The 142482-nt window shown below is 44.7% G+C and overlaps 5 protein-coding genes and 1 non-coding gene across 9 annotated transcripts in view; 3 read left to right on the top strand and 3 right to left on the bottom strand.

Moving 5' to 3' along the window:
- Positions 1–21351: 21351 nt before the first annotated feature.
- On the top strand, positions 21352–82564 carry UBASH3B (ubiquitin associated and SH3 domain containing B). 2 transcript variants are annotated; one of them, XM_057396584.1, is made up of 14 exons: positions 21352–21650; positions 63477–63530; positions 64084–64270; positions 64723–64921; positions 67374–67543; positions 68980–69188; positions 72193–72328; positions 72703–72823; positions 73579–73701; positions 75398–75490; positions 76106–76250; positions 77394–77500; positions 78412–78521; positions 79371–82564. In XM_057396584.1, the coding sequence occupies exons 1-14, from the start codon at positions 21487–21489 to the stop codon at positions 79506–79508; spliced, it is 1956 nt and encodes a 651-aa protein (XP_057252567.1). In that variant the 5' UTR covers positions 21352–21486; the 3' UTR covers positions 79509–82564. The 2 variants fall into 2 exon arrangements, with proteins under 2 accessions (XP_057252567.1, XP_057252560.1); XM_057396577.1 differs by having other exon boundaries at positions 21443–21650; positions 63477–63534.
- Positions 82565–85757: 3193 nt separating this feature from the next.
- Positions 85758–97597, top strand: CRTAM (cytotoxic and regulatory T cell molecule). Its single transcript, XM_057396620.1, has 12 exons — positions 85758–85939; positions 88720–88866; positions 90477–90629; positions 90835–90966; positions 93413–93583; positions 93952–94023; positions 94290–94616; positions 95107–95178; positions 95676–95780; positions 96152–96298; positions 96679–96762; positions 97060–97597. The coding sequence occupies exons 1-12, from the start codon at positions 85891–85893 to the stop codon at positions 97188–97190; spliced, it is 1590 nt and encodes a 529-aa protein (XP_057252603.1). The 5' UTR covers positions 85758–85890; the 3' UTR covers positions 97191–97597.
- A 3811-nt stretch (positions 97598–101408) lies between these two features.
- JHY (junctional cadherin complex regulator) lies at positions 101409–113035 on the top strand. The gene is made up of 6 exons (XM_057396621.1): positions 101409–101867; positions 107073–107674; positions 108069–108354; positions 110216–110296; positions 111254–111379; positions 112630–113035. The coding sequence occupies exons 1-6, from the start codon at positions 101409–101411 to the stop codon at positions 112840–112842; spliced, it is 1767 nt and encodes a 588-aa protein (XP_057252604.1). The 3' UTR covers positions 112843–113035.
- Positions 113036–119638: 6603 nt separating this feature from the next.
- Positions 119639–125339, bottom strand: BSX (brain specific homeobox). 3 transcript variants are annotated; one of them, XM_057396611.1, is made up of 5 exons: positions 125150–125339; positions 124469–124539; positions 121243–121552; positions 120166–120362; positions 119639–120048 (listed from the first exon to the last, which is right to left on the bottom strand). In XM_057396611.1, exons 3-5 carry the CDS (start codon positions 121505–121507, stop codon positions 119803–119805), a joined length of 708 nt encoding a protein of 235 aa, XP_057252594.1. In that variant the 5' UTR covers positions 121508–121552; positions 124469–124539; positions 125150–125339; the 3' UTR covers positions 119639–119802. The 3 variants fall into 3 exon arrangements, with proteins under 3 accessions (XP_057252594.1, XP_057252580.1, XP_057252589.1); XM_057396597.1 differs by having other exon boundaries at positions 124469–124601; XM_057396606.1 differs by having other exon boundaries at positions 124469–124616.
- Positions 125340–141343: 16004 nt separating this feature from the next.
- The window catches only part of HSPA8 (heat shock protein family A (Hsp70) member 8), a 4095-nt gene continuing 2956 nt past the window's right edge, over positions 141344–142482 (bottom strand). Inside the window, exons 7-8 of the mRNA XM_057396617.1 lie at positions 142272–142482; positions 141344–141824 (exon numbers count right to left, since the gene is read on the bottom strand). The exon at positions 142272–142482 is cut by the window's right edge and continues 22 nt beyond it. Of these exons, the coding sequence (XP_057252600.1) occupies positions 141639–141824; positions 142272–142482 (397 nt within the window). The 3' untranslated portion in view covers positions 141344–141638. The remainder of the gene's footprint in view (positions 141825–142271) is intronic.
- On the bottom strand, positions 142099–142195 carry LOC130592370 (small nucleolar RNA SNORD14). Its single transcript, XR_008970538.1, has one exon. It is a non-coding gene; the product is annotated as a small nucleolar RNA SNORD14 (small nucleolar RNA).

Raw genomic sequence — 142482 nt, forward strand, 5'->3', positions numbered from 1 at the left:
GCCCCACTAACTCAGTGAGGCTCAAGATACCCTTTCTCTCAGAGCTTTGCCTGAGCTTCTCTCAAGAGATTTTGGTGTTCCTAGTCCTAGATGAAGCCACACAACTCCCAAATGCCTGAAAATTAACACACAAATCTTTAGGGTTAAAAAAAAAAATTAAATTATTATTGTTTTTCTGCCAAACAGAGATTCTGGACAAAGATTCCAGTTGGCTGCGGGTGTGTGTGAAGCGATTCAAAGTGCCCTCTGCATTAGAGACAGTAATGGGATGTGATAGGAGCACAGACACAACACGGCAAAGGCAGCTCTCCCTTGCTCGCGCTATTGTCTTTCAGCCTCTAGGAGCTCTGCCTGCATCTGGCAGAAAAGTTGATCAACTTGGGGTAGCTAATCAGGCTGCTGCAATTTCCGGCCCTTTCTTTCCCAGATTCCTCAGATCAAAGTTCAAGTCCCAGAATTATTATTCCCCAAATGCTTAATGAGCTCCAACCGAGGGACACCAAAGGCAAAGCTAAAACATTGACCGTGCACTTCATTGAGTTTGGCCAATGTGCCTAAAAACAGGAGGGTGGGATCCATAGCCTCCAAAATCACAATATACTGATTTGTATTTTAATCCAATTAAGATTCCTATGTGCAAGCTGGGATGGCAAAGGGCTTCAGTCACTTTGTAAAGAGACGTCTGCTTTCCTCATTGCTCTCCCCATATTAAAATCATGCAAAGGTAGAATTGGCCTTGTCGTCAATCATTTCCAAAGAACCCTCTTCTAGGAGAGCAGCAGAGCCCCAGCAGCACAAAAGCTTCCTTGAAGACTAAAGTTCAGGATGTTGAAATGCAAAAGTCAGATTTTGCCAGGAGGCACGATTTCTGAAGCCACATGATTCCACCTCAGATTAAGTTATTGAAGATCTTTGCATGCAGAAGCATTTCTTTGTTCTGGCATACACTCCCCAAGTTGCCTATTCACAAACGTGACCCCTAGGAAAGCCAGCCAAGATTCCTTTGCGTTATCGGGTCAGAATGTTCAGGGCCCAATTATTTTAATAGTGACAAAAAAGAAACCCAACAATGGTTCAGAACGCCAGTGAGAACAGTGTTCAGGGACTTAACAAGTCGCTCTAACATCTGGCATGCTCTTTGGAGAAGACTAAACGCATGGAGAGTCTTGCTGCAAAAGTCAATGGAAAGGAATAATAATTGCTCATTAGAATGCCTCCTCCACAGGTTAGTTTTGATTTTCCCTGCTCTTTCTAATCACGGTGCAGGCATCAGATGATACTCAAAAGGGTCAGCGCATAGGTTTCACCTCTCCAAAAACATCCTTGTAACAAAGCCTTTTCCTGGAGCCGAAGTACACTGATGGCACCTGTTTTGGTTTTGGACTACAAGCAAGGGCCCCAAACAAAATACTCCCGAAGCTCCATGTCCCCAGCCAGCAACCTAGATTGCAAAGGCAAAGACACGGGGTATAAAAATTGAGAGCTTTATTTTCACCTCTGATGAAGACAATTGTTTTCCCTCTCCCTCAGCTTTAAGAATCCCGTGCATGGGAAAAATGCCAATTCTAGTGCCTTCTGCCTAAATGCAAAGGCATCGGAAGACGCAAGACATGGAGAACAAGGGTAAAGACCTAGTATCAGGAGTCTGCTGTCAAGAAAGCAATAAAGCAGAAGCCACAGAGTGTCAAATGAAGCAAACCAGCTCTTCATCTGCTACTGAAGGAAGAAAAATTCCGGCTGAATTTCCACAGTGGTTTTCACTTTATGTTTTCATAAGGGCTGTAAGTCCTTTGCATTCTTAAAATCAGTGTTACCAGAACATACCCATGAGCGTGCAAAGAAGAGACAGCAAACTGGTCAGGTCTGCACACTGTTCTGGCAAGGATGGACTGTATTAACCTAGCGTGGCAGGGACACCTTTATATCCTTAGCTGTGTGTCCTCTGCCTTTCAGGCAGTGCAATGCAAAGCCATCTCAGCTCAGCCCTGCCTAAATGAGTTCAGATCTTTTTGCTGAACCCATCACCATAGCATCTGAGCCTTTGTAAGTGACACAAAAACTATTTGCATGGGTCACCCCACTTCCTCTCAACCTAGTTACAGAAAACTTCTTTATTGTTTTTTATGGGGTTCAGCAGAGCATTAGGAAAAAGGGGAGATTCTTTGTGATGTAACATCAAAGACTGCACACAAGGAATCTTATTCTGAAGCCTCTCACCAGGAAAAGCCAAACGAATTAAAAGCTCACATCAGACAGTTAGAAGACACCAAAGGCAATGGACCTAGAGGCACAAGGAAAGCTTAAATCCAGCAGTTTACAGCCAAGGCTCAGGAGGCTGTGTCCTTATTTAAAGCTTTTTAAAACAGCAAAAAGCTGTTTGAAGAGGAACTAAAGGACATGCTCATAATGGGCTGCAATTTGTTTGTTTATCTGTCTGTTTCTAATGAAGGAACCACAGAGCCTACTGGAGAATATTTGAGTTTCACTTCTGTCATTGTCCCAGCCATTCTCTAAAAGCACTGCGACCACATCAAATAGCTGCCAGAGCTCCCTAGGAATGGGCCTTAAAACATGAACAAAACTGAGCCCTGGGGGGTGGCAGTGGCTGGATGCTCCTGGAATGCAAATCTTCTTTCAGCAACCGTACCTGACCCTGACAGTAGCCATGCAAGCATCCCACTCTGCTCCTGCACCAACCTGCCCCCAGACCACCCTGGAAGGATGAATTGCAGGCTGAGGAATTGAGATCAGGCATAGAGGGCTTTTCAGCCTTGATAACTGAAGCGGAGCTGCCAACAAGGAGGCCACCTGCACTGCAGCCACATGTGCACGCCGGGCTGTTGGACACCCTCCGCTCCAGCTGGACCACGTCTGCCAGACCACTTCACCTCCACCAAGCAGCTGGCTGAGGCTGCAGGGCCAAAAGGCAAGGCAGGGATTTGGAGGAGAGAGCCTGCAGCTCGCAGGACCACTTCCGAGCTGAGACATCTAGTGTCCAATCCACCCTGCGTCCGCAAAGGTGTGAAATCCAGACCATCCCGCAGCTCTCCTTTATCTGTGACAAATCCCTTTCCCTTCCAGGAACGCATTCCTCACTTAGCACGGGGTTTTGCTGAGCACACAAGTAAACCAGGGGGGCAAACTACCCAAAAGTGCCCAAGATGAATTAGCCCTGCCTTTGGGGTCAAGTTTTCCTCCAAGGCCACGCTGGCTTTTTGCAACCATATCCACAGTGCAACACTGACCTCCTGTGGCTGCCACGACCCAGAGCAGCAAGAAGGTTCTTTCCTTCCCCAGGCACCTGATTATTTAGACTATATGGGCAAAAGAGGCTGGAAAACATCCCCTGTGCACATCCCTCTACTTGTGGCATCTTCCATGCGCCTACCACCACAGAGAGGATGAAGGAAAGCTTGCCTTTACTCAGCTCCTGGCATCAGTTCCCAAAGAAAACCTACCTTTGGGATATAAAGCTAGAACCTGGCAGAGGGACGGAGATGCATTCCTACAAAACAAAGCTTGTGCTGTGCAGAGCCCTTGTGAAGGCATCTACAAACAGATCAATCCCACCCCCAATTCAGTGGCATTGTTCAAGTGATTTCTGGTTTTTCTCATGACTGCTTAAATTGAAACAGAAAAGGCATCTTGCCAGTGTCAGAAGGGGGTCTCAGGGAAGCCAGGATGTAGTCATTCCCATAGATACTGCTCTCCTAAGCAATAGAGTGGGAAGCAGCTTGCTCGGGTTTGTATGGTTGTCACAGCTACCAGGTGTTGAAACAACTTCCACAGTGTGTTTTTCCTTCCTGCAAGCTGATGCTCCCCTACCACAGGCAATATGAAAATCCCTTCTGGGAGACAAATGCAGATTTCCATAAGCTTCCACCCGAGACGTCACACTGACCTGCCATATACAGCTCAGAGCTCACAGAAGCAAGGAATCCCAAAGCAAAGCCAAGTGCTTTTAGAAGGTCACCATAGCAAAGACTTTCAAAACCTATGCCCTGCTCAAAAGATGCCGGGCTGCAGTCACGGTGCTACCTGCTTTAGTTTCAAAAGCTTCCTGAAGAGCTCTGTCTTCTGGCTGGCATCACTGCAGAGCACATTAGGAGTGGGGAGAGCCTCTCAGTAGCACGCTAATGTCCCCATATGGTAGCCCCAAGACACGTGCCTCAATTCTCCAAGAGCTCAAAAGGAAGAGGGCTCTGGGATCACCTTGCAGGAGGAAGATGACAGCAGATCTCACAGGGAATTTCTCCATTCAGGACTATGGTAAGCCTGCCTATACACAAGCCACGCTCTCAGATACCCTCTAGGATGCTCAGCAGCACCCAGCCCTGTACTGCATGACTCCCGTGCTCACAGGAGTCGCACACATTCCCCGCAGTGCCTCCAGGTATCACCAGACACCTTTTGCTGTTGCTGTTCCTGCCTTGCTTCAAATACTTTAAGATCCTCTTTATGAAGAGGATCCTATTATATCCTATATATATATATCCTAATACACCCTATTAAAAGACTTCAATACTAAACAGCAATAACGTCCCATTCAAAGGCAAGCTGCCTCCTAGATGCAACTGGAAATCAGCAGGGACCACCGTGTCTCACTGTGAGGAATTATACCTGTTGGGTTGCTCTGGGTCACCCCAAAGCCTGACGAGGTCCTGTAGATATGGCTTGGAAGTTCAGTTCAGGAAGCAAAAGGGAGCCGAGAACCACTGCCCTTGCCAGAAGCTGTTACTCAGTGGGCTTTTGCCCTTGTGCAGAGCAGTCGCTTCTGCTGAGCTGAGAATTATAAGCCTACATTTTCACTCCCATCTGCCCCCAGCCTGCCCCTCGCTTTGAACATTGGGTTGTAAATGATGCATGACCCTTCTGGGCCTTCTGCCTGGGCACAGAAACCTTCCCATATCGGGGGAATTACAAACTAGGTTAAACATCCTTGTCACTCCAGTAAGTTCCTTAAAGCAGATGCTAAAGACTTTTTTTCTGGTCACTTCTCATTAGAGTTTTGTGACAAGACTCCCTGCAAAGGCTCGAGGTGTTCGGTCAGAGCTGAAACACAGCAGAGAAGGGCCTATGGTGGCCCATCCCTCTGTGTGTTTAACAGGATTGCTCTCCAACAGCTGTCAGGCCTTGCAGAATTTGTCAGGGTAAAGCCATAAAAGTCATGTAAGAGATGAAACTGACAGTATACCTGAGAGCACACATTCATTACCCTGAACGCTTGATCCTTAACTGAGCATATTGTAGCTCCACCACCCATAAGGAAAGCCGGATGGCAACACTGATGCTTGGATATGAAGCATCCCAAAGTACAAAAGATCAGGTTACCACATGGGGCATCTTCTCTGCCAGCTCCGCACTATTTCAAGACAAGGTAGAAGCATTCAGAGGATTCTTTTTTAAAGCTCTGCTCTCAACACATGGTGTACATGTCATTGATACACAATTAACTGCATGCGTGCAATGACGGAGACATTGGCAGAAGAAATGTACATCTAAAGGAAAAGAAAAGCAAAGAGACATGCCGTGACATGTTATCATTAGGGAGTCATAATTTCCTTCCTGTAGTCATACAACAGCTGTCACTAACATCTTGAACACAGACCATGTATTAGAATACCATAGCAAATGCCTTTTCAGGCAAAAGAAAGAGAGGGCATGTTAACTGGGTGAATAGCAGGAAGAATATTTTGACAGCTTGAATGCATTAACCTCGCTGTAGAACACCCACAACCTTTGCTAGAACTTGGCTTGGGAGATACCTTCCACATGCAAAGGAGCGAGGGACTCCAGCAGCTCTATCACAGGCACACCCAGACACCCGCTTTGGTAGGAAGGGGGAATGCATTCACCCATCATCACCTCTGGTCCATCTCTCCATCTCCACCCTCCAGCTTTGCACTTTTAGCTTGGGTTCACAAGGGCCAAAGTGAACTAGAATGTCCTGTCTTGTAGACAGAGGGAATGATAGCACAGATTGACCTTATGCATGAGGATACATCCTCCAGCCTTGTCTTCAGGAGGAAGGCAGGCATTTTTTACCCTCAAGCTATGACTGTTAACCACCACAGAGGACCCACCAAGGATGCTATAGTTGCCATTTCACGTCAGAAATAATTCAACCTAAGCAGCTAGATTTCTTATGGTTTCTGCCTCAATCTTCTAACTTCCAAGAAAGCTCCACACCACCATCTTCACCGGGAACCCACCTTCTCTTAGTGATAATATATCAGCCAACACATTTTAAGAACACATTTTCTCTTCGTGGATGAGGTCCTCAAGGGTTACTGCGACAGGACCATATTCAGGCACCTTGAACATTTGCCATAGCAGTCTATCTAAGGCAGAGTGATTATTAAAGCTTCCAGTGCAGCTTTTCCAGGAGCAGTAGTTCTCATTACAAGGCAGGCAGCAACAACTCATCAATCTTGGGCAAAAGATAATTAATCAGCACCCAGAGCCATTTTTGCAAATACAAAGACTCATTGAAACAAACCAAAATAAGGGGAGGGGGGGGGAAAGGGGGGAAGGAGAAAAAAACATGACAGAGCTGTTGGCACTTGCCAACTCCTCTTGATTAAACTTATTTTCACCTCCAGGTGCACACACAGGATGAGTTTTGTTAATTAAACCTGCCAGTCACCTCATTATGCATTCAATTAAAGAAGCCCGATGCCTTGATTTTATGCAGCTGGCAGGCTGCACAGTGACAGGCCGTGTTGTTATAGTGCATAACTTCTAATGGGGAAGGGAGAAGAGACGCTCCAAAATATGGCTAAGTGCGATATTTGCTAATTGGACATCCTCTTGGTGTTTTGTCTATGGATGCTGTAACGGATGGGGCTGTTTATCAGCCATACAGCCTGGCTGTGTAAAGTGAGAGTGGAGGCAGAGAGTGGAAGAGCGTGTTCATCTCATTTGGAAAGCCATATAGATGCTCGGAATATTCATGATAGACTCTGGCAAGGTTAAGAGATGAGGAGAGTGGCACCTAGATGCCATGGTGATGAATGCCATGTGAATAGATTAGACAGAGGCCCTGAAGCTTCTATAAAATTGTGGGGTTTTAATTTAGATGAAAGATAGCCTTTATTCTTAAGGCATCACACTGAGACTTGGCAGATCTGGATGCAGGCCCTGGCTCTGCTACAGACTCCTTGCATGACCTTGAATACATCCCAGAGGACCACGCTTTAAAGGTATCTACAGTTACATCTTTCAAGTGGCAACCCTTAGCCACCCCTGTGTTCCTCATCTACCCACCAGTAAGTGAAGGCTATTGCTTCTGCCGTGCCTACCACTCTCTGAGCTATTTATAGCCAACTTCTTAAGAACAGACAATATCTCTTGTTATACACTGCAAAGAAGCCTGTTACAATGGATCTCAGATGACAAGGAGAATGACAACCTGCAACATTGGTGTCAGAAGAATTTGTGGTTACATGCAACAGTTTTATAGTTCTCTCACACTGTGATTTCTAAGGCTGCTTCACGCTGGCCACAAATAGCAGAAATGACCTACAACACAGTGACCCATCTGTCATGCTCTGAGGCAGAGAATTAATGTCTTTTCCACTGTTTCTGTTGTTTCCTTCAGGTTTGCAGGCTTTCCATGTAGCTGCTTGTACAGACAAGGCGCACCATCCCAGTACTGTGTTAATGATAAGGAATGAATGAGATATTCTGTGGAGCCCTCTAAACTACACCCCTGTCCTAGAACTGACGGTAAGTGTGAGGAACTGAACTCTGACCAAGGAGATCCCTTGAGTCTTGTATGTTTTATCAGACCATGAAACAGAGAGGGTTTTGTTATTATTATTGTAACCTTCTTTGCTATCTGGTTTCATGCCCCCTGCAACTGCTGGAAGCAATGAACCACGTTCACAAGGATGTCCAAGGACAAAAGAGAGGCACCAAATACTTGCAAATCCCAACAGACCTCGCTAGTGACCTGAACCTATTGTCCACCAACATATGAGAATTGGTCCAAATCCAGAATGAGTGTTCCAGACTCCAGCTAAATGCAAATCCACTGTCAAAGCCTCTCTTCCCTTGTGGGTTTTTCTTTTCCTGTTAGCAGCTGTGTCCCCATCATCAAAAGTAGCAAGGCAATTTGTGGTTGGCAGTAGCTATCACAGCTGCTCTGAATTCTTTATTACAGCTTCCATTGAGAAACACTAGTTTGTCAGAACAACTCAAAGATGTTGTGGAGGATACTGGGTCAGATATTCTCCATCAGGACCAAACCACAAGTCTCAAGACACACTGACCCCTATCCAGCCAAATACCCTTGTGACTGAGTCTGTTGTTTGGAAAATAACATGCTTAGGTTTAGTTCTGTTTTCTGACCCAGACTTGGACTTCAGCCCTTCACATCCCAGGTGAGAACCTGCCCCACTGGGCAGCAGCAGCTACTTTGTTCAAAGAGTCTTATTTCCCTATGAAGGCTTTCTAAAAATCATTCTTCAGCCACACATCTGGATGGAAGGAAGTGATAAAACTTCAGGCTTATTTAAGCAACCTGTCATTCCTGAATCCCAGCCAACCATAGATGTTTATCACCTTTTCCAATAGATGGCTGTTCGCAGTCCCACCCATGTGTGAAGAGTTTATTAACACATCCTAACTGCTAAACAGCCTTAAAACAGGACAAAGTTTTCTGCCTCTCAAACTTCCAAAACAGCTAGGTTTGCATGGAATATATCCCACCAGAGTTATGCCCGTTTCATGTGAAGGCAGCCCAAGTCAGATGCTGCATCCGGCTCTCCCAAGATACACAGCGCAGGCAAGCATGTGTGCTAATGTGCACATGAGGGGAAACTATGCACTAAGATCAATAGCCCATCCAGTCCAAGTATGCTGTATGACCATGATGCTAGGGAAGAATACAGGATATGTACATTACTGATCTACAAGTAATTGCTTTCTTCCCCTGACCTGGAAAATACAATAACAGTTTGCATTTCTATAGCTCATTCCAGCCAAAGATCCCAAAGCACTTTGTAATCACTTATTAATCACTACTCTCCAACCCCTGCAATGCAGGTAACCAGAGTGCAAAATACTTTCTACATGCCTGGATATGCATGGAAAAGACATGGCACAGTCACAAAGAAGCATACAGCGAATGTGACAGAGTCTCTCTCACCAAGCAATAAGCTACATACCCAGTTAGATGGGAACAGCCTCTCTCCCCTTTACTCCCCTGTTGACTAACAGCACAACAGAAGGTGCATGTCCCCCTTCTCCAAGCTGGAGCAGCTCAGGACAGGATCCAAGCTCTAGCATCCATGAGAACAGCTTTGCAAGGCTGTTCCTTAGGTCCCTGTAAAACACAACAGTTCCCTCTGTGCTGCTCATCTCTCACCTGAACTTGCTCTCCACTCTATGGACTAGAGAGCAGGATGCTGTGCAAGTTTTATGTCACTTTTGCAATGAATGGGGACACCCTGACCCCATACGTTCAGCTATATGTCCAGCATACCTTCCCAAAGGTCAGCCTTTGGGCCACTGGAAATTGAGCTCAGGATCTGAGAAGGGAAATGCAGGACATGTCCAGGGTCGCTGTACAAATGTATCTCATTATAAGAGCCTAATGTTGTTATTTCAGTTCCCTGTTCCTGCAGGCAACAATTGGAAATACCACCCTTGGCACAGGTCATTGTCAGCAAATTACTGCTTTCTGAAGATGAGGAGGAGGTGACTTAAGCAGCAAGGGAAGATTAACATAACCAGAACAAATCCAGAGTTTCTGCACTTTATAACGGCAAATCCTCGTTCCTATTTGAAACACTGTTATTACCCTTACGGTGTATTGTGTCCAACACTTAAGCAGATTAAAAGTATGCCTGAAAGAAGACTATCTGTTTTAGCATATTAGAGTAAATGAAATAATAATTGTTCCCTTACTACTCTGACTTTTTATTCAAGAACTGTAATAATATTTTACATGTATTAAATTAAGACTCAATCTCTGCAAGGCAGGAAATATTCCCCCTTGGTGGAATCGAGAGACAAAGAATCGGCAACTGTGCATAATACCACAGCCTCTATGCACTCTGCTGGGTAGGAAAGACACCTGATGTGCAAGTGTTAGTGAGTCATTAGCAGGGTAGGGAAGCTTTGGAAAGCGCACAACTGAACTGGGAGCTCCGGTTCTGTTTTCGGAGGTGTCTCAAGACAGTTCCTGTTACTTTCCAGTGACAGCAGGGTCCTTAACATGCTTTTCAAGGTGAAGCTGTACTCCAGATCCACACCTGTAAGACAGTCACTATCCTCAACCCCTGCACTTCACTAACTACGCAGTTTGTTCCCTCTAAAACCCTCTACCAATCCTCGATCCAGATGGTCCTTTAGTACAAACCAACCTCTTTTTGGCCCCGGAGCTTTATGTCTTAATAGAATTCCTTGCAAGAAATACCCTTCTCTCTACTTGAGGTCTGAAAATGGTTTCTCCCTCCTGGCAGATGGCAGAGCTGCCATACAATTCACGTCTTGGCACCGCTACAGGCTGGCCTTGCCAGGGGTTTTCTGGAGCACAGGACCATTACAAGCTCCATAATGGTCCAGAGAAGTCTGGAGATGGGTCAGTGATGCAGAGGAAGATGGAGAGGAGCCTTCAGGTCTCAGACGCCAGTTCCGTAATGGTATTACAAAATACAAAGCAATGGTGAGGTCAGATAGGGTATTTCAGGCCTTAAGTATAGTTATGGCATTCCCAAGAAAGCAAGGCTAATTTTGTGCCAGCATTTTCATACTTCAACCTGGATCCAAGTGATTTACTTAACAATTAAGAAAACCACTTTGTTCTTATTTATTCTCATAAATGCCAAGAAAAGCCCCATCACACACTAAGAGTCCCCTTGCACCGCTTAAAACCTCAACATCAATAAGTGAAAAGCCCTTAGCATTAGCTTTTTAAAGGAAGGACCTTCTCCAGGTGAGAAATAGCTGTTCTGGAAAAGGGATGAGAAGGGGAAAGACCTCTCCAACCCATCACATGAAGGAGAACAGCACACAGCACTGATACAAAAGCTGCAGCCCAGGAACAGGGATGTGACCAACTTGTCCTCTCCGCTTCCTTCCAATAACTGATGCTCTGTGTGAGAGCTGCCTCTCTCTGTGCATTCAACATGTGCGAGCATTGCTCAAACAGCCTGAAGGCAAAGCTAAAACTGGGGACTGAGAGCTGCATTAGGTAAATTGAATGCTGGGATTACAACTCCAGGCTCAATACATAGTGTACCCACTAGATGGGGCAAAAAGCTATATTCTGTTATTAAAACACTTCCAAAACTGCTCCAAGCTGGAGCAGCCCAGCACCTTGGCCGTGCTCCCATACTCCCTATATATGCACTGACCTGCCAGGCCTCAATTTCTACAGCCAGGAATGAAATTACCCAGCCAAACACAGCCTGCACGTCAAAGCTGTCCCTTAGGAATGGGATCCTCTGACAAGGAGCTCCTCTGCTCCATGACATTGTGGAGGATGGAAGGACATGATCCTTTGAAGAAGTGCACATCCATGATGCAGAGCTGCCCCAGCTGACAGCTCAGTGTGTGGTAAGTGCCATGAACCCCACATAAACCTTCAGCTCTCAAGAAGCTGAAAGTAGCTGGAGGAAACAAAAGGATCTTAACTCTTTCCGTGCCAAACACTTCCCCCTTGCACCAGCATATCGCACAGCTTAATGCACCAGGACATTCATGAGCAATTGCTCTGAGAGCTGCACTTCTCCCCCTTCAGCATCACAACTATGGCCTGTATTTGCCTTTCACAGGATGAACAAGATATTCTAGACAGCGATTTCAGACGCAGAATAAGAACTAATTACATACATTCACTACTACTGCACTAATGAGCTGCCAAAGCAAGCAACCTCCTCCAGTTTATATGCTTCTAGGATGCAGGAATTCACACACAGCAACGTGAGCAAGCAACACATTGACATGGTGAGGCCACGAACACAGAATCCTGATCCAAAGCCCATTAGAAGTGAGAATTACAGAGAAGCTTCCACTAATCTTCCATGGACCATCCCGGAAGAAACTCCATTTCTGGCACTGTGAAAGGGGTCCTTACTGGAAACCTTCCACGTGGGAGGATAAAGTTCAGCTATCAGGTAAGTTTTGCAGGCTGAAATCCTGTTACCAATTACACCACAATCCCAAATCCCTGTAGCTTGTTCAGCACCTAGAAATCAGTGCTTTCCAGTAACACTCATCCTAGCAATTCCTGCATGGAGTGGGTATTAGACCCCAGTCTGTATGTAACAAAATAATGCCAGTACTTGCTATACCCACGTACTACAAATGAGGTTTCTAATCACCACAGTCCCCTCTCCAATGGAAAAGCCACTAACCCACACCCAGATTTAACAGCTGACTAATGCAGTTTTCCCACTCCTAAAGGCTCATTTTCTTCTTCATGCTTTAACAAGCCTATGAGAAATGAAATAAAACCTGGCAAACCTCCACCAACAAAACCTCACTTTGACTTACCACCAGCTTCCACTCTCCGAAGCCAGGAAGATCTGATTCACCAAAACAGTGGCTGTGCCTCTATAGTCATCTTTATAGCAGAGCTCTGGGCTCTGCTGAGTGCCTGATGGCTCATTACTTGTTATACCGAATACCTGTGCAGAACCTGGCCCAAGAGTTAACCCTTTGCCTCTTTCAACTCCCCTCCTGCATTGACTCATGTCCTGGTATTCTCACACTAAATCCAAACCACAGCACTGTACCAGCTACTGGGAAGGAAATTAACTCTATCCCAGCCTAAACCAGGACACTCATCACTTCCAAGAGACCTCTTGAAAATGACCCATTCACGTAGAAAAGCCTGATTCAGCGCACAAAGCAGAATGAATCTGTACTCGTGTGTGTCTCACTACTGAAATGCAGCTGCTCCTGGTCACAAATACACTCCTGTTTTAACAGGGAAAAGTTTAAGGTATAAGAATCTTCAGTCCTAACTCAGTGGGACTGACTGAGGCTGGATGCTAACTCCCAGCCTGAAGCAGAGCACAGATGAATGAAGCCAGTTAATTCAGTCTGGGTTTCTTCTATGCTGAAAGCTCTCATGCACCTCCAATTCATCACTAAGACAACACATCCCTTCCTCCACCGCTACCAAAGCACCTTGTACTCTTCGAGGCAGCACGTGGCTCACAATCCCATTCCAGGTGAATATACTAATGCAGTCCCATTAAAGGTCTCACATCACGTCTGAAAACCTCATCTTCAATCACATAGATACTGTACCTCGATTCATCTTTTCCCCCTCCTTGTTTTGTAATAAATAATTGCCAGGCTTTCAAGGAGGAGGATAAATGGAAACAAGTCATTTGAGGCCTGCATTAAAAACAAGTGCTCTCCTCATTCCTTACCTGACCTGCTGGCAGCTTCCTCCTCACCCCTGCTCCAAATCAATAGCTGAGACCAGCATGGCGCACACTAAACAGCATCAAGCAAACCTACTTTGTATGGGAGGAATAGAAAGAAAGTCCATACTTAAATGCCCTAGAGGAACTTTAGCTGGACAGGTAATTGTATCTCACTCCCAGTCTTTCGAAGACATGACTGGAAAATATTTCTATACAATATTCAGTGTTAGAAGTCCCTCTCAGCATAGCTAAGGGAAGCTGATCCCAGCTCATATGTCTGCTTTCCTTATGGTGTCAAATCCAGAGCTGAGGGAGGAAGACAGGCATCTGTCGGTATATACTGTGAGGATGCCTGATCTTGTGAGCCCCATCTGCTATCAAACTATGTGTTTGGGTTTGCTGAGGTTCTTTGCTTCGTCAAAAAAAGTACCCAAATCTTGTCCAGAATGATGTAAAATCTTTCCAAAACAAAGCAGAACTTCCATGTACGCCATAGTAGCTCCCTGCTCTGCAATACCTCTGTGGAGTATTGGTGTATTCCCTTACATGGACTTGTCCCAGGGCAACTTGTGGCCTCAGCTACATGGTGTACAAGGTAGCCAGAATTATCTTGTGCTGTATTCAGCACACAAGAACAGGGCTCCTGCCTCAGGGGGGGAAAACACAAACGGCATGGGGAATTAGGCAATTATTCCAGCAATTCTGAGGAAATCGAGGAAAAGAGACTCAAGGAAGGCTAAACATCCATTCACCAGGAGCTGGGGAGGGACAACTGCGGAATGTGAGGCTCTCTGCATGCCTTGCAAGCAGGCAGGGAGGAAATACAGTATTAGCAGCAAACGCAAGAGGGAAGTGCAGCACCAAAATCCAGCCACTGGGAGCTCAGGCTGAGTTGTAGTCACAGCCTCCAAATACCTACACAAACGCTGTCGTTAAAACCCAAGGGTAAATTCAATTGGACTGCACGAAGGCACATTTGTAATCATCCATATTCGTGCTTATCTAAACTCAACTGCTTCATCAGCCGCTCTGGCAGGATGCCTCTAAAAAGGCAACTGTACTGCACCCTAGAGCATGAATCTGAATCCAGCCACTAAGGACTTTGTCTTCAGTATGTCCTACCAGATTTACTGGAGATAATGAGCTTTCGGACTGCACTTTGAGCCAACCACCACAATTCCCCATCTTCATGACGCCACGGAATGATTCAAAACCCCTTTGTCAAACAAAATCTGCAGGATGCCTTTGCATTTCCAGATAAACCCGACATCACACCTCCATTCCCTTCCCTTTCCTATTTCTGAGCAGCTCTTTGCTTTTCTAGGTGTACAGTAAGCGTCAGCCCCTGCACCAGGGTCTATCTCCTCTATAAACTCAGTTGTAGTTACTCTGGGGCTGCTTTTAGCTCAGAGTAACAGCAAGGATTCCTGCAGGGCCACAGGCCATCTACACAGATCTGAGTGAAACAGGAATCCAGTTCAGAAGTAGGAAGCTCAAAGCATTCATCCAGAGTTTGTGTTCTTTAAGATGAGATGTATACAGTGTGGAAATGTTCCCCGGAGTCAAACAGAATGAGAAACAGATGGAAAACTATTTGCAAACAGGAACTCTTTTCTTTCCTTGTTTGCTTGCCTTGTTTTGTTTACCCCTCAAAATCCTAACAAGAAACACAAGTAGGATAATACATCTGCAAGCTACTTCATGCTAGCAGAGGTGGAGACACAAAACAAGCATTGACAAAGCAACACACTTACGTTTATGTGCTGTATTGAGTAAAGCATCAAGTCTTACCTTGGGCCCCTGGTCCAACCTGACCCTGATGCATGGACTTAATTTCATTGCTGGGAGTACAACGAGGCTATGCTGAGGGTAGAGTTAAACATATGTGTACGCTTATAGGACTGTGGCCTTAATGAGTAAATCTTAATTACCCTTTTTGTGGATGACAAGGGCAAGGTTTATGCTAAGTATTATTAGTAAAGATACGAGTTTTGACTGAGCATATTTAATTCCCTGCATCCTTCACTCACATAAAGACAGTAGCAGCTCAAATCAAAGCAGCATGTAAATTTACACTCCAAGTATGAACGTAACATTGCAGTAAATGATTGCAAAGAGTTACACATGGAGCCACATGCAGTGGAATTTAATTTACTGAGAACAGCCGCTGTCTCTTAGCCATTTATGTAATGAAGATTTGAATATAAAATAAATTGCCAACACTTGCAGCTGAAGCAGGATGTTGGATGATGTTCATTCATATTGAAATTACATCTTTAAGTTCCTCTCAAGCTACATAAATATCTCTGCAGCAGACATACACGTGCATGTAAAACAATCCTCTTCCCTAAAAAAACCATGTGCATTATTGAAGTGCTGGTTTCCAGATACATTTCTTACCAGAAACATTAAAAATTGCTCACTTATGTTCTGAAACACGTTTGATGACTACATTAGAAGCTTCTTTTACACGTGTTGCTTATCTCCGCTATTGCAGCTTTAGTGCTGGTTTGTTATTTCTGTTGCACTGAGCTTAGTGATACTTGATTAATCGTTTTCACTTTTGCTTGTAAACACTTTCACTCTTCTCCATTCAAAAGCTGTGCCCATATCTGAAGAGAGGAAAGTTAAAAAGCAAGAAGAACTAAAGAAAAACAAGAAAAGGAACCAAAGCAATGCTTGGTGTCACTCCACTGATTTTAGTGCGTTATTGTCTGAGACCAAACCAAATCACCACTATTCATACCAACAGTCCTACAAAGGAAGATTTCAAGCGACCACAAACACCCCGTTCCCTTCCTTTCCAATACTATATCCAAGAAATGCATCTTTCTTGAAGTAATCTGACCAGAGCCCCTTTAACGACAGAGGAACGCAGCCAAAGAGATCACACCAAGACACGATTACAAGAGCAAAAGCCAAAAAGAAAGGCCTTTGCAGGAAGCTGCAGACTTTGTACAACCTCCTGCAGCTCAGCGTGTTTTACTGTGTGTGGGAGCGGGGGAAATCCCAGCAGCTTTCTATTGTATCTTGTTATTTCTTGGCTCCTTCCCAAGCAAATAAATAATGGCAGTAATAAACTAGATTCATACAAGTGTAGCAGAAACAGCCATGGAATCCAATAGATTAAGATAGCCAATGCTCAAGATGTTTCTTGCACATGGGCTCCAAGTTGGGAGCCTATTAATCTTCTGTTTGCTCAACTGTTCTCCCACTAACGGAGACCAGGATTACAAAGAGCAGACCATGGCAGCAACCAGCTCACCGTGCTTCTCAAGCCCAGCCTAAGTGGGTTTCATACCGACATGCTAATTTACCGGCTGGCTTTAGCTCCCTTTGAAACCACCTGTGTTACCGAGCAGACCCTGCAGCTTCCACAGCACGTTGTACATGCATTCACCCTGGTCAGCTGCGCTGATGCAGCAAGTCTGCAAGGAGAAGCTAAAAGGAAGATGCGTGCAACTATTTGCTGTGTATATGAAAGAACTCACTGCTGCACAGGTTAGGAGAGGGTGAAGGCTGTCTTTGCAAAGCCCCAGCTACTCACTACTCCCACATCTGTGGTTTGCTTGGCTTTTAGTGACCCATGACAGGCCATTCAGCTAAGACTGCCAAGTGACGCTGCCATCCCTCCCAGCAGGCATATTGTGCTGTCACTTACCCCAAGTACCCTCTATGGGCCACCAAACTGAGAGGGACTCCAGAGCAGAAGAGTTAGTGCGTGCAGTAAATCATTTCCTAGCACATCCAGCCAGGACTCCTTCCTCACACAGAATCCCTTGTTGCCTTCTAACCAAAAATAGCTCAAGCCATTTGAAAATACATATGTTATTTTATCCTTCTTTTACACTGGGCTTGACAAGCAAGCTGCACTAGATGTCATCTGCTGCCCTCTGCTCTCCAAAGGGAAATATCTGAAGGACGCTTTGCCTCTTAGCTCACACCTGACAGTCCTGCTTGGCCCCACAGCTCTGTGCACAAATGAAGGGATTATGATGAAATTAAAGTGGATTTTGTTTGCAATGAGGAAAATACGCTCCAAATTAGAAGGAAATCTGAGCTAGAAAAGCAAATTCTCCTATGCCTGTGGCCAGCTCGCATCCTCCAGGCCAAGCCCCAGCTGCTCTCTAATGAAGCCAACAGTGCTGTGACCAGCCCTGGGCTGAATCCAGCCCCACACCTCCACGTCTGCAGCAGAGTTTGGAGATCCAGCCTCAAGGCAATAAAAGATGGAAATGGATAAAATATCCCTGCTCCTCTGGGAGTCCTCTGCAGCCCTAATGCATCCTCCCAGAGCCCAGGTCTCATGATGGAGATTTGAGATAAGGTAGATAGGGTGAAGGGTGAGAAAGTCCTTCCACAGCCTTCTGGACAAAGTACAGAATACTGTTCTCCTATAAACCAGCTGCTCTTTCTATTTTCAAATACTCTGGAGGGACTCAAATATTGCAGTGATGAGAGAAGAGGAGCTCCTGTAAGTACCTAGGCAGATGGATGCTTAGCAAAGGAAGGAAACTACCCCTACGGGTGGGAACCACAAACAAATGCTCATTCCAGCTCAATTATGGAAGCCCAAACAGGTAAAATATCTGGACAAAGGTGGTTTAGGCTTTAAAATGAAGCTGCTCTCAGGAATGTTGTTCTTCCACTTCCACCAAGGCTTCACGCTTGTTCCGAACATGCTCAGATGGGTGTTATCAGTCACAACACACTGCCCACAGAGCAATCGCCAGCTATATGGGAAATGGGCTGAACTTTGCTGAAGTTTCTGGTCTTAGCTTTGTAAAAACTCACTAATAGCTTTGACTCCATTTTCATGCTGTTTTGAATCAAGTGAGAGGCAGCTGTTCATTTTTCTCTGTGATAAATCACTGTTTCTTGACACTTGGAAACTCGTGAGACAAAAAAAAAAGAGGGGAAAAAGCACTGAGAGTGGACTCAGTTTTATTTTTAATGCCCCAAAGGCACTATTTGGAAAATAATCCAAAGGATGGATGTGCCAGAGCAAGATAAGGGGTGAGGCTGCAGCCCTGCTTGCCCCCAGCTGCCAATGGGCCTGAAGTTGCCATGTCTGTGTATGGCAAATGGCTTAAGCATGCAAATCATCACAAGATCAGGCTCAAAGTCTTAGGAACAGTGATCTTGCTGTGTCCTTCATTGTTCAGCTTTAATGTTAGCCTTATGTCAGACTTCTCGTTCCAAGGGAGAAGGGACAGTCTTGCCCTTGCTGCTCCTACAAAGGAGGTGCTGGCCTAGGAGGAGCTCCACATCCTGTCCCTGTCCCTCCCTCCCTCCCCCTGGGGCAACCACGCAATTCAATTGGTAATAATTCAAAAGCAGAGCCTTGAACAGGGATTTTCCGAAAGCATCTGACTCCCTTTTAAAGGCAGGGAAGTTAGGAAGGAGGAAAGCAAAACCCCTGCTCCGTTTCCTGCTGTTGCGCTGTTTATTTCAGAGCACTTCCATTGTTAAGAGAGTAAACCCTTTGCATGCAAAAGCGAGGTGGTAGCATCAAGCTGGGAAGACAGCTAACTGTGGCTCACATTCCTTAGGAGCCTGACCTCTTCCTATTGAAGTATACAGCAACGCTCCCACTTGCTGTCCAGTGTGGCATTTTTAAACCCTATCCCCGGTTAATTCTGTGTCACATTGAAGGAAGTGATATAAATAATCCCTTAAGAACACATTCTCCCATAGGTAAAGGGATAATATTTGAGTTTCACTCAGGAAAACAGCAGAAGAGCCCAGGAACACAGACAAGCCTGTTGCTTTCCTGCTCCTGTTTCATCACTAAGCCTTCATTTTCAGCTTTCAATCAAAAAAGAAATGGGTGGGAGGGAGCATTATTTCAAGGCCTATATTTAACCGTTGGGGGGGAAAAGAAGAGGGCTGCTTCCCAGTGAAGGGGTTTTAATGTAAAGAAAGAACAAATGCAGAGGCACTCAGTGAAGGTATGAGAACATGAGGCGGTCTCTTAGGTAGCTTGGAAAATCATTTCAAGCCGGTATGCAGCCAGTTTCAGTGACAGACGACGGGTTACACACGCAGATGTGTAAACATCCTATTTCTGTTCCTCCTCGCTTGTTGCAACATCTTTGATGCTTCCAGTGCAGTCAGTTGCTGCAATTCATCCAACCACCAAAACTTCAACATGATCGTTTCTATAATGTGGGCTTTCTTGTAATTGATGCTCTGAATCTGTCACGGCTAAAGGAAAGGGATTCTCATCTGGGCAAAGCCCCTGGAAGCTACTTCCATAGCTAATTGCATTCTTATTGTTATTTCCTGATTGAGTAATACAGCTGGAGCACAAACACCACCCCCCCCCCACATGCATGAGCAAAACATACCGAGTGAAGTCAGACCACAATAATCCACACAGATTTCTGTTGGCCCCAAATCCCTGCACATTGATCAGATTCCTCTGGGAATCACCTGCATTGCCTCTCTGGGAGGTGGGAGTGTTAATGTGGGATTTTCACCTTCCCCTTTCCCAGGGCCAGAACTAGCTGTATCCTTATGCTGCTACAAGCACGGCTGGGGATGAGTTTGTCTGTGACAAACACTTCTGGAGGCTCTGGCAATATGTTTCAGTGCAAATATTGTTATTAATAAGCCTTAACTCTCCTCCTCCGTTAAAATGGAATAGATTGGGTGCCTGATCCTGATTTCACAGTTGCAGAATGTCTAACACAGCTGAAATCCATGACTAAACGCTTCTTGGTTTCACCCACTGACTTTAACGAAGTTCTTGCCAATTAATAGAGGGGCTAAACGAAAGAACCAGTGCCTCAGCAACATCAAAGGAGTTAAAAGTGACTTGAAGCCATGAACAACCAGTGCTTTGTGTGCCATCCTTCTGGAGCTTTAGTTTTCGTGGTGCTCCTTAGGCCAGGCAGTGCGAGGATGACTTGCTGGCCCCTTGTCCCTGCAGAGAGGAGTTTTTCCTTTCTCTGGTTTCGTTGATATGACAAACTGGAAATGGGCTGTTTGTTTCCCCTAATGGTAATAATAATATCTGTAGTAATAGATATGTCATTGCCAACATTGCTTTCCTTCCCCAACATTAACTATTGTACGGTTAAAAAATGCCTCTTAATGGTTCCTATTTCTTTGCACCTTTGTCATTTCATGATGTTCTGTGAGCTGGGCCTGCACTGAGAAGATTGGCAGTGGTATCTGCTTGACTGCAACTGCGAAGGGGAAAGCAGGGAGAGGAGGGAAGGATGCCAGATGAACCGCTTGCTTTACAGCCCAAACACACCAAACTGAAGGCTGAAATACAACTAGGATGAAAGCGGCAGTTGTCCCACTCAGGCCATAGGAACAGGCAGCTTTTGCATGGGAGACGAGCTCTGCCACAGCGGACCTTACACTGGGAAGGGTAATCCCTGAAAGCGACAGGCTCTGAGGCCGTATATCCCAAGTGACAGCCTGGAGAGGGACAGGAAGGATGCAGAAACCTAAGACTGAGGCAGAAATACTGAAGCACAACTCTTTCGCCTAACTACACCTAGTTTAACCACTAGTGCTAACACATCAAAGCGGCGGCGAGGGGCGCACAGAACCCCTGAAGTCCTAGAGCACCCTGCTCTCTCCTGTGCAGTTAGGTCAATATTGCACGAAATAAGAAGAAACAAAAATGATTAAAACCCAGAAAAATAGAAATAGTGATCGTCTGTGCAAGCGCTTTGGCTTTATAAACCAAGCCTTCACCTCCTATCTGCTCCAGCAGTGATCCTGCTCATAGCATCCCCCATAGGTCAGCCCCATAGCTCCGGGTCCCCCGAACTCCCCCCCCCCACACCGGAGCCCCGTGGGTCTGGCTGCGGCCAGGGCTACACCCCATACCCGGAGGCGGCTTTAAGACCGCGGTGGGGAGGGGGGGGAACGAGCGGCTTCTCTCCGCTCCGCTGCAAAGTCCCCGGTGGCGGCGTGGGGCGCGCACGTGTGGCGGCGGGTGGGCGCGGAGGAGGAGGGGGAAGAAGAGAAAGGAGGAGGAGGAAGAGGAGGAGGAGGAGGGCCCTGCCCCGGCCCCCGGCGGGGCGCTGGGCGCTGCGGGTGTGCATGGCCCTGCGCGGGCGGCGATGGCTGCGTGATGATGGCCCAGCGCGGGCAGCCCGCACCGCACGCCATGGCTGCCAAAGAGGAGCTGTACAGCAAAGTCATCCCCCGGCGGAACCGGCAGCACCGCGCGGGGACCATCAAACATGGCTCGTCGCTGGAGATCCTGCTGTCAATGGGCTTCCCCAAAGCCCGGGCGTAAGTCGCCGCACGGCCCCTTGCCCGCGGTTTCTTTCTCCTCCCCACCGCCACTCAACCGCCCCGTTTCGTTTTTACGGCAAGCCGCGGGTGCCGTTCTGCTTCTGCTTCCACAGCCGGAGCCTGCGGGAGGGAGCTCCGGGGGCTCGGGGATGCGCGCACGGAGCGGTGCGGGGATGCTCTGCGGGCAGAGGGATGCTCCGGAGGCATCTCCAGCCGCAGCCCCGGGCAGGAGCGCGGTCCCGCAACCGGGGTACCGGGCGACGGGGGGTGGCAGGTGCCGTCCCAGGGAGCAGCGGGTCCAGTCCCCTCAGCGCTGGAAAGTTGGGCAGCGCCAGGGAGGCGAATGTTTGAAATCAAAGCCCTCCCTTCCAAAAGGCTTTGAAAACAGGGGGTCCTAAAGGCGCAATTGCTTTGGCTAACTCGGTCACCAGGGAGGTTTCCTTCAATCCGCCTGTGAGTCAACCAAAAAGGAACAGAGCAATAGAAGGAAATGTCTTTTGTCCAAAGTGGTGGGTTTTTCTTGCCCAATTTAGCAGTGCCCTGGTGTAATCTCCCTGCGTGTGCTAGCGCTTTAAATTAATTAGGCAGCAACCTAACGCTAACTTAATGGCTCTCCAGTTTTAAACATAGTGACTTCCAAACTGGGACTGTGCGCTTTAAGGATGCAAATGAAACCCACGGGGATTTGGATGATTCCTTGATCTGTTTAAGTTTTCCTTGCTGTTGATACCAGTCAGAACTCAGTGTTTTTTCAGTGTCTTTGTGCAGGTTTCTCGTAGAGATGCACACATGCAGTTTTAAGGACATATGTCATTTGGGGATTCATGAGATTGGTGTGGGTCCACTAGCACATACAGAAAATCTAACATACGTTTTCCATTGTCCTACTTATGTTCCTTATGCCTGTCAGTGATCTATACAGTTATCTCCTGAAATCAACATACAGCATTTATATACAATGAATGCAAGGGGAGATAAGCAGGAGACGGGTGACTTCATGCTCTGCTCGCCTGGAAAAACAGATGTGCATCTTTCAGTGTAGGCAGAGGGAAAACCAGCTTGATACTATGAATGAAACTGGTTATTTACCTGTACAACAGTGCCATCAAGGCTGACAGTCAGCCCTGCTCTTAACCTAAACGTTAGCTGAGGAACTGTGTCTGTGGTTCATATTCTTGCCCAAGAAAATGCTAACATTGAACAAAAATGGACCCAAAGCTTCATCGTGCAGGATAGGAAGGGTTAAACACAGACAGCGAGCCAGGGAAAGGCATAAAACATCCCCAACTGCAAAGAGTAGCTATTGCAAATATAACCTGCCAGACGGGTAAAACTGTCTTGATATTAAACGCAAGGTACTGCAATAGAACCCTGTTTGATAACTCGGCTGTCTGCGGGGAGGGGGACCACGCTCCTGATGTGAAGTAGCAATTAGCACCGCTATTCCAGCCCACTGGAAATACTACACACAATTCATCACTGAAAATCAGATAAGAAGCAAGACAGAAATAAACCCCAACAAACCACCAACGAGGGTACACTACGGAATGGCACACGGGTTTGGAAGCATGAGAGAGGGCTGCATGGCAAAAGGACGTTCCCTAAAGGTCACTGCTTCTCAGTACTGCTTTTTAACTCACAGCATATTACTCTGCAAGTGTGAGTGAGTAAGAATAGCGGGTTGCCAAGGAGGTAAAAACACTGTGTCTCCCCAAACTGGTACTCAGAAGTAGCCTTAGAGTAAAGCCCTTTTGAGTCTTGTCCCAAAACTCTCCCACCCCTGTTTTCTAAATCAAAGCCACAGCTACAACAGCAGGCAGAGTATTCGACAGAACAGGGGATTTCAGATCTGTGCTTGTAGATGCTCCATACAGATACAAACCAGGCTGATACTTCGAAGTGGTGACCATCTGTTTGGATGGCTTATGCAAAACAAAGCTCCACGTTGTCAGACTGGTCTGTCAGCCGTGTCACAAAATGCCACTGCTGCTGGCATCCGTGGCCTCCTGGCTTCCTGTTTGAGCTGGGGGGATTGACCAGGGCAGGGGACAGAGAGGACAGTTGAAGGCAGGGTAAGAGACACAGGAGCTACCTGGAGGTGACAATAATGCTGGGTTTAGATGCAGTATTGAGACGGTACTGAGATCCTGGGGAGTACTCGCATTGCTTAACTTTCAGCTTCTAATTCAGCTCGATAACTTCACATACCTCACACCCCTACCAATGGGCAGGTCAGCTTTTGTCTCTTCAAAGCTGAAATCATCATTATTCGATTCTCCCTTGTTACAGTTTATGACAGCAGTAAGAACTCAGAGGTCCACATCTGTCTGTCAGAATATTTTCCTCCTTCCCAGGAACAGCTTCAATTCGGCTGGGCTACTCTACATGGTGATGCAGGGTGGTATAAATCACCTTTGGGTGCACTTACCTGTGGATAGCAATGGCTCAAACCACTGTAGTATGTCATCGCTTTGGACTGTTACAGTGAAGAGCTGTTCTACTTCTCTTTCTTCACCAGCACACAATCATTACCTCTTTATTTTGTAATTATCCCATTACATTACGTACTGTCTAGTCGCACAGGAGGCGGCTGTCCCTATCCCAGGCAGTTTCTGATTTAACCAAGGAAGGAAGGCAAAGGTGATGTTACGATTGCCATTTTGCAATTCAAGCACCAAGACCAGCCTTTTATTTCACCTGGGGTCACACAAAAGTCTAACCAGATCCCCCTTAACACAAGAACAGGCTTCATCTAGAAAGAGATTTCACACAACTACTATTCCCAAAATGTTGTACATCATCACATAATCACGGAACCATAGAATAATGGATCTACTGTCAGTGGTTGCAGACACAAATCTAATCTGACTGCCAGCGCCTCTCGTTATTGTGTGATAATCCCTATATAGGTGTTGATAGTATTCCTATTAAATAGAAAGGGGAGCACAATGTGGTTTACAGGCCATTGATACCACAGGGTTTCAACTGAAATCACTTAAAACTCTTATGCATGTACAAGCAATTAAAAGAATGTATGTGTAACATGTATCGCTGTAAAATGCTAAACACAGGGAAATTTAGTGATGGGCTGCAGTTTGTTTCAGGATGGAAGAAGGCCTTTGACCAAAATTAAGTTATTGGAACAGGTACAGCGTTAAGCAGTAGAAAACCTGTAGCCTGCACGGTGCAGAAATCAATGTGGCTCCAGAATCAGCAAGTTCAGTGATTCACAGGTTTTAAAGCTTCATGTCAGGATTGAAACTGCTCCAAAACAAACCCCAAAACAGACAGATGAAATTCTAGGATGAGAAAAAAATCCTACTTTGTTTTGTTTCAATTCTGGGTGCACATATGTGCATGAATAGATAAATACATACAACATCAAATGTTACTTGAGTTTCTGCATGCAATTCTGAATTCAAGCCACAGCCCTGAGGTGCTGTTTCCGAAGAGATCCAGGCCTAGAAAAATGAAGATAATTCTCTGGCCCCTGTCATTACTCAAACTGGGTAAATCACTGTCCATAAAACAGAGCACTTAAATTAGAGGCATCATGCTTTTTTGGTTGCCATGCTCTGTGTGATAAGCCCAAGAGATGAGCACTGTACTTGGCACGGGTAGAAAAGCTTTCTAAAACTAAACTGACGTTCCTTCCCATCATCTCAGCCTGAAAAGAGGGGACCACCTTCTACACAGAGGTCCATAACGTCGGTTCAGTGTGTAGTGGGTCTGCTGATGCTAGACATAATTGAAAACACTTCCCTGCCATAAAAATGGGATAGACAAGAATATTGTATAGTTTAGCATGAATCAACTTCACCCATGCTACACATTTCCTCCTTCCTCCCACCTACAAAAGACCACCTGGGCTTAACTCTGTGTTCATGGGCATGAAGAGGAGTTAATTCATTCACAAAGCTGTACAACATTTCCCCTGGACCCAAATAGAGCCAAGCCAGTCTGATTTGGATTTGCTTTCTCAGTAACTAGGAGAACTGAGGAGTATTAAGAGGTTCATTATTGTCAAAGAAAAGAAGCTCAGATCCAGTTTACAAACAGTAAAATCTTCTCTTGTGTTTTGAAAACGTTTTCTAGGCTGCTTAAACATGTTTTGCCTAGTAACAGACTTAGCAACATAGCACAGAAAGGCTGCGAAGTCTCTCATCCCTCTAGGGTTTGAGCTGGGTTTGGGAAAATACTGCATGGAAAAAAAGTGCTGCAGATAATCTTCCGATTTTGAAGTGGTTTCTGTTCCTTCACGGCCTTGCCTGCAGGGTATTAGTTTTGTGCAAATACTCTTGGCTGAAATTCATCCTGCTACAAAGGAGCAGCCTAAAACATAGGCATCCCCCAAGTCCCACTTGAGCTCAAGCTTTAGAAGCGTTTCCATGATTCACAGAGACTTGTGCTGGCTTGGGGTGTGGAGGGAAACCCCATCCTGAGTGATGAAGTCAATGGATGCAAATGTTTCTAGAAGCAACAGTTTAGAAGGCTGCATTAAAAGTGGATTTCCAAGTTTGGTAACAGCACTGGAGGAAATCTTTAGTTATTGAATAGAAAATGCAGGTGTTTAGCTTGGGCAAAAGCTTCCCCTAACGCTCTGTCTTTGCTCATGATTCAAGACAGTGAGTTTTGGGCTTGGATAGAGCCACACTGGACAGTGCAAAAGAGAAACCATCTAGCCAAAATACTTCCACTTCTAGTACTGCACGCCAGCCATCAATCAGGTCAATGGACTTTTTGATTAGGAACTTCGTAGGGAGCATTTGTGATCTGTTTACACTCTACCAAAGGGGAAGGTGGAAGAACTCACTAGAGGTGCACATCACTTAGACAAGACCTGCCTTCCCTACTGTGACCTTCCCTTTCTGTGTGCTGGTTGGAGCTTTGCTCAGTTCTGAGACGCGCAGCTCTTAGCCCATGCAGGGGCTTAACGGATGAGATTCCACATTGTAACTTGAGCAACAGCCTGAGCAATTAACTGGTCTAGTTCATGTACTGCAATCCCTAGGTTCAGCACTGAGGCCTCATAACAATTCGGTACATCTGTGCTGGAAGGGATCCAACAGGTCTGCACTGCGCAGTGGAACATGGATACTGCAATTGAGTTAGCAGCTGTGGGGAAGGTGCACTGGAGAAAGGCTGGAGCAAACATACATTAGGGACTGAGACCCGTGCCTGCTCTGCATATGGATATTTTTCCATTGGCTTTATTGCACATTTCTGCTGTGGGACAGAGAGATGGTTACTGCAGTATTCAGACTGTTACGTGCTAGCAGTTCCAACATGTTTGGTGTGGGAGAGATCTTTATGAGACACTTCCTTACTTTGAAGATCTAAAGTGATAAAACATAGAGGGTTCTCTATTCCCACTGTATTGTCTGGAAACTGAGGCACAGAGAAGCTTAATATCGATGTCAAATCTGTAGTTAGGCTGGCACTTGCACCTAAATCTATCGTTTCAGTCTATTAGCTTAATCACAAGAGTTAGATTATCTGGTCCAAGTAGAACATCCATTACCATGCCATTGTGTAACATTTTCAAATGGAGAGAGCCCCTGTCTTATCCGAGGCTGAAGGAGTCATTCCCATGATAAGATCACGCTCAAAATTATAATGGCAGCAGTAGCGCTCCATCCTTCCGCAGCAGTTCTGGAATCTGTATACATAACTGGCATTAATCATATCTGACAGTTGGGAGAAGTGGAACAATCAGATATTCAGGTCCAATATCGACAAAGAAGATGCTTCTGCCAAAAATATTGAGAAAATGATTTAGGGGCAGAAAATCCTTGTACAAAGATTGCTTACAGCAGAGCCAAGGTCAGCAAGGCACTGCAAGACTTGCTGCAGAAGTGCTAGCTGCCCAGAAGGCAAGCTCAGAGGAGAGAAACAAACCAACACACAGTTATATTGGCTTCACACACCATGCTTCACTGGGATCTCAGATGGAAATGTCTCAGTAACATCACCATATGCAGCGAGTTCCTCGTTCAGTGGAAGTCAGCCAGAAGACGGCAGTCCCTGGATTTCTGAGATGTGTTTTAACTTTGGCAAACACTCAAAGAGATGTCAGAAAGTTTCCTGGTCCCTGGGTACTTAGCTCAGTTTGGGATTAAAAACGACACGGTGACAAGAAAACATTTGCTTGTGCTTCTCTCTGATGAGTTTTGTGTCTTGGAGCAAAGGTCCTAGACTTGATCCTACCCTTTACACTAGGAAGGAGAGGAGCTTCAGAAAGCACAACCCAGACCCTACATGTCACTGACAGAGCCTTTGTGCCTTCTGTATCAAAAACCAGTTAGTAACTTGATCCTTCGCGTGCAATTGCCTTTCAAGCTATGTATCAGTGATAGAGATACCAGTGTTATCTTTTCCTTTTCAGTCCCTTTTTCTCTCCCAATTCACAGACCTGATACTACTGTCAGGAGCCAGGTTAAATCTCCTGATGAGATTCTCAGGACAAAGACTCACTGGAGAAACTCATGATTCCAGATACCCAGCACGGACTATTTGAATGGAGCTTTGTTTGCATAAAGTGCTGAGTATTATTTCCCCTTGGAGGCTTGGTGACAGAGGCAGCATGTTGGCCTGTTTCTGCAGAACTCTGCCTTATAAAGCCCTCTGGAAGCTTACTCCTAGATTACAGCTCAAGTCAGGGGGGAACTGTGGTTTTTGGCAGATCATGAGCTAAAGTGTACCCCAAAAAGTAGTAATTTGGTGCTTTTAAATGTCAAGATCTAACTCTGCTGAGCTCCTGATGGGACCTGCGTTTTTAAGTCACCTTTGAAATCAAATCATCGACTCTCAAGTCTTGCTCACACTCGAAAACGTTGCCCTAGGTTTTAACTGGTGCTCATACTGGATTCCCAGCATGTGCTCTGCCACTGCAAAAAGAATAGAGACATCCGTGTGTGTGTCTGTACTGCACCAGTCTAATTATCCTCAACAAGCAGAGTCATCAAAAGAGCTGTAGTTTAGCAGCTGACAGCATTTTGGATTCCATCACCAAGACTCGCTGCAGGCTTTGTGCATTACAATGGGGTGCACCGCGGCGCCTGTGTCTTACTCACCCCCTACATAAACAGACCTGGAAAGAATAGGCCTTGGCTTTGCTTGGCATTTTTCTGTCCCTGCCATATCCTGAGTGCCCGGTCGTGCACAAAGACTGAGTGCAGCATAAAGTGGAGGGGGGAAAAACAACAGCAAGAAATAAAGGATGGGTTGAGGGAATTGCTAAAGTCACCGCAACAAAGCAGCTGACAGCCAGCGTAGGCTCTGTTTAAGATCTCATGAAGCTTTGACAAGTCCCAGGACTCACAAAAGACGAGTTTTAAGGTACTCCTGAATAGCCACAACTCATGGTATGGAGCCAAGAGATATCGATCTCACACAGCTAAGCCAGCAGGAGCCCTTGCTCCTCCATTCCCTGGAGAGCCCCTTTTTTTACCGGGATTCCCAAAAGAGTAAAGATCGGCACAGAGAGCAGAGTTGCATGAGCAGATATGACAGTACCCTGGCAGGTATTGTCAGGTCCTGAGTGGTTTCTATCACCCACCATGCAGCAGGTAGAATTTAGACAGAAAGCAAGCAATCATAAACCGGAACCTGCAATGAGTGACAGGAGAGGAGTCTGATGGCTTTGCTTTCCCCAGACACCACAGTCAGGTCCTTGAGACTGAAGTCTGCTTTCATTGCCAGCACCAATACCTTGCCAGCAGGAGATTAGCAGGAAAATGCTAGAGAAAGGTTATGCATGTGGCTGAGCAAACAGCAGCCCTGTGTAAATGTTGGGATATCTGTCTTCTGTGCTACGAATGCAGAGGCATATCCTAAGATCAGTAACTCCAATAAATACCTCCCATAGCCTGACATCCAAAGAGGCTGTAAGTGTATTTCACTCATACCCATCAGCCCCCTGCTATTAATGCAAGGTAAGTGCCACTTTTTCCCCTTTCATGTAGTATTAGCTAGGCTCTGCAGTTCATGATAGTGCAGAATGAATAGCTCATGGCTGGTGACTGTGCAGTACTTGCCGGTGTAGAGGCGTGTGTGTTTCAGAGAGATTTCTCATCTCCTGATTTGTAAAAATGACTGTTTTCTTTCTCCTCTACCTAATGAAATAGAGCAAGTTCCTACACGACACAAATCTCATTAATGGCCTGATTCAGCAAAGCCCTTGAGCACGTGCTTCTTTTGAATGACTGAGATCAAGATGCTCCATACAGTTCTACCAGGCATGAAGGGGGCTGCATTAAATGACATTGGAAATACCTCAAAAAGATAAATGACACTGTTTTTCTTCTAAGCTGGTCCTCATTTTATTCACAGCGATTGAATAGGTTTCATGATGCAAATTTCAAGCCCTGAGTTTATGCTGCCATGAAACACTGGTGCCATTTTCCCCTTGCACCAGTGAGTAGAAGCCTGATTTCTAACTACCACAACCCTGTTGTGCTGGGGGGCTGTGCAAACAGAAAACATCATCCCTTTCTAGGAGCCAGCAATGTAAACAGGAGCCAGCAAGAGCAAATGCCTCTAGAGTGAATAGGGAGAGGCCACATAAGGAAGCAGACAGTATCATCTCCTGCTGACAGGCAGTGATCTCAGCATTGCCTCCAAAATCCTGTACTCCCAGTCGTTACCCGTAGTTACAGCGAGTTAGATTGATGGGTGAAATTCACAGCTGCATGAGAACGGCACTGCTGTGAACAGCTACTTTGGAACAAGTGTCATTCCCCTTCTACAGACAGACACATTTCAAATGAGACAATACATCAAGTTGCTCGATGCCAGAGAGGGCACCTTAATTAACATTTGCCATCCACTTGAGACAAAGGGCGCTCCGGAATTGCAGGCTGTAAATGGTGTCAATGATGTCCTGCTCCCTTGCTCTACTATTATATTGAATTTATTCTTCACAATCAATATTTCTTCCTGAGAGTAGCTGCCAAGTCCCAGTGAGTGTCAAATCACAATATATCAGCCACGGACAAATTGCAGTCAGCTCAAAGAAATCTCAAACTAAACAAGAATTGGATCTGGCTCACATTCACACCAGTCTGTGGGCAACGGAAACAAGCCTTGGAGCAAACCTAACTTACAGCTGCACCTTACAACACACATTTATATTCCCTTCACAGTCTCTTCAACACTCCCATAGCGTAGCTGTATCATAAATGCATTCATGTTCTAATGGGCAAAGCCTTCCGGTGGTATAAACCTGCCCAGCACCATTTACTTTGTTGGAGCCGTACTAATACACACCAGCTGAGGATCATACCCAGAAATAACCCAATTTCCATTGCTACGAAAGCTTCCTTTAGAGAAATGGTTTTTTTCACACCATTAAGGTAATGCAAAGAGCCTGTGTGTAAATAAGAATCAGTATCAAAGCCTCTGGGAGGGAAAATACAAACCTCAGGTGTTTCTCGCCTATTCACAGTGCATTTATATGGTGGGGCAGCAGAGTCTTTGGTAGACTCCAGGTCTGTGCTGCAGCGCTTGCTGCCCTGCTGCTGTGTGCCAGGGGAGCACCAGGGCCTCACATTGCTTTTCAGAGCTGGTGCATGTAATAGGGTTTCCTGGGCAGTGGGGCTGCAGGAGGCTCCCCTGCTACCCTGATTGTTTGGGTCTGAAACGCATCAGCCAAGCACAGCAGGCTGGGGAAAGGATGAGTCAGGATGGGTCTACAGAGACCCAGATCATGCACGCAAAGAGCTTGTGCTGTGATGGTGCAGGACAACTAATGCTGTTTCCTTCCAGTATGCCAGCAACTACAGGTTCACTGCTCCAGGAGCATCCATCATCCATCCTGTTTCAACCTCTCTGTGTGCAAGAGGTCTCCTGTGCAGGGCGAGTTGCACAACTTGAGCCCCTTACACCAACCTGGAACCATCTGTATGAGGGTATTTTAAGTCTCACTTTGATTTGATAAAAATAACAGGTTTTGGGGGGAAATGACCCACTCACCCATAGTATTTCCTCTTTTCTCCCTAACGTAAAACTTTCTACTTGCAAATGGGAAGGTCATGCTTTGCAAGAATTCTCCATTTCATCCTCCAGCTTCCCAGAACAGCTCATTAGATGCTGTCACTGAGGGAGGATTTAACTTCCTATAAAGACCCTGACTTTGGGGGTCAATGTATCTTTTCCATCTTCCTCTGCTTCCTCCCCCAGAACTGCTGGTCCCCATCAGGATCAAAGGACTATAAGCCCTTGGGAACTCTAAGGGGGAGAATGACGTGTTAGGAGGGCATGGTGTGACTGGGGTTTTGTTTGATTTCCATATGCCTACCAATATTTGCTAGCCATCATTTATACCCAGCCTTTAACTCCTCTGAAGGTGCCTTGCACGGAGAGAAACATCTGTTAGTGCATTCCCCCTGTGATTTTAGCCTAGGCTGTGTCTTAATGACTCAAGTGTCCAAAAACGTGTCTTGCCAGGCTTCTTGTGTGAGTCAGCCTAACCAAGGGTGCTGGGCAACCTGCTGTGATCCTTTTCATGTTCTCCTAGGAAACTCCTGAGACCAGCTGCTGGTTTCTTTGCTTGCACTTCATGCTTAGATAGGCCCATCTGCTGCAAAGTGAACTTTGAAAGGGTAGAGCCAAGGTTGCCCAGCTAAAACATGATGACAGGTAAGAAGAAATCAATAGGTCTTTTAGGATAACGCAGGTTGTGAGAGCCTGAGGCCAGATTGGAAGTAAACTACATTTGAAAGTACTGGGACCTGTTAGGCTGAGAGATCCCTTAGCATGGGAACAGGATTGCCATGCCCTTCTTCCGCTCGCCCCCACCAGTGCTCCACCAGCTGCATGACAAATGGGGATAAAATTCCTCTTTTCAGCCATAACAGCAGGAGATTGCTGAGGTGTCATAGGGTCTCCCTAGATGACAGCTTAAGGATTTTACATACTTGCTGTCAGCAGCTCTTTCTAGGGGAGAAGGATGGCAGAGACACCATTTCAGTCCTTCCTGATGGCCAGTGGGGTTATGCACACATGGGAAGTGATGAGGGCAGTGTACGCCAGAGCACGCAACTCCAGCCACCCTGTCTTATTTCTATGTGAATGGGGAGCAGTGGGGAGAACACAGTCATGAAGGTCTGTTTATTATCCTTTCTGACATCTAAAGGTCAGTGGAAAACCTTGTCAGATCTAACAGGAAGCTCAAGTGAGCAATGCAGCAAGAGCTGCTGCAGAGCAGCCTGCTTAGCTGCTGGCTTAGGAGAACAAACATTACCTAGAAGAACAAGGTTTTGGGCTTTTTTTCCTTTCAAATGATAGTTAATACACCAAAAGAAAGTAACTATGAAATGTGAGTGCTCTGCTGTGTCTGGAAACCAAGCCCTTTTCAGAGGTCCAGAACGGATTACCTGAACTCAGCCACCACTTTGGAAAACCATTGCTCGCAGATGCTCAGTGTCTCTGCAAATTAAACACCTCCCAACAAGCGTGAAAGCATTATAAGGAATGTGCCTGAGGACACAAAGAGACTCTTGCAGTACTGGGATTTGCCATCAGGCCATAAATAACACAAGAACGTACTCTTATGTGGCAATTAGATACTGTTCCAGGCATCTAACTCAACTTTCCACCTACTAAATATTATTTCAGTTTTGCTGCACCGTATCCCCAGGCCTTAGAGGACCTTTGATGTGACTTTCATTTCAGTAACAGACACGAAATATTGTGGCTTCATAGGCTGGGTGTACGTAATGGCAAGGAAGGAATCCTTTTTCCATGCTGCTTTATCTTTCCCTCTCTTGCGACACATTAGTCTTGAGTGTCAGGAACGTGCAGTCAGTTTATTTGTGGAGTATATTTCTAATCACAAAAGTATTAGAAGCAGTTGAACAATTTAGATGAGCTTATGCAAATGGGATTGAATGTTGTGACTAGATAATTGTCCCTTTGCTTCAAGGTACCTGTCAAAGCAGACACAAGTTTTCGGTTGGAAGGAAAATTCCTGAAAACTACAGCTTTTTGGTTACCGGTGCTCAGTGTGAAAGCAACTGGTAAATCCTATCAGCATCCCATCTACACCCTGCGAGGTCAGGGCAGAGTTGTTTCCACTGATGAAGAGCAGTTTAAGAGCATACAAACATCCCCATGGCTTTTGAAGTTTAAGGCAAGGTTGAGCTTTGCAGCAGCACGCTAGGCAGCGGGAACGTCATCCTTTGATGAACCACACAAGTTTCCACAGGCTTTGCCGCCAGGCCCCGCTTTCAAGGTGGAAAACCAGGATGGAATTAGGTGCCAGCCTGGCAAAGGATTCAAACGTGTTGCTCAAGTTCAAACACATGAACAGTTGCATTGGTTTTAATTGAGATTACTCAGGCGCGTAAAGGCATGGCTAGCTCGTGGCCTTGAAACTACTTTGGTTTGAAATACTGTGCTGCAGGGTGGAGTTTTGCTGATTGATAGTCCTTTGCTGCTGTAGCTAACTGCCATCCCGCTTTAGAACTGCTCGATTTGGTTATCTGGATTAGTGTCTCTAATTTCATTTCCTCTTGGGTGTTAATCAGGAAGGTTTTTTCTCTTATGCGTGTATGCGCATCCTGTTTGCTCTGAAATGTGCCATTCCATTATTTGGCTCTAGTTATTGCTATACCCAGTGCCCAGGCTGTTGCTTAGGTCCCTGGTCTGCTACTTGTGAAGGAGCAGGGTTTCAAGCACAGACATTGCCCTGTAATAACTGTGAATGTTCTACCACCCACTGCGCTGTAAGGAAGGCAGAGAAAGTTCCGGCAGTTTTCTTCATCATCACTAGGCAGGATGATGAGTGTTAGCATCATCCCCATTTCACAGATAGGGAAACTGCAAGTACAAGAGGGTCAAGCTTCTGTTTTCAACATCAGCTTTCTGTTTTTCAGTTTTAAACATGTAAAAACAGGCATTTGTGAGCGCTCACACACCCAATCCCAGATGTATCATACTCAATCATCCCAGTGCACAACTGAAACGGAAGCCACTCATACATGTGGTGTTACGTTGCATGAATGTCACATGTAAGTCAGGAAAAAAAAGAGGCTTATATTCTACCTTATTCTGGTTAACCTTTCTTTTTCATTACTACTGCTTAAGATCTTCAAACCACAAGGAGGCGAGGGGATCCAACATCTAACAGAAGAGCTTTCTTTAAAGATGTAGACTGCATTGTAGGAAATGAGAAGCAATAATCAAAGGAAGTTCTTCATTTTCATTATCAGTTCTCTCCGTCTCATTTCTCACAGTAGAGTAGTTCTCTATATTCAGTACAGCCCTTCTCAATTCTCTTCATTAGAGACTGGAGCCTGCCTGCGTCTCATCGCTGCAGCCTCCGAATGGCCACAATTACCTTCCCCAAGCCCGCATAGATTTTGTCTTTGCTTTTAAACAACTCATTTTCAAACCTAGCAAAAGATGCAGCTCCTTTCTCTAAAAAATCAATCACTATCAAAGCTTATCTTTGCCTAGCCTCATTCAGAGCATGCTGGCTTGAAGAGCCTTGGATTCAGCAGCCTTTGAATCAGGTTGTAAGCATTGATTCTCTTCCCTCACTTGTGTGCTAGTGATATCCAAGTCATCTATAAACCAGCCTCAGCCGGGAAATGTGATTAGCCTGGCCAGTGAGATTGGCATGGCTTCAGCTGGTGAGAAGACAAGGCTGAGAAGAGAATGTGTAAATGTTTGCAATAGTTGGTGACAACGAATCTTCTATGCTGATGCCTGAATGGGATCTATTAAGACATTCAGAGACAGACACATTTCGGTTCGCATTCAAGAAAGCCCTAAACACATGTTTACGTCCCATTGATTTCAGTGAATGGGATGGACTGAGGTAGACAAATATTTTGCTCTGTCCCTCCCGCTGCAAGCTAAGCACAATGGGCAGCCTGTCAGAATAGCAGTCGTTTTCCAACTTTGCACGTGTTCAAAACGGCTGCATAAAGCCAATGGCAATAGGAAACCCAGCTCTTGGGTATCGGGGAGCGGTGTGCTTCACTGATACCAGTGAAAGTTTTCAGCAAGCACTCCAGTGACCAGTTTGACTTTTAGGAGGTTTCTGAACCACTGTGAGCATCCAGCTCTGTGCCACTGTTGCTCCACTGAGCTTTCAGTGCCAGCTCACACGTTTGCAGAGGTTTGTCTCTATGAGCCACGTTTGGGGAAACAAGAAGAGCAGATGTGGAAAGGGCTGTATCCATCCTGACCTCCTGTCCAGCTGCAGAACCTATCCTTCATCACATTTCCTCCCCACACAGGTCATTCAGCATTAGCGTAAACACATGGCAAACCTTTCCTCCCCATCGTGCTAACACTTTCCAGCCATGCTCCAACAGCAGCTTTTGCTGGGGCTATTGCACGTTATTCTTTTCCTTCTCAGGATCTCTGCTTTTGCAGAATCTCTTATTCGCATGATGCAATAGCTCGCAGCACATTGAACGCATCCCAGGAACACAGTCCCTGGCTTCCTTTCCTTTCCATCCCATCCCACTCCCAGGAGCATGTCAGACAGAGCGCAGCACGCAACTGTCCTTGCTCTGGGCAGGAAACAGAGGTCAGAAATCTGGAGCTGTAAATCTGCCACCAGTGGCTATTCCTGGTTTTAGCTCCGGTTACAGAAACATGCTCTGGTGACAGGTGAGTTTGCTGGCCCTCCTTAGGTGAAAAGAAATGTTGAAATACAGGATTTCTGTGTCTTGCTCTCCCTTCCTCTATGATGCAGGAGAGAAACAGTAATTCGCCCCCCTGAACTCTGGAAGTTTTAAAGCTGCTGTGAAGTCATATTCTTCTGGTGTCTTGCCAAGGAGCACTTTTGACTTTTTCCCATTTCCATGACCTTTACAAGCCATAATAGAAGGACAGAGTATCTAGAAGACAGCAGAGGCCCCTTCCGATGCCCTAACACTGGAACTGGGGTTTGCTCCCTGCTTTGCCTCCCCTACCATCCTGGGGAACATGTCATTGAATGACACAGGGGCAGTTTGTCTCTTGTGTATTGTTGAATCTGGGAAGGAAAGGAAAGGCTTTCTTCCATCTCTGCAACTATCTAGCTCACAAAAATATCTTAAGGCAATCACATATCTATTCAGATACAACATATCTATAGTGCTGAAAACCCCCAAAATTACTTAGGGCTGGTAGCTGTAAAAATACACAGTATTATACCTACTTACTATATATATACAGACATATGCACACATTTAGATATGCACACACAAGCATATGTTCCTACAGTATATACAAGTGAAGTATACAGGGTATGTATAGTTGAAGTCGGCAGCAATCTGTGGCCAGTGTGGGGGGTTTGTTTTTGTTTTGTTTTCCCTCTACAGACCAAACCAAACCATCAGACCTGGCAGTAGAAGCCACGAGAGCTTCTTAGGTTGGAAAAGAGCGTGGAGACTGAGGATAAACTCCTCTTACAAAAGCTGAACACCACATCCCAACCTGCCAGCGATCTATTGCCGAGGGTCTGCAGTGTTAAACCACAAGCAAAGTACATGCAAGTGCTGGCACTAGAAACACAAACCTGTCCTACAGCGTATTTGTTCCTATGGGGTATGTCTTTCTGACCACACTCATAGGAATTTGATGCCTGATTAACAAAATCTTACATTTGTACAATATATTACATTTCAGCCATGCTTGGCTGAAATACTTGTGGCCTGGATTAACAGCAGGCTGTTGTCAAACAATATATAGGACAGGACTTGAAAAGGAAAGGACACGCAGCAAGTCACCCTCAGACCCTTACTGAGATGAGCAGTGGTTTGGGGAAAGTGGTGTGTATATATTGCCTTGCAAGGCCTCATGTTCTGTGGTTTCCATCTAAGAGATGCACACCATTGCATGGCTGAACATATACAGGATGTGAGCCAGTGGTTTCAGGAAATGAATGGGCTTAATTCCGATCACGTTTGCACAGTGATAAATGAGCAGTCCAAATCCCCTGCTGCCAGTGGGGCTCTACCAGAGTTATCACACTGGACTCAATCATCAGCCCTGGCCTGCTATGATGTGAGGGATGTCAGAAATCATTTGTCCAGGCTATAAAGAATAACAGCTTGCCCTTCCCCTAGTGTGCACACATAAAAGTACAAGACTTGCACAGCCCATTAGATGAAAGGTTCATTCAGGTTAATACACCACTAAAGCCGTTCTTCTGTACTTAGGCTGTGCCAGTCAGCAACTTGGAAATTTCCTGAGCCAAACTTTGCATTTGGCCCAAAAGTCTTGAAAGCCACCATTAAGCTGATCCTAATTTAAGTTTCCTTTTCTTAATGCATTTATACTTTGCCCACCATAACACGATGTGCCAGTAATTTCCACCACTCACTAATGCATTATCTGAAAAGTACTTGAGTTGGTTTGCTCATGTTTTTAAGCACAACCTTGCCTCTTTTAAACTCATATACCCGAATAACCACCTAACTCAACTCCAGAGGATGCCCAAGGCTCCTAAGCTTTTATTTTAGTTGAACACACCTAGTTATGTGAGAAGCATCCAAACCTGCGTTTAGCAAACAACATTCAGGAGAGAGGACTGTATTTTACTGGGGGGGGGGGGGGGGAAGGCAAACATCTGCCTTCCCACACAGACACCCAAAGACACCTAAGCCCTTTATTCCTCAGCCACCTGTGCGGGTACTGCTTGTATAATAAAATGAATAGACCTGGGGAAAAGCATGGCATGCCCTTAGCTCTTTTAAATGCATTTGACAAAACTTGGTTGTTAACCTTAGTATAAGTTTTGACAGCACAGAAAGTGTTAGGTCAGATAGATTTTAATCTTGGCCTTCAATGGGTGTTAAATCCTTAGTTCATTTGGGCTGGGCATCTGCTTGCTGTAACCCCATCAAGTAGTACACTGAGGCCACGAGCATATTTCAAAGGCGATACTGCAAAGACACATGAAAATCAGTGGGAGCACAGTTCTGACTTGTAATAAATCGTAGCAAATGCCATTTTAGAAGAGTCCAATCTCACTGATTTTTGAAGGACACGAGTTACTGCAAGAATCCAGCCAAACAGAGATTGTTTTCTCAGTATGAAAGCGTTCTGAACTCGGCCCAGGTTGAACACCTCAGGAATTAGTCAGCAAGAAGAGGAGCGAGCCCTTATCAGGCAGCACAGTCATGTGTTCTGGGATGAGCAATTATAAACCAGTTTACAGAATCATGTAGAAGTGTGATATATGCAAATCCTTTGATTCTTAGCTGGAGTTATTATTGGATGGATGATAACAGTTAATTGAATGTGGGGGGAAACAATACAGGAATAGTTGGAAGCGAAGTGCACTTTTGGTCTGTGCAGCTAATCCAGAAGCAAGTACCCCCGTGCGAGCTTACATCTGCACAACCAAGAAACTGGAAGGACCTCAGGATTTGTCCTGCAGTTAACATAGCCTGCAATCTGAACCAGAGCCAAGTTGTGAAATCACTGGGATCCCTGCCATTCGATTTCCCTCGACCTGAGTGGAAAGGTCACAGCCTCTATGTTTTAAAAGTGACTAAGACTAATAAACAGCTGGGCTATCTTTTGGTAGCAGAAGAAGGTGTCATTGTATCTGCTATGTGGGTGGGAAAACTCCTTACTTTCATTTGGTATCTCTTCTGTCTATTCATTCATCCCAAGCACTTGAGAGTGGAGCTTGCTCTGAAAGCTGTGGTTTGTTCCCCGAGGAGCAGGCAGTGTGTGGACCCTTAGCCGGGTCATGAAATCATGCTATGACCATCAGTGACTTGATGATAGCTGCACTTTTACCCCTCTTTCTTCACAACTTCAATAGCAAGAGGATTTTCTGTGAGTATAGTTCACAAGGAAAAGATGATCCTTGGCAAAACAGGAGAGGCCAGAAGGTTCAGGGACAATTGCAGGCTACTGAGATAAGGACTCTACCCAGATGAGTTTGGGCAGAAGCACTTGGCCAGCAAAGACAAATCTGCCTGTGTAGTATGAATGAACCTTTATTCTACGACCAAATGCATACCAGATGCTGGGATTAAAACTGAAACCTTTCCCTGCTGTCCTAGGAAGGCAGAATAAAATCCAAATACAGGCCACTTCAAAGCTCAGCAGCATCTGAATGCTGCTTTGCTGTGATCTCTGGTGGTTCTGCTCTTCGCAGGTGCAGTGGTTGTAGTAGAGAGGAGGTTCAGCTGCTGACAGCATGGAAAAAGCTTCACACAAACAGGTCACTTCTCAGTTTTGGAGCGAAGCTGAAAGTCATGCGAATGACCAAATATTGGGTCCCCCTCGCCACAATCTGCTGCAGAAATTGCACTCCTTTGTGAAAGGAAAGCTTAGTAAAACAAGGGCGGAGCCCTGTGCAATACATCTGACCCGTTCCCTCTCTGATGCTAAGAGGTACCATGGATGCTATGCTGTTTACTCCATGCTCTGTCCTCTCTGTTTAAGCTGTGAGTAGTTCAGGGCAGGGGTTGTGTCTTATCCTTTGAACAAACAGCGGCTCGGGGCTGAAGGATGTTCAAGCATCTCTCCCAGCCTGGGTATTTTAGCATGCCCAAGGAGCCTGGCTGTGAAAGCTCAGGGGAACAGCACACCAGGTTCAACTCTGAGACTGACAGCATACACGAGATGGGAGAACGTATGGTAAACAACTCTGGGTTATTACTATTTATTTGAGAGAGGTTTGGGGGATGTAGGTGGTTTGTTTCTATTTCTTTTTTCCAGTCACATCATAGTTTCTTGACTATTGGGTTGTGCCACGTTATAGTGAGAATTGATGGTTTGTTCCTGTGGAAGTAGATGGAGCATTCAAAGAAACAACACCCTATTAGTTATGAGCAGATTTAACACCCCTGCAAAGCTACCATCTGCCACTAAGAAAGGGAAATTAAAGCAAGATGCCTGAGATTCAGACGGCTGCCAGGGCTTGACTCCCTCCTCGCTTTCTGCTTTCCCTCCGAAGCAGTGATTCGTTGTAGGTAAGCATCAGCAGAAAAGCAACTGACGTAGTTCAGGTGTTGTGTCAGTAAAAGAGCATTTCTATAACTTCTTGGAAATGAGAAGCTGCTGGGTTTGTTTGGGGGCTTGTGTTTGTCGTGGATAATTGCCAAGCCCTGGGGCTATAATTAGCTTTTCTTCACCATGTATTTATATAGGGGAAAACTGTGCTTTAAAGATCATGATTTTCCCTCTGCTAACAAAATGGTTGTAGCACATGCTCTTTGCTCTTTGCTGAGGCCCAGAAGAATGCAAAACTAGCAGTACTGTTCATCTCACGCCATCGATAGCACAGGAAGTGGTTCTCTGAGTATTTCCTAGACAACTGTAAGAAGGAAGTACTCACCAAGGCAAGACTCCCCTATGGGTCCAGACCACAAGGCTGAGGGCAATTATATTCATATGGGGACACCCACTATATATCCCAGCCTACAGACAAGGGCAGCACCTATTTCATAGTTGTCTTAATCTAAGCATGGAGGAAGATGGTATTCTACAAGTCAGATGGATTCACTGCTGGCAGAAAGAGGCGACACCTGGGATGCTGTAAAGGCATGCAAAGGGACTGGTGAGAGCAGGGGAAGTGTTTGGATAAAGGAAAGAGGAATTTCACAGGACTTGAGGAACTTTGTATGAATTTGTATTTTGGTATTTCCATAAAAGGTTGGCAAAACTCCAGCCACAGCTGGAGACTGAAGGACTCATCTGTGGCACTTGGAGGTTATCTGTGCTGTGGAATCTCTGTAGTGCCTCACTGCACTGGAATGCAGCATCCTGCCCTGAGGGCACTGAGCTCTTTCAGGGGGATGGGGAAAATGATGCTAGAAGTGTAAGTTTAAGTTTTCTCCCTTTTCTGGGCACATGCTATCCCTAGAAAGCTGTAAGCACGGAAATGACCAACTCAGCTTGTTGGGGGTTTGGGTTCTTTTTCTTTCATATGAATCATCCAACACGGTATGGTAAAACAGCAAGCACACCAGAACGTGGGTTCATCAGCTTTCCTGCCCTTTGCAAGGTCAAAATGACCATAAAAAAAGCCACATATAGGATTATTCCTATGCTGATAAAGCCAAATTAATTTCTAGAAGTGTACTGATATGCCCAACATAAAAAACAGAATTCCCTGAAAGCAGCTGGACCAACCTGTGACCATTATCAAGGCAATAGTTTTTACCAAAAAGAATAGAGATTCAAAGACATGAACTATTCAACATGATTAATAAAATTCATAATACTAAGTCAGATGTTTTCATCTCCAATGAGATTAAATAATTCCAACATGAAATTTTACTCTATATGCTTCTTTTTTTCTTCCTTTATATTTTATGTCCCCATCATTCTGCCACTAACATTCCTGCTCAACTTTTTGTCCTTAAGTCCCTGAATATGTTATGTATGAAAAGACAATTCTTGAGGCAGAAAACCAATGGGGAACAGAAGAAAGATGAGATATATTCTTTTTCTTCTAACGTTCAGCGAGCAGGACAGGGGAATAAGCTTGTTCCTTGTTCTCTCACTGAATTACCATGTTTGAAGTTTAGCTACTAAACCTCTTCGTGCCGTGGTTCTCTCTCTGCTAATAAGGGTAATGAAAGCCTGCGATGGCAGCATAGAGTTTGATCCACTGTGCTGTAAAGCATCCTGAAACTCTTAGAAAATAGGGTGCAGGAATAATGCTTACCTTCAAATTATGGACAATTCAAACCTATTCCCGAGTGAAACACTGTCCCTTTAAGTCATTAAATATGTAACTGCAACAGAGACACACTTAAATTAATTATTTAAAGTTATTTCTAGCTCTGTGTGGGAGGTGGGTGGGCAATGAAGTTGATACTTAGTGGTTAGAGCAGCCTTTAGCCTTTACATTTCTCCCCGCTTTTGCACAAGCTTGGGGTTTTCTTGTCTTTTCAGCTTCTCTGTGTGATACAGACAATTGAGCTGGCTTTGACCAAACTTTCGGGGGGGATTGTGGCAGCTTAATCCAATTCCTGTTTTCTCAGCCCTATTTATGTACCTTCATAACGTCAGTTTGCAACAATACATGAGCAGCTTCTCACTGTCCCTTGGGTGACAGGAAGGATTCCCCATGCTTTAGGAGGCTTGTCAGACTCTTGGCTTCTATACTTTTTATTTTAGCATTAAAACGTATCATTTCCATGGGATCCTAGTGGCTTTTTTCATGAAACTTCATCTGTCTACAACCCAAGCTCAAAAATCATTCCTGAGCCTGAATTACAGCCCTGATAATGTTCCTTAATGAACCCAAGTATCAGTGCCAATTTCTCCTCCCATCTATCACACATTTAATCACTGCAGTACCCAGGTACAAACACTGCTGTAGCAGGAGATGGAGTAAATTACACAGACCTCAATACTGACCTTCTCCATTTTGCCACACTTCTTCGCCTTCTATTTCCTCTTATTGTTGGCAATTAAAAGTGTTAGGAAAAATTCTTAGCAGACAATTTGACAAGTCTTTTAAACAAGCAAAGAAAAAGCATATGTGGCTTTGCCTGAATTTAGTACGAACAGGATTTACTTTCAGAGAGAATGTGGAAAATAGCAATGCTACAAGATGAAAAGAGCAATGATTCTCTGAAAAACCTTATCAGGAAGGTTCCTATGGGATCCAAATCTCAGCTGACTGAGACCTGGATAGAGAAGAAACCACCCAGCCTCATGCACTGAGAACAGGCACATCACTGACATACACTTCAAAGCTGAAGATATTCCTGTGCATGGCTCTTCATGTGTATTTGTTTAGGAGTCGCCTCCCTCAAACCTAAGATGAGCATAGCATCCTCTTTCTTTCTCCACAGCCTGCTAGCGCCCACACAGCATGACCACAATCAGGTTTTGTTGACTGCGTGTAAAAAATGCTCACCATTTTAAAAACCTTTTCTGGAGTTAATAGGAAAATCCACTGAAGTTTTGAATATGCCAGCATTTTTAAGGCACTCTAGCTTAGACAGAGCAAATACAAGTGAAGCCGCTCGATCTCTCTTCACAGACCTCTATATACCATAGTACAAGGGAAGAAGACTCTGGTTCCTCACAACTCATTATGGTATTTGCATTAATAATGCATATGCTGGTAGAACCAAAAAGCCTCCTTCTGACATCAAGGTCACAGGCTAGTAAGCACTGTTTATACATGTATCGATGCCTTTTACTACAAACAGCTCCACCTAAATAACGGAGAGGTAACATCATGTGCATGCAGGCAGGGAAAATGCAAGGAAAGATGGGGAAGAACTGCCCGCTTCATCATCCTGTACAGAGATGGGTTTGGGAGTGCAGGACTGCACCCTGTCCACCCACACAGCTTCCTAGAAAGGCAGAAGCATTAACCCTTGTAATGTACCATGTATGTATAACGCTGTTTATTTCCCTCTGCAAGTTACTGACCTCACGCTGGGCTGCTTTTCAGCATGGAGAGGATGGACATTATAGCTCTGACTTAGGAAGTCTTTCAGGCAGCTTTTAGAGGAGGCTAAAGAAGTTAAGCAATTTAGAGCTTCACAAAGCAAAGTGATTTTAAAATGAAGGTTGATTTAGGAAGCTCCACACTGCCTGTAAATTCCCAGCTCAGAATGCATGGGAAGTAAAAAATCAAAGACTGTTCTGCTGAAGTACCTACAGCAGTGAGCTATTGACAGAGCAAGGAAATTCAGAGAGCAGCTGTAGTGAATGAATGGAGGGAATAAAATGTACGTTGGCTGAGTGATAGGGATATGAATCTTGTGCCCTTGCTAGAGCATCATGCACTGGGGAAGCGGTTGGTACATAGGACCGACGGTGCTATTCCCAGTTAGTGGTCACACTCCCTTGATGTGACTGCCAAAGCTCTGTGCTCTGGCTCTGAGGACCCTGGCTTCAAACCCTGCTTTCAATCCATGCGAAAAAAACCCTCCTTCCTTAAGCAGCCAGAAGGGAATGCAATTAAGGTTGCCTCATGAAGTTCATAAAAGCTAATGCATGAAAATAAGCAAAGACAAATTACAGCAATATTAGGGAGAACATTCCTAATTGTGAGGCTGGCTGGCCTTGTTCCTCGAGCCTCTGAATACTGAAGTGAAGAAAACAAATGAGACGATGCTACCGGGAACAATTCTGTGCTGTCTGGGAGATGGGCAGGATGAATAATATGGAAAGTCCTTCTCTACAATGCAATGCGCCCTTTCAGCCTTTCTCTAGAAATCCAGACACGGTTTCTAGCACTTATTGATGAACCTGTGTCCTTCAGAAGTTAAAACCCTTCTCTGTTGTTTTTACCAAGCTATTTTCTCTCTCCTTACTGGCATTCTCCTTAGGATGTTAGCACAGGCTTTACTAATTCAGGAGAAAGGAATATCTCCTATGCTTAAACTCTCAGTTACTGGTGGAATTGGTCTCCAACTCATGTTAACGTATTTAGCTCTTCTTTTTGGTTTGTTTTCAGAATTCGACTGTGATTGAGCTCGAGTTACAAAAATACCACATACACACTGAAAAAAACCACCTTGTTCTCAGTGTTTCCTGCTATAAAGAGCAGATATTCTGCCTATTCTGGCCTTTTTTCCAAGCAGCTCTTGGAGGCTTGTGTGGTTCTTGTAGTTTAGTTCAAGGAGGGAAGCCTGGAAAACCATCACCTTGAAAGTATCCCTGGTCTTCACACTGCTTAGGATCACCCACTTCTTATTTTTAACCTGTGCCTGTAAAATGGGAATATCCCATTAGCAACACAGGTACTTGAGTTAAAACCAGCAAGCTTTTTCATGACAGTTTCACGTGGGGATTAGCGTTATTTGTCACAAATGTACCAGTGACTGAAACAGTTTCAGGGCTCATTTGTGCTCAGTAGGGAATACGAGGTATATACCCATATGAATATAATTTATATATATGTATTATATCTCATATCTTCCAAGACAGCTTCAGGCTGGGGGGATGGACGAATAGTAGCATTATTCTGAAGTATATGTGAGTATATCCATACACTCGTGTATGGGGGGGGGGGAAGATAAATCATAAGATGGTGGTTAAATAAGTCTTTGTGCAATTTTTGTCTATGATTTTCCAGCATGAGTCACCATAATTTACATGTTATCTAATATCGAGAGTCCCGAGTTTATGTTACTTTCTGTTCTATTCAGTGCTCAGTGGGAGAAATCGACTTCTTGAGGCTTATCCAGCCTGCTTGGAAGACCCTCTCCGACTGAAGGAGTTAATGGTTTGCTAGAATAAGTGTCATCAGACAATTGTGTTATAAAGAGCAGCAGTTACCAAAATACATTTTAGCCTGCAGCATACAAGAACAATACAGCCATTGTGCTGTAACCACAGAACTTGGCACACAGATAAGCTTGAAAGGGAATCGTGTTTTGTTTATTGCGGAAGTGATGGAATCCATTGAAAGGTTATTGTTTGACTCCTTCTGAAGCAAGTTCCAGGCCCTTTGTGAAGGGTGTTTGCAATCTTTGGGTCAAAGGGAGAAGGGAGGTTATCCAGTGGTGTTACCTTTCTTCCACCAGAGATAGTCTGGAGGATAACAAAATCAACCTGGCTCCAGGTTGAAACATCTACCAAAAGATAAGTCCTATTACAAAGGCAAGGAAAGGCTGAAATATTCAGTAGAAGAACATCAGAATTTTCCATTTTCATCAGAAAATCCATTCCCTAAAAATAAATCCAAGTTTGAAATCAGAACATTTTCAGCTCTTTTCAACAGCCATATATTAGTAATTCCTGTGGGGAACTGCCACAAAGTTTGAGGGATGGAAGAACCGAGCTTCTGACCCCTTCTTCTCTCCATCTTGCACCTACTCCAATAGAGGACTGCAAAACTGGACAGAAGCTCATGAAATGGACTTAAAGACAGCGAGATTTAGTAACCAGAACATTAAAACTTGTTTTTTTAAGCTTTTCTTGCCAGCCAGGAAGGGTATGGATTGACTTTGCTTTTTCTAATGAAACTCATTGATTCTGAAATAATGACTTGATATTAGGAGCTCTGCCATTAAAAAACAAAAGGAAGTAAAATTACGGGATTGAGGAACTCGAACAGTATGAATATGAAAGGGCTTTGAAAATTATTCAAAGGTTATTATGCCCTCAACACTTGGCTGATTTTTTTAAGTGCATAATTTCATTTGAGTCACTTCCCCTATAAATTACATCCTTAAAAACCTGCTGATGTTGACTCCAATCCTTAGAAAAACATCTCATTTTAACCTTTTTTTCCCATCCCCCACTGTATCTCAATTTTATTTGGATAGATATTTTCAAGCAATTTATATTATTTCTTTTAACCTCAAGAGCAGCATGGATGAACTCAGTTACAATACTACTGCACACAATGCAGAGTCATCTTCTCTCTCTAGTCCTTCTAGTTGTTTTTCTAACAGAAGGTTTGTATTCTGTGATTTTAATTAACTTTGGACTTGGTATTACTAATTTTAAGCCAAGTTCAGTAGGGAGCAGTGGCATTTCAAATATTGTGGGCTCTTATCCAAAATGCCTACACCTTTAATTAGAAATATTAATGCCAAAGACATTCAGATTTGGATTTGTTGAATTAAAAAGCAAGATCCTTACAAAGGAAAACAAAAGCAACCTGGTTTGACAAACATACTGGGTACCTGATGTCCTCAGAGCCAGGTCTCTGAAAATCAAGGTGATTTTGTTCAGGTAGCCATTGAGATGCCTGACCTCAGTCAACAACACATTTGCAATGTGTTGTCCAATTCACACTGCCTTCTGCAGCCCACAGCTTGCAAAACCCTCCTCCATCTTACAGATGATAAAACCAAATGCAGAGAAACAGATCCCTCCCCTCTGTGTGGCTGTGTCGAAATGGAGCACACACATAAAACAATCCTTTTGCCAGCCCTGAAAGAGTCAGGCCAATTCAGATACATGTCCCAAAGGCTTTTGTAAGGGATTTTCTTCTGTGGGCTTCAGCAGATTTTGGAAGAAATCTATGGTAACTTAGAGCAGCAGCAGCAGCCAGAGACCTCACTACCTCTATTTTGGGCACAGTATAAAATGCACCTAGAAATAAATAGATTTGTCAACATCAAGCAGCAAAAAAACCAAATCCAGCAGTCGATCTAGCTCCTCAAGCCCCCTCACGACTTTAATAGTCATGTTTCTCCCTGAGTTTTCCTTGGCCTCACTTTCCTGCAATGAAGAAGTCCTCCTTTTGGAAAAAAAGCTGCTTCTAATCTCTGTTCCACCCGTAGTCCATCCATCCATCCATGAAGGTACCACAAAGAACTGTGGTTTCATGACATGGATGATAAGCAGCAGGAATTCATGCCATCTCCTTGGTACTGGTGAATTACCAAACAATAGAGGTTCTGTATTCATGTAAACATCCCAGAGACAAAAATAGAGAAATCTCAGAGAAGCATAAATGTATTTATATCCAGAACAGGCTCCACAAAGAATACTTTGTGCAGTTTTATTATTGTTGGTTTTGCCCAGAAGCATCAGCAGTTCTTTAGGCATGTAATTTATAAGAGGCTAAAAGCTAAATTATGCATCAAAAAGGGAGAGATGCAACTTCAGGGGAGGAATGCATTTCTAAAATAACTTCAAATGCATAGTTCAGAGCAGCAGCCTGTAGCTGGAAATGAGTGCCCAGACAGCAAAGGAGTCAAAATTACTCTTCCCTGTATAAGAAACCAACCCCGGTAGAGATCTCTATATTTAAATCTAGTGGCAGTAGGGCTGTATCCTGGAATCCTGAATCCATTTGAAAGACTTATCTGATGGGGTGATCCTTCAGAAATACACTAAACAGAAATAGACAAGTCAGCCAGGTTGGCAGTACTGAACTCTTCCTTCCTACGTGACTGGATATCCAAAGAGGACGTTGCAAATCAACAATGCGGGAACTATCTGAAGCTATACTTCAAACTGAACAGAATCCCTTCTGTTTAACAGACGTACCACTATAATAGCCCAGGGCAGACATCTGTACACATACAAGAAGTAAAGCCATCACTTTGAAATCCCTGCAAGAATGCTATCCCTTTTAGTCCTCTTTGAGCTGTTCTACACCAATCTGCGGCAGGGATCTCAGTTCCTACTAAACTTCACTGAAACCTAGAGATGGGTGTCCTTTTACTAGTAATTTCTATCAGGCTTCTTACAAGGGCTATTTAGCTGAGGATAAAGAAACTGTGAGTCATATGTAAAAGCCATTTGCAGGGCTTAAGGTAAAAGATCTTACCCCTCCACTCTTTTAATAGCATAGAGACCACATTACGAATAGTTTGCTTGATTTTTTGGTCTACCAGTACGTCCTAACTGGAAAGTGTTGTGCTGTTATTTTTGTGATGGTACTGCTGAAAGATGCTGAGATACCATCACACTGATGTCACACAGGAGCTTGTGGTGCCAAGGGGAACTTGTGATCTAAGCATAGAGTAGAAAAGGGTAGAGCACATCAATAGGAGACAGAGAAAAGAAAGGGCAGGAGTACTTTCATATAACCTTACACGTCAGTAGGTGATGCCCATGTCTGGACTAGTTGTCTCACTCTTTTTCCAGGCAATGGGGAGAAACAGGCACTTATAGACCGTGAGTCATCTGACCTATTTTACATGCCTACCTTTGCCAAAAGTAAACATCCCCTACTAGTGCCTGCACTGACTGTAAAGACAAGTCTAGATTGCAGGTACCTGCAGTATGAATAACTGTATTTAAAGTGAAGGATGCCACCACCACAAGCTTCATTCACTTCACTGGAACAACCCACAAAGTGAGCAAATGGTGCCACCATGGCTGGTTTTCTGAAGCAAATCCCCATCAACCTTTCCTTGAGGTAAAATTCCATCCTTACACTCCTGCCATATCAGGAGATCTTTTAACTGTCCTCATTTACTGCCACAAATGAAGAGATTCAACCTGAAACTCAACTAGACAAAGGAAAGGTGGAGAAATGTAGGTATAAACCAATAAAGAGCCGCCGGAATGGGATTATATGGATTCTCCTTCCACGTTGTCTTACTGTTTCCCACTAACAGCTGGCACTCAATATAAACCAGATTACACTCCTGGCGACCCAGATGGAGTAACTGCAGATTTGCCGTGAATACAGCACAGTTTCTGGGGATTCCTGCCAACGTAACTGAGAAGAACACATCCTCTCCAGCTCCCTTCACACTGCACTGGAAGAGTAAGTGTGAAACACTTGTTTGGGAGGTGATAAAGCCCTGTGCGCACAGGTGGCTGCCTTACGCTCTCTTGGTAGATTAAAACACCCCATTTTTGGTTTAGAGAGTGCTAGATACAGAACAGCTGTAATAGGGAGAGCAATAGCCCTGCCTGAGAGATTACTTTGGGCATGCAATTTTCTCTCAGGCTTTAGTTTCTCATCAGGGTTGTGTTGCAAAAGAAGGTCTCGACTATCACAGTGAGCAAATCCTTCACCAATATCAGGGCTCCAGTTCAGTGTGAGGACAAGGGCTGGAGCTCTTTTCCTCATTCCTTTTTTAATGGGGTTTCTCATTTTCCTCCTGTGACCGGGTTTGCTGCTCCCAGGGAATGCAGTATTGAAATACTACCAGAATATGTGATCGTAATGTATGGGGATACAACAATAATCACTGATTAAAAAGGAAGAATGAAGAGTGAGAGCTGGTGGCAGGATTACTAAACGCTGATCAAGACAGCCTTTGATTTCTTTAATTAATTATACATTCCCTCATACTTTGTACTGCTGTTGATTTAATTGGACTCCTTATTTTTAGACAACTACGGCAGGAGCAAGATAGGATACAGCTTTGAGAAGCTCAGCTCTAGCCTAATTCTGCCTCACTCAATACCGCTGGGAACAAAATCAGGCTAATGCTGAGCTCTTCTGGAAACCTCATGGTCTCGATGCAGTTTAGCACCCTGCACGTTTCTCTGTCTTGCAGGTTGGAGTAATTCCTATGCAGTTTAGCCTCCACACAGGAATCTATGCACCAATGGGCTTAGCATCCGTAGGCGTCCCAAAACCTTAGTGCAGGACAGAGTAAGTGTTGAGCAGCAAAAACTGGTGCTGCTGAGGTCTATATTATACCAAGATAGTTTTCCCTGATACTCGCTTCAGCCTCACTTTGTGCAGTGTATTCACACCCGATATAGAAACCTGTCTGCAAACGTGCATTGCAGAGATAAAGCATTAAATGTTAACCTGCAGAAGGGGCAAGAAGGAAAGCACCAAGAAAGGTCTGTTTTCAGCTATGGCCACAGATGAGAGGGACATGGGGAGGCAGAGAAGACCAATGCATGTACATTCCCATTTCATGGAACCTCCTTACCCTTGCTTCCCAGGAGGAGCAGTGCGAGGCCAGCAGGAGCAGCCTGATCAGAGAACAGGGGAGGACCGAGGAAAGGATTCATTATCTCCTGTGCCCATAAATGCATGAAACAGCAGCCTTCAGCATGGGGAGCACAGGAACTGCAGATCTGCAGCTGGGAGGCCATTACCCTGCAGTATTTGACTTTCTCCAGGCCTCTGTAGCTGTGGGCTCCCCCAGACACGTGTGTCTTGCTGGAACACACATTCTGCTCTTTTGGCTTTCCCGGGATAGTGATTTCTGCAAAGCTTTCCCAATATATCTGCAACAGTGGCAGTGGTATTGGAATAGCTTATGCACTTTCAGATCTAAACTCTTGTACAGTCCTCATTGTGCTCGTGCTTTCACTGTCTGCACAAAAGCCCTGCCTACCACAATGAATCTACGGCAGAAAAAACGTGTAGACCATGCTGTAAGCTGCCTTTGAACCTTCATTGTCTTTGAACAACCAGCTCCAGGAATGCCAGAACTCACAAATCACGTCCTTCTGATGGCTGATGCTTTTGTCATGACTGCAGCAGTTCTTAGGGCTTGCTTCTGTGAGGATCCTCTGATGTCTAACAGCAAACAAGCTCACCTCACCAATCTTTTCCAGCTGGTGCACTCCTAAGGTTACTTATAGCTATCCAAGAGCCTATTTTTACAGAAGCTGCAATACATGAAATACCCTTGATAGCTCTACTTCTCTGTCACGCTGGGTTTAGATATACTAGTAGGTTCAGAAGTTATTGTAGGAAGTTGGAGAGGCTTGCAGACACACTCATGGATGCAGCATAGTCCTGTAAGCCTCAGCTCCTTTGAGAACCACATTAAAGAAGGGCCTGACTGCAGAGAAGAGCTTGAAAATGTGTTCCCAGGATACCCTCAACTCCTATTTTTTGCCTTAATCTGAGGGTCTCTAAACCTGTCTCCTGGTTTGGTGATGTCAAGCTTGCAACTGACTCTGGCTGCAGACTGTAGGGCAGCAGCTCAAATGGGCAGTGACTCTCTGAATGCACTGGCACGAGCTTGCCTTTTGGAAGAATGGGATTATGGACTCCAGAAGGGCTCTCCCACTTTGTACCGAACACTCACATGCACAATTTACATAGGTGCCTTGCTATTAGTCTCTAAAATTTACTGCAAACACTTATTCTTAACTGAAACCCAGCATTCTCCTTTCTTGCCCACTTTTCACAAGGCAGCTCTTAAATATTTACCGAGAAAGAAGCTCATGTCAATCTAGGTCCTCTACCATACCAAAATAGTCTTTAAAAACCAAGAGGACTCTATAACCACCCCTTATCCACAAAAAACACATGTCAGTCATTTAATATATAGCTCTTTTTTATCTCATCTCCCCAGAGCCCACGCTGATGGGGTAAGAGGGAGGGGGTCTTACTGCAAGCACAGCTATTCTTTCGCAGTATCAGTGCTGCAAGTGGGTAGCACCACTGACGTGCTGCACTTGCTAATGCTGCTGTTAGTGACAGCAAGAGCTGAAGTGGATCAGTGACACACAGCATAGGACACACTGCTTTGTCAGCGTGATGGAAAGATTATTACCGTTCCTTCTGCATTTAAGGCAAGAAATGCATTCCTTAGCATGCTGCAAGATAATCAGACACACAATACAAGGCGGGTAAGATGGGCATCAGTTGTAAAAGACTTGCATCATGAGTAATTTTAGAAGTACACCCCCACGGCAGTACTTAACACTCCAGCGCGGGGGAGAGCTACGCTATGGAAATGAGGTGATGCTAATGTGTATGTGTGTCTGTCTGTCTAACAATACCTGCCTGAAAAGATCAATCTGGATAACAAGGTCTTCAAGGCAAGCATCCAAGAGTTGGCCTCCTACACAACCCTGGCAATAGGATGAAGCATGCCTCCACATGGGAGATGCTTCTGGTAAAGTGCTAAGGCGAGGTGCTAGCTGCCTTTGGTGACTGGCAAATTATAAATCATGAGAAGAAACATTTCATGCTCAGAAAACACATCTTATCTGAGAATCCTTATGGTCAAAACTCGAACTATAGGGAAGCCCCAAATCTCCCACTATATATAGGTACTCAAGTGATCACAAAACATCATTGGGCATATTGACCAAGTGCGTGAATAGAGGAGGCAGAGGAAAAGCCAGGTTGTGCCTCTGATCTTCATGCACATCTGTAAGTATAGGCTTGAAGTTAAATATATGGATAAGTACTCTCTGGTGTAGGGATAATTACTAAAACCAGGTCTCATTAAGGCCTTCCTATTTCCTTTACGTATTCTGCAAGAATATGATCAGACACAGGAGCAAGGACTATATAGTTCGAGCTGATAGGCCATAAGAAAATCAGGAAAGTATGCAGGGAAATGTTCCCAGTTCTCATTACATTCTTAGATCATTCTTTATCTCGTCGTTTCTCAGTTTATCACAATTCTTCATTTCCTGTTCCCTTTTAGACTTCAAACATATTTGTTTTTAATGTGGCTTTTTTTAACCCTTCTATGGTTAGTATTTAAACCTTTTGGAGACTCTCGGCTAGACCTCATGCACCAATTCCAGATTACTTAACCAGACACTACAAGGGCATTTTTAGTACATAATCTGATATTAGAGTTTAAAGTCTGGCCAAGAGTTTATGGCTTCTGATTCATGTTATAACAGTGAAATAATTGTACTGTGTGTTTTTGTAGCTTCTGCTGCTTAAGGCTGGTAAAGGGCAGATAATAACGCAGCAATACTTTGTTCTGGTTTGGACATCCCACCTTGCTTTGGGTACAGGACTCTCGAAAGCATCCAGCTTTGCAACAAGAAGTAGAAGATGCTGAGCAACAGCTGAGCTAACCTAAAAACCCCTCCCCGAAAGTTTCAGTGACAGCTCCATTTGACTGCAGTGTTCCTGATGTCCTGCTCTGCAGGATTACTTTAAACAGCTCACCACAGCTAACAGACATGCATCAGCTGAGGACCACAAAGCAATCTGAAGGAGAGCAAATACAGTTACCCAAAGCTGAAATTCAGACCACAGGTTGCTAACTCCTTATTTACCCCAATGGAAACTTTGACATTAGCTTTAGCTTGCTGGCTTAACCACACACTTCAGAACCCTGGAGGCAAGAGGCTGAGACCTTTGTGTGACTTGTCACCCCAATATGGAGCTTCTAGCACCATGGCAGTCTCAACCCCAAGACTATCTGGGGGGGGGGTGTGGGGTGTGTAATAGCCTTGAGTCAGTGGCAAGTGTGCCTCATCATGTGCTGCATTAACCCTCCTTTTCCTGCAGCGCTCGCCCAGGTCTCCCATACAAATATTGACACAACGTGGTCCTGTCTAGATGGCAAGAAGCAATAAGCAAGGAATACTTCTTTGAAATACTTGTGTCACTGAAAACAGCAAGCTTAACAAATTTCCTGAACAGAGCTGTCTAGTGCAGAGGGCTATTTTGAGCATCGCTTGTTGCCTTTAACCCAACTATCTCAGCACCCCACCCTTCTTCCTTCCACCTTCCTTAATTTCTTAGACTTCCTTCTTGTTGCTTTGTGTGAGTCTATTTTAAGTGTGAGATCATGGTTAGCTTCTCACTAGGCATCCACTTCCCATTTTCCAGCTCTGGGGTTTGCCTTTTCAGCAAAGTTGTGTCCATTAGTACATACAACGTGTAAGATTCCTCATGTTAAACAGACATTGCCCATAAAGAAGAGAAAATAACTACTTGAGAAGAAAATAAGGTGCAGAGAATACCAAATTAAACTTGCAGAGTCCAGCTGTCAAGACATGGGTGTCTTAACGCTTCCATCTCTGGCAAACAGATACGCAGACTAACCACAAAATACCACTGCTTTGATATTAACCATCACATCCCCTCTTGGTAGAAAGTTATTCCCTCTCATGTACTGACCAACTTTAATATTAAATGCCAGATAAGCCCATGAAGCCTTGGAGCCCACAGTGCGATTTGACTGTGATATAGTCCCTTCCCTATGGAGTGGGAAAGGGCCTGAAACAATGAATGGGTTTGGCTATGCAGGCCCTAACCTGATGCTTCACCCTCTTTGAACTTCATGGTTTCTTGTGGTCTGCATGTAAGTGGACAGTATAGTCCCAATCTCATTGCTGTCAAGTCAGAGCAGGTTCAGGCAACATTCACTCTCCCTCTGATGATGTGCATGATATAAAGACCTAGGTCTAGCCTAGAAGAAAGTTTGCATCACAAGTTTCATCACAAGATCCAAACCAAGTAGCTCAGTGCTTTGGTTTCAGTCTTTAGATGACGTTGGTCTACCTCTACCAGCTTCCTCTCTTTCGGGCTGGGAAAAGTTCCCCTTAGCTCTAAGGTTTACTCTGTCTCCAGCGAACAAGTCAACTCTCCACTGGCAGTCAAAAAAAGGAGGTAAAACCACGCGACTCCTACTAATAGGAGCCACGCACCAAAACCTCCTCGCATCGCACTGAGAATTAGTTCCAGAAAATGAGGGCCTTGCAGGGCTTAGGTCTCTCGTAGAGCCCAGTGTCACCAACTTCACAGAACAGCAGCTTTCTGGCAAATTGTGCAACTGCACCACCCCCAAACTTCCCGTTTTGAAACCCCGAGAAGCTGGAAAATGTTAACACCGGCACTTTAAAGTGCAGTTGTGGCTTTTTTTTTACTGCCCTTCTTCCCAAAGATCTACATGATACTAAAAGATTCTACATACAGAGGTAAACTGAGGCTGCCTTAAGGTACCAGGGGCAGAAAAGCACATGCTTATCTCTCCAGGATGCCCCAAGCCAGGCAGAGCATCCATAGCAAACCCAAACCCTCTTCCATGACCTATCCCTCCACCTCCCATCTATCTCACTCTCTCTGAACTAGGGTGTGCTCCATCGCTGTGCCTATCGCTAAGTGTTCAACAGCAGGTCCTGGTGCTACCAAGCTGGGCACTGCAGGTACCTGCTGATGCCAAAGACGAGCTGTGCTACTGGGCATAAGAGGCAAGGTGGCAGATGGAGAGGCAGGTGCTCATCAAGTGGCAGCGAGACAACTGGGATTCACGTGTCGAGCAGCACTCACCGGGCACCACGTGCCATCAGCAGCCACCTGGCCCAGCTTCCTGCTCTGGCAAGATGTGGGGCAGATCATGATGGGGGAAAGAGGCCCCAGTGATACAAGGACCTTCATACAGACAACAGAGAAGCAGGAAATCTCTGTTCTATCCCAGCTCCTTGCTGTATAGGATGAAGAGCAATTAGGAAGAAGAAAGGATGGGATTTGTCTCAAAAGCTGCAAGGGAACTTATTTATTTCCAATCAGCATGACAACTGCTTCCTTTTCTGGCTATCACTGAAACTCCAGATGGTACATTTGAGCATACTTCAACCTCTAACTTGGCTCTTTGCAAAGACATTGTCTTCCTGGTTAGCTAAACATGTATTAATAGTATTGGGATGAAAGCTCCTGCTCTCCTGCATTGCGCTATTTGAATAATGAAATCTTGGTCATTCTGCAGCATTCTGGCTAATGTTAAAATTAGGCATTTGAAGGGGACAAGACTCTGTTGAATGTGCTCCAGTTATAACCACCTTCTATTTGAATTTGATTATCTCTAGTTGACTATTCTGCTAATATTCAGCATCCTGCAAACCCTTTAACAGCAGCAATTACCTGCCACCCTTTTCCAGTGATTGCTGTGCCTCAAAGTTTGAACCTTTGTGAATCAGCCAGCTGAGGTGCTGCCAGCTCTTAATGATTTTATTAGGGAATTGTGAGTCATCATTTTCTTCAATCTCCAGCTTCAGGACTTGTGTTATTTCCAGACTGCTGCTTTTTTGTTTGAGCACTTCTAGATTCACACATAAGGAGAAAAGCTTAAGGAAGGGAAGTAGGAAGTCAGTAGTACGCATAACTAATAGCAAGTTTCTGCATCTGAAACTGAAGGGCAGAATAAAAGGAGAGGGGAATTTTGATGGTGTGTGACCAATTCAAATCAGCCGGAATACCTGCGCCTCGTTCCTCCTCCATCACACGGGGACCTGGCGGAGTGGCTGGCAACTGCAAGCTCAAGACTTTGACATCTAAGCCCATGCCTCATAAAAAGCTGTACTGTTATTGTTCTAGAGAAAACAATATCCTGTTTCCTTTAAAAACTCTGTATCTCTTTAAAAATGGTAAATGGCTGCTGCATTCCTGCCTTTATCCTGGACTTTTATGAGTCTGTACTTCCCTCTTCTTTTGCTTTAACATGCAGAGGATTAGGTGAATGCCTTAGTGCACATGTTCTAAAGAAGGGGGGGAAAATCTGCCTTCGGAATCTTACATAACTTTATTAAACCAAAACAAAACATAAAAGAGACACGCCCAAACCCTCACTCTTTGCACTTAAAAATCATCATCATGTGGCCAGGCTGCAGTTTGCCAGTTGGACCGGCCTCAAAAAAGAACGAGCATTTTAAGTTATGGAAACCAGAAATACATAGCAGCGCATCTCCCAAACTTACTGCTGATGGTGCTTCCCATTTCTCTCTTTCCTATTACCAGCGCTTGGTATTCAGTAGCTGAGAGTAAGCAGCCACCCCGAGGGAAGGAGGAGGAAGAGAACTTCCGAGCCCCTATCATTCAGTCAGGCATCTTCTATAAACATTTATGTGACCTACAGGATATAGCACAGTTTGAAGTCTTGCAGTCTCCGTAGCCACTGTGCAGCCAGGCAGTTCCCTGTATATCCCTGAAAGTTCCTGTATATCAAGCAAGACCTGGGTCTGAACATAGCTGCGATCTGCTTATAGCATTCACTGACCTAAATTGGGGATGTTGTACTGAACGGCATGTTCCTCAGGAGATCTCTGTGTATAGCAATGAACTCGCGTTGCGTGGAGGATGTGACTGCAATTAGAGTCATTCAGTTAAACGTGAGGAGGACTTTATGTCCGCCATCAAGCATAGGAACCAACCATACGCTAAGGTAATGCTTGAAGGATTGAGCCAAAGCTCAGTGAAGGGAAGGAAAAGTAATTCTTCAGCCATGCACTTGTGGCAGCGTCTTTTCTGTCTCGCAAAAACACCCCAGGTTGCTTTTGTTATTCATTAACAAACTGCAGAAAGGAAACCTACACAACCCCCTGCCCTAAACAGGAACTTGATCCCTAGTGCTATCTTCCTGTCCTGCCCCTATTTATAGAAGTAAGGTCACCCAAATAAGAACAGAAACGATATCATATGATTCTGGGTGACCAATTGAATTTGGCATGTTTAGAGTTCAGAGGAACACAAGTGAATAACCCGCATCAAAAACCAGTTGGAAAGAACACCTCACTGTGGCCATTTACGCGCGTAGAACACACTATTTGTGGGACACAAGGTCAGTTATCTGGAATTTGGGTATCTTTTCCTACATCAAATAATTAAATTAGATGAACAGGAATTTTGCTTGCAAAATTGGTCTTCAATGTGCAATTGTTTATTGAAAGCCCAAAATAGACACCTTTCCACTATTGTACTGCAAAGGGTATCAACTGCAAAAACTAAGGAATCTGTAAAGGTCATTTGATGGGCAAGTGACCACTGGAAGCACATACATTTGGAATCCCACACATTTGGAAACACATCCCACGTAAAGCTGGGATTTTTACTGTTTGTAAAGTATTTCTATCTGCTTCCCTATACATATCTCTATTTTAATATGTTTCCATAAAGACATATTTTATACATGCATACAGGCAAAAATAAAGGTGCCTAGCTTATAATCCTAAGAAAAACGTCCTATTTGGCAGCATTCTTCTTGCAAACTCATTTGGCATAAATATGATCCATAATTCCTATCTTATCATGTCAGGCAGCCCTTCGAACTGAACCCAGCGATGAGGGGAGCCAAATACTTCCATCATGTTTAATGCAGTTCCCCAAAAAAAACTTTATTTACACAGCTAAATATTTTATGGGCCAGAGATTCAGAGTTACTTGAAATGATGAATTCATCCCTCCGAGGGGTTTTGTTCACGGATAAGAAGTTTGCCTAAGCTTGGGGCACATAGTGAAGGGAAGATTTAGTCACTCCCTTTCTTCTACAGGCTGCCTCCATCCTTCCATTGCTCATTCACAAATCCCTCGGTGCCTCTGTAGGCAGACAACTCGTAGGTGGATCTGAGGTGGAGGCTGCCGTTAGTGTTTTCTACTGCCTCTGTGAGCAGCAACAAGCAGCAGAGCAAGCTCCCTTACAACAGAGACAGGTCAGCTCTGCCTACAGCAGGGTTTGGATCTCTGCTTATTATAGCAAAGGGAGAGCCAGTGGAAACTGGGAAATTCAGTCCTAAGCAGCAGCCAGAGGGGCCAATTTTATATGAATTAGACATTGCTTCTGGAGAACAAACAAGCTGTCTGCACTCGAGGGTACAGACCAGCGCTGTGACTCAGACTTGGTGTATTTGAACATGTGAGGAGGAGGCTGCCTGCAGTGGTCTCTGTTCTGTATGTGCCTGAAGGGCCAGCTCCAGGCTTGAACATCTCCATGCCTGCATCTGTAATGGAGGCTCGGGACCCTGTACAGCCACACTGCACAAGCTCACTCATCTTCCCCATCCACAGCACCTTCCACACAGCTCATCTCTCCTGTGGGCACCAACACCCAAACTTTGCATACCTTTTTAGTGAGAAAGTATAATGCAGGAGCACATAAAGAAATACCTCAGAATAGCTCATCACTGTCCTTTACTCTTTTGCTGTTTGCATTAACTTTCCACATGGCAGTTCATTACCCACGCACTACAGCACCACTGGCAGCCATAAACCCCCTCCTTTCCTAAGCTGGACTAGAATAAGAAAGCAGAGCACTCGCAGAGGAAGGCTTTCTATGTGGTGCTTCTGAGACTGAAGGTTCTCTTTATGGTCAATGCATCATTCCCCATTACAGTAATTTCCTCTGAAGTAAATGGGATTTTGCCATTATACTTTATGTTTATTGATACCTATTTCCTAGCTGAATTGACATAACCCTGTTGGCTCTTTCTTTCCTACCCTGAAAATGCAGGAAGCCCAAAATCCTTTGACAGTAATGAGTTAAGTTCTGTAGCATACAGAGCTGTGTGCTTTTCTATTAAGCAGGCTGGGGTTAAAATGGGCACCATTTACACACTAATATGTATGCCAGGGCAGCAGTGCCTTTCCGCTGTAATGTTTCAGGCTACGGGGTCAACCGTTTAGCTGGGACGCTTCCTGGCAGTATATAGGTACTGTTTAACCAGTGATTCAGTGGGGGGAAGGCTTTCCTTGGGAATTGACATTGAAGAATGGGAAGGTTGAGGTTGAAGAACCAAAAGCATCTGATTCTTTGTGGTGGCTAAAATACCTGCAGTGGTTTTGGAAGACACCGGTGTTAGGATCTTCTTTCCCTTTCTCTAAACTCTCCATCTCCAGACCTGCACATGGACTCAGCGTCTCCCTTGATGCCTGTTCAAAATTGCTATTACGTGTTGCTGTGCATTGTTGAATGATTTCTCTGTACTTCATCTCAGAGGCAGCAGAACTTAAGAGACAGAGGAACTGGGTGGTTAGAGGGACAAGTAATGCTGCACAAAGCTCTTCACCTCGTATCTGAATCGAGCTGCAATTTTTCATAGCCAAAAATGGTTGCTGTACAACATCAGTTTGATAGATTATGAAAAATAACTTAGATTCTGGTTTATTTTTCCCTTTCCTGGTGCATCTGCATCCCAAAACCACTTCTTACCACCAGCTACAATACCACAGCCAATGCTTGCTATCCAGCACGATTAAATCTGAGCACCTCAGCCATAGCTAGTCACCTAATTAAGTGACCTGATTTTCTCAGGGGCAGAATATGACTTCCAGCTCCCACTGCACTCAGCAATTGTGAAAATCAGGCCACTTCTGTAAGTGGCCAAACGTAGCTGTGATTAGTTTTGAGCACTCAACATTCACAGGGTTCTTCTTGACAGGGCCTAGGAGCTGGAGCATCTGAGGATGGGTCCTCCCCATGTTCTGCCTGGTGGCTACAGAGGAGGACATTAGGGAGGGATGGAATACATGCCCTGTTCCATGACTAACCAGAGGCTATCAGTCATCATCACCATTCCCAGCACTAAATTAATAAGAAACAAATAACAGTCTCTCAGCTTCGGGTCCCATGATAAAAATATACTCCGGCTTTTGTTTGTTTAATGCAGTATTTCCTCCTTGCACTGAAAACTAAATTGAAAAGGGAGTTTATTGTCCCCATGGAAGAGATAGGCACCTTTTGAAATCAAGCAAACGTGTGTGGGGCCCAGCCTCATGTTTCCTAACACCCTTTGGGGTCCCAGGAGCACACAGGCTGCAGAGAAAGAGCTGCAGTTGATTCCAGCAGAGCTCTATTGTGCTGCTTGTTCCAAGGAAACATCAATTCATTAAGCAAACAAGTCAACGGGGTGGGTGGCAGAACCGTCTGTCCTATTCGATTGTGCATGACTCCTTCAGAGATCTGCTCTGGGGTCTGGAGACAGTAAATAAGGAGAGAGGCAGCTTGTCTGCCCTCACGTTGCAGCAGGAGAAACTGCTCATTTCAACGGCAGAGCTTTACTGAGAGGGTGTTTTAAACGCACTGCCTCAGACAGATGTACTTCAAGAAGGATGGTCAGGAGAGTCATGTTTTAGTTGTACTTTAAAGGGCATAAACAACCCAGGCAAAAGGGGATGTGAATGAGCAAAGGCAACGTAACAGGAGTGGACAATGAAACCAGGGTAGGGAAGATCCACAGCCAGCCATTGCTCTGCTCAAGGAGCAGCCTCAGTGAGAGGTTCCCAGCCTGTGCAACGGGAGAGCTTTTTGCTCTTCGCTCTTCACTACTTTTCAAAGCAAAGCAGAGGCTGTTTTGCATAATGCATCTAAGCCAGACTAGGGAAAGGTCAGCGAGATAGAACAGGCCAAACTACGATGCTGACCGCACAAGATACATCCTTCCAGAAGGCAGGTGCTGGAACAAGCACACTGCTGAGCTCAAATGAATGCTGGCAGATAAGGGCAGAAAAATGCTTCAGGAGGAAGTATTTTCATAATCACACATTTGCAACACAGCCCTTTTTTGCAGCATTATCTTTCTGCCTTCCTCTTACTCTCAAAATGAACAAAAATATGTATATTCAAGGGGTGGGGAAGCCAAGGGCAGAGCTGAAACACAGCTGAGTCAACAACATATGTCTACGAGCTGGTGGGTAACACTGAGTATTCCTGCATGGTTATCAGAGTGCTTTCGAAGCCATCACTGCACACAGAAAGGGTGACACAAGCACAACGAACATCCTACACAGTACTATGGGCACAAATAGGCAATGCTGCAGGGTCCTGGGTGCCCTAATCCTAGGGCCACGTGTTGGACCCTGGAGTCCTGACCCCTTTCCCTCACTTGGACACACTTCCTATAACCAACCAGCAGCATCATCTTGCAGCAAATAACACAGGGTGCATAGAACATCGATCTTATCCCTTTGGTCAGACATGTTCACCCTAACTTAAAGATGTCAGCAGGTCTTCCACACTGTTATCGAGCTGTAACATACCATATTTAGTAAGATTAGGTTACAAGTCGAGGCCGGATGGTGTAAACTGGCAGCTCTCCTGTCCTCAGTTAGATTTGCTGTTGCTAACATCAGGCAGCTCTGAGACACAGTGTATAAGCCACAGAGCAAAAGGAAGGCAGCTTCTTCAGCCAAATTAGCAACAGAAGAATACAACTGGTTGTATTCTAGCACTTGCTTGAAAGCCCTCCTGCCCTTCAACCCTTAAGTAGGAAGCTCTGAAATTGCCTCCTGACACCCAACCGAGGGCATGACTTCTGCCCCATGACCCTAATGTTTCTATCCTTTTCTGCCTCCTTCATTCATAAGTTGTGCTAAATATTTATGCCATTTGGATTCTGGGTGAATTCCATTTTGGCAATCTCTAGCGTTACAAAGCTGAGCTGAGCCACAGCTGCATTTCAATGCTGATGTCAAGCCTTTGGAAAACACTATTCCATAGCTACAAGTTAAACAGCATGGAGCAGGTTTGTTCTGCAACTGGAAAACTTGCTGAGCAGAAGACTTGGGTCTTCTCAGCTGGAGTGAAAAGGGATTTATGGGCATAATAAAGGGAAATAAGCAAAAGAGCCCTTTCAGTGTAGGGAGCTAGGAAATTACTGTGGGTTATTCTAACCTGAAAGAAATCAGGTTTGTGCCCTCTGGTGGCAGCTGATTTTTAGCTGTCCTCAGTTCTACTGCAATGTTTGCACTTCAGACCCAAACATTTGAATTTCATGCTGAGCAAAGAGGTCATTAAACGCCAATAGTCGGTGCTTTGCCACCCAGAAATACACCAGGACCAAGGAGGGAAAACCCAGAGGTCTCTATCTCATCCTTTGAGCGTGCTGCATGACTTTGCCCCTTGACAGATAGCACATCTGTTATCCCCAGGGCTGAGAGAATCAGTCCTGGAAAGCATGTCCCACAGGTTCCTAAACACATCCTTCCCCAGCAAGGACCCGGGTTCCAGCAGCAGATGTGCCTACAGCCGTATAACCCAGCCCCACTGAAACACCCTTCTTCTTTTGCTCTCTCTCCAGACAAAAAGCACTGGCATCGACAGGCGGAAGAAGCGTTCAAGCAGCTTGCGACTGGTTGGTATGAAGTAGTAAACGTTAAAGAGAGCCAAAGAAATCAGTGAATTTCATGTTTAAGGTTTTAGCCCTAAGAATGTGGAATGTTTAAACAGGGGCGCTAGAGAAAGGAGTGAGACATTAAGTGCTATAAATAAGCAATCCAGAAACAAGCCTTGTTTGAGAGTGTGATCTCGAGTAATAGCAAGAAAAGTGAGGGAAAGGAACCACTACTCTCTGTACTCTAGCACCTAAATAGGAAACTGAGAGCTGCCTTTTCAAAGATGTTGAGCAATTTCTAGTGCTCTCCTCCCTGTGTTTTAGACACTGAAAGGCAGAAGCAGTGACCCAGGTTAGATCTTCAGAGCCTCAGTCTGAAAGTAAAAACCTATTTTCTGTATTACTTAGCAGTGGTAATAGGCTGCAAGTGAGGCAGTGCACCTCTCTGCCTGACCTGCTGGAGCTGATTTATCCCATCAGGGGAGAACAGATGGAATTGAGGACATGGGAAGCTGGTTTTGCTGGGGGAAAAAAGAGTCTTTATCTATCAATCTAACACTTTTCTCCCTCTCAGGCTGTTTTCCCATGTGGGTGACCCATTCCTCGACGACACCCTGCCCCGGGAGTACGTCCTCTACCTGCGCCCCACCGGCCCCCTGGCTCAGAAGCTGTCTGAGTTCTGGCAGCAGTCAAAGCAGATCTGTGGGAAGAACAAAGCTCACAACATTTTCCCACATATCACCCTTTGCCAGTTCTTTATGGTAAACCAGAGCTCCTCTTTCCGTTGCCTTTATGCATGCATTCATGAGCAGCCCTTGCCAGGCTCAGGCTGCATTCAGTCACTGCAGAGGGGTTTGTGCTCAGGAGCTGGGGGGGTTGTTACCAGAGCTGGTGATGCCTGAGCTTGCTGGGGAGGTAATTGGCTTTTAAAAGGGTTGTTTTCAGGGAAGAGCAGCAGCAGAAGAGCAGATTTTCATCATCTCCAGTGATCGCTAACGTGCGAGTAGATGGGGTGAGGTTAGGGAAGTTATCTGGGGAGAGCTGATCCTGCTTTGATTACAAGGGAGGGGCAAAGGATTTCTAAACATGCCTTTTTCTATGACCCTGTGGTTTTTCCTCGCTGCATTACAGCAGGGGTAGACCATCCACACCCACTCAAGCCTTTCCCCTCCCCTGAGTGCACTACAGAGCTTTGTCCTGCTTCCTTTGGCAGTGTGAGGACAGCAAGGTCGATGCTCTCACAGAAGCTCTGCAGGCCACCGTGATGCGATGGAAATGCAAATTCCCTGCCCCTCTGCCTTTGGAGCTCTACACATCCTCAAACTTCATCGGGCTTTTTGTCAAAGAAGAAAGTGCGGAGGTGCTCAAGAAGTTTGCTGCAGACTTCGCTGCAGAGGCTGCTTCTAAAGCAGGTGAGTGACTACGTGGTGGCTACAAAGAGCTCACTCACAGCTTGGTCAAGGACTGGGCATTTTCAGTTTTGATGGTGTGAAGAAACAAAGCTCCTGAAGCCTGAGCTGATGTTTCCAAGTGGCCTGAAGGCTGAGCCCCAGAGGAACACCCTACCCCGTGCTTTGGGTTTCAGTGCTTTTTCGGTTGAAAGATCACCTCACACTTAGTCTCAAGTGTTATCTCCTGAAAGGGAAGTTGACATTTGGTGGTTCCTTAACCTTTCAGATAGATGCTTTGTCTGCAAGGCTGAGCATTTCCTGCACCACTCAAGCCTCAAGCCTCTGCCACAGAACTTTCCTCAGCCATGTAAAGCCTCTGTTTGTTGGTTCACTGCGTGTCTGAGATGTAAAGGGAAGACCCCAGTGGCCCTTTTCAAATCCCAATAGTAACAACTCTGGCTCCATCACCTCATCCTCTACTACTTCTAGAGGGGGGAACCCATCAGGAGCTGGGAGGAGGGAAATAACCAGAGCACCCTGTGTTCTAATGGCCTCCACTGCTGAACAGGCTCTCTGGGTGTCCTCCGATTGCCTCCAGACTTGGAAGTCACAACTGTATTGAAGCACTGTAAGAGCTCCCTGACTAATCCTCCCACCTTCCATCGCTGTAGTGCTCAGCCTGGACTAGTCACAACACAACCAGTTTAGTCCTTCATTACCACAGGCTTATCCTGGAGTTTAAGTGCATCAAGATATGGCAACTTCCGAGTCCCTGTCATGCTTCCATGCTCGACAGGCAGCCCATAACACCATGCAAACATCTGCAAGTCCCTGCCTCTGGTTCAGAGGAAGAGAAACAGACATGTCATAGGTTCACCACACATCTGAAATGCAGTGCTTTCACCTGACAGTGACCGAGAAGTTATTTTTCCCTTTAGAAGAGGGAGAAAAGAGCTGTTACCTAGCAGCCTTCAGTATCTGAAGGAGGCCTATAGGGATGCTGGGGAGGGACTCTTCGTTAGGGACTGTAGTGACAGGACAAGGGGTAACAGGTTAAAACTTAAACAGGGGAAGTTTAGGTTGGATATAAGGAGGAAGTTCTTTCCTGTGAGGGTGGTGAGGCACTGGAATGGGTTGCCCAGGGAGGTTGGGGATGCTCCATCCCTGGCAGTGTTCAAGGCCAGGTTGGATGAAGCCTTGGGTGAGATGGTTTAGTGTGAGGTGTCCCTGCCCATGGCAGGGGGGGCTTGGAACTGGATGATCTTAAGGTCCTTTCCAACCCTAACTGTTCTATGATTCTAAATGCACATTTGGAAAGGCAGCAACAGGCACAGAGACATCAGGCGGCTCCAAGGACTGCTGCAGCCGTATGAGAGGGGTACAAGTGTTCCCCTCCAAACCAGCACAGTCAGAAGAGGTAGTTCTTTCCACAACAACACTGACCCAGGAGAAGGAAGCATCAGTGGCTTCCATCATGTGTCTGCCCCTGCAATTGCTCCAATTCAGACCAAATTGGTTCTTTCATAGGGGAAGCCGATTGCTGCATTGCAGTCCACAGCTTGGTCAGGTTATCACATTAAAGTCTCCGGGGCTTTTTCAAAGATCCAGAGCATATTTTTTCCTGCTGATCAAAATAAAAGAGATGGATGAGCTCACACAGCTACCCCTGGCTGGCAGTTGGAGCCAAGCCTCTGAATAGCTGCAATTTTGACTGAATAATCAGTCAAATTTAATTGCAATTTTTGGTTGAATAAGCAAGAATTAATTACATGCAAACAATGCATCCCATGATTTCCACACTGACTGGAGGAGTGCCAGTGTTTCACATCCTTTCACCTTTTTGCTTTCTAGAATCGTTTCCTAATACAGGTTCTTTTTCTGCAGGATCATTACCATATCAATGTCTGTTGCCACAGTTCTGGAATACCTCACCCTCAGTGGGTAAACTGGCAATCCAGTTAATGCCCAGGGAAAAGATGTAATCAACTTGCAACTGTAAATGCCATGGATTTATAATTGTAACCATAGAAAAAAAGGAGGGAGAGTAAAAATCAGGCTTCTTCTGGGAAGGTGCTAATGGCAAAGCTGACACCTTTCCTTGGAAAAGCGTTTTTCTTGGCAGAAGACCCCCATGGGTTCAAAATGACAATAACTGTTATCACACCATCCAAGCCCTTGCTTTCTGAATGCAAATGACAGTTAGGCAACAATGCCTCTTCTACCACCCAGCTGTGACTCAGGCCTGAATCAGCCCCCAAATGTCTCATGATGTGATCCAAGGTGCAACACGTCTGGGGAGCTCACATTTGACTTCCCCAAAGCCTTTTCAGCAGCAGCCCTACAATTTGTTCCACTTGAGCTATCTTTTAAGAGTTGGGCTCCCAGCCCTTGTTCAGAGGCAATAGACACCCTTACACCTTCCAAAAGCTGCTCATCTCCACAGCACTTGTTAACTGGCATCTCCTTGTTGCAGACGTCCATGTGGAGCCCCACAAGAAGCAGCTCCACGTGACGCTGGCCTATCACTTCCAGACCAGCCACCTGCCCACGTTGGAGAAGCTAGCGCAGAACATCGACGTCAAGCTGGGTTGTGACTGGCTCGCCGCGATATTCTCTCGAGACATACGCTTCGTTAACCACGAGGTAAATCACTGGGGCTCGTTTCGGTCCCCCCACAAAAGCACCCGGCAGAGTTGAGGCTTTTTTTAGCTGCGTTCGCAGCCAAAAAGGGCTCACAAGCTGCAGGCTGAATGAGGACCCCCATGCACAAGTATGCAGCGCAGACTAGATAGACATTAAGGAGTTGCCTGTCCCACAAGGACACCCAGGACATAGATCTCCCACATCCTACTAGTCATCTTAGACCATCTTGCCTTTTCTTTTGCTGTTTATCCATTCTGTCTAGACTTGCTGTTTCACCCACCTCCTTTCCTGCTTCTTGCAGGAGCAATGTCCTGCTGGATTAATAAACTCTAACAGTGGCTGTCCTGTGAGCTCAGTGTAAGCTGGTCTGATCTCTCAAGAATCAGGCTGGTATCTTAAACTGACCACTACCTGTTTCTCCTGTACAGACTTGACATTATCACTAATCACAGCATTTAGTTTCATCACCTTTATCCTCATGGCCGTATACTTCAATTACTCAGATGTATTTTGTAACTGCAGCATCCAAGTGTCTTAATATAGTTATCTTAATAATGTTTTCCAACAAAATATGCATTATTTCCATTTTGTAAATTGGGATCTTAGGCATAGAGAAACCACACCTGAGATTCATCTCCCCTCCCTGTGAATATCCCCACATCAGACCTTTAAGTCTGAGGCTCCCTTTGCACTGAGGCTCTATGCAGAGAAACAGGCACCTCCAGAAAGTGAATCATCTGACCCATCTAAGGTGTCTATCTCAGGATGAGATGAATCAGCTTCTGGAGGACGGAACGTCCAGAAGGTGCCTGCTGAGGTTCAGGCAGCTAACCAGACTCTTAAGGTTGGGGTGATTAATCCCACCAAAGCACATTGTCCACAATCAGACAAACAAGCAGATGCCAAAGCTTCTGGAGAGCTGAAGTCTTTCATAAACAGTGCTCTGACCCAGCCTGTGCTTCCTATGCCTGACAGCCTGCTTTCCTATCTGAAGTGCCATCTTGTCCTTTAGAAGCTGCAAGTAGTCAACACTATCACTAATTGCAAAGGGAGTTACTGATGAAAACCAGCTCGTGTCTCTGCATATCTAACTTCAGGCAGCCATGTGTGGAAGTTCTGGCCTTGCTCTATCAGGTGACAGTGACTAGTTTCCATCCTCCTTTGAGGATGCCACAAATAGTCTAGGGGAGGACTGGTGGGCAAATGGGCTGACACCATCAGGAGATCAGAGGCGCTCAGCAGATATGGATTTTCTCAGAGTGAGGCTGTTGCAGAAGTCAGGCTTGGCCAGGGACAAAGCAATGCATTACCAGGAGAACTCTTCACACCTTGCTAAGGTTAAGCATCCAGTCTAGGAGTGCTCCTGCCCCATTCAGCTAAAGGTTCTCTTCCATTAACAATCCTTTCATTCATTTCTGCTTCTGTTTCTCCCCCAGACTCTGCAAGTGATCTACCCTTACACCCCGCAGAACGATGATGAACTGGAGCTGGTCCCAGGGGATTTTATTTTCATGTCCCCAGTGGAACAAACCAGTACAAGTGAGGGCTGGATTTATGGCATTTCCCTTGCAACTGGCTGCTCTGGGCTACTGCCTGAAAACTACATCACGAAGGCGGATGAATGTGGGACCTGGGTGTTTCATGGGTAGGTAAAGCTGCTCAGTCCTGTTTCCATTGCTATGAAAATGAAATCACAGCAGCTGTGATTTCACCTGAGTAAGTGAAGAGGCTGAGGAGGTCACTTGGGGAAACAAACTGGCACGCAAAGCCCCATCTCATAAGCAAAGGAAGAGCAGATGCTATCCCTGTGCATGGGATTAGAGGACAATGTGATTTATTTAGCTAAGATATTACAGCAACTCATGGGATCGCTGCTGCTGGTTAGCAGATGGTCATGGTAGAGCCACTGCTGTGTAGAGACCTCTGTGGTGGGACTAGGATCAGGAAGGCTTAGATCTGAGCATTAATTTGAGAAGCAAGATCTCCTATGTATAATTCCCTAGGGAAAAGGACTTGGGGTCAACCATGTTTCTTAAGATACTTAGAAAGATTAGAGAAGCCTGCCATTGGCTGCAGTGAGAATGCAGACCTCACCTTTTGAATAAGGAAAGGCCTCCAATAGCCAGGGCATAAAGAAATGAAAATCAAGACGGATAAGCAAAGTCAATCAGAGTATTTTTATGAAGACAGGAGTTAATCGAGACCCTCCAATATGAAATCCAGCAAGAGCATCCTTTCTTCCCCTAACATTTGCCATCCAGAATGGTCACAGGACCACATATACCGCAGCAGCCTGCTCTAGTGCATTGTTTCTTACAGTGCCTGGAACAGTTTTGAGGCCTAGGGGTTAGCATGGGAAAGAATCACTATTGCAGCAGCAACTACAAGGAAAGCCAAATGTGTTGTAACTCCAGCACCTCTGCCTCCAGACAATCAAAGCAAGGAAATGCCCCTTCCCTGATTAACTGCTGAAGACTATAAATCACCAACTGGAACATGCAATATGAAGCATTTATCAAAAACATCATTACGTACCCGGAAACAGCCTCATTTTACACAACGACTTCCTGCAGGGAATATTAGATTACGGAATGTCATGTAGTCAAAACAATATAGCAAGCTAAGGAGAACCTAAGCAATGCTGCTCTCATGATAGTCAGAGTAGGATCCTTGTGGTAAGAGACGAACGGCACATAGACATGAAAGTAAGCATGGCAGGACTCACCAGGACTGCAGAATCACCTTGCTGCAGGAGATACACCCAACTCACAGTGCTGGCACTGGAGCTGCTGCTGGTAAGCGATGCTGTGATCCTGGGGGCCGGTTTGTGCTGCCTCTGTGCACACAGCCATGTCCCGTTTCCGCCCTGCAGAGGATGAAACAGAAAGAAATAACAGCCATGGAGCTTTCCCTCCTGGTCACGAGAGACTGCGTTCTTCCAAGTGGAAATCATGCGCTATTGAGATCCTCACAAGAACACAGCTCTCTCTGGGCTGCAGCACCTTGCAAAATGTTATTCTGAGGATGTAAAATCCCTAATACAGCAAAATCAGATGGCTGGTTCTGCAGGTTTCACCGTGAAAAGGTCGCCCTGTTGCACTGCTCAAGTGAGGCAAAACCTGAACCATGGCTTTTGCAGGACGTGGTTTCTATGACCTATTGTCTCAAGAGCTCTGCCAGGCACACAGACCTTCTGGCCAGCACTGTACAGACATACAACAAGAAGGCCTGTACCACAGCTGCAAACCAACAGGCTGCCACACTAAGGCAAGCTTGATGATCTATTTAACAGGGCAGAAGAGGCTTTGCCTTCGAGGCAGAGCTACTGCCCATGAAACCAGGTTGTGTCTTGAGAGACTTCAGGTCTGAATCCTTTCCGTGTCTACTAAAAATAGGAATGGTATCACTTCTATTCTGCAGACCCCAAGGATTTTCTATACACCTAAATTACATTTCTTTGCTAGCATAAGTGGCACAACCCTGCATGATTTCTTCTCATGCCAAGGACTGGACCTGCTAGTAACAGTGAGGAGAAACACTTGATCTCTGATCAGTGCTATAGGTTGGAAGCCTGTATCTTCACCTGACCAAATAAACTGGTACCGCAGTCTCATCCTCACATCCTAATTCCACCAGATAAGGGACCACAAACATCGTAGTATCTTTTTTTCCTTCCTTAAACTGGTTCAAATCATACGATGCCACAGAAAATCAGTCCTTCACAAAAAGGCAGATGACCCATTTTTGTTCCACTGGCAGAGGCACTTGGTGTTATTTTAACAGCAATGAAAACCCTGCGAGATTTCATCCTAACTAGGTGTTAGTCAGGAAGCAACTTGTGACATATTTAAGGCACTGAAACCATTTCTGTCAGAGCAAATGACCATATACATTACCTGACAATGTTCTTTTTAATGACTAAGCAAATGTAATCCACACAATCAGCTGAGGGTCAATGCAGCTTCTGTAATGGCCTGTCAGAGTTTAATCCCAGGGCCTCGGTCTAAGTCTTTGAATGTCTGGACACGAGAGCTTTATCCAGAGGGACCATACGCCCCTTGAGGGAGAGTGGGATCTATTATATCCCTTTGGCTACACTTAACTGGAGGCACTAGTGAGCATAAATTCCCATCATAGATGGGAAACAGAACAGACAGCGCTGAAAATAGAGAAACAGCAACCCAGACTGAGTGTGCCATGTCCCTACCAGGGAATTACAAGCTATTTTGTGAGCCCATCATGACAGGCAGGGCTGTGCCCCAGCTCTCTACCGAGGCAATAGCTTGTGCTAGAAAGGTGAGTGAAAACTCCCTCTAGCCATTAGTTTCCAAACTTTGGTACCTATAACCATGGTAAGTAAAGTGCAGCTGGTCCCCAGATGATGTTAGTGAGCATCTTGTGGCTGTGGGGAAGATCTTGGCCTTAATCTAAGGAAACAGAAAGGCTGTTGAGATGGGATTTGTCTCTTCATGTGTGTGTATCACCTAGCAAGGTGCCCTCTAGGCAGCACTAACACACAGGTAATAATGTAATAACATGACTACAGTAATGATCAGCAGTTCCTGAAGACTACAGAAACGTACTTAGTGCAGCCTGAGGACTTGAAGTCCAAAGCATTCCCAAAGCCAACATCTTCCTATCTTTGGCAGGTCCTACTCAATTCTGAATACTACGTCTTCCCCATGCCTTCAAGCCTTCACTGATGGAGCTCTGGAAAGAAGACAGCAGGAAGACCAAGGACCTGGGGATACGGGGCCACTCACTATCATCTGCCAGAACGTGCAGGTAGGGACCCACATACACACATAGATCACACACAGCTTTAGGGGCAAGTTTCCAGCAACTGGATTTTCCCCAACATGGTCTCCTTTCATTGCCTGAATCAGGAGTTACAAGTTCTCTACAAGCTTTTGGATAACAGGATAACCACAGAAGACATCAGTGTCCCCACCTGCTTTTAGCGTGGGGCAGCAGGGCCCCATCCTCTGCTCACTTCAGCAGTTTTATACCAGCATAAACTTACCAACTTGAGAGTTTCCTGTGCATTTGCACTAAGGTAAAGCAAGAGGTGCCTGGTCCGGACTCCTGTTAATAAATCAGAGCTCAGAAAACCCCTTGCACTTTGATGAAGATCAAGCATCCTGTAATTTTTCTTCTAGCCACTGAGAATAACCAGCCAGCCTGGGCCCCAGAAACGCTACCTGTTTGTCTGCAGACATGGGGAAAGGATGGATGTCGTCTTTGGGAAGTACTGGCTGTCACAGTGCTTTGATGCCAAAGGTGAGCCAGCTCTCATGGGTCTCTCAAGCTCTAGGTTTAGATGAAGGAAGGAGCGTGGTGGAAGGATTACAATAAAGTAACATCATCAAAGAGTGCTTTTGTTTGGCAATGAAGTAATCATGTTTGCAGTGAGTACCCAGTGCAAACATTTACTACCAGCAGGAAAACGTTTGGCACAGCTGGCTCTCAGTCCCAAGTGAGAGTTACAGCACCACATGTACAGGTCAGGGTGCCTTTGGGGGCATAAACTGGAGTTTGCAACCCAGTTATATGCTTGAGTTTCAGACTGCAGTTAACAGAGTGTAACTTCAGGCGCTGTTGGCATTAGAGCTGATGGGAAAATTGTCAAAGAAGTCTTTTTATCTATTCTATTTTTTGATGGAAAAAAGGGATGATTTAGAGCTACCCTCTTTCTAAATTACGCTTGAAGAGCTCTGACGTTTTAGCCTCCTGTACAAGTGTAACATTTGAGGTTTCTTTTGTTGTGGGATAGAGATCATTTTCCTTCAGGGAAATCTAAAGATAACTTTACAAACACTAGCCAAATTCTCTGCTTGACTTTGAACTGATACAGCTGCTTAACTTCACCTTGTCAGATTCCTGGTAGCTTTACATGGGAAAAACTGCTCATAGCCAGGTCTAGGCAGCACCTACGAGGTGCAGATGCTGTGGTAAGAGTAGAAACACGCGTGATGCTCTCTGCCTCTCTCTCATCAAGTTAATTCCAGCAACCACCTCTGATGTCTCCCGCACAGGAAGGTACATGCGCAGTAACCTGAACATGCCCCACAGCTTACCTCAAAGGAGTGGCGGGTTCAGGGACTATGAGAAAGATGCACCCATCACCGTGCTGGGCTGTACGCAGGCAAGGCTCGTTGGTAAGTTGTCCTCAGCAGACAAAAGCACCCATAGAATACAGAAAGTGCAAGGCAGCCACAAAGTGAATACCCTGAGCTAATGGGGTTTAGGTGTGTCAAGAACCTTTGCTATTTTCCTTCACCTTCCGCAGCAACCCCCCTTTTTTCATCAAAGGGAACCTTGTCTCCTGCAGCTGCTACAGCTGAAGCAAAAACAAAGCCCAAAATCTGGGACAGGGTATGAAATCAGAGCCATCAGCAGTGCAGTTGCAGAGCACTGTAAACGTGCCACAGTGGCAGATGCTGTTATTGCTGTTAATGCTGGTGAGAAATGCAGCAGTGTGATGGTCACCTCATGCAAAAGATGCTTCTTCCTTGACTTTGAAAAGCCTGAATTCTGAGCTGCAGTTGGCTACACCTATATACTTTTATCAGCCTGGCTTTATGATTATATGGCAAAAACACAGTCTAAATTATTTCCAGTGTTCTCCCACCCCACCATCCTTGTCCCTGATTTCTGAGCCTGTTGGTTTGTGTACAGATAAAAAAGCATCTGGTAGTCAAAGAGCACATACTGAGCATTGTGATTAAAGGAGACATGAACTTCACTGAGCAGTACTTAGCATTTTCTCAGATTCAAATCCTTCATAGTACTTGGTGTTGGTCACATTGAAACTAGGGCAGCTAAAATTACACTTGCTTTTTAAACAGAAATAAATCACTGTACAACAGCAGGATGTTCAGACTCCCGGCCACATGGCATCAGGGTTCGCAGCCTGCACATAACAGAAGGCAGATCTGGGAGCAATCACAGCACACTTTGCTGGTATCATTAAATGGGTCCGAGTACGTAACTGCATACGTGATCCAGGCACCATCGACCTGCGTGCCAGCCATCTGCAGGCAACCGCTGCAGTGGCACAGACTCGACCTTGAGGCTTGCTGGAGCCATAATTCCTCTGATGACTAAAGCAAATGAGCAGCTTCCCCATAACGGAGGGCTGTTAGAGGTGCCTCTCCTCCTAAATTACCCCACTTCTCTCAAGAGATTTATGGATTGGTTTGACATGGTTACAGCCATCGTTAAACAGACGAAGTCAAGGTTAACAACCCCTTCTTGCTCCCACTTCTTTGTCCTGCCTCTTCTAATATAATAAGAATATAACTCCTTCTTACTACAAGTCTGAGCAATGTTGAGCAGGTTCCTGTTCTCATTCGGTTCCCTTAGCCATTGCAAGAACATTAATAACCCCAGTAGTGGAGTTGATTTTTATCTCATTTTCAGTGATCTTCCACCTGTGTAATGAAATGGTAATTTATACTAGCAAAGAATCGAGCCAATTGAATTAAGTTGGGTTTGAGTTAATTTGAATCATTCTGATTTACAGCTTATAAATGAAATGAAATTAAACTCAAGCTCTACAGTTTCTCACCACACCATTTTCTTCTTGGCTAAATGCAAGAGAAGCAGAAACTGTGCAAGAGCTGCTGTGATTTCTTTGCATACTGGTTATGACACACATAGGAAAATGAATCCTGGCTCCACAGCTGCGCACATCACAGTGCCCTACACTGAAATAAAACGTGATGGGTACACGTATGTCCCAAAACACAAGCAGTGCAGCTGGGAAGCTGTGGCACACGCCCTGCGTGCTGCTGTTGCTGTTACAATGCCGTTTGCCTGGTTTTATTCATGGGTGTTGCAACTTGCTTGCAGGTGAAGCCTTGCTAGAAACTAATACCATTGTAGACTACATCTACAGCTCCCCATCGTTACGGTGTGTACAGACAGCACACAATATCCTGAAAGGTAAGAACCCAATGAGCAGGAAAGGCTGCATTCTCCTCACTTTCTGGGGAAAAACAATGCCAAATGTAAAAGGGAGCCTGGCAAGGGCTCAATGGTAATTCAGGGTAAAGATTATTTCCAAGGGAGTATAACTTACACTACAGCAACACTGCCCATAAGGAACCCTTTTCTAACTGCACGATGTGATAAGTGCTTAAGCAAGTGGTCAGGGTTGGGTTTATTGTGCCCTTGCCTGCTCAGGCTCCTGAAGGGGCTCATTGCTTCATGCTCTCACAATTGCTACCTCTAAGAAACTTGTTACCCACAGTAAGAATAATTTACTGCAGAAACTGGGAAAGGAAACAGTGATTCCCTATGGGACGCCCTGGCACTGGAAATGGCTGAAAACCAGCTCCAAAATACAGTCAATATATTGCATGTAGCTGCTGGCCATAGATTTAAACTCCCTGGCATATCACATGCCAAGTACTTGTATTAAACACTTCATCTTTCACATGAAGTATTAATCAACTGACTACTTAGGAAAAGAAATGAATTAACAATCAAACCAGAGTATTAAAGGTGCAAAGTCTTGCTGCTTTCATTGATACCTGGTCTCCTTTCTCCCTTTTCCAGGTATGCAACAAGAGAACAACCTGAAAATCCGGATAGAGCCAGGCTTGTTTGAATGGACCAAGTGGGTCTCTGGGAACACGCTACCTGCCTGGATACCCCCTGTGGATTTAGCTGCAGCAACTCTAAGCGTTGATACAACCTACAGGTAGCAGAAAGGGGAGGGGGTGGAGAGGGTCTTGCATTGCTTTTGGGGCTTGTATTTGAAGTGCTCTGCTGAGATTTTAAATTGAAGCAGTGACTGGAGCTGAGGCTCCTAGAATAAACTCTAAAGTTTTTTAGGGATAAGCAGTCGAAACATTAAGAAAACCAAGGGAAAATGTAAAGAAAAAAAACTACAGGCTTTTTATGACTAGTTATAGCATAAACCACTTGCATTGTGTCTGCAGCTAAAATTCCAGCGCTATGAGGGTATCTAAATAGAAGTCCTTACACTGTATTTATCCCTGAAAGGGTATCATGTGGCTAACACTCAGCAGAGCAGCTGGACCACAGGAGTCTCTGCTTCAGAAAATACATGCCTTCTGGGAAGCCCATAATGACTACTCTCAGCACAAGAAAAGAGCCAGCCCTTGTGTGGCCAGCTGCTTAGGTGGGGGACTGGGAGACAGCCCAGTCCCTTGCTCCTCTCAGCAAGGGTAATTCCTGTAGATCAATGTCAGATCACTGGATGGAGAGAGAAGTTAGGCCTTTTCCTTCCAGCACAGCAGGAAAATACAGCCTTCTGCTTCCTATCCCTCGCTTCTCTAGGCACATCACCTACTCCAGCTGATACAACTGCCAGGCAATTCACTGAACCTCCCTAGCCTGGGAGGAGGCTGTCTAATTCCAGGCATTTCCCAGCAATGCAGCTTTCCAGATGGCCAAAGCAGCAGTTTGCCTCTGCCCTTCACCATCAGAGCATGAGCAGTGAAGAGAGCCAGCATCTACCTTCCCCATGCTCTGTGTTTCTCCCTGTACCTGCCCAGTCTCTTCAAGCAGACACAGATGTTGTCAGCCCACCCTCTAAGCAGAGCCATTGCAGAAGTAATGCAAGTATAATCAGCATGCCCTATGCTGCCACCACAAACTGGTCCACAGTAGAGGAGGCAGTTATTGTTCCCAGCTAACTGAAATCTCTTTATGCAGAGGAAAAACAAACATCTTGATCTTGAAGTATAAAAATCATCACAGTGGTCTGACATGAGGAGATTTGGTGAATTTAAAGAAACATATTTTCAGATGAATCATAGCTTGCACTTCAACCTCGATCACTTCTTCCAATTTACCATACTTGTTTTTCTGCTCACAGACCTCATATTCCCGTCAGCAAGTTAGTGGTTTCCGAATCTTATGATACATACATAAGTAGAAGCTACCAAGTAACTAAAGAAATCATCAGTGAATGTAAAGGCAAAGGTGAGTGTTACCGGTGGGGTGAAAAACAAGACACGCTCTTTGGGATGTGAATGCCAGTATTCCTGACCGGTCCTTCCCTCTTCAAGCAGGTGAATCCCCATACTGGTGTCTCTCATCCTCTCTCCCAGAAACATTGGAAACTCCTGTATGCACCAGAACTATGAGTCCAGACATGCTCAGCTTATGAGAAAGGTCCATAAACTTTATGGCAGTAGCAGAAGTGGGATCCATACCCAATGCAAGCTATCTATCACTCAAGGCAATGAATAAGCCATTTGCACTCTGCTATTACCAGCATCAGATGGGGCATATTCCATCCCCTATCTGAGCTCTGAAATACATTGCCCATTAATACCACAGTGCAGTTCTTGCATTAAAAAACCCTAGCTTTTATTTTTCATTCATAATAAGGAAAAGGAAGTTTCTAAGTTCTGGTGATTCCACTAAGTCACTGATCTGTCTCGACCTTATAAGCTTCTAATAGCTTGCACACAGACCTAATAACACAGTGTGGCATTGGTCATAAAGGATCCTGGAACTGGAAATCTAAAGCTGTCACTGTGGAAAACCAGCAACTGAAATTAAAGTGCTTGCTTTAATCAGGCTTCATTTTGGGGGAGGAGAAAAGCATTTGCTTCACCAGACAGCTGAAATCTCACTGGATTTCCTGTTTTCTTCAGAAAACCTTCTGAAAACTAAGATTTCAAACCAAGGTAACCATTATCCTGAAAATGAGAAGTGCTCCAAGGATGTTAATAAATCAAGCTTTTTCCCTCCCATTACACATAGTCTAATTGTGATAAACTGATCCACTTTCAAACACCTGAAATGGTCTGCTTGATCTTGGGCACCGGTCCCTGAAAAGCCGGCTCCTTCTCCCTCCTCAGCCTGTGCTTCTCCCTCTATTTCAGGAAATAACATCCTGATAGTGGCACATGCATCCTCCCTGGAGGCTTGTACCTGCCAGCTCCAAGGGCTCTCGCCACAGAACTCCAAGGACTTTGTACAGATGGTCCGAAAGGTAATCACCACCCAGGAGTAAAGCTTGCTGGCTTCGCAAAGAGCAAAGGCATCTGCAATCTGCTTAAGCAGGCAGAGGACACTGCCTTCCCCTCCTCTGGTTGTTCCACCCCGTACTGAGCCCCGTCCATTTCGGAAGTCAGGAGAGTAAAGCAGATTGGTTTAAAAGGCTTATCGGAACCTATACCTTCTAACAGATAGCACGGGATAAGATGCCCACCTGCAAAGGAGCTTCCGGTGACTCCGCTTCCTGCTTGTAGGCGCCAGGAGCTATACAGAGGCTCCCACAGTGCCCTCCAGTGCCGAAAACGCGGTAACCGCAGTTAGCAAGCCGCTTCTGCCCTACGGCACTTCCCCTCCTCGGTGTGCTCTAAAGAGCTGTTACCCATCAGAGAAAACGACTGAAAATTATAGTGAGGTCTTCTGCCTTCATTCCTTCACTTCACACTAGCTAAGGAGATGGCACTGTTCACTGCCAGCCTTGCAGAGGCTCTCGGGGATACTCATAAGCACATCCGTATTTCTCCCCCATAAACTGTCCTGGCCTTCAGGGTTTAGGACCGTGTCAGCCAACAGGGCATCTTTGGTTTGAGCTGGCCCATATTTAAGCTGTGTTACAAAGGTACAATCTGTCTTTCCTAGTGTTTTACACATAGAATGGTGCACAAAGTCTAGCTGTCACCCCTGAGTCCTACAGTTATCTTTTACAACAGGCTTTGGGGAGAGGGAAAGACAGAGAAGGCAGTGAGATGCTTCAGGAGCACAGCAGGACATCGGTATTTAGGGGAGCTCCCTCCTTGCCCAGATTGATCCCTGCTCAATGCCTTTATTTCCATCTCTCTTTACACAGATTCCATACCTGGGGTTTTGTTCCTGTGAAGAACTGGGAGATACAGGTGTTTGGCAGCTTACGGACCCCCCCATCCTCCCTCTCACACACGGACCAACTGGAGGCTTTAACTGGAGAGAAACCTTACTACAAGAATAGGCAAAGCTACATGAGCAAGGCAAACCCATCACCTTTCTAAGCGTTGGAGAATGCTCTTCTTTCTTGTGTTTATTGACAAAGTGGGGAAAAACCAGTCAATTTGTTCAGTGGATCACACAAGCAGCTGTTATAACACATCTCACACAGCCACAGTCATGCAAGAATTCTCACATACAACTAGGCGTATACAAAAGGGAGTGATTTGAGGTTAAAAAATAAAGTGCAGATTGAAGCTCTTGCACATCAGGGAGTCTGTTTAGTCAGTAGCTCAGGTAGATTTTCCCACTTTGAATGGAGCTCTAATAATACCAGTAACTATCACTGCCTTCTGCACCACGTTAGAAACAACTAGCGCTATGTAAGAGTTGAGCATTCAGGATGCTGGGGGTTTGTTTCACTACTATGTTTGCAGAGCATTAGCAGGCACGTTCAGGATGATGTGCTGACACCCCCCTTAATCCTAGCCCCCAGATTCTCAGCACCTTCCATGAAGTGTATCACCACCAGCTGGAAATGAGAGTCCAGCATTGCCTCTGCAGGCAGCATCACATTATTCCTCTCCTCTGTTTGAGCACTGTGTTAGGTGTAGTGCTGGGTGCACTGTGGATGCAAGGACCGATTGATGCTGAATCCATGTCAGAAGACAATTCAGGATTCCACATCAGTTACAGGTGAAGTTTGCACATCAAAAGACAGCACAGTTGTGAACCAAGACTGGGAGCAGTCTCATTTAAGTGGAGACGAAATAAGCCTTTTCCAACCAAACCTGAAGGATCTGGATAGTTGCTATTGGGGTTTTTCTCTTATTATTTAGGTTACTGAAATCCACCCTTGTGCACAGAGCCAGCCTCGTTGTTTGTGTCATTTAAATTCCCTTCAGAAGACCTTGGGAAAGGGTTTTCCCTTTCATACTGAGATTTTGTGCTGGTCATCTACACAGCAGTGGCTTTCTGTCCCTTGTGGGCTTTTCTGTCAGGGCTGGTGAGGTTCTGCAGTAAGCAGCTTTCTTCAGGAAGTAACAATGAAATAAGAAAGATGCTGAAATTCAGCCTCTGCTGCATACTTTGGTTTCTTTTCCTTAATTCCTAAGTGCCATCCGTCATAAAGACAAAGCAGAGCTGAAAAAACAGTATGCTTAAATAGAGGAGCAATGAGCTTTGGCCTATTGAGACACTGCTTATCCATAGAGCAAGGGGTAGGATTTGGGGAGAAGGGGAAGAGAAGGGTTTCCATCTGTACTTAAAATCCTTGCAATCACAAGAGGTGCCCTCTTAGTACAACAGCCTACAAGATGCCAATACCAACTGCTTCACAGGAGAATGCAAAATCCAACACAATGGGTAGCTATGAGTGTAAACTGGCTTCAAAGCAGGTTTCTTCTAGATTAATATTATCTGAAGTCATCAGCTTTGGGTCCAAAAGTTCCTGCAGACTTTTCTGCAGGTCTTATCAGTGTAGATTTGCTTTCAGAAGGTACTTAGAAATGTGTTTAAATGGGATGAAAGAGGTTTAGGCATCCTGCTTGCTTGATTTGGGCCATAAGTCTGAGTATTCCCATAAATAGCATCAAAGGCAAGTTCAGAAGTACCAGGAAAGAAATGCCAGCATCCTAGGTACCTTTCTTCTGTCCAGCTTCTCCATTGCAGAAAGTATTAGGCTCCTCATTTGAAAGGTTTGCGTGGCACGGAAGTTTATATGGTCAACTCTGACAAAGGCTTATTATTCATAGCAAAATGAAAGCTCGCTTTGTGTTGCTTCACCAGGATACGACGGAGCTGCACTTTCAGCAGTCAGAACCAATGGGAAGTGATAAACTGCAATTCCTTCTTCAGTGAGGCAAACCCCTCAGCAATTGCAATGTAACAGGGGTGAAGAGGGCTTAGCTCAGCTTTGTCTCTGGTTTCATTGAGTTTGCCAGGGAGAGGACACCAGATTGAGTCAGCTGAGCGCTCATCCTGTGCAATATGTCCATTGCCATGAGCTGTAACAATAATCCATTATTTATACATTTATGACTATGTAACACACAGCAGGCCATTCGTAAGTGCATTATTATACCAGGGATGTATGCTGAAAAGTCAGGGAGATAACTTGGGAAACGACAGAAGAAACTGCTCCCATGCAGTTACACTGCTGTCGCTTTAGTTTTTAACTGTAATTTAAACTACTTTTGGCTGTGTACAGGCGTTCTGAGGAGCCTTTTCTGCCTTGCTTTCCTCCATGCTTACTCACTGCAAATTTGCAAAGGGTGTAAAACTAAGTAGTAGTGATGACAATCACACCAAAAGCTAATTTGGCTAATGATGCATGTGTAATCCTCTGCAGTGCTTTTTGTTGCACGCTTTGGGCCAGGAAGATGTTATTTGAGGCAACAAATACTGCCTATACGAAACAGCAGAGGCTGCTCAGGTCCTGCTGCACTTAAGCAACGTTACATGGGGTTTATTTAGACAGGAGCATGAAACAGAGAGGGAACATAACCTGAATGCACAATTTGAATATTGTACTAGCTGATCTTTGCATATAGCAAGTAACGTAGGAAAGAGTGTTCTGTTTGAGAAGGTAGATGTTAAAATACTCTCCTCTTAAAATATATATATATATTTTTTTGGATGTTTGAGAAAGTATTTTGACAATTGTAGTCTTATCTCAAATTAGATTTTTCAGGTGTCAAGAATCTCAGAAGAAACCTTATTTTCTTGTAGCATTTTGATTTCTCACAGGAGTAGCATGTTGAGTAGTCTCATGTCAATACGGCTTATTGCAGGGAAAGAAAAAGATGTTCCTTTCTCATTTTTAATCAAGATTTTAAGAATACAAAACAATTGCTGCTTCACCTTCACTCCATTGCTGCTCATTAATGTGTATTTAATGTCACTTCAGTGTTTTGTCCCAGAAGAGTATTAGCCTTGATCTATCTAAAGCACATGCAAGTCTTTCCCTTGCCTTCACTGTGAGCTTCATCAGATCCCAGTAGGTTAATTAGGGTACAGGAGGCAAATAGTTCCCAGATTTTCCCCTCTCTTCCCAATTAAGGGATAAAAAGCTTGAAATTGCTCATCCAGTATTTTCATAAACTGCAACTTTAGGGTTGGGCTAGAAAAACAGAAGAACCAAAGTGCAGAATCCTATTGTAGCAGAGGAGCAGGCGACAGGATGATGCGCAGCACCAGAAGGTCAAAACCAGTGTTTAAAATAGTTCAGGTTTGATCCCACCAGGCTTGAGCTCTGCCCTGGGATACCTTAATGCAGATGCCACAGCTAAAGCTTCATGTATTTCCCTTACACTTAGTGCAGTGGCAGTGACAGCCAAATACTTAAATCCTCTGATTTAAGTATCCAAGAGCCAGGCTGTCTGTGAGGGTATATTGACACTGCCTACTCAAATCAACAGAGCTTTGCTGCTTTATACAAACTGAGGATCCAGGCCATAACTTCATAAAAACCATAGCTCCTTTTCCACTCAGTCAGAAGCCAGCTGATGGTAGGAGCCTCCTCCTCTCCTTTGGTGTTAGCTTCCAGTGCCAACCTGACTATGAAAGTGGCTGTTTACCAGAATTCTGCAGGAATTAGGGCAAAGCAAGCTGTAACTGTGCAAACCAGAGGTTAGAAGGGATGCTAAAGCACTATTTCCAAGCATATTCAATTCAGTCTGCAGGCCTGAGCCCCCCAGGTAGCAATAGCTCAGGGATGTGGGTGCCATCGTCTTCATTAATGTGCATCTCTTGGATACACAGTCAGAGGATGGGGAGGTGGTTGGGTACAGCACTGTGACAAAGAGCCTCGTCATTTAGCTCCTGCGCACTGCACTGGATGCGAGGGGGTGTAAACTTCTCCCTCTGGGTCGCGTGGGTCCTTACAGACACCTGATCCATGATCCAGAGCCCAGGGAAACAAAGAGGAAGATTTCGCACTATTCCCTCAAGCGTGGGATGAAGCTGTGCAAAGGCTGCTCCCCTGCCACTGACTGAATGAGGGCTTTGAAGGCTCATAGGCAGGGTTGAGCCCTTCCAGTTCTGATTTAAGAAATGCATGCATAAGCAAGGTGAGATTTAGTGCCTGGTTATATTCATATTCATTTCAAAGAGAGATGCTCAAGTTAAGCTGTAGCTGACTAACCCCCATTTAAACCCGGAGCTGGAAGTTAGCTTGCACTGCTTCACAACTTAAAATGGACTGAAAGGTTTAGAAAGGAAGCCTTAATAGGTTTATTTTGTCCTTTGTTTTTTTAAAAGGCCTAAGCATAGAGGGAATTATTTGAACATCAAAGCTATGCATGAAATTATAGTGGCAGCAGACGTGCTTGAAACAGTGAATGACCGAACAACACCAAAGCAGTTGATGTAATTGGCTGCATACACTCTAAATTACTCTACTTACTTCTCACCACTTCCTCACACACTTGTTCCCTGGGGAATATTCATGACCCGTGCATTCTTCATAACAAAATTACTTCCCATTCAGACGTATTTTCTGCCGTTTCTCTCTGTGGACATCTCTTCAAACTTGATGTTATCAATGGATACTTCTTTTTTCCTCCATTTTAAACCTGATGTCTCATTCTGTTTCCTATGTTTTTGTAAGTGTGAGCAGATTGTATTTATTTGAGAAATAATGTTTGCTGTTTCAAAAGACAATAATTGTATTGCCAAAAACCGCTGGAATTACCTGTGACATCCGTACTTTTTTATTTTGGGGGAAGGGGTTGGTTGTTTTTAAATCTCAGTTTCGAGTGCTAACAACTGTTACAACAACCACTGCATTTTGATTCGCTTATGACATTAAATGGATTTCTCTGAAGTCGGACACAAGTGTCTCATAGGTGGTTTAACAAAGATGCCGACCTTGCTCTTCTATTTGAATGTGCCTCCCAAGCCTGTTGGATTTTGGCAGAGTGGATATTCCTTCAATGGAGGGTACCTCAGAGCCCTATTTTCAGCGGCTCCAGCAGGACGTGGGTAGGAAAAACACCCGTGCTGGGTGTACAACTAGAGAACAGCTATACTGGAACTTAGCAACAAAACAAGAGCCAGGGCTGCTCCTCAGTTTGGGTTGCAATGCTGCCCTCACCACATGCCACGTCGGGATGCCCGCCTGCATGGGTGTAAGCCTCGGAAACATCAAGGAGAAAGGGGAGTTTGAGCTGGATTACACTTCCTCACCCCTGAGGATGAAGTTCATTTATTCGTCGGCAGATGGCACAAAACCATCTCAAGTCTGGTTTTCCCTCTGGGTTAGGAGGGGCGACTTCAGCGCTGCTGCTGCTGCTTGAGGGCTGCTTTCCCCTTTGCTGTCAGGTTTAGATGTGTGGAACTGGAAGCACAGCTTTTAAACCGAAGCAGTGCTCACCTTTACAACACATATCTTCTTTTGCGGTATGAGCTTTATAAATCCAGCAGGAGTTTCATCAGCCAGGGAGACTTCCCTTTCAAACCAAGGGTGCACATTAAATTTTATGGCCTACGGCTCTGTTTTCCCATTAAACTGATGATATTATCATTAACATAAAAGCCATAGCTATTATCAATAGCTAATAGAATTAGAGGATCTGCCAAAACCTTTTTGGAAATCAGCTACACATGGCTACATCATGAAACAAGGCTCTGCCTACAGCACACTCGGATAAACCCTGTGATGTTACTGGACATTAAACACCAAAAGACACAAAAAGCTTTGCTATGTCCCTATAGTCAGGCCTGCAAGGGGACACGGGAAACCAGGTTCTGGCCCAGGTCCTCTGGGACCTCCCTGATGCAGTCATCCCTCTTCCCTTCATTCCATGGAGAGCCACAAACCACACACAGATGATTATCTGCCCTTCCTTATCTGTTTTGCCAGGGTCCCTGCAATCAGAGCAAAGCAAACCTCCCCTGTATGTGGCAGTACAAGGTGCAGAGCAGCACACAAGTCTTTTCCAAGGGATTTAAACTGCACAGGCAGGTCTTCAAGCAATCACTGCACAACAGCAGTGTCCTTCAATTAATCTCTGCCATCCTCAGAATTAAACCCTGCACACAGTGCACCTATAGGCCCATGTTTCTCTTAACCTTTATCTGCTTCCCCTACATGTACATCTCTCTCCCTGTTCACTGTATGGGTGTTAAGCAAGGGAGAGCTGGAGGGGGTGCAGTGTGAAGTGCCCCCGGTGCTGTCACCCACCCGTTTCATTTTAGTGATCTGTGAGCTCACCAAGTTCTCAGCAGTCACCAACACATAGGAAACGTGGGATGGGGGAGAGGAGAGTGGAACAGCAGAGAGAAGGACAGGAGGCAGAGACCCCAGCAGCGATGAAGTCATGGTAAATCTGCTCCCCCCATGCTGAAAAGGGACCTGCTGCACACTGCAGCCCCGGCAGAGAGAGGAAGTCAGCCCACACCACAGCATGACTTTCACCAGCGTGCTGCACATCATAGCTCTGTTCCTGATGCGAGGTAAGCGATATGCATCGTCTTAGCCCATCTCCCCTTTGCAAGCAGTCCAGCTGGGAGAACTCCATTTCCAGGGTTCCAGCACATCGTGTGCAAGGCAGCTTTGCTGCTGCTGTGTTCTCGCTGACAATGCCAGATTGTCACCTTATTTCCAAAGCACACTGGTGCTGAATCCCAGCTGACTCCTAAACCCAGTATCAATGAGAGTGATTGGCCTCCTAGCAGCTTACTGCATACTTGATGTGGCAAGGACCTTAAGTTTGGACAGTGGAGCACTGCTTGCTTTCCGTGGCGTGGGTATCTGTGTCTGCCTTTGCTCATGTACTGTGTAAAAAGAGGCTACTACAAGACGTTAGAGCAATTTAGAATGCACTTGCAAAGTACTTGGAAAACTGAAAGCCCTTTAAATACTCCTTACTCCTACTAGAGGAGGTAGCTTATACCTCCTTTGCTAATCTCCTGTCCTTCATACACAGGAGAGTGAGAGGATAATATTTGACCATGTCAACTAGGGAAAGATTTAAGTAAGGAAAGCAGCAAGATGGGTATCTACAGCTCAGGATCCTTGAGGATTTCGCTCCTGACGTTTTGCCACATCAAATTTCAGCGTCTAAACAGCAATGGAACTGGACCTTTAAGGTCCCTTCCAGCCCAAACTGTTCTATGATTCTATGAAAGCATTCTGTAATACCACATGCTTTGAATATTTTATCACCATTGAACGTGTTTAGCAGCAGTCAGGTCTTAGAGGTGTAAGTTGCACCAAGTTCACCATGCTCTTTCTGATGACTAAAATAGCAACCAGAGGCATGAACCGTTCTGCTCAGCTGCATCCTGCAATTCCTTGCAAGAAATTGCTGCCCCTTCTTGCCAAGAAGGTGGATATAGCATAGTACTCGATGTACAGCACAGGACTCGATGTACAGCACAGGACTCGATGTACAGCACAGGACTCGATGTACAGCACAGGACTCGATGTACAGCACAGGACTCGATGTACAGCACAGGACTCGATGTACAGCACAGGACTCGATGTACAGCACAGGACTCGATGTACAGCACAGGACTCGATGCCAGACTAATTTTTCCAGGGATCCACACAGCACAAGAACATTTGTAGCTGGCACGGGAGCATCACCCATACCCCGGTGACTGTACTGTAGTGGGTTACAGTGGCTTGAAGGCACATCAAACTGTCCTCTACAAAAGGGGATTTGACCTGTGAGTCACTGTCTGAATGAAGCCATGGTCTCCCATGGAAACTACATATATGCTGGTTCTGGGGGCTGCTTTTCTCCGTTTTAGAAAGGCAAGAAACACCCCCTCTTTTTCTTGTTCAGTCGTGCTGCTCTCACCTCAGAAGGTGAGACTTGAAAGACCCCACACTGCTGTTAGTGACAGGAAATCATCGCTATAGAAGGGCCCCATGGAAAACCACAGACAAGGCCCTCTGCTGCCTTACCAACATGCACCTCCTGGCACAGGTCTTCACAAATAGAACCCATGCAAGGAGCTTTGCCTTTTCTACTGCTCCTCTGCAAATGAGCCCCACACAGGACAAGCCCAGAGAAACAAGCTGAGACCCTAACCCTAGGAAATGGAGGCGGAAACAAGAACAAATAGAAGGCAAAGGCACTGATGAGCCATATGTGATGGTAAATCAGTTACAGCCACTCTTCAGTTCCTGTCATGCTTGCACAACTAACGGCTGAGGCATGGCAACAGATCCTCATGGGGAAATACTGTCTTACAGGGAGACAAGTCCTCCCTCTGATTTTAGTGATAAAGAATTCGGTCCAGCAAGAATACCCTACGATAGTTTGATTTTTAAATGGTTCAAGAACATTAAAAGCTTCCCTGAAGAGCAGAAATGCTCATTTCCCCAAACTGCAATGCTCATGGACACAGTAAGCACTTGTGGCAAACACCTACCTGGGAGAGAAAACCAAAGCACACAAAACAGGAATGAAAAATATAACCCTCTTCCTGCCTACTTACTTATCCCTGACCCAGGCATTGCTCTTGGTCATTTCTCCAGGGCAGGCTTTTTTTTTCCTGGAGAAGGTGATTTATTCCAGGTCATCAAATATTTTCACCAAGTGTATTATATGGCTTGGACTGCTGACAGGGAAAAACCCACTTTACTGCCCATCTGTAAAATGAACTGGGAGAGAGAAGGGCATTTTGGTTTAGTAAGCTATGCCAGGCCAGGTTTGTGGATTCCGCCTTCAGGAAGTTTCAAAACCAGCTGAAAGCAGTTGCAACATCACAATGAAAGCCTCGTTTTTCAGAGGTGCTGACCATCGAATCATAGAATGGCTTGGGTTGGAAAGGACCTTAAGATCACCTAGTTCCCAAGTCCCTACCATGGGCAGGGATGCCTCGCACTGCTCAGTCGCACATGCTCGTAAATCGGGTTTAACAGCTCCAGAACAGAGCATGGAATAATGAGTAATAATGTCTGTGTTAACATACAGGCAGAACATGCATTAAATGGGTCCGCTATCAATTCTTCCTTGGCTCATGGAATAACATCTAATAACTAAACGTGGCTGTGCTAGCAGGTAAAGATCACAAACCTTTGGTACAAGTCTTACCCAGTGGCTGGGATGACCTGCCTAATGACTGTGATATATTTATATCAATACAATTGTATCAGCAAGAAGAGCCTTTACACCCTTGAAAGAAGGCAAGTTGATGCAATACTGTGTGTGAAACTGCTGCTTTACTTCACATCACATTTCAATACTTGTTCCCCCCCCACCCCGCCTCATTGCCGGCAGGGGATTTTCCAGAAGCTGGAGGTGAAACCATAACCCTAAAGGAAGGAGAGGACCTGAACCTCCGCTGCACCCTCAGCAGTGACGATGGGTCTGCCCGGCAGTGGTTAAACCCTCATGGGTTTGCCATTTTTCTCAACACCCAGCAGGGTAAGTGTGAAAACCAAGTGCAACTCTTTCCACATGGGGCTGGAGGGTCACTCATAGGGCTTTCCAGCTCCTACCCATGGCCGGTCTGACTCACCTCCTACCCGACACTCGAGATGGTTTTACATTCAGCCCCTTTCTGGCAGGAAGCTGATGAAATGGAAACCCTCACAAGAGTGCTCTGGCACTAGAGCTTTTAGTAATGAACTGTAGTTACCACCAGCACCAAGGCATTAGCACAAAAACACACTTTTACCTTAGAAGAGAGACCGGAATGGACATGCCTGAAAGCCCTGGGTACTCTCCTGCTCATCAGGGAATTTGATGTAGTGCATCGAGAGGAAATGTTTAGGAAACAAGCAGTGATTTCTAAAATTCTCTGAGATAAAGCCAGTTACAATTACTGTGTTCCCTTCCACTCCCTACACCTTATGTCTCCGTCTGTATCTCTCCTCCTGATGGTCCACAATTAGACACATGACATAACATCCACAAGGACTAGAGTTTGCAAAGCATATGGATCCAAGTCAGACACACTTGAATATATTCTTTTTGCAATACAAAAGAAAACAGTCTTCATTTAGAGAGTGGCCAGACTTTACACTGTGCATGGATGTTTTTGTTCTGAATTACCACCGTGGATGCTGGTCACATTGCTTCTCCAATAAACCACTTCACAAATCAGTTCCCTTCAGTCTTATTGTAGCTAAAATATTACCAGCTACCTACAAGCCTTAGGGTGATATCAAAATCCTTTCATATTTAATCACTTCCATAAATTACAACACTGTTGGGATTTTCTCCCGACTCCACATTTTTACAAGACCCCAGCTTTAGAGTAAAAAGAGAGCTTTTGAGGTCTTTTTCTCCCCAAGGGTTGGTGCACAACCCCAGTTTCAGTTCAATTTAAGGGCAGAAAGTTACACTTTCTGTGCTGTGATTGTGGGAAAAGTCCATGTGACTTCATGCCCGAGGACTCCCATGGGACATCCATGAAGCAAAACTAGAAGTTGAGAGAGAGAAAGGGGGTTGTACAGCAGAGTACAAACACCCTTATTAAAATCAAGGTAATCAGACAAATATAAAGGAAGCAAACCAGCCAATTATTAAGCAGTTAATAAAGAGGTGTGTGCTGACCACAGTGTTCACTTATACATCGCAAAATGCACCCAAAGAGGGAAGTGATTTTTTTCAAGGCCAAATAAAGGCTTGGAGAATGAGGAAGGGAAAGCTCCTCAGTTCATGTATCTATGCTCTATATTCAAAGGTCATACTAGTTTTCTGATCACACATCATGTCCTCACCCCACAATGGTTGCTTATATTTACCCAAATTGCTTTGGATTAAGATCGCCCTGAAAATAAAAGCAAGAAAGAGGATGGCATATTCCTGTCTGGCATCACACCCCCTCCTTTCTTCGGTTTCCTGCTGCCTATGTGCTAGTGCAGCACCAGCAAGGAATGCTCCATGCTGGAACTGCTCCTCTATGTCAAATGCCGATGGGTTAAAAAAATGCCAAACAGAAAATGGTCCCCCTTCATTAATGTTTTGATTATCTGTCTTCCTCTTCTGTTCATACACACATAGCATTCTGGCTTTTATTTTCTTTACAGCTTTAAGAGATCAGAGACACAAACTTATCCATTATTCAAAAGATGAATTATCCATCCAACTGTCTAACGTAACAGTGCATGATGAAGGTGTATATAAATGCTTCTACTATGGCATCCCCTTCAAAAGCAAGAACAAGACTGTTAAGGTATTAGGTAAGTTCTTTCACCCACTTTGTCCCAGCTTCTCAACTCCAGACCTGCTTTTTTGCATGCAATTGCATGGTGCTTTACACAGCATAATCCTGGTCTTAACTCAGTCCCATGCCGTCCCGTCCCCCCCCAACAATGCTATGTGCAGCCAGTCATAAAACCCAGTAGAAAGATGCTCTATAACCGACTCAAAATCTTATTGTTGCAGCTGCTCCTTCTAACCCAGTACTGGAAGTATCCAGAGGCACAGAAAGAAGCGTTATACTGTCTTGCTATACCCAAGGATGTAAACCACAGGCCCAGATTACCTGGCTGTTGGACAATGGGATAGAACTCCCTGGTAAGCATTAAAGGACAAGGGGCTTATTACTAACAACTCCTTCTTATCAGTCTTGGGCTTGAGGGTAGAACACCTTCTGGGACCATCACTCACTAACTGAGTATAACCTGGCCCCACGATGCAGGCTGGGAGAAAACCCAGCACTGGATTCTAGAGTCTGTGCAAGGGAGAGTGCTCATCTGCTTTGCTCACACTCGGTGCAGAGCAGTAACACTTGGCACCAAAACCCCTTGACGGTCAGGAGTCATATTCCAGTGGAATAAAGTGAAACCCAAACTCTGGAGGCACAATTTCCAAAGCCCGGATATAAAGTCAGTTAACAAACCCATTTTAACTGTTTCCGCGCTGTAAGCATGCTTTCCATGTTGTAAGCTACTTCATTGAGCAGCTCACACACACACCCCATCAGCCTCTCTCACATTAACCTGCTCCAAGCCACTAGCAGACACAGGAAGAGAGCTCAGGAAACAAGAGCCCACACCACCCTGCAACACTGCCCCAGTGAGAGGTCTGCACGCATCTGGGTGGACACATGCGAGGAAGTACAAAGCCACCACGTAGCTCAAATTAACTCATGTGCCATATAAATAGCTGCTCCAAAGGCCATGTTCTAGTAATAGCTACCTTATTAGCTACCTGTAGCAGAGCAGAGAGGAAATGCACATCTGTATCAAAGCACGAGGAAAATACCCATAAATGCAAACTCTTTTCTTTCACATAGTAACCAGCTCTTAATGGTATTTTGCATCATCAAGCAACATATTCAAAGCTTAACCTATATTCTCCCACACCCCCAGACAGCTTGTTTTAACTAAGAACTCTAGAAAACAGCAGAGAAGTGTGTTGGCTTCAATATAGCTAGAAATCAAGACTAAGGAATAATTCCAGATGCACAGGCATTAATGCAACCACATGCAGCCCTATGCTTAAAGAAACTGTATTAAGGGGAAGCAGTGCAGCTGGTAAGTGAACCACACAAAAGCCAGGGCAGAAAGCTATCTGTGGTGGCAGGTAAAAGATGCTCTGGAGCAGTATATGGGGCTTGAAAAAGCAAGTTCTAAAATCCTGCATGTGTTTGGGAAGAGCTGGGCTGCATGATACTAAGGTCTTGGGGGAACACCAGCTATGAAGTTATGAAGAGCCCAGGGAAGCAATATGTCACCTCTAAGGTTTTTACATGCATTTTTGCCAGAGTTCTTCTAAAAACAGGAGGTTTCCTTAGACTTGAAAGCCCCTCAGTTCTGGCCTGGCAAAGTGTGTTATTTGTAAGATCACAACTCAGACACAAGACACCTCCCAGAACACATAAAGCCAACCATGCTTTTCTCCACTTCTATTAACAAAAACCTACACTTACCTTTATCTTCGCCTTGCCTTGTAACACTAAGCCAGTCAACTGTTGCAGCAAACCATACCAGTGGGAACTACCCATCCTAAATCACTGCTTCTCAGACTTTCTGTGGGTACCTTTCCTTTTTGAGGATGACTGAGTACCACCCCTTCCTTCCCTTTCACAGCTTTAATCACTTACTGCAAATATTTATATTAGTCACTAAATAGCTAATACACCTTAATTACTGGCAGCTTCTCTGTTCCACCAGGGCACAGCAGGGGCAACCCAGCTGTAATTACTGAGCAGTTGCTCTCAAAGATTCTTTCCTTCCTAACAAAACCACTTTGGAATCCTTTTGAGCTCTTACATGACCCTGCTGGGGATGGGGAAAAGAGTTGGGAAGTACCAGGTTATGTGATACAGCAAATGACCTGTCAAGGCTAAGTTGGAAACAAGGAATTTCTTCCATTTATAAAGTTAGGGTTACCAATAAAGTTATCTATTACCAAGGGTAATAGATGAGGAGAAATCATCAGTTTGTTTCCAGAGATCCTCTGTGTTATGTACATAAAAACTCCCAGGCAATTTATCTTTGCGTTGGTCAATATGCACAAATATTGCCCAACTGCTTTTTATGTTTGGGGTGACAAATGCACAGCTCTTAAGACACATATTTAATGCTTTTGGATACCCCGTAGCAGAGCCAGAACTTTGCTAGATCTGAGTCATGCTGGAAAACAACAGGTCCTTGCTCTGAGGCTCCTCACAGGCCATCCATGGCTGTGGCACACAGCAGAGCCATTCATCCCATCCAAGAAGGGCCAGAAGTTGGTGTTTGGTGTCTGGACATTGCAGTGCAGGTGAATTTCCCCACATTAGTTATGAAACCCAGCAGAGGCAGTGAGGTCTGCACTTAAACAGTGATGAGGCAAAAACCGTGACCTTGCTGCCTTTGGGCTCCCATGTAATCCATTTACACGGTGAACCACTTGTGCCCAGTAATCAGGTGCTGCTTTAGCACAGCAAAGTAATGCAGATTGTGCCTGGAAGGTTTTTCTTTCAATTACTCTTGACTAGAAAGCACTTAAATGTTTTCTTCCAATGGGTATATAGGTGACACTAAGCACAAGTTAGAAGCTGATGGGAAGAAATGGACCACAACCAGCACACTGACAGTCCTTGCCTATGTGCCCAATTCAACAGCCAGCTGCATCATTCACCACCAAGCACTCAGAGAAGAGAAGATGATGGCATCTTTCCAGTTTGAGGACCTTGCTAGGACAGGTACTGCAGGCTCCTTCAGGAGTCCTTATCCCATTTTCCCACTCTGAGGTGGTGAAAGTTATGCAGATTCACATGCAAAGCTGAAGCCCATAGTCTACTGCCCATGTGTGGAATCTATTTTTACATTGAAGCAAAAGAATTCCAAACTAACACTTGGGGGCTTTAACTACCACAGAGGGTAAATGATGTAAATTAACAGTAACTGAAGCTGCTTGTCTAATAATTCTCAGACTAGAGTTTACTTTCTGCCTGTTTACTCATCTTTAGGATGGATCTTATTATTCTTACTCCCTTCTTCCTTAGATTGCTTCATTCCACAAGTACTTATAAAGTGCTCTGAAAATTGTGCTTTTGTTGGTTTTTTTCAGTGGCAAAAACAAATCCTGCACCATCTAACCCAGAGGTGGATACACGTGTCTCTGAGAATGAGCAAACTACAGGTGGGCTTTGGCTGCCTGGCCTCTTCTTAATTCATGCCCAGGTCTTCCATCATTTCATAGTGTTAAATACAGTCAGAGGACAGGGAAGCTGAAGGTGGAAGGGTAGGACTGGGAGTCTAACCAATGGAGAACCCAAACAGCCCAGAGCACAGAGCATACAGAGCAGGTTTCATTTTTGTCACGGTTTAAGCATCAATTTGTCGTGGTTTCAAGCATCATTCAGTGGCAAAGTGTGTCTTCTGAGATTTGTCTTGTGTTTGGGTAAGTTCCTTTAGGAGCCGAACAACCAACCATCTCTTCTGCAGAACCAGAGGATCCACTAGTTCCCAGCTCAGCAGCAACACCAACCCAGCAAGCCCTCCAACCAGACATCACATCTACTTGTAAGTTTGCTCTTAGTTACGTCAAGTTACCAAAGCAGGACAGAAATGCTACCAAGAACAGCGTTACAGTCATCATTACAAGCAAGCACATAACATCAACCGCAGCATTTCTTGCTTGTGCGAGGAGAACTGAGGTTTATGAAAGCAAAATCTCTGCTGCTAGATGCAGAGCAGCGGCAGGAGCCAAATGGGCCACTCTTGCAGCATGGTGTGAGGCCAGGCTGGGATTTCTCTTTCTCTGGACGGCTGCACTAGATGGCACTGTGCAGCAACGGTTCGGGTTGCAGTCAGTGAACTGTTGAGTTGTTGCCAGCAGAAGAATTAAGAGCTCCACTGCTCAAATAACTTGTCCAAAACCCACCAAGGTGGGCACCTTGTGTGACAGGCCCTGCAGAGAAAATCAATTGGTTGCGTTAGAATTGCTCATAGCTGTTTAAAAGTGCTACATCTGTGATTACAAGCACTAGAGAATGGCTACAATCTGATAAACAGATCATATACTTATTGATAAACATGCTTAGAAAGGGAGGTTGAATGCTTCAACAGGTCTTGAGAAGGAAGAAAATCTCTTATGATTGTAAAGTTTTGGTAGACACAGCCCACGTTATCACTTTAGGTTTACAAATCAAGTTCGATTACCCAAGGATGTGTTGTCATCGTGTGTGTAAGGAAGGCAGAGCTCACCTCTGTGTTTGTGCAGGGTCTGAGATTACACCATCTGCAGCAGGAAAGGAAGAATTGGCTGGTTCATCGAGTTTTCATGTCCCCAGAGGTATGACTTCACATCATCAGGCATGGGTGGTGGTGGCAAAGGATGGGGTGACTGCACCACTGGGAGCTATGAAGTCAGTAAAAGAGTAGTCAGGGATATGAATACCAAAAACCAATTTAAATCTACTTTAAGGCAAAGGATACAAGCTCATTCCTGGTTTTGCAAGCAAGAGAACAAACTGATGGGCAGGGAAACCCCCACAAATGACCACAGTCAGAGCTCAGCTTTGTTTTACTTTGGCTGTAAATGGAAACCATTGAGTTCAGCAATGTGTGAGACACTGAGGATTTTCTGTTCATAAAGCTTAGGTGGTCTTCAGATGAAAACAAAACACAGTAGTAAGGAAGTGAGCACAGAGCTTTGAGACAGAGACTCTAGAAGTCCCTTTCTGTCGCAGTACCAGATGCCCTGGGCTTCAAAGCTCTTAGGAAAATATGTATTTCTTAAGCATCCCTTTGCCTTTCAGAGAAATACTGTTCTCCTTTCTATTCCCCCAGGCACTGAAACAGCAGTCAGTGGCAATGTCACAGAAGAGGAAGTTTCCAGGACAGAAACCCCACTACCAAGTGGAAATGTAACTGTGATTTCCACAATCCCCTCTGGTATGAACTCTTAATGATAGCTCCCAAACATGCAATGAGCTGTCTTACACCAACCTGGTTCTCTCTGACTATGTACCACCAAACCTTTTGTCAATACACTAGGGTAATGCTGGCTTGCAATCCTGGGGAGAGACCCCAGAAACATAACTATTTTTATCAGCTAGAAAAAGCGTGAACCCACTTATTTCAATCAAGTTTTCTTATTCATACAAGAAGAAATAATTCGTCTCACATCCTAAAACTTAAATCCAATAAGGTGACTTCTGCTCTCGCACCATGTTCATCTGGCCTGGTCCAGGATATAACTTATCTTAATTACCAGAGACTCACAGGAAGCTATTTAACAACACAAATACCTTCCTCTCCTACAGACAAAGACGTGAAATCTGAAGGCATGGAAAAGAAAGAGAAAAATCTCTTGCTGCCCATCTTGGTGGCTGCTCTGATTTTTGTGCTTCTCATCATTGTCCTGCTTTTTGCAAGGAAGCTGAAGAAAGCTCATGGAGTGTGGAAGAGAGGTGGGTGACGGCCCTGTTCAAGCAACTGCTGACGCTGCTTAATTCAGCAGGGCTGGAGAGCTGAGGAGACTGTCACAGCTCCTCCAACCGCTGCTTAGATGTCCTTCTCCCATAGACAGTGGCCATAAATTAGACAGTGACCATGACTTACTGCAAACAACTGTTGAAGAGTCCCTGTAACTGGTGGTCTCAGGCCACTGACGTAAGGTGTCACAAAAAACCATATGAAATTGTTGCCTTCAGTATGTTTCTTAGGTGGTCAACATGATAAAATCCCTATTTTTATAACCAGTCTCTCAGGTTCTCTATGCTCAATGCAGACAGCGAGCGATGGTCATGGGAAAATCTCACCATCTTAATTACATCTGTTTTCTGTGCAGAAAATGATGTTTCAGACCAGACTCTGGAGAGTTATAAATCCAAATCTAATGAAGACAGTCCAGGCCATGAGAAGAACGGACATGGTAAAGAGCTTTAACCAATGTAAACTAATTCCTGTTAGAGCATTGCTACTGAGCATATATAAGAATACACATGCAAGACATTTAAACCACTTCTAGTACAAAGTAGTGCCTTGAGTATTGTGTAACCTGCAGGAGACCACCTCATGCTTCCCAGTCTTCACTGTGATGGATGCCCTAACAATGTCTAGAGATGCATGTCATCTTTTATTGCTCTGTAACACTAAGTCATATGTATTTCCAGCAGGTACACCATCCCCTCTTTACAAAATCAATAATAAATGTGTGTTTATCTTTCAGCTGTCAATCAGAAGTCCAACATGCAATATGTAACAGCAGGATATGTGGAAACAATGCAGAGGAATCCCAGAGACAGAACCAATGCAATAAGTGAGAAACTGTTTGGATGTGGAAAGGAAACAAATGTATAGCAATAGTAAATCTGTACGATGTGCAGAAACACCAGTGTTTCCTGATCTTCATATTACAGCATTCAAGTACCAATATGACTTCAAGGAGCAGAACTACAAACAGTTACCCTCAACCCAAAAGCTACCTGGGATTGGTTTCCTTTAAACAGTGGGGCAGGTAGATAGGACTGGTGGTCCTAGAAACCTATTAGCAATGAAGACAGTGATTTATCTGTAGTCCTCAAAGGATTTAAATAACCACTGCCAGAAATGAAGCTCCTCAGTCCTTTCTCAGATCCTACCAGCAGTGAGGGTCTTGGCAAAGGAACATGCAGGTATTCCAAGGACTGTAGGGTATGAAGACATTCATGTAATTCTGCAAGCATGGGACTGAGCAGGAAACCCTGGGAGCTGCAGACCCACTGGGACTTGTATTATCTTATTCTCACCCCAAACCTGTACTTAACCAAGGAGGAAAGCATCCTGATGTCCAAAGAGTTAAAAACACCAAGATTGTTCCCCTGTGCCAGAACTCCTGCTTTGGTTTCTCACTTGTGCAACGATAGCATCATTCTGTGCCATGCCAGACTGCATCAGCACTAGTCTGCAAGGAAGGGGCTCTGAAACCAGAACATCTGGGTACTACACTTGTACTCCACATCACCTAAACTTCCAGGGGTGTCACTGAGACTATGGAAGCTTTCAAACGTGGGCTTTCAAATGTGGAGATGATATTACACATGGGACTCCCTAGATCCAGGGACAAAGTCGCTTGCCAGCAGGCAACCTAGGAGAATCAATGAGCCTTTACATCCGCACAGCCCCGCTATGCCATCACCGGGAGCCTTTTCCATGTGGGGAAGATAAAACTGAACTCCTAAAATAAAGAGAATTTACATTACAGCAGGCAGCTGTGTTTATTTTTCCCGCTAGAGATGATTGTTCCTCACTGTAAGCAAGAAGCTGAACACCGAATTAAATACATGCCCTTGAAGCGGCTGCTATTATATCTGATATAATAAACCTCATATCACTTTAAAGCGGCTTTGTCCTGCAGCTCCCCCCTCCTCCGCCCTCGCTATTGGTGGATGCTGCGCGTCCTCCGGCGTGGCCATGGCAACGGCGAGACGCGACGGGGCGGTCGGCAACGGGCCGCGCTTAGGGACAGCGCCCTCGGGCAGAGCTGAGCCCTATAAGGGTAATGGGACTGGGGAGATGGGTATTAGGGTGAGGGAACTTGGGGGAACAAGGCCTCGGGGGGGGGGGGGGGGGGGGTGGTGCTGCAGGCCTGCCTTCAGGCTGGAGAGAGCACCAGGGGGAGGGCTCAGGACAGGCTGTGGATGCTGCTCGCTGAAAGGTGGTTCAAACAGAAGGTTCTTTGCTGGTGCTGGGCTTTCCTCTTCGGGCTGCAGAGTGTGTGCCACCTCCCATCTGTGATCCATGATGGGAGCAGTGGGTACAGGGTGTCCACCCAGATGTAAAAGGCCTCCGGAGGGTAAACTGGTGTGATAAACACCCTGAAAAGTTAGAAATCATATTCTGCATTTCCATATCTTAACAGTTGCCCACGTACTAAAGCAAAGCTCACCCTGTAGCTTTGAAGGGATGGGTCCCATCCGTGTACATCCCACTGTATGCACTGAAACCAACTAGTGTATATTTCCTCTCAAATCACTGCCACTCACTGGGGCAGTGTCACACACGCGTTCCCACTCGGTGTCTTCTAAGTGTCAGGAGGGGCAGACAACTTGGGAACATCTAAATGCAACCAAATGAAAAGAAGCCATCTTCCTAATTTAAGAAGAAAATGCGGTTTTGCTGTCACACACTTCCTTGCTGATAGCTTTCATGTCAGAGATGGTGTAAAGTCGAATAAGAACATGTAAAATGCCTTTTGCCTCTATTTTTCAACTAAAATTGTGTTGTTTTGCTTTCTTTTTTCATAAGCTATTTATACTCAATTAGCTTTGTTACCACTAATAGTTTAAGGCAGATTTTATAGCAAGAGGTGATGCATTTGCTGTATAGGGTCCTTGTTATTAACTTAGAGCAACAAATGAGAGTCTCCTTTCTGCCTTCCAGAGCACCCAGCAGGCTTTGTCAGACTTTGCCAATAAAGAAATCAAGAACCAGCACCAACACATCCTCTTTTCTTTCCATATAGAAAGACCCGTGCTGAGCAAACTGAGCCACTTCCTCTTAGGCAAAAATTGGTGGGTTGCACAAGTGCATTTTGTCCTTATAGCTGTGTAAATCTAAAATGAACATTTCCAGGGCTACTGTCACCTTTAAACATTGTTTAGAAAACGCTCACTCGGTACATCAAATAAAATGCAATTTGCAGTCCTATGCATAAAATGTTTAACACTGAATAAATTGGGAATAATTCTCAAGTTTAAAGGGGTTAAATTAAACCCGAAGTAATAATGATGCGCAGTTTCAATTTAATTGTCTACTTAAAATAAAATGGCAAACAAATGAAGGCTAAATGATTAATAGCATGCTTTTATTCACCTCCTCAACAGGCAAAATGGCCAGTTATTGAATATTTTATTGTGAGTGCAAATGATGTTAATTGTGCTAGAAAGATGCTCTAATTTTTAGTAATTTTTTTGACTGAATACTATGCTGAATGTGAGGCTCTTCATTAAATGGAAATTTGATTTTATTTTGTTTGAACTTAGCCTAGTAAGTACTCAAATACAGTCCATTAACTGGAGCAAATATCACAGCATATACATATGAAACCCCCTCTCTACATCCATTACTAACCTCGGAATTTGAAGAGGAACCGCTGCATCTGTTGTCTACATACAACACTTTTGTTCATGAGTACAGAGTCCATCTAACCTTTATATCAACTTGAGGGGAGGAATAAAAGGTGCACTTTTTGTGTGCAGATGATTAGAGATGAAGGAGCTCTTCACACTCGTTTTGTTCCCGTGCGGTGACCTGGCCTGCATAATACAATTGAGCTGCTGTGCACACATTTCAGCACAATAGAACCCTTTAGCATTATACTGTTACTTGAATCATTGCAATTATATCACATACTTCTGTACTCATTTCAAAATATGCTCACCTATTTCTCTTTACCTGTGGTGTATGACAACTAGGAATGTTTTCACCAGTGTAAACCATCCAATCTCCAGTTCAGAGTATACCACAGCGCTAATGCTTGCCTGAAATGAAAAGCATTGCTAGAGAAACAGATTGTTGTATTATTAGAAGCCACTTGAAATATGGGCATAAGCATGTAACTAATTCAGAAAGGATGAATTAATGATTTATGGAAATGTGAGCATCATTAACTATGCCACGGTTTGGAAAATCCAGCAGGTCAGGACATTTCTTTTAACAGGGTCTAAAAGAGTCAACCAGGTTTCAGTGCCTATAAACATCACTCTGAAGGGCTCACCATTCGTCAGTGCCCAAGAAACCAGGGCTACACAGCAGGTCCAGTTAAGGAAAAAACAGTGTTAGAAGCTCTTTTCCTCCCATGCTCCTTACTCCTGCCACTGCCTGCACATCTTCTGGAAGCCAATTTGTATGGATATTTATCTCAATTACAGCCTGCTTTTAAATGAGAAGTTACTTGAAGTCTTTCATAGGGAGTTTTCTTATTGAAACATAGTGATGTTTTATAGGAGTCAGAATAGAATAAAAACCTGGAGCTGGAGGCTGTTGCTGCTTAGAAAGTCTCAAACTGACATTGGACAGAGGGATTTCATCAGGAATATATCACTTTTCTAAATAATAAGTAATAATAATCTTATAAGTAATAAGTAATAGATCATAAATATCACTTTTATTTCACACAGCAGAGCCCTTGAAGAATGAGCAACAGATACTCATTCTTTTGAAGGCTACATCATTTTAAAGGAAACATCAGAAGCAGCACAATGTCATTTCATCTTTTAGCTGATTCTCTAATTTATTTGTGCTGAATTTAGGATAAAGATTGTGAATGTTGGGCCAATTTATCATTCACTGACACTGAAAATCCAAACTGAAGAGGAGGTCCTACCTAGTTTTCTGCTGAAGAATTTTTGGATAGAACTGTTCTAACCTCCTCCCAGAACCTACCATGCTGTATGCACTGACAGAATTCATCTGACCATATTTGCGGGACATTTGTTGGCTCAAATTGCACCCTGAAATAATATAGAATTGATAACAATCTATACATAAATAAATCTGTGCTTCTTTTTTACATAGGAAGCAGCAGTATGTGGACACATGTTTCAGCCCAATTCTAATTGGAAGAACACAAAGGATGTAGCAGAGTTTTCTGAGCTACGTCACATTGTTGAAGGAATCAGTATGGACTTTACACAAGATCCATTTTACCTCCATTCCAATGGGTCCGCAGAAGAAAAGAATCAACAGGAGGTGAAGTCACAGGGTTCGTTGTTAGAATTTGATACAAAACTACTAAGCTTTCATGAGCCAAATGCTGTGGTCAGCAACGAACCCTTGAGGCTACATGCCAAAGGGAAGGAACCTGCAGAAAACCATCATTGCGAAGGTAGTTCCAGGATACATGGAGGTGCTTTTCCTCCTCGGATTCAAGAAGATCGACCACAAAAAGCGAAAAAAGACTTTGTGGCAAGAAACAAACGGACTTTAGGATTACGTTCAGAGATTGATTCCTACCTTCAGTTACACACCAGAAGGCAAGAAGTTCTTCAAAAGCAGGTAGGTAACTTTTACATGGTTTATAATTGGTATAAACGGAGGACTGTCTAGTGTAAAGGAGAATAGCTGCACGATCAGGTTTATAGGGGAATTAAGTAGATTCACAACCTATCGTGCAACTCATAACTTACGACTTCCAGTGAGGCTCTTGCTTATCCTGAGTGGAATAATTGACAAATCCTCGGTTACTCACGACGCCAGTGATGGCCTTGGTACAAGCCTGCTTAAGATAAATATATTCTTGACCATGAAGCATGTTGCAGAGGTGATCTGTCACTACTTTTTAATCTTGATATTAGAGAAATCGTAGAATAGCAGAATCATAGGATGGTTAGGGTTGCAGTAGGAAACCTTGATGTCTCCATTTGGCTTAAGAAGCTCTTTCCACCCACATTGATCATAACAAAGAAGTGTACTCATCAGTTACAGATGAGTTTAAGAACCAGAAAACTCTCTGGTCACACTGCTTTCAAAGGCTATGCACATTCTTGCTTATCACTGTCATTTAGGATCACATACGCAGGAATATTCAATACGTGTTGGATCTGGGTGGTCAGACAACCCCTTACTTGCTTTCTCAGCCAAGGCAAGCCTTATATTTGAAATCAGTCAGCAGGTACAAGTCATGTACAGTACTTAGACTTGAAGAGCCTAGCTTTCTTATGATTGACTGCAAAATGTCAGACAACTTCTATTAAGGATTAAGTGGAAATGTAATTACAGTTCCTAATGAACGATTATACATGAGTTTGTTGCTTTTACTTGCTACTTATTATGCATAATGGGAAGGTGGGAGTCACTGAATCACTCCACGAGTTAGTTGTAGCATATCTTAGCTTGCAAAACTACAGAGACTTCCTGCTTCAAGTGACACTGCTGCTTTCCAAGGCTAATGAACAGTTGACACAACATTAGAGGGCATCTGCCGACTACATTACAATGAGCGTTAGGGTGGACAAGCTTTTTTCTAGCAGAGCTATTAAGAGCACTTGGGTTTTTTTCAGTTATAATTTGGAGGATGGTAAAAATAATTAGTGCAGATTGATGCTGATTAAAGCTGTGTTGATATGATTATGTTTACTATTTGGGGAATTCTGAAAATGATTTCTATGTAAGTATCGGAGCCAGGGATCAGGGCTCGATTGTGTAGACACTGTTCAAAGATATGGAATAGGAGAAAGAAGTATGTTAAAATCAGGGCTCTATTCTAAGATTACCTTGGTGAAGTAGCCGCAGGGTCAGCAGAGCTGTGACACAGCAGGAGCCAGGCAGCACGCATGTAGAAAGATGTGCTTCTTTCCTTCTTACACCCACAACAGCATCACCGCCTACTGTCAGCTACTGTTGTAATTGCTGTGGATAGGCATAGGAAAAAGTACTTACTTCTCATTCTTAACTGAGACAACCATTGCTCCATCCTGTTGGAAGGGGTGAAAAAAGGCCTAATGGAAGCATCTTGTTGCCCAGAGCAAAAATAGTGTTTACAATGCAATAAGTACTTTGCATGCATCTTTCTTCAACTGACATAACATTGCACCCTCATTCTTGCTAGAATTACAGCTGTAATCCCTGTGCGTACAGACAGCAGGCTGTATGTACCAAAACATACCATAAATGTGTGTTGATCTGTGTATTTACTAATTCATACAGCATTTTATAAAGCATCAAGTTCTTTGCAGTGTTGCCTGATTCTTTAAGAACCTGATGATGAGTTTCTTTGAGAGAAAGAGGGAGAGAGAAAGAGAGAAAGAGAGAGAAGCAGTGGCCCAATCTAGCTCAGCTGTACTCAATATGAGTTGCTTTCCTACCTACAAGCCCCTTACTTCAAAGCAAGGAACATAATGTACAATTTTTTAATGGCTCTAGACCAAGGCACTCAGACTCTCTGTGCACTGCGCCTTACCTCAGTGTAAACACCTAATCAAGATTGCCTGCGCTTCAACAATAGCAGCCAAATGCAATTCGAGAACCACAAGCCTTTGAAGTCCTCACTGCAAAGGCTGGTTTTCTAGTCTGGGATAATGACATGCCATGATTGCTGTCTTTGTTGTATCTTTTCAGTAGAGAAGCAATTATGGGCCTCAATTTAACAGAATAGGCATTACACAGCTTATGATTCTCAAAATGCAATTTCATTTGATCATTTTCTCAATTTGATTGGTATTAATAGAATAGTTCACAAAAAATGCTGGCAGAGGTTGTGTCCTGTTCCTCTTTCAAAGAGATAATGTAGAAGTATGCTTTACCTGCCTAGTAAACTATCAGTCCAGTGAGTCGGTTCCACCAAAAAACATCTTACTGCCTGCATCTTACTGTATCTATGCCCAGGTTCAGGAAAGCGGTGTGGTAACTTTTAATTTGTGAACTTTTCTGCTCACGACTAACAGAATCCACATTGCCATTTGGAGCAACAAGAAAACTCAGCAATAAACCCTAAATACCTTCTCCTTGTTGTCCTAATCTCTCACCCCCAAAGATGAGAGACTCAGCCTCCCCGCTTCCTTCACACTGATTTCACCACTATGATTTCACTTAAGAAGTCTCTTGGCCACAGATATGTTCTCAGTGCAAGTTCTCCCGTGTTAGAAAGTGTCACTCTACAGCCATGCGTAGGTACTCCTACCACAAGCAGGAGTCCAGCACATAGTTAGCTGTAGACACTTTATGATGAGATTGCACAGTAAACTGAGGTCATACCTGCTATAGTAGTTAGCAGGATGGTTTGAGACAACACAGGTATAAATAAAAAAATAATAAATGAAAAAAAAAACAATTGTTTTTCCTGAAATTTTATAGATTGGAGTCAAATGTTGGATGCTTTCAGCAAAAACTTTCATTATGGCTATATTTACAAGGGTATTGCTTGCCTTTGAAATCTGTAGTGCCAGCAGCCACCCTCCAAAATAGCTCAGATTTAATTTCCAGCCATTGTGCTGTCACCACTGTGGCCACGTGAAGGTATCCTTCTTGTTTATAGGCTTGCTATTGTGCACAGGCTGTTTGATACCGTTGCCAGGCTATGTGTATTAGATGTTCCATTTGTGCAGCTACTCCTTGCACTTTTCTTCCTACATTACTATGTTTTGTCATCTTTTTATGCATGAATATTGCTCAAGACCTTGCTATGACATATACCGCCCATCAATATCTTGATTGCTTGGACCATGATGATTGTCTGGTCGCTTTTCTGTTACTAGGAACATCCACCCATCTTTCCATCATCTCTTATAAATGGAGAAGCCCAGAATTTTGATAGTTACATGTAGGTTTCTGTGCTCATACTTCCTGCAACCGTATTTTTCTCTTCTTTTTAGAAGTAGAAGGAAAATTTCCTACTACCACATCACTGTTAATTGGGTTTTTGCTTCCTTTTTTTCCCTTTCTGCCTTTCATTTTCTTCTTTTCTATTCTATACTGACTAACTTTACCATTTTGTCTTTAATAGGAGACAAATTATTTCTCATTCTTTCCTCAAGACTTTTAAATCCTTACAACTGGTTGGGCTGTGGCCATAAACATTCTTGGTTTTTCAGGTTACAGATCCTAAAGTTGTTGATGAGGAACCAGTTAAGAGGGTCCTACCATTCCAGACTGTGAAAATCGAGCCTGAAGACAAATGGTACCTGAAAGCACAGCATCTCAAGGTTAAGTTTTGACATAACATGATAATATACACATAGAAGCATTGAAGTTTGAATATTTAAAGCTGTAATATAATTAAATTCAAAGTATCAATTATTGACAATAAATCCTTAGATATGTGTCAGTAGGCAATCACCAAAATCTAATGTATATGCTGCTTTATATATTGAATTATTTAAAGTCAAAATAGAGCTCAAATTCCAAGAAATCCTGAGCCCAAAGAATCTTACCTGTTTACAACATTATTTGGTTGATAATAATATAGACACACAAACTGGTACCTGTCTGTGATGGCTCATGAGGATTCTGAGCTAGAACTTAACTACTGCTATATTAATTGTCCCCTAAAATCCTCATGACCATAAAGAAGTTACCATAAAATGGAAAATGTTATCTGTAGGCAAAGTTGTACTGACCTCCTCTGTATGCATAGGTCTATAGATATGCTTTATGCTTTCAAACCAATGCAGTGGAGTAGTTTTTGGAGCAACAGAAGAGACCAGGTTATCATCACTGATGAAAAACCAAGAACCCAGAACCAGAACTTCAAGCTAACTGGGATTATTATTGGAAAACCTAGTTACTGTCTTTGTATTACAAGTGTTTGAAGTGAATCAGGCAGACTGCTTAAATTCCCCTAAGACTGGAAGCTGCAATTCTATGAAGAACAAACATGACTTTATGCTGCTGTCCACTGAGAGAGATGTGCTTTATATGTGGTATTTGAGAATGAGGAGGGTATTTTACAGGGCTGCTCATTCTGTTTAAATGAGAAAACATTGGCCTGGTCCCAGTTTGGCAGCAGTTGATGCTTTTGACTAGGGCACAATATGCCAGAACATTAATCGATACAGCAGAGGTCGAGATAACAAATCATCATCCTGGCACCAGGAGTCAAGATTCCCCAGTGCTTTTTTTGGCTTTCACCAAAACACTGTGGTCTGTATGTAGATTTAATACTACCATTAAGTAGTTACTCTGAGTGCATATGCTATGGAGTGATTGCAAGTGCTGCTAACAAAAGAACCCTAGAGAGAGACAGGAGGATGAAACGGAGGATTTTAGAGCTGACAAAGATTAAATGGACTCAGAATGGATTTGTATATTCCCTAGAAGGAAAGCCATGTCTTTCCTCAAAATGAGCAACACCTGATGCTGTAATTGGAACATGACAAATCTTAAACTCCAGGTTTAGAGTATGTCAGTTTAGCTCTAAACAGTAGTCCTGGTGCGTTTAAATTCTTGTGTTGTTTCCTATCATTTGGCTAATGTTTTGCAGGATACAGTGCAGGGGGGAGGTTTTGGTTTAGAAATGAAATCATTTCAATCACTGACATCAGTCTGTTATAAATAAGAATGTTGTCTTGAATGAAAACCATAGAACATGATATAATCCAGTCAAAACAGCATGTAATCAGTTAATTTTGATGAGGTTTAAGATACAGCTACATGAAAGGTATTGTGACAGGCAAATTTACCAGTACGCTTGTATATTGTTGGTCTTAATGAACATATAAAATAGCAACCACTGAAAATCACCCTGCTTCTGTTAACATGTTTTAGACTCACCCACTGAAGTCCTACCAGAGAAATAACACAAAATCCAACCAGAGACTCAAAGGGAGAGCTATCCCAAGGAATGACAGCCAGCAACAGCCAGGAAGACCAGCAGAACTGAGGCCTTGGCACCGCCAAATACCAGGATCTCAGACCTCTCCCACACAGGCAGTGGAGCAAGGCGACAGCAGCACGCTGCATCCAAGTCCTTCTGTTGGCCCTGACGCTAATACAGCAGCAAATTCAGATACTTGCTTCAATAATTCCCTGAGTTCAAGACATCTTGTCAAGCAGGATTTTACCACCTTTAGCTATCCTTTTCATTCAAAATCACATACATATCACCCAGCAGAGGCTATATCTCCAGCCTATACCAGCAAGGAGAACTGGAAATATCAGCCTAATTGTCCAAATGGATTTCCACGAGGCCAGCAACATCTACACAACCATGCCACTGTGCAGCTCTTTGCAAGAGATAACAGTACCAATGGTCAAGGACATCCAAATCAGAGGAATATTTCATCTACTTTTAATGCCAATTTTCAAGAACTGGTGAAGGATCAAGAGTCGCCTCAGGGTTGCAAAAGACACATTTGTGTGGATAAAAGGTATCAGAACTGTTATCAGTAGTTTAGGGTAAGGATGTAAGTGTTGAAACAGTAATATCATAACACTATGATGTCCAGAAAACATAGAAATGGACAAGTAAATGTTTTAAAGGCCAAAGTATAAAATCATGTGCCATCCACCCAGGGAAGAACTTCTTCCTAATGTCTAATTTAAATCTCCTTTATGTCAGTTTAAAGCCATTGCCCCTCGTCCTATCCCTACGTGCGCTTGTCAGAAGATGTCTTGTCATCCCATTAGGCACCGTCAGTCGTTATGGAATACCCATCTTTCCACCATCATGTTCCCAGAACACAAGGATCATTCCCTGTACAGATTGCTTGTTGAGCTACCTGCTATATAAGATACTTATTCATCCCCTTCTTTATTTTTTAGGCTGCCTCAACCTTCTATTCACAGTTCACCAACAGCCCCTTGTACAACCTCCCAGTTTGCACCAACGATGGAGCGATATCACCAAGAAGAGACTCCTTTGACAGAAGCCCGCTTAGCTGACAGGCACTTCTTCAGCCTACTTCCACCCATAAACCCACAGCTAGAAAGTGTTTCAGAGGCAGATCCAGAGAGTGTTAAAGGAAATCAAGTGAAAACAACCCAGAGCTACTCAGAAGAATATCTCATGCAGATGGAAAAGCAAAACCAGCCCAAAGTCAGAAAGAAGGTAAGCAAATAGGTGTGGATTGGATGGCTTTACAGTTCTATTTCCCCTCTGATTGATTTGTTTCCTTAATAATCCAAAAACCTTAAAAGGAATGGGGACTGAGAAATAGTTCATGTTACAGAAAGCACACTGACAGACACTGCCTTGCCCAGAACACTAAAACCCAAGGAACAAAGGTGGAAACAGACACTACAATCATTTTAGTCTAAAGAGCAAAGCAGTTTACCACCACCTCTCCCTATGTCACTTTCAGTCTTGATTAGCTCTAAGAACACACAGAGCAGTGTTTGTCCTTTAAGTTATCCAGTGATAAAATGATTTAGAATAAAGCTATTTATATAAAGCAGCAGGTAGCCAGCCCTCAGATCTGAGCGAACCATTATCCTGGTCACGCTCATTTGCTATCCAACTCAGATCTCCTGGTTTCCAAGGGAATCAAAGTGAACAACAACAAACTTAGAGGATTTGTAAAGCTAACAGCATAAACATTATTACAAGTCTCCTGATGATTCCATTTTGGTCCTTATTAAAACTTGGTTCCTTTTGTCTTTTCTGTGTGTCCAGTTTCATTCAGCAACCAGTTAACACAGACACAGTGGAACAGCATAAAGATACCCCTGTGTCCATGACAAATTAAATGTTTAAGAAGTTAGCCCCAAGTCTCAGGGCAGACAAACTAAGCTGGAATAATTACTCATGTGTCTCATCTAGGAGGCAGTTTGTGTATTGCTGCTTGAATGCTTTTGAGAAGAATTAGCTGGATTATGATAGTAACTGAAGGGCAGATTTCCTTCCCTTGCTGTTCCCCCCACTTCAAACCATTGTTTCTGTCCTGTATTTTCAGTAGCTTTCTCACGCTTTGTATGTGGGGAATGCTACAAGAGTAAGACTGTTTCTGCTCACAGAAATATCCAGCTTTTCCTAATGAACAAATGAATTCATGCTCACTGCATGAAGTGAGGAAACCCTGATTTGTTTGTAGACAGCTAATTCATTAACACTTAGAAGTTATGTGTAAATGTATCACAAAAGAATAGGGATAATAGATACAAAAAACAACATCAAATAGTGCATCTCTGCAGCTGAGTTAAACTTGAAAGTGCCCTTCGAAGAAATGCATGTTTTATTTGCACATAGATTTCTTGCTGTTTCTGCATTACTCTGGGATTGAAGTTACTACAGAGCTGTCACAATGGGTTTCCACTGACAAGTTTTCAGTCCACTTCTAAAGGTTAGTCTAGCATATTTGGAAGAGACTAAAAAGATTATAGAAGTACTGGGATCCTTATAGTAGTGTCATGAAGTACTGAAATGGCATCACTCATCACTCACCTTCAGTCTTCCCTATGCACTTGTAAAGCTTTTGCTGTGGTGCAAGGCATGTATATTTCAACTCCCAGTGAACGATTTCCCATTGCAGTCTTGAGAACAAAGCAAGGTTACTATCCCTAATAACAACTGCCTAATTATTGTTACCCAAATTGGGTACTTTTATCTGCTTTTCTTTGTAACAGTTTCTTGGCGGTTTCATTCTAATAACAGTCAAATGAGTCACTTCAAGCTGTTTAAAAATAAAGCTCATAAAAGATCACCTTTTTGACTGAGAAACTATTGCTTTTTGATTTGGATAATTGGCAATTACCCACCTAGATTCAAAGGAAATACAGTGTAATTTGACTTGTGCAATTAACTCAATCATTGTGGTCATTTACAATCCTTAAAATGAGACACGCCAGAGGTAAGACTGAGACTACAAGTTGCATCCTGCTCTTATCTTGGATGTCCACTACAAGCCTTGCTTGAATTGTGCTCCCTGTGAAACCATATCATGGAAAACCTACCACTGCTCTTTGTTTTTTAGCCGTGTACCACAAAAGCCTACATAAATCTGAATGTGAAGCTTGGAGGCCTTGGACCTGACTACGAGGCAATCAAAGAGAAAGTAAGCAGTCCCTATTGTATGATCCGCTTTTCAGTTGTGCAAAGAGAGGAGAACGGCAGAGAAATCTCTGCTGAGAAGGACTTTATGTCCTTGACTGTAGGTCTAGCTTGAGATCCTGAAGGGAGATTGGGTAGGAGGAAAGACAACTGTGTTGTGGATCATTTTAACCCTTTAATTTTGTAGTGCCAGAAAAAGTGAGTAGTTGACAAGATTCACCAGGGCTAATTGCACGAGTAAGTTATACACTCATGAGGCTTAATTGCGGTCTCATTCCCAATGTAGAAGGTTTGCCTAACCTCCAAAGTGGAAGTAAAAGAAGTTAAGACAAGAATGAAATAGCTGGATGTGCGTTACCCTGTTGAAATGGAAACAGATTGTTCAGGAGAAGTACCTGAGCAATTGGTATCTCTTGGCCTGTTTTCTGCTGGTAATGAGGGTCTGGTAGCAGCTGTACATCGAAGGTGCTGCAAACTCCATCCTGCATGCCTTGAGATGCTATTAATGTAACAAGAGGTGCTTTATATGGCATTCTTTATACAGACATTGTACAGTAGGAAGGAACAATGGTAAAATGATCATCCCTTTGGAGTAATTGCCCCTGTATTTTCTTCTTCTTCCTTGCAAAAGTCATTGCAAAAGCTGTCAGAAATTAGCACAGCCATTTTAGAACTGAACAGATAGATTTAAACATTCAAAATAAAGAATGTTTAAACCTGTCACAATTCTCTTGAGCTCTATCCTCAATATGGTCCAAGGCAAAGCTCTTAAAAACAAAAAGTGACTAAGAAAGCTGTGCCATTTATCAGGGCTTCCTGTTGTGTTCTGCTGAGAAATGATCAATAGCATAGCCAGGTTAAACAGCAACAGAGGTGTAAATGGAAGTCTCCAGTGGGAAAGTGTCTCATTGATGGATCCAGGGAGATACTTCATTAACCATGCACTTTTTGCCTTTGTCAGAAAGAGAAGTTGAAGCAACAAAAGGAATATGCAAAGCAGATTAAGGAACGCAACATGAGAAGCATTGCTTCAGTTCAGAGGTTACCTACAAAACCCCAGGTCGTAACTTCAGTGTCAAGACAGAAGGTAAGAACAGAGTCCCTTTAAAATGCATGCAGGGAGAGGTTCTGGCCTATGCATAAAGAAAAAGCATAAATTTAACTCACTGTAGGCTAACATGGTTTCTCCATTTTGATCTTCCTTTTATCAACTCTAAGGACTTATGGGATCCTGGTAAGTGCTCATCTATTCTGTTATGGCTGTAGATGTAGTTGCTGATTTCTTTGCCAACGACAGCCTTCAGTCCATGCATCTGCCTTGCTCTTCGTGAGGGTGTACCAAATGGCAAAAGAGCAGTACTCCATCCAGCTACCAGCACTCCACGTGGCTTAAACAGCTAGTGATGGTTTCCTGGGGAAAGGGTGGGAACAAAGGCGAGTGGGACCCTCCTAGGAACATTACCCAGTGCAGCACATGCTCTGCTTCACATCAGCCTTAGAGGCCTCACTACTGCAGAGTGCACTCTTCTAATGGACCACAGATATCCTCTTGTTAGTCTATTATCCACCTGCCTGTCAGTCTCACTCACAAACTCTTTTCACTTCAGTTGCATAGCTACAGTAATTGGTCTTATTTTTCAAGCCCCTACAACATCGCTTTAGCCTTCACCTGCCTTCAAAAATAGCCCAAATGAGCAACGACTGACTACATGACAGTGGCACACGTAAACAAGCAAAGGCAGCACCTTTTCTATATTGCAGGAAATAATAAAGCTCTGGAAATAGTATATATCCATCAGTTCTGCAGGAGCTCGTCTGCATGCTAACAGCTATTCCTCCACAGTGATGAAGGAGAACTGCAGGCTCCAGGAAACAAGTTTTGGCATTTAATATCAGTTTAATCACCAAGTTACTTGTGTTTATTTCCAAGCCTCACATAAACCACTTATGTGGGTTTTGGGGGTCCCAGGTTAAACCAGGGTGCTCCCGGTTTCAGGATTTTTGTAGCACTGTTCCCATTCCCTCTGCCTTCCGGTTCCATGCATCATTCTGTGCTATTTGACCCTCTTACAGGTATCTGTTTGGAAGAAAAAATACTGCTTCAGTATTTAAGGTGCTCTCCAGTGGTGTCAGAAAGCAAATCACCCTGAGGTGGTGATTTGCCCACTCCAGAGGTTTCTTGCAGTAGCTACTGAAACATCTAGTATTGAACACTGTCAGAAACAAGACTGGGAATTAGGAGAACTAGATTTAACTCAATACAGAAATACCTACCTTTTCTTGGAAGTATTGATCAGGTTTTCTCTTGATTAATTATCCCAATTTTCCTGGTTTTAGGCACTGGAATATGCTAAGAAGATTCCTAGACCAAAGACTTTCACAACAAAACAATCAGCTGAAAAGGTGAAGGAAGAAAGAGCTCTGCCACAGACTTTAAAAGGAGGCATTCTGCCTCAGATTGCATCCTTGGAAACTTTGCAGGACAGACACCAGAAGGAGAAGCAAGTTGTAGCTGCTTTCAAAAACCTTCATATCTTAAAAGTGTTTTGAAATTACTCGGGACATCTTCAAGGCTAAGCTATCTTAACCATTTAGTTATGAGCTCTGAGCATCACGTATGATTTCCCATTCTGTTCTTTCAGACTAATCACCTGTTGGCTTGTCACAGACGGAGCATTTTTAGGCGTTTCAAGCATATGGGCATACCTACAAAGCATTACCAATAAACATCAGTTTCACTTGATGATTTTACTACCAGCGATGTTTCTGTTCTTGAAGTGCACCAAACATGGCAGTGGGTAATGGCACAATACTCATTACTCAACTGTTACTCTGTTATCTGTTAGTGAATAGCTGTCACAGCAAGACCCAGATTTTGAAGCTTCATCTGGGGCAAGAGAATTCAAAACAAGCCCTGGCTGATGATGCAGACAATCTGTTATTAGCCAGAAGCAGTTGGAAAATACACTGAGTAACTAAGGATAATTGAGAGCTACATGTTTGAGAGGAAACGGCTTTTAACAGATTAAAATCTATCAAAATAACAACAAACAGATGGGTTGCTTATGATGCTTCCATTTCTTTAACTTAGTAAATGATGAATTAAGTCAACATGTGAAATGTGATTAGAACACACAGCAAGGGAATTTTGGAGAAAAAGCACTAAAATCTTAGCAAATAGGCTAGTTAAAAGGGAAAGAAAAAGTGCAAACACACACACACAAAAAAACCCAACCACCTCGTGATTACATGTAATTGCTTTATCCAATTTATTAGGTCCCCTCTTGAATGGGAGGAAAGAGAATTAGTCTTTGAGGGGAAAAAAAGGTTTGGGTCTCCCTGAAGGAGGCTCACAATGGAAAGGAAAGATGGGGAATAAAAGAGGGAATATCTATGAAATGGCTTTCTCTCTTTCTAGATGTACTTTTAGTCAAAGGTAAAAGCTAGAAATGCATTAAGACTTAACACATTGCTGGGTTAACAGGGGCTGGATGTCTCACCAGAAAGATGATTTTACGGTAGTTGTACAGTGAAGTCAAGGCATTGGAGGTATGAAATATATTGCTGGAAAAGTCTTACATATATCTTTCATTTTAGAGAGTCCTGGGGGGAATTCATCTAGATCCTATAGTCCTCAGGATACCTCAGCCCTCCTGAAAGTGTGTTAGCATCTCCAGTCAAAGTGATCAATATACTGTGTCTCTCCATGATGGGAAAAGGACATGTTCCTTTCCTTAAAGCCCGCCTGACCCACCCCAGGGACCATTAGACTTTGCAGGCACAAGTTTGTCACATACATAAGCTTTGGGGGGAAATCTGGTGGAAGAAGCATATGGAAGTGCAGCAACAGACACCTCCAAATGGCCCCTGCATCTTCTGGAACCAAACTGTCCTCTGCCTCAGCCTGCTTTCTGCTCGCCTTTGGGAACATCACTTGCCCCCTTGCTGTAGACCGTGCATGCCTGTGGTCTGATCCATCAAGCGAGACTGGGTAAATGGTACCATGCTCTGCCAGTTGCTGCTTTTCTACTTCTATATTTTAAACCAAATGGTTACACTTTGAAGCATTTCTTATTAGGGAACCTCAACTTGTTGTTTCTGCTTAAAAGTGATAATCCCCCCTTAATACAAACCTCAAGTACCTATTTTAATGAAACCTTCAGATGAATATCAAAGAGCTATTTACTCGTATCTAATATTTTAATTAGATTATATTCTCAATTTAACCCATTAAACCCCCTTTGATGATCTCCATGTTTAGTGTTTAGCCCCAGATGCTGGAGGTAATGAATATTGGACCTTTGATTTAATGAGAACTTCTGCCTTTCCAGCCTGACTCCCTTTGTATCCCCCTTTTTTTTATTTTCTGAGCTATAGAATTCAGTTAATTGAAGAAGTCTCTTATCACCACACATTAAGGAACCTAAATTAGCATCCCTTTTCTGATTAGAAAATGCAAGCAGACATTTCCTCTTTGATCTGAGGATTGAGTTGAAGTAGGCAACAGCCCTCTGAAAATGAGCTGATGGCCTTATTATTTGGCTGACATGCAGATGTGTCCATGTGGTGCAAAATGCTTAATGTCTTAATTGATCACCTTCCTCCCTATCTGTCATCCGACTGCCTCTTAGAGCTCCCAGAAATGAGGGTGATCTTTCCAGGTGGGTGGTGTGTTCCATTTGGGGGGCTTTAATAGACAATGAACTTTTAGGAAACATTCACATACTAAACCCATGCTAACTAGAAGCCACGTATATGATATCGGGGGGGGGGGGTGTTATAGGTTTTTTCTATGAACACAGATTGTGATAAAAAAAAAAAAGACATTATTTGCAGCATATGTGGAAAGAAAATCTTTTGATCTGCTTCAATACTAATGCAAATTTTCCCGGCACCTAACAGATACGGTGGCACAAAAAGGGACCATACAAGTAAATGATGAGCATCCATCTGCTTAAAAGCAAAGGCCAAAACTTAATGTCTTTCAAATTAGGAAGGCAAGGAATTTAAATAAGAAATAGGCCTTGAATTTTGCATTAAGTATTCAGGGAGAGACTGAGCTGGAGTAGAACCTGCCTGATGTAGTCCCACGGCTCCAGCTATCACAGCGTTACCGTGAGCACAGGCTGCCTTCACAGGGGCAGGAATTGTGTAAGCCACCCAATAGAACTCAACATTTACTTGGCAGGCTCTTTCTACTGCCACTTCTTGGTATTTTAGGTTCAGGAAGGATAGAAGCTGAAACCACCTTCACTTCTACTTAGGAGCAATGCTGCTGCAATGAAACCACCATCACATTTCTTTCGAAGGTAACTGACGTTGGCTTCCCACCATCATCTCACAAAAGGTATGAAAGTCTGGCTTATAGGCTGCTGACTGACAGAAGCATATTAGTTTAACAGTTAAAAACATTAAATCAACCATGTTCCATCATTACATCTCTAAAGACACACTGGCAAAGATGAGGACTGTAAACTAGACAAAATGATGCCTAACTCCTGCAGTCATTGAATCCTTCAAACAGGCATGAACAAGCTGGAATGTCCAAACAGCCAATGAGCCAAGCATTTGATCATTAGCACCAGGAACCAGTTCTGCATTAAATTACAATAGCAGAAAGAATATGCCTTTTTTAATTATCATTATTTTTGCATGTTGTCCAAACCTAAGTGCCCTTTGCATGAGAAGAAGCAGGCATGTGAAGAAAGGACCAGCTCTGGTGACTGCCTGTGTGGTGTGAGAAAGAGTTCTAGGTGGACAAAACCCCAGTGATGGAGACAGGCAGTGAACCTCCACTGGTGACAGCTGGTGAGGGTGAGTTACAGCAGCCTGCCTTACAGAAGAGCCTGCTCTGAACAGAAGTGATGCTGAGCCCAAAACCTGGATAGAGCAGATGCTAAAGAAGCACCCAGCAGCTCAGCAAGAGCTTTGCATAATCAGGAGAGCAGAGCGGGCAGCTGCAGGTAGCACCATAGGGCTAGCTTTCTGTGTGTCATAGGAGCACTGAAGGGTTTGTTCCAGCAGTCAAAGCAGATCCAACAAGATACACCACACCAGAGAACAGCGAGTCTTTTTAGGAAAGCAATTGAGTGGTCAGCACTGCTTTAAAGTCCCATGAAAGTCAGTGATGTTAAGGGCAGCAGACAGGAAAACACTCAAAATCAAAACAGAGAGCAAAGGTTCATAGAATTATTTTATGCAGCGTTTTGTGATTTTCTTTAATGAAATCAACAGCAACCATTAACCACTCGGCTGTTCAAATTAATTAACAGGAAACACTTCCATTTGGAAAAAGAAAAAGGAAGGATTTTGATGAAAATTCTTGAAAAATAGGAAATCCACCAAGATTTCCTGCAAGCTACTTCTACTCAGCATTTCCCCCCCCCCACATAAATATAAAAGAGCTCTAAACAATCTCCCCTACTCCTTAAGCTTCTTGGGGAAAGCAGGAGAAAGTCAGCACTCGTCACTGGATGAATAAAACCACATTTCACTTATTCTAAAGGGAGGAGATGTCTCAGGTAGGGGCTGTTTTCTTCCCCGTCTCATTTGCCCTTGTTTGCATCAAACTTGATGGGATAAGCAGCCTGTTCCCAAAGCCTTCTCCCATTAACTGCAAGGCTCAGCGCATACCAGGGCAGTGTCCTTTCCTCGGGTTGCATGGTTCACATTCTGTATGCACTTGTCACTGAGGTTGATAGCCATCAGTGGCTTTCATTTCAAACATAATTGGAATCTTAAATGTTAGCCAAGGTGCCTGGACATACAGAGAGGGGAAGAGAGGGTGGATTTGATTTGATTTCGTTGACCAGCATAAATTCTTTGTGAAGGAGAAAGTTCCCGTAGCGGCAGGGGAGAGGCAGCAGACTTAAGTGTTATCTGAGTCATATTCTGACCCTTCTTCATAGTCCTGGCGCATCCTGAGTGTGATAATGCTGGTGGCAGAAAGGGGAATGGGATCTTTGTCACACTTCTGTGTCTCAGAGAAACCTGGGTCCCATGAACCCAGCCCTGCCCAGGGGACTGAGGTGAGGGTACCTGTGGGGTTTACCTGTCCTGACCTCATTCACTATCGTCTGCAGCACTGCCTGCATTGGGGCACTCTGTGCTGCAGACCTTGTTCCTGGATGTGCCTACACCTGAATCCCAGGATCCTTCCCTCCTTGGGAACCACCATCAGACTATAACCATTGTCAATGCGCAGATGCCCCAGGCCCTGCTACTGCAGAGGAGATGAGCACTGACTTTTGGGGTGGTTGGTGAGGTGGGACCTGCCTGGTGACACAGCATTTGATCCCACTCCTTGAGCAGTGTTGGGAGGGCAGAGCCTGGCAGTGCCCACAGGCTGACACCACTACTTTCTCTACATCCACTAGATGCCTTGCCAAAGAGCAGTGTAAATGGACAGAGGAGGGAAAAGTTGCTTTTGCACATCTCTGCCCCATTCTCTCACTTCATCTTCTGCTTTTTACTTTCTCCTGCCTTTTTTTTCTTTGAGTTTTTTCCAGCACAGAGCATTTTTACACACCTTTGCCTTTAATAATAGAGAGAACAAGCAATTCCTTACACAAGTAAAAAGAAATCGCACACACCAATGTAATGAGACAGGATTTTTAATCTCCCTTTTCATTCAGGTGCAATTGTTTTAGATTATTACATCTTTATACATCCTCCTAGTGTTCCCTTTCGCTAAAATAAAGGGATTTCTCTAAATACCTTGCTGCCCAACCCTATTACCAAAGGACCCCAGCAGCAGAGCGTTATCGGCCCTGAGATGGGTATCGATACCACGCCATGAACAGCAGCTTTAGACATGGTCAGAGAGAAAACATCACTAAATATCATGTTAGAGCTTCTCTTTTATATCACTTTTAATAGTTCCTGATGAAACATGAGATCAGGGGGAGGCTGACAGAGCAAAAGGAACCAAATACTTGTTGGATAACTGAGTACAGATGCAAGTGAAGGATGGCATGGAACTGAAAGGGTTTCCAGACAGTTTCCATCACCTCCGGAGTAGGTGATGAGAGAAGGGGAGAGACAGGAGAAGCATTTCCAGAGAGCAATGTGAAATGTCCTGCTGCACCTGTGCTTAGCTCTCTACCATGCTCCAAACCACACCAAGGTTTTAGGGGGAAATTGATTGCTTTGCCTTCTGAATTATCATTTCTAGGGAGATGGTTGGCGTTTTACAAAGTTTTATGATTAAAATGCTTGTTCAGGAAGTAATTATAAAGACCATGTGAAAAATAACCAGCCATTTGATGGGCAGACAGTTGGGTATTTGGTATTTTTCCCTCCCTAAAGTGTGATGTTTATTATTTCACGGGTAAAAAGCATAAAGGGAAACCCACGAAAAGGAAGCAAACTTACACAGGACAATAATCTGTATTTTATATATTAAGCAGATTTTTTCCTCGCAAAACCGCATATCCCATAATCCAAAAAAAACCACCAAAAGTGCCCATGACACCAAATTAAAAACAAAGCTAGGAAAACAGGATTAAATAACCGAAGGAGACACCGACGCGGCATCCGGTTGCTGGTGCAGCAGGGGCTGCGCAGCCAACGTCTGAGCAAGCACAGCCTCTCCTCCAGGATTTTCCCGAGGAAAACCCCAGTTTTTCCCATTGGAAACGAGGGGCCTCCACCTCGCTCCCAAACCAGCAGCTCGCCGGGGGGGGGGGGGGGGGAAAAAATAGCATTTAAAATATCTTAATTTACCTGGAAATTAAAAGCATTTCCCTGGCAAGAAGATAAAGGCAAAGCGGCGGCTGCAACACGGAGCTCAGGGAGGCTTTGGAGCAAACGCAGGCAAGGGGAAAACAGGAGCCAAACGCTGCTCTGGGGCATCTTTGGGAGGAAAAGAGGAGTATCCGAATGGTGATTCGCACCTGGAGGCCGGGAAGGAATCAGGCTGAAATCACCGGTGCAGGTGGCTCTCCAAGCGGTTCTCTTTTGCTCGCTGGGATTGCGTCTGCTCCGAGCAATGATCGAGTTATTCGTGGTGCTCCCCCTTTCCCCTCCCTATATCGGATTAAACAAACGGTAGTTTTTGTCTTACCTGTTTCTTTGGAAGGCGTTTCCATAATTGTTTTCCTTGGGGTTGTTTGTTTTTTTTTTTTGGAGGATGTGCGTGTCCTGGAAGCTCTGCCCGGGATAAATCCGGGATAAACCCGACCTGCCCGCCGCTCCCAGTAACCACAACACGCTGCCACGGGTGCACATTTATTTCAAAACCGAGGAAAGCTGGGGGAACGGAGAGAAGTCCCATATTTCGTAGGGAAAAGGGGAAACTTAAAAGGGAACTCGCCTTATTCCGCTCTGCCTCACTAGACTTCTAGGGCTGATACCGAGGGGCAGCCGACGGTACCGCGGAGCATCACTGCCTCCTCCCGCATCACCACCTCCTCCCCAAAACGTGATCCCCTCCCCTCTGGCACTGCTCAGGGCTGGGAGATAGGGGCAGTTTGCCGGGCCGGGCCAAAGCCGCCCCGGGCCCCTGCGCAACTAGAGGCGATGGGGACCGGCGCAGAGGTCCCCCTCCTCCAGGATGTCCACCTCATCCTCGGGGTCCTGGAGCAGGAATGGGCCTGGAGGGCCCTTGCGAGGGTCGGTGCCGGCCGCCTCTGGCAGCTCGGGTTCGGGGGAGCTCTGCTCCCGGTTCTCCTCGCTTCCGGGGTGCTTGGGATCCTCCTGGGTTTTCCGCAGCTGTTTTTTGTGCTTCATCCGCCGGTTCTGGAACCACGTTTTCACCTGGGGAGAGCATCAGGAGGGGGAAAATAATAACGGTAAAGAGAAACGAGAAGGAAAAGGTGAGGATGCCACATGGGATACGGGAATGGGGCAGACACCGGTCTCTCCGCCCGGTACCTGGGTCTCGGAGAGGCTGAGCGCCGTGGCCAGCTCCACCCGCTCGGGCGTGGAGAGGTACCGCTGGATCTCAAACCTCTTCTCCAAGCCGGAGAGCTGCGAGTCGGAGAAAACGGTGCGGGCTTTGCGGCGGCGGCAATGCTTCCCGGGCAGCTCGGCGTGAGCGTGGGGCTGGAAGAGGGCTGGCACCGGCATTCCTGGAGGGACACACGGCCGAGACCCGGGTGGGCTGCAGCTCCCGGAGCTGGGCTCTCCCCCTGCCTCCCTTAGCTTTTAATGACTTTTTCGTTTACATCGTTTTTAAGGTCGTTTTATCGATTTAGGGGATTTTCTTGCTCTAAAAACAAAGCTTTTCGCCCCTGCTGAACCCTTCCCAAGCAACGCAAAGGCAGCCTGAGCAGTGCTCTCTTAAGCAGAGCCGGAGCGGTCAGCCCGGACAGAAAAACCTTCACTCTCCTGGCAATCGAACCACAACGAAAAGAAAGTAGGAAAACCGAGGACAGCGCTGGAAAAGGCTGGGAGGAAAACGATCCTCCCGGCTCCACGGCTGCGCAACTTCCCATCTCACTTGGGATGCCCGGTGAGGAACTTTGGAGGAGGATTTGTTTCCTTCCTTCCTTCTTTCCCTTCAGAGCCCGGGGAAGGATGGCAAAGCCCCGGGTTCCAGCCGGGCAGGAGGAGCCTCTCTCCCGGCCCCTGGATGCGGAGCCAGAGCAGCCCTAGCGGTGCTGCTGGAGGTGGAAAAATCAAAGCCCGGGCACTGTCTGGAGGGATAACGCAAGGAAAAAGAGATGTTATCGGTCAGAAAATAAAAGTAATTAAAAGTAATAAATGGAATATAAATGGAAAGAGAAGGAGACCCTCGAGATATCGGGCAATTGGATGGATGGCAACCTGCAGCTCCGTGCGCTCCTTTCCCTGATAACGAAGCGGGAAACCGCAGCCCGGATCCAGGTGAAGGATGCAGAAAGATGCCCGGAGGGGCTTGTCCCGTCCGGGGCTGTGGCCTCTTTTCCCCACCCGGGTCCGCCTGGCCACAAACTCCGCAGGTTCCTTCCCGCGAAGGGCTGCACTTACCCGAGGTGGTGAGGAAATAGGGGTGATGGTGATGCTCCGGCTTGTGCAGAGCAGGGTGCGGGTGAGGCGCCAGGAGGGTCGGGGTTGGCATCAGGGGGTACCCATAGTCCAAGAGGGGGACGCGAGAGGCCAAGGAGCCGGGGAAGTGCTCGGGAGCCACCTCCCGCAAGGGCTTGGGCTTGTGCAGCAGGATGTCCTCGATGAAGAAGGATGTGGGCCTAGGCGCGGAGACGGGGTGCACTGGCGAGGTGAAGTTGAGGTTCATTTCGGTTGTGGTCCCCTTGGGCAGCAGGGAAGGGAGCGAGGCGCGCTGAGAAAGAGGGATGCAGGGGGCGAGGAAGCCGCGGGGCCGGGGGTGATAAATAGAAATAATTATAACAATGAATAAATTATATTTTTTTAAAAAGGGAGAAAAAATAAATAGCGATAATAACAATTAAAAATAAATATGCCCCCCCAGCCAGAAATGAAGGGAAGAGCCGGGGGATGCGATGCGGGCGGGCTCGGGCTGTGCGGGGAGATGCGCGCCTTTGAGGCGCGGGAGAAAGGGGGGTCTCCGGCGAACCAATCGCCATCGGCCGGGCGGGGGGAACGGGCCCTCCGGGCCACCCAAACCGCGCAGGGGACGCGGAGCCGCTTGGGGTTCGGGGAGGGGGGGACGCGCAGTCTGCCCCCGGCGCACCGCACCTCAGCCCCGCAGCGCAGCGCAACCCACTCTCAGCCCCGGTGCGAGCGGTGGAGTCGGAGCTTTTTCCCAAACACAAGTGTTTTATCCTCTTGCTTTTGTAAAGGCAAAAACTTGGGGGGGGGGGGATAAATCACTGCGCTTTGCTGAGCTGCCCCCCACGCTCCGCTCCTAACTTGTCCCTTGCAGTTTGTCCCTTCCGCTCAAGTTATAACCCCGCTGGGGTTTTGTTCCCGTCCATTCCCCACTCAGTGTTGTGCTAACTCTCCTTTTCTGTTTGTCTTCTATTCCCCCCCCCCGTAATCTGTAACATTCATTTCCCCGGAGTCAATTTGCTAAAATGAGGGTGATACGCCACATCATAGCCGAGATAATTTCGGTGCGCATCGCAGAAAATTGCTCTAATTATTGATGTTAAACTCAGGGAAATTAAAAGAAGGCGCTTCTCCTTCATCTCCCGATTTTAAGCTCTAATTTGTTGAAATCGAGTTGCCATCACAATTCCAATCACTACCGTTAATAGTAAAAGTGTTCTAATAGAGGCAGAATTCGCGCAACCCATGCTATTAGATAATTAAGAAAGATGTTAGAAAGGCAAGTGCTAATCCTTGGGCACATGGACAGCATTTCCATCTGATCCAGCAGGTAGAACAAATTAATTACCAGAATCAATTAGTCCTAAAAGTACAGTTCTCAGGGAAGTGTAAGCCATGTCTTCCATATGGATGAGCTGGTAAATGGCAAATAGATGGGGGGAAACCTTCAAAAGAATAGAAATGGCAATCCTCCGGCTTTAATGAAGGCGGAACTCGGCTTTTCCAGCGGTGCCCGATGCCTCACCGGGAGAAGCCACGGGAGCCTTTATATAAAGGCAGTGCGTGTTACAGCCGCTTCGCTTCCACGCATGGATATACACATATATATGTATATATCTAAACATCAGCGGGTGCCACAGAGGCAGGAGCGCTCCGGGAGGGACGGGGCTTGCTGCCTCCCCTTGTGTTGCCACAAAATTCCCTATTTTTCTCCAGGAAACCCCCCTAAAGTTAAAACCCAATAACAAACCTGTTGCAGGATCCCCTCCCAAAACGCCCATTGCAGCATCAGCCGGGAATTTGGCCCGGGACGGGGGTGGGGTGGTGTTAAAAATACAACAGGCTAACAACTTTCTCTGAGGAGCAAATGAGTAAAGCAAATGAATTAACAGTGATGAAATGGGTCTAATGCCCACCTTGTTAACGGAGGGAGAGCGGCCCGGGGCATGTAAGCTGCTTGACTGGCCATTTCATCAGCTGGGATTGCCTCTCCGGGGGGGGGGGGGGGGGTGTGTGTGTGTCTGAGGCTTTACTCATCACTGGGGTGTGTGTATGTATGTATTTAAAGGAGATCTGAAAGATTAAAGACATATTACTTCAGCCAGATTGGGCTTTAGGACTCAGGCAAGCGTTTACCTGCTGACAGCCACATCCAGAGGGGCTCCCACTGCAGTCCTCACACCCAGGGACTATTTAAACTTCACGTTTCACGACTTTGTGACAGGAAGCGGGTGCCGGGCGCTTCCCACCATCCGCATTGTTAGCATCTTTGCCCAACAAACCTCTCACCTCTCTTTCCCCTTTTTGGTCTTTTCTGCCATAAAAGCGTAGTGATGGGGATCCAGCAGTATGGATCCCACCCCGAGACCCTAAAACGCTCTCAACCCTGGCTGCATCCATCCCCAGGATTAGCCCTTTTTACTGGCTGCCAAACACATGCACACATAGGTACTTCTATGTAACAGTTCCATTTGCTGCCAAACACACGGGTGAGTCAGGTCTTCAAATAAAACCTTTGTAGCCTCCTTTCAACGGAGCAGGGTCCCCCTTTGAGGCAGTGCCACCGCTTTTACCCAGATTTGGCAGAAACTTCCCCAAACCTGGGTAGAAGATGAGCTAAGGGTGGGAGAACAGGATGGACTGGGCTCAGTGCAAGGCAGGGAGAAGCAGCAGGTTTGGCTGCTTTACTCACCGTGTGTTTCCCTTCCCATGGAGGGGGCAGCCGAATTACCCATTGATGCTGCGCTCTCGCGTCCTCCCTCCAACACATTGTGGGACTGCATAACGTCTCAGCCTGGAACCCCGAACAGGGCTCCTGCAGGGGCACGTGTCTGTGAAGCCAGGTAGCCACACAACAATGGAGTTAGCTTGTTGTCCCTTCAATAATACACACTATTTCTAATGGCTAAAAGAGCTTTATACACTTCGCTGGTAGCATAACAGAGGCACACATAACCCCCCTGTATGTATAGACACGCACCCCCTTTAACGATTTAATAATACACGTGTGCTTTGCTTACATAACCACTGGTTGTCATTACTTGCACACTTAAGATCATTTGAAGCTATTACAGGAGAATTTTGCCTAGGAAACCAGAAATTTATTTGACTTAAAACCGAGGGGGTCATTTAAAAGGTTGGTGCAGCTCTGTTGATGTTAAAGGCTTTATTTCAGCATGTTGCATTAAGGATAAATTTGGTGCGGTTTAAAAATACATGCACTTACCTTCCCTTGGCTCTTGAAGAGGTAAGGTAGCTTGGGAGCCCAGCCTTTTCATGCCTTTCAAGACGAATCCACTCAAAAAGGAAGGGTTAAATTAAAACCAGACAGCCTCAATATGATCAAAATGGGAGCCTGGCTGCAGGAAAGAGGTCTGAAGAGCTCAGTTGGAGTAGCCACACACATAACATAGAGAGAGGTCTTTTGAACACAAAGCATGGCTTAATGGAGAGTGTTCCATGCGTGATGCTTCAGGCAAAACCACTTCCCATCCTGAAGGAACAGGGTGCCTTTGCCCAGAGCTAAAAACACTCCTGTCTTTCACTGCAGCCCCTTCCTAACTTTCTTTGCCCACATCTCCCATTTCTCCACAGGTCTCCCAGCACCCTGCAAACTCCTCATGGAAAATCATGGCTCCTGGGAGCAGGGATGCTGGGTTCATGATGACAGATTCTATACCCCCAGCTTAACTGACATAACATCAAGGCAGTGGTGGGAAGCCCCTTTGGGACTGAGGTCTGCACTAGAAGCCTTTACTGGCGTTTCAGTGTTCGCAAGCATGCCTTGCCACCAGCTCAACTTCAAGGAAGACTCAGTGGATGGGCTGCCTATTACAGCACCTGGTAGGCTGTTTCAGGATGGGCTGAGAGAAGGTGGGAGGAGAAAGAGTGTCAAAGAGGAGTTTACCTCCTAACCAGGGTTGATGGCAGCACCAGAAGATCCATCCAGGTCTTCCAAGGCTCATAACTCTGCCACCCCTTGGCTTTTGCTGCCACGAAAGGTAGCCTATGGACTGGCATTCTCCATCACGTGTAGCTGAGATGAAGTCAGAATGTGAAACAGAGAAGTAATCAGCCTGTTGGTTGTACCCCAAGACAGTGGTTAAAAGCTGGGTCTGTGTTATTCTGACAGAGTCACTGAATCTACCACAAACATCACTGTAATTTCAGGGCTACAGTTCTAGGTAAAAAGCACAGGGGGAGACGGGAGTGTTGCTGATGCAAGGGAACCACATTAAGAAGTGATTGACACAGGAAAGTATTTTGAGGCTTGTATCATTACCAATAACAGCAAGAATGTCAGGGATAAAACCAGATATGGCATCAATGACCGGCAAAACAATATCTAAAGAGTAAGAGCTTAGACTGTAGATCCCTCACAGGGCTCCCGAACCCAGCTATCTATGCATGGGCTCAGAGAGTGCATTCCTAAACCCAGAATGTTATCTCTGTACTGAAATTTTGCCTCGTTATCTGATAATCCTGAGAATGTCTGAAGGCAGGGTGCTTGCAAAAAGACAATGACTGTGTTAATGTCTATAGGTTTGGTCTAAAGGCTTCCCCTAAAACAGCGACTCTTTTAAGACCTCGGATCTTTTTAGTTACCTAATATACGTTTCCAACTTCAGCAGGGTTATCTGTGCTGCTCCAGACCACAGCGAGATTATTCCTGCTCGCTTCCTTTTCAGTGAGTCAGAAATGGGGAGGGAGGCTTAGAAGTTTCCCTGGGACCAGCTTTCAATTACTCTTCTCTTCATTTGGTTACATATCAATTCCTCCTCATCGTGCGACCAGCCCATGGGCCTTGCTTACTCCCTCGAGGCGAAGGTGATTATTTCACCCAAGACCATCTGTACTTTGGGATCTCCGCTAATCCTTTGCTCTCAGAAAAATCCATTCTTGCTGCCGTAGCCACTGCTTTGCTGCTGCCTTCTGCACTTTAATGCTTATTTGCTTCCTTTCATTCCAGCTGTGTTACAATCATCTGCACAACTCGACAGTTTGATTCACTTCTTTGCTTTAATGACTCAGAACCTCCCTTGTTTCCCTAATTTCGTGACATATGAACCTTGTACATCCTTGTTTTTAACCTTCGGGGCAGGATAATCCCCCTGTCTCATCCATTCAACCTTTATTTTAGTCCCATTGTTTTCCTACCGTTGTCTTTTTCCTTTGATTATTTCTCATACTCTTTCTGTAGCTCCACGTTCCTCTTGAAAACCCCATATGCCTTTTCTACTTAGAGGAATACTCTGAATATAGTATTGGCAGAAAACAGAAGTAACTTATACAAAAGCCAATGGCTCATACATATCTAAATGACACAAATACTTTGCTGCTTTTCAATCCCTCTCTTTACTTCCCGGCTTTAAAGTGTCTCATTTGGAGGCCTTAAAAGTAAAAACCACACAAACGATGCATTCCAAGGTCAGGGGAAGCTGCTATGACACCCAGTCTCACCCTCTGAATCACCTAAATCAGAGTTTCAGCCAGTAACTACAGTATTGAATTTAGAGAAGACATTGAACCCAGGGAGCCTGTGCAATAACAGTACCAGTCTTCTAACTCTTTATATTATATTTGGAACATCACAATATGTACGTAAGAAATAAATGCTTAGAAATCAGGTGAATGAGCCACTTTCCTCCTATCTCTACCAAGCTTCTCTATTCATCTGTATATTATGACTGAAGATCTGTGATTATTTACAAACTCTACACTAAGCTGTTGTAAATATCATTCAGCCCTCAATTAAAAGGTCAATTTCTACTGGAGCAGCTTTATAAACCGCTCAGAACAAGTCTCAACATCCTGCCTTACACGCAAACTGTTATATCCTCTTACACTGAGATTGAAGGTGTACACAAATGTGTACACTCATCTCTCACTCCATGCGTGTCACATGCACGGTGACGGTCACAAAGTGATGCTGTCTTAGCTGATTATTTTGTTAAAAGAAGAGGAATCATTCTTTAGTGAAAGATAATTAAACCTTTTCCTTTCATGTTTGCTCCAAACATGATTGCAAAACTAGTTGGACCTAGTTTACTAAAAGATAACCTTTTTGATGATCAAAGGAAGAGATTGGTTCCATTACTTGCATTAGTCAGAGTTGTCTGTGCTGTGGCCTTCAGAATAAAGGGAGAAATGTACTTTAGAAAGATCTGAGTAACACACTTTACTCGAAGCATTTTTATATTATATAGCTTCTTGACTGTTTCAGCTTACTCTGTATCTGTGCACTTTATTTTAAGCACTCCAGAAGTGGATGACAGGTCTGGGGGAAAACGGATAGAATCCAGTCAACATCTCACAAATGCATCTTCAAATAATGCCTTAAAAGTGGAAATTACATTTGGAAATGGTATTCAAATGGCGATCTGATGTAAGAGAATATAGTCCAATGTTAAAAATACTTTGTCACGTTTGTCAATGTTATTTTTAAATGGAAATGTTAAAGTGTGCTTGGTCACCTGAAACAAGTAATTCAGGCAGATGCCTCATAATAAATTAGTAAGTTAATATTTGGATGATCATAGAATCCTAAAATGGTTTGGGTTGGAAGGGACCTTAAAGCTCATCCAGTTCCAACCCCCTGCCATGGGCAGGGACACCTTCCACTAGGGCAGGTTGGTCCAGCCTGGCCTTGAACACTGCCAGGGATGGGGCAGCCACAGCTTCTCTGAGCAACTTCTGTGGTTTTACCACACCTCAAAGGATAAACTCAATTTAGTTAGTTCTGCAATATTTGGTTCAGTCCAGCTATTCCTCACTCTTTCTGATATCCCATTTTAATATGATTTCGTGCTAAAAGACCCTGAGGCTTGCACATCCCTTTCTAACTCTCCTCTTTCCCCTTACCATGGTAAGGTTGCAGCAGAGGAGCCCTTTTCAGTCACACTGGCTGGACGATCAGCAGTTCCAAACATGCACTTTCCCAAAACGCTTCACAAGTAAGTGACTGAACAGAAGGCAGGGACTTCATTATTGCAGTGTGAGGCTGGAGGATCCACACTGACCCCTCGCTCCCCCAAATCCCCATCGCTTCTTTAGGGTCTGGTGTGGCAAAAGCACAGGAGTTAGCTCACAGGAGGGTGCAGTAGCTGGGGAGAGAACTGCAGCTGAAAAGTTGACCATGGTTTTTCATGCTGAAAGAAAGCAGGGATCCCCTTCCAGCCATTCCCTGCTGTCAAAGTGTTGGCACCTAACACAGCTAACAGGCTCCCTCTTCAGTTACTGGAGAAAGCGAGGTTCCTCAGGGGGACGGGGGATGTATGGCCAGGGCCTATTCAAGCAACAGGACAGCACTATAGGATCATCTTTAATTAACTGTTAGAGTCTATCAGTGCGTCTAAGAGGAGCAGCAACTTCCTGACAGACATAACTGGACTATGGCATCAGTTTTGCATCTTGCGTGCATGCTAAAGAGTTTTCTATACGGGATAAATGCATTCTGGATAAGAAAAAAGACTTCTGTATGTCGAGTTTTCCAAGGACCAGCTCCCCCTCCCCACACCCCCCAGTAGACAAATCACTACATACAAAGTCTGGCATTTCTTTTAGGAGAAGCATGATGGAAAACTGCACAGACTGATTCTTTACTTATGGGGCACACAAGTTTGATTCTATTTTGCTCTGGGTTTAGCTTCCTTTTAGATAATACCTTAATAAGGAGTTGTGGAGCTTCCTAGTTCATAAATATATTATCTGCTTTCCAAAGCTGATGTTAGAAATGATCAGCGCAATGGAATCACTAGGCTCACCAATGCAAAGAAAGGATTTGTTCAATGCCAAAACGTGCTTTAGTTTTCTTTTGACTTTAGGGAGAGGGAATCAAGACTTGGCATTCAACAGCCTACAGCCATCGTTGCAAATTAACTTGCTGTTTGTTATTACAGATGGAAAATTAAACCTACAAGTCCAACAGGTCAAGAGCCATAAGCTTGAACGGAGGAAAACAGCAGCACAATTACGAGAAACAACATATCATGCCTTAGATTATCATAACCTTGTGCATCTTTCTCACAGGGTCCCAACAGGAGACGCGTGTGCGCACGCTTGCGTGTGGGCTCGGCTGTGCATTTCCAACCGAGATCAGTCCTCGAGTCTCCAAGTAAGTGCAAAAAGGAGAATTTTCCAGTTTGCATCCTCGGGCAAATGCAATTTCCTTCCCAACACACATTAAATTCATTTAGCCTAGTGCATTTTTAATAGACATTATTCATCTATTACCTTAATGAGCTTGTGGTGAAAGCATATTGCCTCCCAATTTTAACAAAAGCAGTCTAATATTGCTGCAGCTTTTTCCCCTTTTGCCTTCTAAGGCAGCAGCACGGAGGGGGGAAGAAAAAAAGCTATAGAGACAGATAAGGTTTTTATTCTGAGTCACAACACTACATTAAGAATAAAACCTTCCACTTAAACACTTAAATGAAAACATCGAGAAACTAATTTACCATTTGTAACCACATGATTTAAGTAGGAGCAGCTTTAATTTTCTTCCCATTTTCCTCATATTCAATGTGAGCCCACATTAGATTTCACTGGCTCAAATCACAACACTTAAAGCCACTTTCATTTTCTTTTTGATTAAATAATTGAAATTCCTGTCACTGCCTGCACTTTACTAGCACACAAATTTTATGTGTAAAGATAAATACTCTTTTTTTTTTTTCTCCCTTCCCTGCTCGTAGGCTTTTTTCCCCCCTCTTTTTTTTTTTTACCCTTTTTTTTTCAGTTTAATCTTAAAAGCAGGCAAGGTTTAGTTTATTGATGGTTCCATAAAATGGATCAGTGCTCCATTCACCTATTTCACGGAATTATACCGCTCCCATTAAGTGATTGTTTGGAGAAATTATGGAAAGCCATCTTCTCTAATTTAGCTGTCATCGTGGTAGGGTTATTGCTATCCAATCCTAAAAGGACAGGAAGCCCGGTTACTCGTGTGCTCTTCCCTCTCCCACACGCACATCCATTAATGTCTGAAGCCTTGATTTTTATTGAAGTATTTGTTTCAATTAGGGTAACAAGTCTTATTAATGCTCCCTAATAAGTTACTCTGACAAAATTCAAGCCACTTCCCATCGCCGTGATGTGAAGGGCCTGGTCAATATGCAGCATCAATTGGCAGTGCCTGTAATGAGCAGTGGATTCAAACACAGCTCCCTGCTCAATGGAGAAACAAACAAGAGTCAAGAGTCACTTCTAGCACATCCTGCAGGGCTGCAGCAAAGCCCAGTTCCATTTCTTTCACTTCCCACCCTAAACTGTGGGAGAGAATTAGCACCTTTTAAAAGCCACTAATGGATCTTACCTAGCAGTGAACAGGCTGAAGAGGATGGTGGCAGCTTGCTATCTTCATCCCATGAGGGTAGACAGTTGTCACATCCCCAGGGGACAAGGAGGTGCTCAAACAAGGCAGCTTCATGAACATTGGGCTTCAGCATCATTCCTGGCTTAGGCATTGGAGCAACCAACCCTGCATAAGCTTTGGTCTGAGCCCTCTGAAAGCTGGAGGGGTCTAACATGATTTACAAGGGTGCCTCTGCAGCAGTTATAAATGAAGACAGAAGTTAGAGCGCAAGTGTAAATCAAACCACATTATAAGACTGGCAAGGATTAGGGTAACAACACTGCCTTGCAAATAGCTTTGTACTAAGTAGGACCGGCAGCCAGCTCAAGAGCTCTCCTCATCCATCTCCCTGCTCCCTAACTTCCCACCTGGAAAGGCATGGGTCTGAACTCCTCTCCAATTCCTGCTCCCATAATCACCACGATGTTTAGATGCTCTCTATCAGCAATGCCATCCTAATCATAAGCTTCATTCCTCAGCACACAGCAACTCCTATTTTCGCAGAAGGAAAACTCGGGATATGTTTACAATTCCCACAGAATAGCAATAACTGCTGGCCTCATACCCTCTCCAAAGCAGTGATAGCTTTGAATGTTGTATAGAGTGCTTTGAGAGCTTCAGATGGTGCCTGGGGTTTCTAACTGCCTTTGCTGAGCTGGAGACTGCCTTTTCCTGCCACATACACTGTGAGGAAAAATGATAAAGGTGGCTTTAATTTTCATACCTGTCAGCCCGTTCCACACCATTTAAAGCTAATGGAAAAGGAAAACCAAGCTTCCAGAGGGAAATTTGCCACCAGCATTTGCAAGTTAGGTCCAGAAGTTAGGGACCTTTCTGTGAATAAGGCAATGCAATAGGTCAGCCGCAGCGTTTAATGCTGAAAGGAGGCCCAAGAAACAGAAGAAAAACATCTTTGTGAGTGCCCCTCCCTTCCCCTCTAACTATTCACCCTGGAGGACATTGTTAACATATAATAACTGAGCATGTCAGAATCAATTAGGCAGCTCATAATAAAGCAGATGCTGCTATTGTGAAGACGATGCAGTGGAAGTATGGGTATAGGAAGGCGCTCAGCGCAGCCCGGGTTAAGCAGATATGATGCTAATTGAATTCTTGCTGGCAATTTTTCACCCCTAAATGAACAAGAAAGAGAGGAATCTTAGAGTCTCATCTGTTTAGCTTGTGAACAGGGAAATGTTTTCAAGCCCAGTAAATGAGCAACCTAATCCACAGGGATGTTAGCAGGAGGGGGCTCTTTAAACACCCCAAAACCCACTATGTTCAGTGTGGGCTGTGCCTGCTCCCACCACACCAGCAGGGATCAGGGAGTTGGGTATTTTATTTAACCTGAAGGAAACTGAGCATCCTGGCAGTTTTTCCTTGTCCAGAAGGCTGGATATCCCACACAAGTGGGCTTTTGGTGCTGCCATTACCACACCAGCCTACCACCAGCTCCAGGGCACTTCCAGAGCTTTAAGGAGGCTCTGAGGGCACAGATATTGCAATACAAACAGAAGAAAGATGAATTAGAGCCTGAGCACCTGAACTAAAAACTGCTCTTCTCCATGCCCCTTTATTGCTAAACATCCATCTAGAAACATGCCTCTTAAAACTTGCCCTTTTCCTTGGTAAGACCCTGGTGTCTTCAGTCCCTGGTGTTTAAACCTATTCAGATGCTCCCTAAGCTGCCTCTGAACGCCAAGCAGATGGAGATACCTGCTGGGCAGGAAAGCACCAAGACCCCATGCTCTCCTCAGTGGTGCTCAGCCTTCCCCAGGCTCTGAAAAGAGAAACAAGACCTTTCCCTGGAAGTTTAGATGCTGTTTTCCAGCTTAAGCTTCACTAAAGTGAAGGTGACTCCCGGCTTTGTACATGGATTGAAACCTAAATTCCAGGGTTAAACCTGCTGGATATGGTTTTTTTTTGGCTAGCAGCCTTGCTTTTATTACTACTGGCACAAAAGAAGTGATTTCTCCTCCACCTCATAGTTATCAATGAGTAATTAAGTCTCTTCTAGTAACTCTATGTGGAGAAGGCCTTTCAAATTAGAATATTTTCCATTTGATTTTGTTAGCTGCTAAACGAAGATCGGGAAAAATAGGCTAATTACAGCTATCCTAATTAAGTTCCTACAATAACCCATAATTACACCTCTATTTATCACCTTTGTGCTGGCCACTTTAACCTGTTGTGCTTTGTAATTAGGATGTCTGTGGCAGGGGCTGTAAGCTAACATCTCTCCACTGCTCCAGATAGAGTTTTGATTGCAAGCGTGGAAACAAACTCTGTGTCTGTGAAACTGTAATTGGGGTAATTTATGAGGCTGTTTGATTAGCAGTAAACCTGGGTCAGAGAGATGGGCTGGGTTTAAGCATGCGAGGTGAATCTAAGTGTCTTTTATTGAAGAGAAATCGTGGCATTACTGCTGAGCAGCACTAACAGGGTCTTTCTGGAGGGCAGAGAGGAGCCAGAGTTTAATCTCAGATCACCAGTGTTCCAATAACAAACTGTTGTCTCCTAATAAAAGCATGCTTGCCTCAAATTGGAGGGGGGGGGGGGGTGTCAGCCTTTTAAGGATGAAGTTCTACATAAGCCCCACAATCAAAGCTTCAGCAGAACCAAATCAGTGCCACACTGTTTATCAGTTGTGAAGAATCATAGAACAGGTAGGGTTGGAAAGGACCTTAAGATCATCTAATTCTAACCCCCCTGCTATAGGCAGGGACACCTCACACTAAACCATGCCACCCAAGACTCCATCCAACCTGGCCTTGAAACATGAAGTTTATAGTAAGACACACACAAAAAAGAGAAGGAAAAGGAGGGGATGTGATCTTTGCACCAAACAACACTACCTTTATGGGAATACTCAGAGGAAGGAAAGAAGAAATGTGTTAAATCACATCATTTTACTGCTCTGAAATAAAGGGCACCCAGTGCTGCCCACACTTATGAGGCCATTCAGAGCTGATTTATCGCTTGAGACCACAGAGACAAAATCAAGCCATTACAGCCTTTTAAAAGCTTTCTTGCAACAAACTAAAAATATCCATTGCTGACAGATGCAAGCTGTCAATAAGGAATTTAAGAACTCAGTATGGAGTGTGGAAAGAGTGCAAAGTCTTGATAAACATCTCAAATTGGGTCTTACTCAGTGGGAAACAAGTAGTTTATAGTGGTAATTGTAAAGGGCATTTTACATGGAATCAATTAAATGAAAATCTTTTAAACCCTTTTTAAAAAGAGACCTTTTTAAGTTAACAGGTGATTTTAATTGGAACCATGGGACTTGCATCCCAGGAGGTGGGTTGGGTCTTTTTGTTGAGGTTTTCTTTTTGGAAGCATTCAATATAGAGGAAAATCGATACACTTCCATCAGCATTGGAACTCCTAGAGTCTTGCAAGTTGAATAGTGAAACTAAGCAAGGAATTACAGTTCCCTCTGGCCTCGACAAGCAATTAAATATGTCTCCATCATAACTCCTTACTTGTGAAGGATGCAGGAGAGTTTATCAAGACCCAGTTACCTTGGGGTAATTATTCTTAGTCAGAGTCCTCTGCCATAACATTCTGTTAAAGTAGACATTTTGAGAGAGCTTACCTTTAGAGATGTCAGACATCCCAGCTCACACAGTCAAAACCAGAGATTACATGTGAGCAACATCTTACTTTTAAATTCCTTTTCTTACTTCTTCACAACCATAAAGGATGCTATGCAGAATTACCATAAAGGATGCTGTGCAGAATTACCATGAAGGATGCTGTACGAAACTACCAGCAGCAGGCAATGCCTGTGAGCCCAAGGGACTAACACCACAAGCAAAAATCCTTCCCTCCAAAGCGAACGACACTTTCAGCAGTTGCCTTTTAGAGCTGGTGAATTCCTTTGCTTTCATTGCTCTGTACTCCATCAAATCTAGCACTGTTTGCCCTGCAAAGCTGCAAGGTGTGATCCAGAAACAACAGCTACCTACTTGGGAGGAGGCTATGGAAAACCAGAAGAAGGAATAACAGGCGTGGAAGCTGTTCCCTGTGTGGAGCCCTGGAGGCAGATATTAGCTGGGTTAACATGTGGATCCCTTCTTCCTTGCAAATAGACCCATCATCACCTAAGGGGCAAAGGGAAATGTCTACTGCATCTAATCCCAACGAGGCTAGATGAGATCCAGGGGCAGATGAGGAGCTCCTGGAAGGGGAGGGAGGTTTGCAGACCTGCCAAGAGGGTAAAACAGGGCTGGCAGAAAAGGCAGCAAATGCATCACAGAACCTACCTGTGGATTCTTCACTACCACTTAAACCAGAGCTCATCCCTTCGACAAGGGACGCTAAGTCTTTGACAGTGCTCCCTTTTGCTAGCATTAAACAACTACTACCCATGAATTGAAACGTGTCCATTAGAGCTCCAGCAGAAGAGCATTCCCCAGAGGAATGCACAGAGGGAGAGAGCAAGGGCAGCCCAGCCTGCCCAGCAGACCTGGCCCCCTTCACACTGCAGGAGTTTCAGCAGCTCCTGGGATCTTACTGCAAGAGCCAGTGTGTGCTCCTTAAAGCAACCCTGGAGTTTCATCTCCAACCCATCAAAACATGCCAGTCTCTAAAAGAAACATTCAGGCCTCCTGGGGGTGGAAAAAAGCCACAGAAACGGCCTGGTTGGATACGAGGAGGAGTTCAAGGAGGCACAACAGTAGGGATGGAGCATCCCAGCATCTCTCTTGTGGCTCCATCCTTCCCTGAACTGTAGGATTAAGAGGCCAGCAAGGTTGAAGACATTAGGCATTGCCATGAGTCTATGTGTTCAGGTCACAGGAAACATGAAAGCTCCTGTAAGCATTGAACCAACCCCTATCTGCTGCCTGCTTGACCAACTATCAGGGTAGCTTTGTACCCCTCCTGCCCTTCCCTACCCCTGCAGTGATTTTCTGGTGCTAACACACACAGTATTCCCAAACCGACGGGTGATGGAGCAGCTCCAAAAAGCCAGCAATGCCGTCTGTGGGGAAACTGAGGCACAGCCAGTGAATCACTGCACGGAGGGGAGGATGCAGCAATCCAGCCTCCGCATCCTCAGCATCGCGCCCGCTCTTCCTCCGTGGAATTGATGTGCTTCTGCCGTGCACTAAGTGATTAGTCTGTGGCTTTGCTGAGTGTAAAGTTATGGAGCGAGAGATCCAATCACAGGCACAAATCCAGTTGTGCTACAGGCCTATTTGAAAGGGTAAGTGTTCTGCAGTTTTTTTCATGCCTGCAACAATCTAGACAAATAGGCTTTTAAATTAAGCAGTGATTTGGAATATAAGTGAGTGCATTTAAGCTGCTAAGAGATGGAAAGATCCTAATGGCTGAAATATTTGTCATATCACAAATAAACTGGCTGTATCGGGAGCTACTAATATAACTAATTTTTACCAAATCCTTCTCTGCTCTGTGCTAGAAAATGAGGTCAGCACAGGTTGAGGCAACATAAAATGAGCAGCTGCCAGAAGGCAGCACAGAATACTGATAACGGACTCTGCAGAAACTCCATCGCCTGCCCATGGACGAAAGGAATCAGTTTGTTCAAATTAAGATATAGCTTTTCCAGGGCATCCAGGGTTTTAATGAAAAGGTGCCAATGACTAGAGGCTTTCAATGGAGCCGGAATACAAATGCATGCCGAGATACTTCCTCCCCCTCCCTCCCTAGGCTGGGGTTCATCCGGTTTTATCCACATATCAATCGTGAGGTCTGGGTGATGTTTGAAAGGCACCGGGGTGTGAGAAAGGGCAGGAGGGGGTCCTGGGGCAGCTGATGAGAGTCCCGCAGTTCCTTTGGTTCCTATGGGTCTTGAACCCTGACTTCATCTGCTGCTCGCAAGGAGGAAAGGTGACACGAAGAGGAATTTAGGAACAGCCAGGAACAGCCCTTGCACCTCTAAAGGCTCAGGAGCCAAGAGCAACCCCCCCTCAAAGCCCACCTCATTTCTACCATGCCCCTGCGCTATCCTGTAACACAAGATGCTCTAAGCTGCCATGTCGAGGATAACATACCCAGGGAAGAGAGGCAAATGCTCTGTGTCAGAAGATGCAGCAACAGACTGTGTTTTGCCTATCATGCTTTTAAGCGTGCCTCAAACATTTGGGACCAAGTGGGATGCAGTCATACTGTGGCTGTGTGAGAAAAAACAACGTGATTATTCTCATTCTCTTAAAAACCCATCAAGAACACTTTGGAAGAGGAATTTCCTGCCTCCTTTACAGGCATTAACAGCCTGACTTTGAATAAGGGGAGGATTTTGGTCATAGTAACTGCTTCTTTTAATCCCTAAACCCCAAATTGATCAAATGGGAAACTGAGGCACAAAAGGTCAGCTATAAACTGAGTGCCTTCTCCACCATGGCAGTCTGGGAGTGACTCCACCATAGCAAAAACAGCTCAGAAAGGGAACCAGGCATCCAGTTACCATTTGGGATGACCCGTTAAGGCAGATTCACTCACATACAAACCCATCTACTTGTGCCACGAGAGAGCGGCTCTCCCGGGATCAATACACAAGAGAGCTTAGGCACGGGAGCAGCGACCACTTGGGAGCATCGGCCAATTTAAGGAAAATAAGATCAACATGGATTAGCAATCAAACTTAAAGCTTGCTACATTTCCTAAATGGAATGGTACAAGGGTTCATATTTGATAACCATTAAATGGTTTAATGAAACAATTATAACCCAGACTCCTGAGCCCGGCCATAATCAATAACTATGAGCTCTAAGCAACAGCATGATCCAAGTTCTGCCATTTTCACAGTGCTCCCCAGCAGGCAGAGTGCGGGACTATAAATGCAATTGACAGTAAAGTTGCATTAAAACATCCCCATCAAGGGCAATAATAGATTAAAGGCTACTGAGGCGCTGCAGTTGGCTGGTCAATATGCTTTATTTTCTGCATCACCCCCAATTTTGCCACCCTCCTGTATACTATTAGCAGGAGTCGATTTGCTGTCAATGAGCAGCCCTGGCAAAAGATGCATTAATGCACGCTCACAAAAGCAGTGGGCATGGCATTATCACTTCACTCACTTTCAAATTACAGCCTAATGCTGTCTCCAGGCAGCTTGTGACACGTTAACACTATGTGCGGTTTGCTGGTATCGGGCTAAATATTTCATGTCTAAAGACTTCAGCAGAGATTTGATGACAGAAATAAACTACCGCCCAGTGGGAAATCATTCCCAACAATAGGATTTGGCATTGCTGAAACATCAACAGAAAAGGGATGATGATGATGATGTGGGATAGTGGAAGAAGAGCAGAAGGAGCATGAGGAGGGCTGAGCAAAGGGCTGCTGAGGACCTATTTGCCTGCTAACTAAAAGCAGTGTTACTAATCAATCCAGAAGTGATTGGATGTAACCAGGCTTAGGTGCTGTTGCTGCTTCTAAATGGCAAAGAATTCCCCATGATACATGAAACACAGGCAGATACGGCCAAAGATTTGCCCCATCTTCTGCCAAAGCTCGTAAACCAGTCTGTACCACATCTGCCTGTGCATCTCCCTACCACAGGTTGTATTATCCTTTAGAGCTAGTGGAAACAGCCTTGAAGGCATTGCTGATCTGAGGTTGAGGGCCTGGCTGCCTTGCTGCTGCTAGTGAAAGCCTTTATCGGGTGCACAGCTCAAAGGCAGCAAACCTATTAATCCTTCCTTTCTCAAGGCCCCAGGACCTCTGCATTGACTGCCTCCTCCAGCAAGCGCTCCTGTCTTTCAGCCTGAAAAAAGCAGCCACAAAGTCAATCGTGTGATGAAAAAACAGGCACTTGACCAGAGAGAGGAGACAAGCACCGAGGCTCAGTGTGAGCAGGCTGTGTGCTCGCCTGGGTTAGCCGCATTTGGCTTTTACAGCAAGCCCTATAAATCACAGCCCTGATTCATGTCCTTGCCTTACAACCAGCTGTTGATAGCCAGCACTGACCACCCAGCTCTTGCTTTTCCTGACGTCTGTTTACTCTTTATTCGTGTGTGTGAGTCTCCAAGGATTGTTTGGGAGAGTTAACAGCACCTTTGCACCTGTTGGGGGTTAAGGAGTTCCCTCTTCTCCAAGGGAGAAAAGGCAAGCACAGCTTAGTTAATGATCCTTAAGGCTATAGTGGATTATAACCCTGGGTTTACTTGCAAAACATGAATGTTTAACCCCAACAAACCGTTCCTCAGTAATGCTTTATTCTTCAATAAACTGTGAGAGCATCTTCGAAGCTCTTTCCCTTTGCATTCTGCAGCATGTGTAGGAAACAGAGTCTGACTCCAAGAGCACACACAGGTTGCCCTCCCTCAGTAGCAGTCACTGAGCACAGGACCAATCTCCTTCAAGCCCAAACTTAAGCTGCATACCTCCATGCCTGTGTTATCAAAACCTAAATGCATTCTGCATCTCTCTCACACACAAAGACACAGAGGAATTTGGTAATACTCCAAAGCAGGAGCTTTTACAGGGGCAAACCAGTAACATATTCCTTGCCTGCTCTATTGAACAGCCACAGCGCTCTTTACCTCTGAAAACAGACACCAGAACACATGAAAAAAGATCTAATTCTCCTTGGTGAAGACACCCCAAAAGGAGTTAGCAGTGTCCAAGCAGGCTTCTGAGCTTCTAAACCAAAACCTTTAACTAATCCCTACCTTATGAACAGGCTGTGCAGTGCATCTGTGTTACCTGCAAGGGTTCCTCCTTATCACATTAAAATCCTGCTGCTTTGGAAGAAAACAAGACCCTCAAGAGGTGCACAGAATAAAGGTGTATAGATGTTACCTGCATTTCTGTCTTTGCCTCTGTTCTTGCACCCAGAGCAGCAGCATTACCAGCCCACAGCAGAGAATCACGAGAGCTACACAGCTGCTGGCCCATTTTATAACGGTCCTCATCAGGTGACCTACTGCCCAATCTGTGTTAACTAATGGAAACTTGTAACAGAAAATCACAAGTTTTCTTTACAAATCTTTTTCAAAATTTCCTCGTTTACTAACAAATAAAGAAATGGGAGGAAAAAGTAATTCAAGCTATGTATGGAGTTAAATGCCATAAATATTTTGGAGGGGATTTAATGCTCCTGGAAAGGGGCAACCAACAGAAGGTAGCTACGCCAATCGGTGATCAGGTGCTGCCATCCGGTGGCCTAACACTGCCAGCACCGCAGGCTCCACAGCTCCATCATTATCGTCGGAACAGGCACCTGGCAACGCAGTGACAGCAAAGCAACTACACGGTGCCCTAAGGGAAGGACCAGTCAAACAGCAGGGCTGGGCATCAGCCACCAGCAGCCTTCCTCAGGGCTCTATCCTGTATAGTGCTTTCATCCTTGCCTGGATGCTGGATTCTAAGTGTGCTGATGATGCTGTACCTGGAGGTGCCACAACACTCCAGTAAAACGGGAATATCCCACTGCAGGGGCGTGGGAAACGTTCATCTCTTTTCTCCAGGATATAGTGACAGGATTGATGAGAGCTTTAGGGCAGCACCAGGAAAGGTTCAGATTAGATACAAGGAAGCATTTCAAACCCTGGAACAGGCTTCCTCAAGAGGGGCTGATGGCCCACACCTGTCAATGCCCTTAGTGATCACATCTAAGTCCTTTGCAGCTGAAATGTTCTATTATTCCAGTGATGATTTTTATGGCCTGCAGTCATGACTTAATGAACATTGCCACTCCAGTACACAAGTCTTCAGTGGGAGCACTGATGCTGTGGCAAAGAGGTTGGAAAGTAAAAGGCACGGCAGCACAGAAGCTCCTGCAGTTTGCAGTGTCATTCTCCTACATATGTGAAAACAGCCCTCCTTGCTGAAATGATATACAAAGCATTTTAATACTCTCAACTGCTCCTGTCTGCATTTCAGCAGCCCTCTAAAGCCATCCAACCAGGGAAAATGCACTTTTGACACAGTAAAATGAGCACTAAGCTACCGGAGAATCATTTCTTCCCTTTGGTTAAGCACTGTTAATGAAAACAATGGTAAGTCCCTAAATTCATCAGTGCTGAGAAAGAATTTGCTCAGACTACTTCAACCTGAAATACAGACACTGAATTGCTGATTGTTTTGAATCTAGAATGTACTAGGAACGCAGAATATGCAATGTATTGTGTTGGGTATCATGGTCTAGACTCAGGACTATGAAAATTGCCACTCCACTGTGTGCTGGTATTATATAGAGCACAATACATGTACTAATTATACTGTAACTAATAAGCAACAGAATAGCTGCTTATTATCCCTCGAGGCTACCCAAAACCACATCCCAGCAGACTTCATTAAATGAAGGGCCACCTCTGCACTTGGCCTCCCTCAGGGGAGAAACCTCGAGCTGATGAACGATTCCAGGCCCAAAAGACTAACCAGTCTGTAGCCCTATACCTAATGTTAGGGACAGTGTGGGTTATTATAGATTGAGTAATTAGCTCTGCAAGGTCTCTGGAAAGGTGGCAGTTACCAATGCATTTAATGCAGGCTTGTTTAGGTGATGTCCTTTATTACAGGAAAGGTGTTTCTGTGCAGTTGGTGGCTGTGTACTTCAAAGAATAAACGTGTTGCAAACTACTAAGCACCTTTCATTACAGCAGGAGCTATCTAGCAAAACCAGCTCTGCACTGGCAGTTACAATTACCTACCTTGAGATAGAGGGAAGGGGCTGAAAAGCTGCTGCACCTCCAACATTCTTTATTTACCATTAAGTGTATTTATTCTTTTCACACTGGTCAGGATGTACAAAAAGTGAGGAGAGAAACATTGTGATGCCCATTAAATAGTTTTTATTCTTTAGGACATGAATTGCATTTCCACTTGTTTACAGTAAAGTGCAATGATCTTCATCTCCGCTCCTGTGCACATGGTTCAAGTATTTAAAATGCCCAGAAAATTTTAACATCTTTTAAGATTTTATTTTTTACAGCAGCTCAGTTATGGAGTTTTAGTCTGGCAAAATAAACCCAGATGTGACTACAGGTTTGGGTCCTTCAAGCTAACCCCCAACCTGGGGATTCCTCCAATACTAACTGCTAGTGGAATGCAGCTCCCAGCATCTTTAGTCTACCTCCTCGATGGTTGGTCCAGAAGAAGCTCCGCCAGATGGAGGAGCTCCACCACCAGGGAATCCACCAGGCATCCCACCAGGCATTCCTCCTGCACTCTGGTACAGCTTGGTGATGATGGGGTTGCAGACCTTCTCCAGCTCTTTCTGCTGGTGCTCAAACTCCTCCTTCTCAGCGGTCTACAGAAGAAGGACAAAAGCTCAGTATCTGTTGCTCACATTACTTGGATCCAGTCTGAAAGTTAACATCACTACCTGGCTTACATATTTGAAGAGACCCACTAACCTAGGCACAAGAACATTTCTTGCTTACAACTCCCTCAGATCACTCCTGGAGCTTACACTGCCCTTGCAGCAGGACCTCACTTGAAGTGAAGCAAGTATAGACTTTAAAGCTACAGCTGTGCCTGTGTGAATGAGGAGGAATTGAAAGCTGTGTGTTTGCAAGCTGCGGTCGCTCAGACATCCAAGGAAGGTACTTGGACCAACACAAGTCTTTCGACTTCTGGTGGAAACTACGAATGGCTTTGGAAACACTTTCATCACAGCAACCAGTTCTCCTCCAGCTTCCCAAGTTTTTCTTGGTAGCCCAGTGGAAACACTGACCGAACATGGAATACAACATACCTGGTTCTTGTCCAGCCAGTTGATGATTTCATTGCATTTGTCCAGGATTTTCTGCTTGTCCTCATCAGAGATCTTGCCCTGGAGCTTCTCATCTTCAACAGTAGCTTTCATATTGAATGCGTAAGACTCCAGGGAGTTCTTAGAAGACACTTTGTCACGCTGTTTCTCATCTTCTGCTTTGTATTTCTCTGCTTCCTGAACCATGCGCTCG

This window comes from Pezoporus wallicus, unplaced genomic scaffold (assembly GCF_028554395.1).
Source record: "Pezoporus wallicus isolate ANWC-B61680 ecotype Strahan unplaced genomic scaffold, APGP_CSIRO_Pwel_v1 contig_11829, whole genome shotgun sequence".
Taxonomy (NCBI): Eukaryota; Metazoa; Chordata; class Aves; order Psittaciformes; family Psittacidae; genus Pezoporus; species Pezoporus wallicus.

What these genes read in the sequence shown, in the direction of transcription:
- BSX (XM_057396611.1), bottom strand. Translation starts at nt 121,507, where the DNA reads ATGAACCTCAACTTCACCTCGCCAGTGCACCCCGTCTCCGCGCCTAGG. An exon ending in CTATTTCCTCACCACCTCGG is followed by an intron (nt 120,363 to 121,242) that starts GTAAGTGCAGCC and finishes GTGTCCCTCCAG; the next exon opens with GAATGCCGGTGCCAGCCCTC. An exon ending in TCAGCCTCTCCGAGACCCAG is followed by an intron (nt 120,049 to 120,165) that starts GTACCGGGCGGA and finishes TGCTCTCCCCAG; the next exon opens with GTGAAAACGTGGTTCCAGAA.
- JHY (XM_057396621.1), top strand. Translation starts at nt 101,409, where the DNA reads ATGTTTCAGCCCAATTCTAATTGGAAGAACACAAAGGATGTAGCAGAG. An exon ending in AAGAAGTTCTTCAAAAGCAG is followed by an intron (nt 101,868 to 107,072) that starts GTAGGTAACTTT and finishes AACATGTTTTAG; the next exon opens with ACTCACCCACTGAAGTCCTA. An exon ending in AGCCCAAAGTCAGAAAGAAG is followed by an intron (nt 108,355 to 110,215) that starts GTAAGCAAATAG and finishes TTTGTTTTTTAG; the next exon opens with CCGTGTACCACAAAAGCCTA.
- UBASH3B (XM_057396584.1), top strand. Translation starts at nt 21,487, where the DNA reads ATGATGGCCCAGCGCGGGCAGCCCGCACCGCACGCCATGGCTGCCAAA. An exon ending in GGCTTCCCCAAAGCCCGGGC is followed by an intron (nt 21,651 to 63,476) that starts GTAAGTCGCCGC and finishes CTCTCTCTCCAG; the next exon opens with ACAAAAAGCACTGGCATCGA. An exon ending in CCCTTTGCCAGTTCTTTATG is followed by an intron (nt 64,271 to 64,722) that starts GTAAACCAGAGC and finishes TTCCTTTGGCAG; the next exon opens with TGTGAGGACAGCAAGGTCGA.
- CRTAM (XM_057396620.1), top strand. Translation starts at nt 85,891, where the DNA reads ATGACTTTCACCAGCGTGCTGCACATCATAGCTCTGTTCCTGATGCGA. An exon ending in GGCCACTCTTGCAGCATGGT is followed by an intron (nt 94,617 to 95,106) that starts GTGAGGCCAGGC and finishes GTGTTTGTGCAG; the next exon opens with GGTCTGAGATTACACCATCT. An exon ending in TCATGGAGTGTGGAAGAGAG is followed by an intron (nt 96,299 to 96,678) that starts GTGGGTGACGGC and finishes TTTTCTGTGCAG; the next exon opens with AAAATGATGTTTCAGACCAG.